Raw genomic sequence first — 135,319 nt, 5'->3', positions numbered from 1 at the left:
CAAGTCGGTATGGGCCTTCAGCCCACAGGAAAACCAGAAGTAATGATAAAGCTCCATGATACTAAGGCAGCGCTCAGGGAGGGAGACATGCCAGAGGGGCAATGAAACTTTGTCTTCTGCTCACCATCAGAGGGTGGGAGACACAGAGCGAAGGAGGACACTTAGCAAACCTCTGTATTTCATGGTGTATTCTGAATGTGGTCACAATCAATATAACATAAGTTTGAATAATTAATTCACTATATTTAAGTAATTATGGAATTATAATTATACTATTTTTATGTCTATTTTCTCATCCTGATCTTGAAAAAATTTCCTCATGTTTAGCATTATCAGGCATATAAGATCAGATAACTACTGCAATTGGGCATACAATTCAACTCAAAATTTCCTGGCAACTAATGTAGGAAAATAAAACTATAAAGGGAAAGAAAGAATTATAATTCTATAGAAAGTCTTTTATCATTCATTGGTGAAAATTTTCAGAACGAGAAATAGAAAAATTACCTATCTAATATGAGATAATCTATAATTTATTATTCTCATGTATGTGAGTATAACTGGCTTATTGAGGTATAAACATGAGTTGGGTTTATTTTTTCTAGGACCCACTCCCCATCAGTGGTAGGTTGAACCTCCCTTTCCTACCAGGTGGTAGCTTTCTTAACGATTTCTTATTTTGATCCTGTAATTTTTCATTCTCTCTTGGTTCTGAGAATTCTCTCATGCCAGTACTTAAAATTCAGTTCTGTCCAAGTCTTTGTTCTCACATCTGATACAAATCTCTTACTCGACTGGGTGAGGTTGCCATCCTCTCTATGTACTTGTTGCTGCTTCCCCAGCTATCAACACCAGACTGACATGGTGCTCTCTGTGTGGTAGGAATTTAAATGCTGGCCACCTGTGGGGTGAATCTGAGAACCTTCAAAAAATTTACCCACAGTACAGTCACGAGATGTGAGAGAACTAGCTCTTGAAATAATCTGCCTTTATTCCATAGTTTTAGTCCCTTCAGGCTGCTATAACACAAACACTACACACTGGGTGACTTAAACAACAAACGCTTATTTCTCACAGTTCTGGAGGCTGAGAAGTCCACGATCAAGGCACCAGCAGATTTCGTGTCTGGTGAAAGCCCACTTTCTGACTCAGATAGCTATCTTCTGGCTGTGTCCTCACATAGTGGAAGGTTGAGGGGTATCTCTGGGATCTCTTTTATTAGGGCACTAACCCCATTCATGAGGGCTCCACTCTCATGACCTAATCACCTCCAAAGGCCCCAGCTCCAAATACCATCACATTGGGGATTAGGTTTCAACATAGGAATTTTAGGGGCACATAAGTGTTCAGTCTCTAGCACCCATGCGAGTGCTTGTGAGGCCACCTTAGATTAGTCCTAGAGGCCCTTGCCTGGCACCCTGTAGAGGTGGTGCCAGCTAGATGGCCCAGACCCAGCTAACTTCCCTTTGGTGATGCTCTTATTGTTGCCATGCCCCACAGTGGGTGGCCAGCTGTTTCATAGCCCTACTCTCTCAGTTCTGACGATGCTCTCTTCTTTCTCCTGGGGCATCAAGCACTCTGAAGAAGGAGATGGTTACCACCACCAGGGATGGGGAGCAGCAAAGGAAAAAAGAACCTCTCTTCCTGACCAGCAAACTCCTCACAGGCTAGCCTTAGTCACCTCTGCGTCCTCTCTCGTAGAGTAGAGACGTGGTGAAGTGGAGAACGGTATATGGTAGGACTAATTTTCCCACTCTCAGTAATTCTTGAAGAGGGTTGGCTGACTCCTAACAGTTGATGCACTCTGACCTCAGAATGTGAGGTGTTTTACACCATTATACCTGCTCAGCTTTAGGTCTTAGCCTCCATTCCTGAACAACAGCAAAACCTCCCTCAACATTTTATGCTATAAGTAAGTGCACTGAAATCACATCATCAATCATCAATTATCAATAACCCACCTTTATCTTGGGCCTTATGTTAAGAGCCAGGGTGAATGCCAAGGACTTAAATAGATTTAAGTTAACGTATGTTTGGCTTAATGATGCAGTAAGCAAAAAGATGCAGATTGATAGGGGGGATTGTACATATATGCTAACAAAACAATGCAAAAAACAAACACCCAGAAGTATTACACCAGATGTACTTTATGTTATATCCATTTTGCAGAAGAAGGAACAAAAGCATACTTATTTCAGTGGGATGAGCCATTTGTCTTCACTCCCAGCTTTATTCATGCTTTAAAATTATTTATTTTGAAATAATTTACAGAAAAGTTGCAAAGATAGTACAGAGAGTTGCCGTATACCCTTCACCCACTTTCCCTTAATGTTAACATCTGAGAAACTAACATTGATATTCTACTATTAACTAAAATATAACTTTTTTGAATTTTACCATGTTTTTTCTGCTAGTGTCCTTTTTCTGTATCAGGATGCAATCCAAAGTACCATGTTATATTTAGTCATCATGTATCCTCTGTGTCCTCTAATCTGACAGTTTCTCAGCCTTTCTTTGTGTTTCATGACTTTAACACTTTTAAGAGTTCTGCTCAGGTATTTGTAGAATGTCATACAATTTGCGTTCTCTAACTTTTTTTTCTCATGATAAGAATGGGGCTGTGGATTTGAAGAATACCACAGAGGTGAAGTACCCGTCTTATTGATCATATAGCAATATGACTCATACCAGTGAGTTATCCTTGATCACATGATCAAGGTGGTATCTGCCAAGTTTCTCCACTCCAAATTTACTCCCCCTCCCCCATTTTATATTCTATTTATTAGAAAACAGCCACTAAATCCAGCCCACATTGACAAGGAAGGGAATTAAGTTCTGGGGGAATATCAAATAATTTGTGGACATGTGTTAAAATGATCACAGTGATGAATAAATATTTTAGAGAAGAGCCTTTGAGGCTCTGCAACTATCTTAGTTTTCCTAAAAGTGTCACTCACTAATTTGAGCATTCATCAGAACTTACCCACAGCATTTATTCTATGGTGTCTTAATGGTGATCTCCCCCATTTCTTCTATGTTTATTATTTGTAATTTATCTTTAAGGAAGTTTTATCCCTTTCTTCCATTTTATTTATTTGACCATTGGTATGGGTGTCAATTATAAATATTTATTTTGTTCTATGAGTTATAAATTTATGTTATTTATTTTTACTGCTCAAATTGTTCTGGCTTTGCTCTGGGAGCTCTTTCAGTTGGCTTCTTTGGACATGTCCTCATCTTGTCTTTTCTTCCCCCACCCACTCCTCTCTATTTTTCTTTTCTTCCTTTTTCTTTTCTCTTTTCCTTGCTTTGCTTTTCCTTTTCTACAAGATGGTCAAGCTCATTCTGTGTTTTCTCTGCCCCAGGCCTGGAAAGAGCCATTTGTCCAAGGAGCTCTGTCTGGTTCCTTTCATTGGAGAATATTTAGAAACCAAGATCTGAGTGCTAGTGTGTTCATCGCTACTGGGGTGACATTGCTTTGGGGCCCTTAGTGGACAGAGCTAAGAAATGTATGAATACTAGCCTATACCTATATTTATTACTGTGTCTACTCATATATATGTGTGCATGTTCCAACTGTACCCCTAACTCTAATCCAGCACCAGAGTTCATCGGAGTCTTTCCTACTTGTTCATTTGTCATTTTTCTCTGTTAGTAAGAAACCTGCTTCCCCTTATTTATAATATATTTATTTACTTATTTGTTCAACCTTAATAAACACTTAAAGTAGTATCAGGGTTGCTAACCCATACTCCTGTGAAATACAAATTTACTAACTAGGGGACAGTGTTTATGTAGGGTTCTTTATGTCTTTATCTTACAATTCAAGTAAAAACATTGTTTTCCAAAGTTAATTAGGCCAGCTCCTCCTCACTCCCTGCTTCAGTGATGTTATGACATATATTTGTAGTACAGTTAGATTCATTTGTCACAACTTGTATTTCATCATTGGTTCCCCTGACAGCCTGGTTAATTTTTTTAAATTTGTACTCAATAAAAGTCACTCTGTATGCTATACAGTTGTTTTGTTTTGCATTTTGACAGATGCATAGAGTCATGTATCCACCACCACAGTCCTATACAGAACAGCTCCATTATTCTAAAAATTCCTTCGTAGTAAACTCTGATCCTTTTCTCAAACTTGCCAATCACTAACCTGTTTTCTTTCCTTATAGTTTCACCTTTTGCAGAATGTCACCTATATGGAATCATACAATATGTAGATTTTTAGGTCTAGTTTCTTTCACTTAGAAAAACGCATTTAAGATTAGTTCATGTTGTTGCATAAATTAATAGTTCATTCTTTTTTACTGTTGAGTATGGATATTCATTATATGAATATACCACAGTTTATATATTAACTTGCTGAAGGAGATCTAGGTTATTTCTAGTTTTTGGCAAATATTAATAAAGCTGTTGTAAACAGTCATGTACGGTTTTTGAAAACTCGTGTACAAACAAGAATTTTCAATTGATTTTGGTAAATACCTAATAGTGCAATCACTGGGTCATGTAAATGTTTATAAAAAATTGCCAGACAGTTTTCCAAAGTAGATGTTATGTTTTGCAATCCCATCAGCAATAAGTGAGAGTTCTTGTTGCTCCACATCCTGTCCAGCATTTGGTTGTCCACCCTCATTTTAAACTAGAAACTGTCCCCCACCCCACTCCCATTTGTCTCTTCCCTTAGCCTCTGCCCTGATTACAAAACAATCCATATTTTTGCTTTGCAGCTTGGTGGTATGAGTGCAGGTAATGATTTTAGACTACTTTAGCGCGGTGCACTAAAGTACTGCGCATTTTTTTTTTTTTTATCTCTTAACAGTCCTAAAAGGTAATGGCAGCAAACATTCTTAGACTGATATGAAAAAGATAATGGCACCCTACTTGAGAAGAATTTCTTTCTTGCTTTCCCAAACCATTGCTTTGCGAGCCTCTTAGCTCCCTACTCCTCTCAGCCTCTTTTTAGCCTAACTGAATGAATCCACTGAAATACTAGGATGGGTCAAGTGTCTTCACTAGAAGACCTGTAGTGGCTTTGGATCTGGCAGGATAGACTACTCCATGTAGCTTTCCAGCTGGGGGGTGGGATCTTAATTTATCAGGAAGGAGCTGTGTGTCTGGTCCCTGCTCATAGTCCCTGCTTTCTAACTTGACAGCTAGCATATTCTCATAGTCATTAGAGTCTCCATTTGTCACCTGACTGTTCTCATTTCGTGCAGATGGCTGATAAGTCACATAATCACCTAAATCCAGGAATTGGACATGGGTTTCTAGACCATCTGTCCTGCCCTCTACATGGTCTATGTTTGAGGATGTCACTTCTTTTGTCTGCTGCTGGCTTCCATTGAGATCTGCTGGAGGGACATCTATATAATGTCTGCAGCACTGACAAGACATCCAGGGATGCTCCCCTTGGATGGCCCTGAGATCCAACCCTGCCATGCTGACGTAGTCATTTGAGGTCTGAGAAGAGCCTTCCTCATCGCTGAGTGAATCATTGCTCTCAGTTGCTGGAGACCAAAAACTAGTGCTGTTATGAACATCCCCACAGCCTTCATTTTTTTCCTCAGTAGACTCCAGCTCCTGAGCACTTGGGAGGACAAGAAGTTTCCTGGGGAGGGTGTTGGTAGAAGCTAGAGTCCCAGTAACCTCTTCTGCTATGGGGACATTGACATAATCTCTTGAATCCTCTGAAGAGATGCTCAGGCAGTCTCCAGGTGCTCTGACATTGATGTAGTGTGCTGAGGGAGTGGAGTTGCCATACATCTGGGCTTCCGTGGCATTGTCATAGATGCCCATAGCACAGCTCACAGCATGGCTATGGGCTCTGTGCACCTGGAGGGCATTGTCTGCTTGGGAGGGCTATGAGAAAGAAAAGAAAGCCAGTGACAGGGTGGAAGCAGAAGCAAGAACAAAGCCTTTCTTCTTCCCCACCCAGTACTGCTATCTGATCGTTTCTTCACCCAGTTCACCATCTTGCAGAAAAGCACTGAATCAGGGATCTCCAAATGCAAGGCTTTAGATGCTAGGTAGATATGAGCAAAAAGGACTGAAATTAGGGAAAGCAACAGTGTAAATGTGATGATAAATTGTAACTGTTTTTTGGGCATAATGTGGGAGTTCAATGGGGTGTGGGGATAATATTATTAACTGAGAGAGCCTGCCAATTCAGAGCGCATTGAGGGGCAACATAGCATAGTGGTTAAAGGTAAAGACAGGCTCAGACTGAGGGTGCCAATCCCAGCCTCACCACTCTGTGCTGAGTTTGGGCAAGTTACCTAATCTCTTTGTGCTGTGTTTCCTCCATGGGGTTAATAATAGTGTCTATGGCATAAGTTTTTCATGAGGAGTAAATGGATTTCCACATGTTAAGTGTTTAGAATATCTCCTGGCACACAGAAAACGCTAAAAAATGCTTCCCATTATTAAGGGGCAGCTGATACATAGAATCAGCTGGTTATGGTCATTTAGGATGCGGTCTGATGTTAATAGAATATCTGAATTTTCAAGAAAAGCTGGATATCTGGACTTAGAGTTTTAAATGTTGGCCACTGGCTCAAAATGTCCTTCAAACATTTAGTCCAAGCTAAACATATATCTGAGTTGAAGTCTAAGCTCTAGATGCAAAATCCCTTCAAGACCCACCCGAGTCCTGAAATGGTTTCCTCTTTCCTGCACTTTATCAGTGGAGCTCAAGGATGGGACTGGCAGGAGAAGAAGGAACAAAGGTGGCAACATGGAAGTGGCCACGTGGTAAAGAGAGGCTGGATAACAACAGAAAACATCAGAAGCAACTGCATTTGCTTGAGATGACCACCAGCCTGAAGGGACTGATTCTTTAACAAGCAGACAAAGATTTATCTATGGAAATGAGCACCCTGATCTTCAAAGCGGTCTCTCTGCTGTCCCCTGTGCCTCTGCCCCACACTGTGTGGGACTCCTGCCTTCAGAGCATGACACATGGAGTTATTGTTATCAGTTGGAACCCTCCCCTTGCAACCCAAAAGAGTGGCCCTCACTTTTTTGGTACCAGGGACCAGTGCTCCTACGAGAATCTAATGCCTGATGATCTGAGGTGGAGCTGAGCCAGTGATGCCAGTGCTGGGGAGCGGCTGCAAATACAGATGAAGTTTCGCTCGCTTGCCCACTACTCAATTTCTGCTGTGAGGCCCAGTTCCTAAGAGGCCATGGTCCAGTATGGGTCCATGGCCCAGGGGCTAGGGACCCATGCCTCAAAGGATAGCTCCCATTCGATCAAACACTTTCTATACTGGCTATAGTGCTAATTGAAATAACTTGACGTAAATCCCAGAAGTAATTCCCAAAGCAGGGTTTTAAATCTGTTTTGAGCACTAACGACAATGCTGGAATATCTGTGACACTCCTGGGATGATTACTTTGAAGAAGATGACACTCATTTGAAAGACATTTATCATGTCTTTGTTAAAACAACCCATTGCAGTTCTAACATCATGTCCTGGAGTACTCATCCCCTCCCGTCCTTCTTAAAGTCTCAGGCCCTTGCTCCATCTTTCTTAATGTTTCTACTTGAGCTCCCTGAGGCTTGTCTTCCTGATTATTAATAACCCACAAGGGCGAGTGCCAAAGGGCATGCTGTTTGTGGTGATAAGATTTGGGACCTAGGACATTTTCACCTCAGTTCTTCTGTCAGAGAGGGGCTGGTCATGTCACGTGACTCTTACCATATGCGCCAAGGGAGGGTTGTCAGAGTTTCTGGAGAGGAGGCTCTCGGTACTGAAAACACAGGTGCTCCTTGACTGATGTCTCCCTGAAAGGCCAGAGAACAAATCCTGACAAAAGCCAGCCAGTCCTAGCTTCAGCCTTAACACTCCCTGCATCGTGAGTGCAGTGGGTTTTTGTGATGTCTGCTATTGGGGGGCTGGTGTTGTGTGTGGTGAGAGGGTCAGAACTACATGGATGATGTGCTCTGAGACCTGGAGCCCTCCTCAGCTTCTGTGGTGCCGGAGAACACTAGCACAAGAGTGGGGAGGTTGAAGAGGAGGCTCCTGGTGAGAATCTTCCCTGCTTGGAATGCTGGTGGTCATGTTCTCCTTCTGAATGTCTTGTCTATCCCTAGACATACTCACTTGTCCTCTGTTACATCAAGGAAAATCAAAACCCTAAACTTAGACAAACCCCTGCTTCCTTTTTAGAGCTTTCTAGGCTCTTTCATTGGAGTCGCATCTTGTAGTCTATCTGTCCCATTCTTCTTCATGCTCCCTGAAGGTCAGAAATTTCTGAAAGTTTAGAGAGAGTTGCTTCTGGGTGGTGAGAGGTGCATTCTGGGGTTAGGAGTTTTGTATGTCAGGACTCCATGGATTGGAAAATAAACTTACCCTGTTCTTCTTGCCTCTGGGGTAAGGAGTCATAAATATTTTTGGCTCGTTGTCTGGGTCTAGGCAGAGTCAGCAAAGGCATGACAGTAACTCGCAGGTAAGGACCTTGCCCTGTACAGCAATGAGAGAAGGAAACTTTTGGGGATGGAATAGTCGCTGAAATTATTCCCCAACTTCATCCTGCATCATAAAAACTACATTATCAGACTTAACAAATTCTACTTGAGCTTTAAGAGTAAGGGACTCAGCGGACAGAGCAGGAAGAGAAAAAAGGGGCCCAGAGGTACTAGGGCAATGACTTTCCAAATAGAACTATATTCGGCACTGAGTCCTTTGGAACCACAGCCTAGGACATTGAGCAAATCAAGGACCAGTGTGTCAGATAAAAACAAAGGACTCCCTGGTGCAATAGTTTATCCCTGGAAAATAAATTGAGCTTTAAATGGCAGGCTAGATTATTGGTCCTAGTGTATCTCAACTTTGGACAAACAAAGAACTCACGCTTCTTCCGTTTATTCCTGTTCCTCAGGACACAGAGAACCACGATGACCAGGAGGATGGCGAGGAGTCCCGCAAGCCCAGAAAAGATGCTGATGCTCTGGTCTTCAGATCTAAGAGGAAAACTGAGTGCTAGGCCCCAGCCATGGGAGGTGGGAAAGTTGGAGAATATGCTTCCTTTAGGAGTTTGAGCCCAAGGATTTGGAATGGGAGCCAGGTGAGGGAAGGCTGGGTGAAGTGGGCTATGTGGTGAAAGAGCGTCATCTCTTCATGGACAGAGGAAAATTGGGCACAGGAGAAGAAGCTATCCCATGTGAATGCATATTGGATACCTGGGGTTTGCATGTGGTACTTATTTAACCTTTGCAACAATCCCATCTCTTTTTGTGGCCATGGAACCTGGAACCTGAGATTTAGACTCAGAAAGGTAAAGTTACATATCAAAGATCACACAGGTATGAAGAAGCAAAGATGGAATGTGAGTCTAGGTGGGTTTGGGCCCAAAGATCATGCTCTTTTCACTGCATCGCATTGGCCTCCATATCTGCAAAGTCATCTGCCCTTGCTTCCCTTCATTCCTACTCCTGGGCTTCCCATCTTTCCCAGAGGAGAGGATTACCCAATTTACAATTAAGGAGTGGCTCTGTGAGAGTCCCAGCTGGTGTGCACTTGGGTAGCCTTCACAGCACCAACTTGTGGGACTGATCTCCAAGCAACACTCTGTTCTGTGCGATTTAACCAATGGAAATGCACTGAGCAAGTTCTGTGCTGTTTGCAATTCCCTTGGAGGTCAGAGTTTACGGCTCTGAGTTGCTTATTGTAACAGCAAGAAGCCAGTTGAGGTTATAGGAGGAATCACTAGCAGATCTGCTACTCCTAAATATTAGGAACCAGGTAATCTAGCAGGGATTTTTTTTTCCTTCTGGGTTCTAGTTTTCTTTATCCAACTCTATACTGGATATTTCCATTAGGCTGCCTAACAGATATCTCAAACCCAATCTATCTGAAACAGCACTCTTGTTTTCCCATATACCCGCTCCTCCTCTGGTGTTTCCCATCATCTGGTAGCTCGGTCTAAGACTGTCCTTTACTTTACTGTCTATTTCTTTCAAGTCCCACTTCTAGTCAACCAGTAGATTCTGTTGCTCAACCCTACGCATTTATCTCAAACCCAATCACCTCTCATTCCTCCACTACCACCACCTGGTCTAAGTCACTGCGTGTTCCACGTGGACCTTTGTAATAACCTTCCTAAAGGGTCTCCTTGCTTTCCCTCTCAGCCCCAATATACTATCTTCATTCATGAGTCTGCATTATCCTCTAAACAGTAAATCAGATCACATCCCTTTTCTGATTGCAACCTCCATGACTTGCCATCATACCTGGGATAACAACCATAGTCCCTACCCAGAGAAGACTTCATGATACCTTACGTTCTGGCCTCTGCCTACCTTCTGACCTCATTCCTACCACTTTCCCTTTGACTTTGACCACTAGGACTCCTTGCTGTTCCTTGCCCATGCAAAGCCCATCCTGTCTCAGACCTGCTGCTCTCTCTCCTAGCTGTCTGCATGGCTCAGTCCCATATTTCATCTGGGTCTTTTCTAAAATGTCACCTCCTCAGACAGGTCTTCCCTGGCCACACCTGAATACTCTCAGTCCCCTTACCCTGCTCTGGTTTTTCTTCATAGCATTCATGACTGACATTATGTTATACATTGTTTACCGATTCTATCCAACTTTCCCACTTGACTGTAAGCACCAGGAGGTTATGGACTTGTGTACCTTGTTTACCTGCTACCTCGAACAGTGTCAGGTATAAGAATTTCTTAAATGAATGAGTGAATGAGTAATAAACAAGTGAAAAAATACAGAAATTCTTCTTTGGGGTGGGTGCTCCAGGGTTCTGATTTTATGAATTCATTCCTCATCAATGCACCTGTCTGTCTGCAAAGTGACATGTGCTTGTCATGGTAATAACAATTATTCCCCAAACTAAGTGATTTAAAATTTATTATCATTGAATTGTACTGTTATCATAGCGCTAACATTTATACCTACCAGTGTTTCTAAAGTTTCAACTGCTAATGGACTTTTTTGTAAGATATTGAAAATAAAGATATAGCAGTGAAATTGATATCTACAATTAGTTCTGTGAAATTTTATGTCCTAAAGACATATCTTTATTATATCTATGACTACATTTTTCGTTCACGACAAATCTTTTAGAACCTAAAAACACATCTTTGGGAAAAGTGGGACTTTCATTTTCATAAGGGTGGATCTAGCATTTTTCTGAAGGGAAATTGGTGAGCCCTGAGATAGGAAAGATTGAGGGCTGCAATTGGGGCCTCTGAGAGGTGACAAATCCAGCCAGCTCTAAGAAAATCCCGTGTTATCATGGCTTTTCTCTCCCTCAATGACTCCTTTTCCTCCTCAATATCTATTCCTTTCCTCCCAGCAGTAGCAAACTTCTCTGAGCCTAGAGTTTCATGGTCTCAGTGAACCTGAGCCTGGTTGTAGGAGATGGTAGCATTGCCGAGTAGAAGCCCCCCAAGGTAGACCAGGGCCCTCTGTGTAATTCAGAGAAGGGTGAAGCTCGCCACCCTGAGCTACTCACCTGTCCAGCCTGCCGAGAGTGACCTGTAGAGTACTGGGCTCCGAAGTAGTCCCTCTGATTTCTGAAAGGGTTGGGGTGAGGGCATCCATTGTCACAGGAACCTCTCTGGCTTCAGCTTCTCCTTCTAAGCCTTTTCTTAATCGTAATCAGCTAGCCAGCATGTCTGCCATGTTTCCTGGCTTTTCCTAAATTGCTGACTCCCAGGGGAAAAGGCAAAATAGGTTTGTATTTTATATATAATCCTGTGCAGTAGAACCGCTTATTTTCAGTATATGAATAACAGAAATCCTCTTGATCTTGTCTTGTTTGGGACATTCCCTAATGCACAATTTTTTTACTCTCAACTTTTTCTTCTTATATCTTTATTCATCAAAGTCCCTCACAATAAAAGTCTATTGATTTCAAACTTTCAATCTTTATTTCTAGCACTTTCTTTCCCCCCAACAAACTCTCTACCTTGTTTCTGCCCCTGAAACATCAGGCTGAGTTGATCTCAAATACAAAAACAGCAGGTTTGGTTATACCTGGATGTGGCTACAATGCCCATGGTAGGAGGGGAGAGTTCGTTGGGGCGCGATGCTGCCCTTGAGGTGGGTCAGGGAGAAGCCACAATCTCTGCCTTCTGGTGCAAGTGTGAGGGGCACAAAGGTGGAAGCTGCCAAGAGGCCTGAGAAAGGCTCTGTGAGAAGCTTGTCTTCCCCAACCCCCAAAGCAGAGAGAAAAGAGCACATGCTTTGCCAGAATGGAAACAGAGAGTCAGGGACAGGAAACGGATACCACCAATGTGCTAATGAAGCATGGGGCACAGGAAATGCTGCTTAGCTCTTAATAAGAGAAGAAAACACGTTCCTGCACCTGCTGTTCCCTGGATTGGCCAGGTGCACTGTGGTCCGTAGGGAGTGTGATTAAAGAGGGGCAAGGTGACGGGGCATTTGTGATTGCTCACCCTGGGTTTCCGAGGCATTTAATGTTTTATAAGCTTCCAGGTTTACAAAGGTTGTTTTCATAAACACTGCCTAGGTGATTTTGGTGGAGCTGATCTGTGTTTTACATTTTGAGAACCTCTGTTCTAGGTATTACCACAGCATGGCGTGATGCTAGCTTAGCAGGGCTCCTGGAGACCATTTCAGCACCCCCACCACACACACACTCCCTGAAACCCTGCCCTCAGAGGCCCCCAGCTGCTGGCTGTCTCGCTCACAGGGCTTTTCTGGAGCAGATGAATCCAGTCCTGCTTGTTTCAGAGCCAGTTATTTATCCCCCATGTCTACCTAAAGTGTCCTAAACTTTGAAGATTTTTCAAAATTTGTTTCTAATTTCCTTCCCCTTTTCTTCTTATCAACCTCATGAAACTCTCTTTGCATCTTGGGAGAGTTCAAAGAGAAGGAGCCACTAAGAGAATTATGAGGGTGTGAAGAAGAGCCTCTGACTTTGCTTTCCACAAGAAATTAGATTCCCAGATGGATAGCAGAGAAGACAGCCTCTCACCATGCCTCTCTCCCACCTCTTCCCTGAGCGGCCAGCCCCTGCCTCGTCGTATGTGTCCAGGCTCAAACAGGAGCCCCCAAGGAAGGAGGTCCCTGGCTGGCTCTCCCTGGAGCTCTGCCATTCCAGGTCCTCACTGCACCCCCTTTGCTCCGCGAGTTGGCTTACCTGGCAGAAAGCAGAGATGGCTCAGAAGCAACCAGTTCTAAAGCTAGAATTCGGGTCTCTGTCCACTTCTTTAGTTCGGGACTGAGTAAGAACTAGGACTCCTCATAGGAAAAATCCATTACTCCAGTTTGTGGCTGAGTTTATTGGAATAGAGAGGCTCCCCAGGTCTGTCCTGAGCCACTGGAGCCAATAGGAGACTGTGTATGAAACAGGAACTTGAAAGATGATATGCGGAAAGGGCAGATGGAACCAAACTTTAGAATCCTGACTATTACTTAAATTTTTTTTTCACTAGAGAACTTCCCCCTGCATGTGATCATCTCTTATCTACCCAGCCTGCCTGAGTCAGACTAATCTTGCCTCTGGTCTTCTGATCCCTCCTTCCCCATGCTTGAGGGAAACATCCTCCTCAAAGGAGGCTCCCAGGAACAGGCAGAGCTCCAGGTTTCCAAGCCCTGGCTGTGCCCTTCCACCCTGCTCTTCTTTTCCTCCCCATGGTACATAAACTAATTTAATCAACAATTAAACCACAAAATAGGTGTCTGAAATTATTCATTATAATAGTGGAAGGAAAGTACTCATTCCTGGGAAACAGGGTACATGTTTTAAACCTGATTGTTCTCGTGTTTCCCTTTAACCATTTTTAATGATTTCAGGGGTTGAATGTGACATATGATTCTAAAGTATTGTTAAATAGGAAACCACAGGCCCCAATGGCATTACTTGCACTGAAGCCTATGTTATCAAACTTAGACTTAATACCTGATTTAATTTCAGTTTCAACTTCTTCCAGAAATATAATCTTAGTCAACCAGTCTGAAATCTCCAAGTCAAGGGCCAATAAGGTAATCTGTCATATGAGCCCTCTCTATCCCCAAAGGAAGACGAGGCAATTGCTTGACAAAACCCTTGCCTTCCCCTTACACCACAAAAGAAAATGTCCTGGTTTAAAAATAATCCTCCTCCCCCCCCCTTTTTTTTTTGCTAATAACTCCCCTGCACCCTGCCTCTTCCTATAAACCCCTGAGAGTGCCCTTCTATTTGCTAGATTGGGTGCTGCTGCATTCATGAATTGCTTAATAAAGTCAATTAGATCTTCAAATTTACTCTGTAGAATTTTGTTCCCTAGCAGTATTAAGATTTGTTTTAAATAGAACTTATGCATTCAAGTGGGCAAAGCCCTTTGAGGAGAAGGGGCTGCACATTAACTCATTGATGTTGCTAAGACCAAAAACCTCTCAGATCCTGTTTGGAAAGATAGCAGCCCTACGTTAAGAGAATCAACATGAGTTCAGACTCAAAATTACTACTTGGGTGATCTTGGGCAGGCCCTCTAACCTTTTTGGGTGTTTCCTTGGATGTAAAATGACAATAATAATAGTACTTAAGGACAGCGGTTGTGAGAGTTAATTGGGCTAACAAGGAAAAATGCTTGGCCTTGGACTTGGGGAATTGCAAGAGCAGTTAATGGGGTTGCTATTATTTTATCATCTCATGATGCATGACGCTCATTTCTTTATAGTTAATGGACTGGCCCCTTTGCCTTCTTCTCTTCCTCTCTAGATGCTTAACATGCCTACCTTTCATGTGCTACTTTATTCTTTAAGTGCATATTTATGGGATGTCCACCGCATGGCGCTAGGCACTGGCTTTGCACATAAAACAGACTCGGTCCCTGTCTGGGGTGTTGGTTGGTCTTGGCTGGCTACCCTTATGTAGGCACTTTGTATTCTAGGCAGACCAAGCTTTTTGTCACTTTTATACTTTGGGCCTTTGCATGACAAGTTTTTTCTTTTTAACAGCAGTTTCTTTTCTTCTTGTAAAAGTCCATTAAATTATGTTTTAAGAGCTTATACAGGTTATTTCTGGGTTTGGGAGCTTGAGGTATTTTGTTACTTGTTTTGGACACTTATTGCTTGACTTATTACAAAGATTGAGTGTCGTTTTTTTTTAAAAGCTTGTTATTTTAATAAAAAGCGCCCTCAGTGTCACCGCCTTTGTGAAGCCTTCCCCTTCTAAGAATTGGATTCTTGCTCTTCTGAGCCCCCCTTGGCGCCACACAGGATAGCGCCTCGCCATCCCTGGGGTTAGTTGTTGAAATGTCTGTTTCTTCAAGTAGGTTTTGAACCTCCTCCATGCAGGGACTGTTTTACCTATTGTATCTCTAACGTCTGGCACAGTGTCGGACCCTGAGGGCTAACGGGGCCCTCTGAGAACTTCTCTTACACGCTTATTGCTGCTGTAAATTTATCATCTAACTGTGTAACAGATGATACTCAGGAAGAAATCAGTCATTCTTCCTGTTGTGCACTCATCAGCCAAAGCAAGAGGGCCTGCCCTCCCTGCCTCCTGTGGGAAGAGAGCCCTGAGCTACTGCATTGGGTCTCCTCCACCCTAGAAGGAGTTAACGGTGGCTTCAGTATTACTGGGTTAAAATGTCCAAATTACCCATGTGAAGACAAATCCAGCCAGGCTCTGTTTTTGAAGGTCAGGAGCTGGGACAACTAGGCAGGATTATCGTGGGAGCCTTAATGGTAGTGGTTCCCACCCGCCTGCCCGGTTCATTTGCTTGTATCCTGGAGGCCTTCTCCAGTTCAGACAAGTCTGAAACAAAAAACAAAGGTAGCAAATACCTTCCTTTTAAGTTAAGGTTATGAGAGAGCAGGGTTAGGACAAAGAGATTTAGAAACTACAAAAATATTTCTCCTACTTCTCTGCTCCCTGTCCTCACTCCACCCAAGGCCCTAGGGAAGAGGGGCGAGAATTTGGAAGCAGAGAGCGTGACCAGGCTAAGAGATAGTTTCTGTTCCCTGCTCAGGCTAAGCCTTGGTGAAGGAGGTGAGTTGGCACTGCTGACAAGGTAAGAGAATACTTTCCTTAAGCCTGAGAGCAGAGCAGACCTTGCCTGCGTGGTCCCTCTGGAGTTCTACATTAGGCAGCTTCCCCTTGAGTCCTTGCAGCTACAGAACTGGAGCAGAAATAGCTGTGAGGCACATAAGATGAGCAAATGTCTGCTGAAAGCTCAAGGCTTCCCTCAGGCCATAGGTGTCCCTCCACCAGCCCACACATGCATAGAGATTCTGACCCCCTGGGCACTGGCAGGAAGGAGATGAACCCTCAGCAGAAGAAGCAGGGTGTGTAGTCACGTTAGGAATGTGATGAAGGCACAGAACAATTCAGAGGAGGCAGCAAGGTCAGAGGACCTGGAGATCAGACAGCCACATGACAACAGGACTGAGAGGCTAGAGCAGGGAAGGCACAGGTGAAGATGGTTTTCTTTGTTCCCTTTTTGTGGGGGTGAATAGAATATCATTTCAATCATTTCATTAATCGGGGCATCCTGAGCAAGCTATGGTGGCATGTAATATATCTTAATTTAATTTTTTGGACAAGCATTTTCTTTTCTCAATTTGTGTGTCATAGGACAATGGCATGACAGTGGGGCTTGGATTTACCTGTATTCTTTAGTATGAGGCTAAGTTCATATGTAGCATGTGTGGTAGCCAAAGCTGCACTGATCTTTCATTTTTCTCTAGCTTGCAGCCAAACAGCCACACTGTGATCCCATTAAACTGTAAGATAGATCATCATTGTAGTTTTCAGTTCACACTCTCCAGTGAATTCCCATTTCAAGAAGTCAAACTTATGATGGCTTTCATGTCCGCCCCACCCCCCACTTCAAACCCTCCATCTCTGAGTGTACCTCACTCAATTCCAACCCCTGGCTTCCTTGCATGTCCTCTAACAGAACAAGACCTCTTTCCTCAGGGCCTTTGCACTTGCTGTGTCCTTTACTGAGTATATTTTTCCTCCATGTAGTTATATAGCTCACTCTCTCACTTCACATTTCTTCACAATGTCTCTTTCAGCGAGGCCTTCCCTGACAACTCAACAACAGAGTGACTCTCATGCCCTGTGCTCCCTATTTCCATTTACACTTGACCTTTCTTCCTGGTCCTTGTTAATACTTGACATGTTATATATTTACTCGTTTATTTTGTCTCTCTATGAGACTAAGTTCAAAGAGGGTAGGACTTTGTTTTGTTCCCTGTTGTACTCCCAGTGCAAACAACAGTGCCTGGACAATAAATACTTGTTGAATAAATGCATGGACTAACATCCAAGGGAGAAGACAAGAACATATAACACAACTAAGAGAGACCTCTTGCAGATCTTGGTGAGTGCTCGCTAGATTGGAGCCACATTTGACCTAATTTAGAAAAGAAACAAAACAGATTTCTCACAATTCCAGGGCTGTGGAGCAATTTGTCTTTGTTGCACGTGTCAGAGGCTGAGCCTAAGTGAAGCCTGCATGTGCACGTCCTGGTATGCACATGCGATAATGCTGCCTTCCAGGGGGTTTAAAGCAATGAAAAAGAAATGCCATTTAGACAATCTCCGATGGTTACTGATAGCAATTTTAGACACTAGAGCAAGTATGGAGAATGTTAGAGTTGGAGAAACCTTTGGCACACAGCAAATTAGCAGCAGGGTCAAGATTATAACACAGGTCTTCTAATTCCCAGGCCAGCTCTTTCCACCATAGTTCAAATAAGCCATCTTGCTTCTCCTCTTTAATTTTATGCCACTCCAGTGGGTTAGATCTCTGGATTCCCAAACTACTGCTCTTTCCACATCAAATTCCAAAGCAGAATCAGCTAGGTAACACTCTCAGCAGGCCGGGCTACAATTGCTAATTGTACACTATATTATTTGTGCACATATTGAGAATTATAATGGGAAACAATCCAGACAGGATCCAAATTAGGCTTCTTTGTATATTTAATCACACACCTTGTTACACTGTCACCCAGGCTGGGATCATTTCAGCACTATTTATTTGTTTTTTAAATTAGAATCACAGCATTTCAGAGATGGCTGGTTCGCAGTGATTTTTTTTTTTTTTTTTAAAGCTACAGCTAACCTTATAGAAAACAAAAAACAAACCACTTTTGTTGAACACCTGTGGGCTCTGAATCATCTCTGAGGAATTATGTTTCAGACCTTCAAAGTGTAATCTGAAAATCTTCGACGTACTTCAATTGTCTTCTCCTTGGAGAGATGGACAATCAAGCCAGCAAAGCGGCAGAGCGGGGCTCAGGTCAGGGGTCTCCTGCCTCCTGGACTGCCACGTGTCACAATCGTACTCCTTCTCACTAATTTTTCTGTTTTAGATCCTCCACCAAAAGGTGAGCAGAAAATCATTTAAACTCCTCTCTCCTACCTGATCAGCAGTAATTTGAAGTTCAAAGATTTGGTAGGGAAGATGCAGGAATTCTTGTCTTGAGAAGGATTTTGAATCACCCTTCACTTGAAGTCAAGAATTCCTGCACTTGGATATTTGTTCTCTCTTACACATGACTGAGACCAAACATTGGTTCCTAGCCTCTCCCTTCCCAGCTTCACTTCCTCTTTCAAGTAAATTTTCATATACATTTCCTTTAGATAATGCCAACACAGGAAGATTTGGTGCTATAAAAACACAAATCAGACTTTTAATGTAGTGTTCCTGTGTTTAGCACAGCAAGAAAACAATCTAATCAATTGCGCTGTTTGGAGGATGGTCTACGTGGTCTCTATTACAGGAGACAGCAGAGAAACCAAGTGGTGCCTGAGCTGGAACTTAGAACTCAGGGACAGGGTCTATCCAAGAGTAGAGATGGATGCACTTGGCTCTGAGTGTGATGGCACTGGCCACTCAGACAGTTCACGTATTTCCCCCTGCTTAGATTTCAAGAGAAGTTAAACATCTGATCGTAATTGGTTTTCCAAATATGTGGATTATTTAAATCGGCGGTCCTCAATATTTTTGGCACCAGGGGCTGGTGATCCTATGAGAATCTGATACCTGATGATCTGAGGTGGAGCTGGGGCAGTGATGCTGGTGCTGGATAGTGGCTGCAAATACAGATGAAACTTTGCTCGCTTGCCCACTGCTCACCTCCTGCTGCCCGGGAGTTGGGGACCCCTGATTCAAATTCTCATTGTAAGTGTGGCATGGCGTTCTGGTTTTGACACAGGCCTCTCAGGAGACACCAGTGGGAACCCATTCTGAAGAGAGTTTCCTTCTACGTGTGTGTCTTCTAAGGATAGGGAGGTGTCTTTGAATCAAATTGCAGAAGTAAAGACTTATGATTAGTTCCACATCAGGAGATGGGAAAGCCCAGAACCCAGAGGCTACTATCTTTTAAGGCTAAAAGTGTTATTACAGTCTATGAATCTAGCAGGTTATTACCTTTCATGACTTACGTTCATGCTGGGGACAAGAGGATGTTAATGACACTACACACGAAGATAGTGATATGTTTGCATGCTTTGTTTACAAGATTTCAAAATTATTTGCTGATAGAGGACATGCCATTTTCATCTTCCTTCTTGCTTGCAGTGACATGAAGACCATATCCTGACAGATCTAGGTCAGGGACTGGTAAGCAGCTCACTGGTACCCAATGAGTCATCTTTGGATTTACCACAAAGTCAGGGAGTTGCCTGGTTGTGCGTGTACTTGAGAAGGAACTAGTCAGTCTTGGTGAAGTTTTCAACAAACCCAGTGACCTCAGGGAAGATGTGATGGCTGAAAAGTGGGGGACTCACGAACCATTATTAAAGATAGAGGACAACAAAATTATTCTTTTCTAGAATTGGGGGTAGGGAAAAAGATAGAAGAAAAGAGCTCCCTTCCATATGGTAACTCAGGTCCAAGGAGCTAAGCTGGTTTTATACTCCATGAAACAAATATCTTAGGATACACTGGTCTTTGCCAGAAGGCTACTTTGAAGTTCATTTTTCTCTGTGTACACTGGGGCTAGGAGGCGTTGATCCTTAAGATGCTTTTTGGTGTAGCAGAGAGGTATGGGTGTAGGGCCCAACAAAGACAAGGTGAGAATAAGAGGGGAAGCGTAAGGCCAAACTCTAGAAAGGACTCTGGAATGTATGTGTGTGTGAGTGTGTGTGCGTGCATGGGCGCACCTGCACACGTGTTTTGTGTCTTTTTTTTTTTTAGCAAGGGTAATTGGGAGGGAACCTACAATGGAAAAAAAAGGCTAGTTCTGTTTTGTGAATGACTTCTGTTATCAAATAATACCTAGTCTCTGTTATTCATTTATTTATCACTTGCTTTTTCTTTGCAGCCTGTTTTAAAGAAATGACGCGGGCAGTGTAGCTGTGCGTGGAGAGCAGCCCGGGACAGAGGCAACAGAAGTAGGGGTGAGACCTCTCACGACAGAGGCCTTTTCCAACCAGGGCTGCTTCCTTCTTCACAAACAGCCCATTCAAATAGCCAGGAGAGTTGGGCTGTTCTTCAGCATCACACTGATCCTAAAGGGCCTTGGGCAGCCGATAAAGTCCTTTCCTTCTATGTTTCAAAAGAGAGCTAAAAACTTGATTGCACCCCTGGATTAGAGTTGCAGGAAGATGTTCTGCGATATGAAAGCTCAGAACCTAAATGACCTGCTGAGAAGCTGCTTTGACTTAAATTGGGGCCTGATACCAGTCATGCTAGAAACTTAATGAACGGGACAACAAAAAACAAAAAACCCAAAGAAAACCCAAAACAAACCAAACAAAAATCTGTGGGGAGGAAGGGGCTGGGGAACCCCAGAGGGAAGGTGGAGAAAAGTGCTAATATAAGGGGAACAAATTTTCCCAAAAGGCATTTCATTAAAGAAAAGGACTGTCAAGCCCACCTCTTTCTTATCCTTCCAAATTCATGCTTTTTCAAACGCTCTAACTTCATAGTTTTCTGATTGTGAATTCTAACCAAAGTGGGCAGAACAGAGCTTCCATCAAAGGGAATGAAATTGGCAATCAGGGCCATGAGTCACTGAAGGAAGCATTGGCAGTGAAGTGTGCCAGGATCCAGCACCGAGCTGAGTTCTGAGCTCATACAGATGGGGTTCTCAACGTGGCTGTGACAGATCATTCCTCCGCTTAGACCACCCAGGGGCATCACCCAAATGTGGAGACACACCGAGGACAGCACGGTTCGGAGTGGGCGTGGGTTTTTATTCTCAGTGCACAGCAGTACTGACTTCTGCTCGTCAGCAACAAGCTTTACCGGTTCCAAAAAAATTAAATCCCGTTTTTCTGTCTTTAAAAACTATTCTTCCTGTCTCAGTGGTACAACATAGTTGAATTTCAGATTTGCCAGTTTATAGCATTTTTTCCCCTAAGAACCATATAAATACATGCAAAAACATTGTACAGAGAGCTTAAATAATATCAAAATGCAAACACAGGTTGGGTGCACTGTTAAGCTAAACTACAAGTTACGGCTACACACACTGGGATATGCACTGCTCTGATGTCACCATTGGCTTATTCATGTCATGCAGACCACAGTGGCTAATCTTTTGTTTTGTTTTCCTTTTTTATACAAAAATACCAGTGCTTGCTATACTAGTTACAAAAAAAAAAAAAAAAAAAAGAAGAAACTCGAAATTCCTATCTGCGTGCTGATATGAAAAGAACATAGATAGATTTGTTGGCACATATATATGGCATATTCACATATGGCATATATACATATGGGGAGAAAACACGAACCAGAGGCCAGCTTAGTCATGGGGAGCTCACCTCCCTCCATCTCTCTGAATCAAGAGGAAAGTGGACCGCAGGTCTGACAGCAGGGCTGGGGAGGCGAAGGACTGACACTGAACTCCATGCAAAGGTGTGTGGCCTTTTCTGAGGAAGGGGCTGGAATGGCTTACGAACAGTGAGCATTTATGAATGCCTCACCCCACCACTGAAGTGGGACAGTCCCTTGTTATGAAAAGTGAGGAAGCGTGTACTTTGCAATGGGATCATGGGCTGCTTCAATCATTAGACAAGGAAGGCAGAAAAAAAAGGAAGCTCTGAATTTGGTGGTTTTGGGGTAAATGTGAACTTGCCACATCCCTCTGGGTTTCCAGCAGTGAGGTAATCAATCACTCAGATTTAACTGGTTCTGCTTTGAAGCTCAAAGAAGCCACAAGTGCCAGAGGGATTTCTAGGTGGTCTTCCTATGGGAAGGACCTAGCTCCAAGACTGTCAGCCAGGGCTAGAACCAGCCTTTGTTTTTTTCCATTTAGAGCTCTATCTCCCATCTTAGCATGGAACCTTTTCAGAGGAGGGGAAGATGTCCCAAGCCCAGATCCTTGCATAAAAACTCACTACTGGAAAATTCCAGGGGTGAGAGGAGGTTTAAAAAAAAAAAAAGTATAAAAAGTACAAATCCCAAATCAGAATATCTTTGCAGCCCAAGAGATGGTTATGTCTTGGGTACCACTCTGCCAGCTATTCATCAAGAAAACAAAATCCAACTAAGGCCTGTGAGCTTAATCACTGCTTACTAGAGGGCCTGGCACCTATCTCCATGGTGGGTGCATACTCATTTTCCGATGACTGTCCCTTCTTGGTGGATGCTTTCATTCCCATCTATAGTTTACTGTCCGTTTTTCTAGATTTATCAAGGGACCAATCTAGGACAATATTTTCCCCTCACCCCATCAGACCCTTTTCAAATTCAAAGCACCATTTTGGGGGAAAGCTTTATTAACTTATGCCATATTTACTCACTGCCAGTTGGATCACTGAAACTGAATAGAAAAAAACTTATATAAAAAACATGTGCACATAAACGCTCAATTCCATATCAACAGAATTTATATTAAAAAAGTCTAGAACCCAACAACTTTTTTCCCCTAAGTATAAAGATGGCTGTTTGGAGAAAGGAATTACGGTGCATTGGTTTTAAAACCAATTTCAAACATACTAAGTCACCTGTCATGTTGAACAGCTGGTTAAGGTGCTTCCTCCACAGGGTTACGTGACAGCACTTTATTTTAAATCTTTTAAACAAAATACATATGGCTGACTCAAAAATACCAGTTTCTGATCTAAAGAAAACCATATATTTTTTTTGCATAATATTTCTATTTTTTCTCTCCTACTATGGAAACTAGAATACACAAAAAACTGTTGACTTTAAACGAATAGACATAAGCTCTCTGGAGTAACCTGTTAGGCACCACGAGAGTCTTTTGGGAAAGGAATGGTAAAATAGCCTCCAAAGTTTGTTATTGGCTTGTTTTTTAAAACTGATCTGAGGTAATAAAAGACTTGACTTAACTAAATCTTCCAATGTACTTAATAAATATACATGTGAACACCTAACACCTTGTATGAGCTGTTTTCCCTCCTCCATGAGCGTTTAAGACAGAGAGAAAAAAATCACTGACACGTTTAACTTTTTTGTAACCTTTACAAAATCCAAATCAAATTTGGTAGAATCTATAGTAAGGGGGATGAGAGGGGGTATTGTTTCTTGACTCTTCCTACTTTGGACAGTTCAGGTGAAAGGATGAGGGAGGAGGCAGTCAGAAGAAAAGGCTGGAGAGGATAGGTCTGGGTCCCCTTGCTTTCACAAATGGACTTTTGGCAGTTCATAAGAGCCTCAAGCCCCATCTCTCCACTCCCATTGCTCTGTAAAGAGAGAGGCAGGCTTCATTTATCCAGTGGGAGAAGAGACTGGCAGACATGAGTGAACCCCTACACAGAAGAGCTTAAGTCAACATCAGCAGGGATAAAAATGGAGCTGCTACAAACATGGCTCCACCTTGTCCCATTAAGGAACACTTAAAAAATTCTCCTTGTCAAGTCCCCAGCTCCAGAGAAGCAGGTGAAAGGGGATGCTTTGGGCAGTGTTCAGGGGGAAAAGGCACAGGGCTTTACTGTGCAGCTGGCGAGCACGTTCTGGAGAGCGGCTGGAGTGGAGCATGTGAGAGAAAGGAAGAGAGGAAGGAGCAGCTTTTCGGGGTATGTCTTTTGCTCCATTTAAGTCAGCAAAATATCAGTGGAGCCTCCCACCTAGGACACATATTTTCAGAATCAGAATATTTGAGAAAGGTTGGGAACTTTTCAGAGACTGAACAAGTTAGGGGACACCGTGAAGAACAGAATTACAAAACTGGAGGGAATATCAAAGTTGATACCCAGCCACCTAAGCTCAAGGTTTTTGGTTTCTCAGATCCTGCTTGAATAGCCCTTTGGCCTCTCCTGGAGCTTCTCAACACTCAATCCTCCAACAACCAGGTTGTACCCTGGAAGAGCCTTGGCAGACGGTTTTGAAAGCAGCAGTGGTCTCCCCAAGGAGGACTTCACAAGAGTTGGCTTTGATTGTCTGTCTTGTCCTAGACCTGCCAGCTTCTGGTCCTCAATATTCCAAGTTCGGTTAGGAGGCAGGGTCATTCTCAATTCATTTTTTGCTGCCACTTTAGGAATATGAGAAAGCTCAGACTTATGGTAAAAACCACTACCACACCTATGCAAGCTTTGTAGTCAAGGCTGATCTCCCTGGCACTTAGAAACCAAACAAGCCCGACAAGATGGCAGTTTAGAGGCAGATAACCTGACAATAGCGGGAACACATTCTTAACTATTCTCAGTGGCTTCAAAAGGACCCTTTTAGTAAAGAAAACGGATCTGCTCCTAGAACTAAATCAAGGGTTCCACCAGGGCCAGAAGGGAGAATGGTCAAAGTCGACCCAATTCATCCAGGTCCTTTCCACTTTCTTAAAGTGAAGGAAAGAAAGACAATGGTCAAAAGATCTGGGGAGGTTTGACCAGAGGGGAGAAAGAGCTAGAGGGTTTTAGGTATAAGTTTTCAAGATGGGAAAATTGCTTTAAAAACAATCACTTCTATCGGCTAATTCTGTATATTCCATTCCTGCCTCCAAATATTTCATCTGAGAACATTTGTCTCTCTGAACCCTCAACTGAGGTTATAAATGGCATAGACTCATAGGATAAATCCAGAAGTCAGGAGATGGCAAAGTATGTATGAATACTGGGGGAGAACTTGGGTTGGGTGGATGCCTAGAGGACTGTATCCTTTCTTTAGACATGACAATCGATATGCCCAAGAAGTAGAATCTACCATTCACTACCTGCCTGGGGTTTGACTCAAGTTTAAGTCAAAATCCTTGTAGGTCTATTCTCTTGCCTCTTCGTGGTCGGGTCACTCACATATACTTCGGAGCAGCTGACGTGACAGTGAAAACCCCCCTCATCACTTTACAGATGGGAGAGATGAACAGGAAATAGGAAAAGGAGGAATAGGAGTCAGAGAATGAAGTTCAAACTGATGTCTCCAGGCTGTGCAGAGGGCTGTCCGGGTGGCAGGCAACAATTTGCACCTGGCTACAACACATCGCATTGTTGTTTTTGTTGGCATACGGAGTGACATCACCATCCAACAGTAGCACCCTAGTTCCAGACGTAGAAACCTTTTCGAGATTTTCCTCCTCTTGCTCATCCAGGAGTGGTGTTCGTGGCACCTCCTCATCTATGGCGAATTCAGGGTGGGTCATGAAGTTGTGGATGGAGTTTTGGTTCTTGGGTTTCTGGATGCTTTCATGGAGGGAACTATGGAATGCTTTGACTACTTTGATCTATATCAGGGGAAGGAAAAGAAAGGTGAGAAAATACAAAGATGAGAATTGGCCAGTAAAAAAAAAAGACTGGTGGTTTGAGGAGAGAAACAAAACCTACACTATAAAACATTACTGATCAATAACAAAAACCACACATATAAGAAGAGATCATGGAATACTAAAAACATTTACATGGCTCAAATTTCAAGCATTGCAGTGGGGTGGGGTGAGTAATGGCAAACAACTAGGCTGTTTCGAAGCTGCATTTAAAAAAGTAGAAAACCCAAAGTGAAGTTAGCATTCCCAAACAATCCACTCTTAAAATGAAACAGAAAACAAAAAGGTTCATTAGTTCTTTTGAATGGAGGGCAAGGACACTGGAACTAGGTGCAAATTAACAGCCAAATTTAAAAGATGATTCAGACATGTGGCTTTCTGTGTTGAGGCCAAACATTTTGCGAATGTGGAATGGAAAAATTACACATCGAAGTTTAGTTCTGTTTAAAACCCTCAAAGAGCCAAACACATACCAATCTGCACACAATAAGTTTGGGTGATAAGTGACCATGAACACAGTGCAGCAAGGCAGACAAACCAATCTTCATTTGTGTCAGCAGCATGCAAGAAATTAAAATTAATAATCTCCAACTGAAAAAGTGCTTTCATTAGGAAATGTGTATGTATTTGTATCACACAACCTCCACACTGTCCCCTTCCTTCTGTCTCTTTTTTGGAAGATATAGATGAAATACAGGTATCAAAGGTATCAAAAGATGCCCTCTTCCTGACTACTGAGAGAAGACTTGGCTCTCACAATTCAAATGCATGTCCTTGACTCTGATACTTGGAAACTGCACTCAGTCATGCCGTTTTCTCCAGCTGTTTCTAAATTGTGAAAAGAAGCATGATCTTATGTGGAGAAGGGAAAGGATGGGACCAGGAGAGAAACCACCCAATCCAGGGGGCAGTGCTACTACAAACAAGTGACTTTTCTGTCGAGGTAGATGAAGCAGATGGCAGATGTAGTTTTATTGGGCAAAAGGAAATGCATAAATGCATTGCCCTGTAAGTGCTAAAGTCTTTATTCTACTGCACAAAAAGGGGAGGATTCAATCAATTTAGAGAAAGGGAAAAAAACTGACCATAGTTGATCCCTGTCACCAGCCTTTGCTTTATCCAGAGGCACCTGCTCTTTGGCAGCCTACTTTTCTGAACTGCAGTCCTCTCTGAGGGTTAGTTTAGAAACTGTGCTAGTAGGATTGAGGCGGGATGGAGGGCGAGGCTAGATCCTGAGAGGGTGGAGATGCCAGGGGAAAAAGAAGCACTATAGGATTTTTGTGGTTGGGAGGTGGCTGATCCTAGTCTTGTTAAAACAAATTCTTCCCTTGGAAAAGAAATGGGAGTAACATAGAAGAAACTATAGAGGTGGGGAGGGAAATAGGGAGAATGATGAACGTTGAGGTAGGGCATCTCTTTCATTCCTCTGCTGTTTAAGCAAGGAATATGTTCTTGGAGAAGAGGCAAGAGTGAGGGGCACACAAAGAGTCAAGCAAATAAATTGGTTAGATAGCCTGTCCCAGTGCTTCCTATCACACTGTATAGAAACTTCAGAAATAATATGCAGAGAAGGGTCACTCAAATTGTGTCTCTGCTGGCTAAGGCTTTCCTTATCTTGTCTCAATTTATAACAGCCTAGCAGACCCATCCAGGACTGAGGGTACTCAGAGCGTAGAAGGTAAAGAACTCTGCCACTCAATAGAATCAGCTCAACACCTCAGCCAAGAAGAATCAAGGAACCTGGGCACTTATTCACCAGGCTGAACAGAAAGTAAGGATCTACTTTTCCATCCTTCTGTGATTCCTATTAACCATTTGATGGGTGAATTTTACCTGTCACGTTTTCTTTGCTCTAGATCTAGGTGAGATCGATGGAACAAAGGGTCCACCTGATCTTTGGGAGGTCCCAAATTTTAATTGAGTTACTTCAAACTTAGAGCAAGGCAACTTGGTTTAAGTAAACCCAAACTCAGCGCCTTCTCCCTTGGCCCTGGTCAAGAGATGGGTTCGAAGCCAGACCCACCCCCTGCATGAATGATAACAGAGCCTATACTTTTCACCTGCTCTTGAGATCTCAAAACTTCTGACAAGTACTGTAGGAAAACATGTACCTTTATACCACCAGTTGATCATCTTTGAAATCAGTGATTTTCAAACTTCCTGCTTCTATTTTTTTTAAGCAATTGAATACTTTATTAAAATAATTATATGTGAAGTCTGATGTAGAAAACAGATTTTTAAAAATTAGGGTTGGAGTGAGGGTCTGGAGCCCTGTTTGCTGGTTTTTCCTCTCACCTGTTGGGGTGATCATAACACTGTTACAAGTAAACAATAAGGGAGATAAGAGTGAATCGGGATAGATGGATAGATGGAAAAAATAGGGAAAATTTCTTCTTTAGGGGAGCAAAGAACAGTCATCCGGCTAGAATGCAGGACTTCTGGAATCTAAAGGGAAACCAGCCACCTGCAAGGGAAGCTCAAATGAAGAAGAGTCAGAGAGCTAGGGAGGACCATCTGGTGGCCTGGTGGGTGGAGAGAAGGGTGAGGGGGTAGAGGGCATGGGGCTGTGCCAGAATGCTCCTCAACTCCAACACTGGCCTCAGAGAATATATAACACATGCTGATGAACAATCACACAGATATACCATCATCAATTCATCCCAAGTGGTGGCATCTTCCCTTCCTGATGCATGCTGCCTGGTATGTGAGCAGTGTATGGGGAACAAGACACAGCCGGTGAAGTGAGTGCTGTGAAAGCTGTAGGCACTTTCCAACTCAGCCAATCAACCCTTCCTTTCTTGGTCATCTCTCAAAACCTCTGGGAAATGTCTCTTCTGTGGCCTTTGTCCTACAGGTGAAATGGCTGTTCAAAAGGCAAGTCTTTCTTACGACACAGGAGCCCCAACCAGGCTAGATCTTCAGTTAGGTGTGAGTGATCGGGGCCACTCTCTGGAGCTCACTGAATGGGTAGGTGAAGACTCCATCTCCTCAGCTGGTATTCTATAGTGTTCTGCTCCCCGTTTCAGAAACCAGGGGAAGAGAAGAGATTAAGGCCTTCCTATAGAGGAAAATCTTAAGAGATTTATCTATATCGAAGGGCAGGTAAATAATTGAATTGATTTGGAGATCTGGAATGGGAAAGGGGGTTTTAAAATGTATGACTATAACTTCTAGGACCTCCAAAGAAGAAGGCACTGCTGGGGAAAGAGCAGGTGTGGCCTGTCCCTCCTGACTGTCTAGTGTTTGATGGTTTGCAGCATATCCTCTAGTGGTGGCCTTTACAAGAGCCTAATAGGCTCTGTCTTCTGCTTAGTCTCCTTCTACCTTCACATCGCTGGGATACCTGACACTAACCCTTCCTAAAAGAGAGGCATGATTTAAAAAGAACAGAAACTAGTTAGCAGGACATGGCAAAATCAGAGTAAAATGGAAATACGAGAGGAATATTGGGGAATTAGAGTGAGAGGCTCTGGGATATTTTCAAGGTAAGGCTTATTTAGTTCTTTGACTGCCTTTGGGTCTAATGAAATATGTATCTATATAAAACTCTACCCCATCCCCATACCTCGCATGAGAACACTATAGTTGGTTAGAAAAACAACAAATGATCTAAGTCTGGTCAACCTACATAGCTTACAATCATGGGAACCACAGGTAGGGCAACCATTCTTTCTTCACCCTCCGATCCCGGGGTTGGAGAGGGGGTTATGAGGAAGGGAGAGACAAACACTTAGATATTTGAAGCCCACAATATACTTACTACAGAGAGACTCCTTTCCTACCAAATACGGTAATAGCACTATCAGCAAACTGATTTCTCTCTCCTCTCTGTGTCCCACTTGGGGATGGTAAAATGACCAGGAATACAAAGGCATAAGCATTAGCAAGAATCCAGCAATCTACCAATGAGAACATCAGATCTTGGGTTGAGTGTGGAGAGCATTCCAATAAACAGGCTGGCTGAGGAGGGAGTTCCTAAAAGTTTATGTGCAAAATAAGATATGAAGGGCTTGCTATAGGTGAGAACAATTTTCAAACTTCCTGCTTCTATTTTTCTATTCTATTCCTAGAGAAAAGGAGGAAAAAAAAAAAAGGTTGCTCTTCAGAAATTCCTTTAAAAAGAAGTTTAACTGCTGAAGAAAAATAGTTATTTTTACCTTTTCATATAATTCTACCCAGAGGTAAATTAATTGATTCTTAAACCAGAATTTGGTTTAAAATCCCTGAAAAGTAAAATAATGGGGCTGCTCAGCCCTGTGCATTTGAACTGAACACCTTCGTTTCTTCACATTCAGCTATAAATTTTATGCCAGTACTGCCAGCTAATAATAGAGTGGTAGCCAAAAAAAAAAAAAAAAAAGCCATTATTAGTGTCTAACTTTAATATTAGCTCAATTATGACAAATCTACTGGTAAAAAAACTAATGGGAACAATAGCTCCCTTCATACCTTTTCTCAGGAGATCTCAAACTTGCCCCTCAGTGAAGAGAGTTCTAGGGTTTTCACTCAGACTAACATTACATTTAACCTTAGAGGATAGAGTTTAGACTCAGAGTAGGAGAGGAGAGGAATAACAACAACATATCCAAACAAAGCAGAAAACAAAAACAAAAACATAAAGTAAAGCAAGACAAAAAACTCAAGGAATAAACAAGCAATGCAGAAGAACAATCAGAAAACATGACTGTTGTCTTTAAAATGGTTACTTACAGTTTTATAGTTTTTAAAAATTAAAAATAACTAAATAAGTAAGTAAGTTAAGTAAGTAAATAAATAAATAGTTCAATAGATAAATAATAGATAAGTAAGTAAAATAAAAGGGCAAACAGCCTGGTTTGGGAATGGGATTTTGGTCCCATTTTTCTTCCCTTAAGTCAAAGATCAAAGGGGAAAACCAAAAGGAAGATAACCACAGTTGGTGAAAGTGGATGCCACGTGCTCTCTTGTGGTCATTTTAGCAAATCATGCATCATAATAGACTATCACTCACTGCCCAGAGTAGGAGATGAAACAGCAGCAGCAACAGAAGTGGTGGGGGGAGATTTGACTGGAGCAACTGTTACATAGGATGAGCTAGGAACATGTTTTACATCAAGGTGTTGACCCATGGTCGGTCGCTTTAGGACTCCCTTAAAAGAGGCTCCCGTCTGGAATGTGTTAATTACGTCGATCTGCAAAGAATCAGAGAGTGAAACAGCTTTGCTCTACAGTCAGAAAGAGGTGAAGAAAGAGGAAGGGAGGGTTCTGGAGGGTTAGGGAAGGGGGATGGAAGGAGCTGGGCAAAGGGGATATAGGAGACAGAAAGCCAGAGAGAGATTCCCTCACACATAAAACAATGGGGAGGAGCAGGGGAAACACATTAATTGCACATCACACTTCATTTAAGGAACAATTTGACCTGGAGTCCAAATATTCAGCCAGGATCCAGTCTCTTCTAAATCAATTAAATTGAATATCTATTTTTATAGATTTTCCAGGAAAATAACTCATGTGTTTATAGAAAAAACAGAGGCATGTTGTAGCCCATACGTAGGTGACCACAGATTGTTGGGCTCATCCTCTTCTGGGTTTCTTCTTTGAGACACCCACTCCTTGGGCTGAAGTGGACAGGGCCCAAGAATGGAGCTCAGATATCCAATGGCTAGGCTCTTTAGGAAGAATGTTACTAGCTGTAATGTCAGGAAATGTCTGGCAGAAATGTTGACAATAGCTCAGCATTTAGACTGAGGGAACAGCAGAAAGAGTGTTGGTATTGGTGGATGGTGAGCAGCTGCAAGTCTAGCCCTATACAGTGGTCTCTGGTCTCCAGGGTCTTATCTCTCTGAGAGAAAGGCAATTCATGCCATTTGTTTTCCAACAATGGTCTAGTTCTGGGGCCAAGGTCAAATCTACCATCCTAAGTAACAAGGAACGAATCAAAAGTAATTCCTTTATTCTTTGGAATCTGGTAGAATCACCTTAAAAATTCCCGCATGCTTAATACCAAGGGCCAGCCTCCCAAGAATGCAGGAAAAGTACTGATTCCATTCATCTGACTTTATTTCCCAGGAGAGAAGTTGGGAAAGCAGACACCTTGTGATTCAGACAGTTATTCTTATTTGCAAAGCTTCCTGAGAAGCCATAAAATGTTCAAGGCTAGTTTCTGGATTCTGAGCTAAAATACCACCCCTTCATCACATTATTCAGTTTTCAGTTCCAGGGGATGGAGAAGCCTCATCCTGTGGGAGGAAGGGTTTCCATGCGGGGAGGGTTCAGCTACATGGAAGAAAGGGCTGTAGAGACATCTTCCTCATTGCTTATTAGGGTTACAAGGTCCCAACCTCCATAATGAAATTGGATTCCAAATTTACCTTCCTAAGATTCTACCCTTTGTTTCCCAAACTTTTGCTTTCTAGTGCGTTTAGGTCTCCCTAAACTAAAGGGACCAGGACAGGACAATAGCTTGGCAACACGTCCCATCCCTAAGTTTTGCAATGAGAATGGTGACAAAGAGCAACAATCAGATGGTGGGGGTTTGATTAGAGCCCTGCTAAGGCTAAAGAGTTGTGCCAGGAGTGAGCTTCAGCTGGCCTCATCTGCTTACAGAGGCAGGTGCATGCTGCAATGGCACAGATTTGTGGCAGGTAGCCTTTGCTGCTGAAGTTCAGGCTTTAATGCCATTCTGGCCCAACTACCTCATACTACAATAGGGAAAAGCAGGATTCCTAAAGCTATGTAGGTAGTTAAACTAAACATAAAGGTATACAGCTGAGGGACTGGAAATCGGCAGTGGAAGAGGGAAGGGAGATCCATGAATCTCAGGTCTCAGGGAACCAGGAGACAGTAGAATGAGGGAATCCTGGCTGGGAAAGAAATCACAAAGTAGAAGAGGAGGCAGAGGATCCTGAAGGAAAGAAAAGCAGACAGGTTATTTTGTAGAGAGCAGACCTAAAGGAAAGCACTGGGGCCTCAGTGACAGGAGCCAAAATCACCAGGTTCTCTGGGCACATGAGGCCATTGCGGGATGGGCTCAGCAGCCTGAAGAGGGGGCGGGGCGGGAGTAGGAACTCTGGGTGTCCTTAGAATATGTACAGGTCCTGTGGGGATTTCCCTCTCTGGGAGGAAGGACTCAAGAGAGGGGAAAGGCGTCCCAGTGTTCCCTCCCTGGCCCCTCTTTCCCACTCCACCTGTTGCCTTGCCTATGGGAAACCAGTTCCCAGCAGGTATTTAGTTTAAATATTCACTGCACCTCTCTTTTCCACACCCTAAGGAGGTGGGCTTGACTACGGAGCTTTCTAAACATCTACAACACTAATTTTAGAGAGTGAAGCTTATTTCCAGGATCTTCAGTAGAGTGGAATAGGTCTGTTCTCAGGAGAGCACCTTTGAGATTTTGGGATTTAGTTTCTTGAGATGGGAAATCTCAGGACTAACACAATAGAGGTATATATTGGGGCAAGAGTGGGGAAAGTGATAGGATTATCAATACCTAGACCAGCCCATTCACCTAGGAGAAGGTAGAGTTGCATGGAAAATAGGGGGAAAAAAGTTTCTGTAGGGCTATAGGCAGGGGACTTAAGAGCATTAGGAGCAGCTTCTCTCCCATTTCAGGAATTGCAAGAAAGGAAAAATTTGAAGAAATTATAGCTTATTCCTTTTTGGGAAGCAAGTCTGAATCCTGCAAAAGATAGTCAGGCATTGAGAGACTATTGCCATTTATACATACTTAGCCATCAGACTCCCCACCATGGCCTTAAATTTCAAGTGGGGAAGATATAAGAGGGTGAGTTTCTTTTATAAAGATCCTCCGGTTAACATCTACATTGCTCACTCTAATAGCAGCTCGAGGATGTACATACATTAAGTGTCTGCTGGGGCTGCTAACATAGAGATATTGTCTAACTCCTTCCTTCTGAAGGGTAGGGGATGACTCTGAACTTTTCCCACCTTAGTTTAGGTCCAGTACTTGCAAGGTCTCATGCAGGAAGTTGATGGAGGTTGGAAAAGTGGGCTTTAGAACCAACCCGAAGCTAAAGGACTATGCTAACAGTTGGTGTCCCATGCTCTAGACCCTATGACCACTTTCCTCTCAGGTATACTCATGCAGCTCCCTCTTCCCCTATCTCCCCTCAAGCTAGTGAGCTAGGGCTGCCCACCAGTAGTGGGCCTTAGAGGAGAAGAGATGTTGGCGACCAAGAACTGCTGCCCTCCCAACACCTCTCAAGATGGGAGATTTTTTCCTTCAGGGTACGGCTAGGCCGCTATCAGAGTACCTGAGTCTGAATACGGTTCAGGCCCCGGAACCACAGGATCTGGCCCCGGCGCAGCTCCATCTCTGCATGGTCAATCTCATCCAGGCCCTCTGCATCCTTGGTGATCTCTTCTTTGGTGGTGCCATGCCCAGCCTCCTTTAGGAACTTCAGGGATTGGGTAGGTATCGTGGAGATTACCTGAGAACAGGTGCAGCAGGAAAAGGGGAGACACCAGAGTCAGGGTGAGAACAGCTGTCACTCAACTTGTATGGGTCAGGCTCTTGTGGAGGTTACTCTTTGCCCTGTGACCCTTCCCACTGGGATAACAGCAGAAGAACCAGTCCATTTGAGCAGCATTCATCAAGTACCTACCAGCTGTCAGGACCTCAGGAAGGTTTTCTGTATTTGTGGACATCCAAAGGATAACTTATATTCTAGAATTTGACCAGCCATCTGCCTAGTTATATACTTCATTCTCTTCCTTCTGCCTCAGCTCTTCCTTTCCATTTTGCCCTGTGTCTTTACAGAGAAGCAGAACTATGATGCATGGTACATAGTAGGAAGGGACCAATACCAGGATGTGTGGGAAATCAAGTCTGGGGGCAGGATGGTCACATTATGCATATGAGTAAGGAGTAGAGAGAGTGTTGGGAAAGAATGAGCTTCTTCTTAGTTACCACATGCAAAGTAATTCCTGTGTTATAAAACTATAGTGAAAGGATACTAAAAGTCTCCTTGGGCTTGGAGTGAGGAAGTAGGTGGGACAGGCCATTGAAGAAGGGACATATGAGTATTAGCAGAAGTCATGGAGCAATAGGTTGGGCTTGCAATTCAAAATAAATCATTTGGTGAGCTCAGTACCTGTTGGATCAGGTCTCCTTTACCAACAAGAGGAAGAGTGGATAGGGCTCAGATGGGAAAGGGGTTGTGTGGACAGTGCAACATGGACCGAGTGTTTTGAAATAGCAAGAATGTCAAAGTTCTGCTTTTGGATGTTGGAAGGATGGCTGTTATCTGGCATCAAGTCCACAAAATCACTTGTGAGACTAGACTCGGATGAGTCTCAAACAGTAGGTGAAACAACTGGGCTTCGCCCAAGCGTAAGCTGCTTTAGGGATTTACTGGTAAACAATGGGGCTTAATTGGGGAGGCATTAGGAGGTACGACAACTATCCAACTATCGTTTCTCTGGGGAAAGGCCAGCAGCCCTGGGGAGGAATTTTTGAAGCCAGTTAGAGCAAAACTTTCATTACTCAGGTGGCTGGGCACCATTTAGTAGAGCCCTAGAGTCTGCAGAACAAAGGGACAGCCCAGGGCAGAAGTGAGGATGAAAGGCTCCTATAAAGTTGTATTGGGGGGAGGGAATAAAACTCTCACTAGACCTGATGATATTATCATAATATTAACAGCTAACATTTACTGAGTGCTTACATGGTTCTGGACATTTCTAAGTCATTTCTGTGTAGTAACTGAGTTTTTGATTAACAACGATTAACAATGACCCTGTTATCCTAAGCTGAGGAATCTGAGGCACAGAATGGTTAAGGAATGTGCTCAAGGTTCGGCTTATAAAAAGGAGAGCTGGAATTCATACCCAGGCGGTGGATCCCATGTCCATGCTCTGAGCTGTCTGCTACACTGCTTCTCTAGAGGCCCGGTGAGTCTGGATATATTTTAGGTGAGAGTCAGGCATTCAACCCATATAGGCCATGGTGAGAAACACAAGAGCTGGAGAGACCTTAAACTAAGTCAACACAGCATCCAGAGCCAGACTGCAGCTTCACTAGAACAAACTCTTCTATTGCTAAGACCCTAACTTTTTTTCTTTTTAGCAAAATTCTATTGAAAATTTCCACTACCATCTCAGAGAAGCTAAGGAATTTGCCTGCCTCCGGGCATGGTTAAAGAAGAGATCCAAAGCCTCTGAAGCGGTGGTACCGATCACTCCTTCCTGAGATTCTACATGATGGGAAGAACTTGAAAACTTGAGGGCGAGGAGGAAAGGAGAAGATGGCGGGCAGAGGGAGGGCGGACCGGTACTCACCTGGCCCCACAGCAGTTCTCCAATGCCAATGAAGAGACACCAAAACCACTGGGACAGGGTGAGACTCGTACAACTAAAGGGTTTACCCCCAAATTCCACAATGAGAATCTAGAACAGAGAAGGGACAGCCCACCGTGAGGGAGGTGAGTAACAGATAGCTAGCCCTCCAGCCAAGGCCTCATGATCCTGAGGTACAAGTCTTAATATGCCTACTGGGAAAGGAGAAAGAAGAAATCCAGAAGGGGAGACAGACACAAACCATCTTTACAGAGCACTCTGATAGGGAGACAGATACATTTACTATGAAAATTATTTACATAAGAGCTGGGGGAGCACAGGTGGAGCTGGAGGTTCACTTTGTCACTAAAGCCTGTAGTGACAAAGAGAAGGCACAGTGATGGAGAAGAGGAACTGAGGATGGGGGCAAATAAGGGAAACACCCTGCTTAGGGGTGGGGAAGGAGCTCCTTCGTAATAGGGTGGGCTTGTAATCTCTCTTGTATCTGCTGATGGTTAAGTGTACCTCTGACTAGGGCAAGAAGGACGGGCCCAATCGTCTTACCACCAAGACAGCCATGCTCTTGACCCCAATTCCCACGGGAGGAGCCGAACCAGGCTTATCTGTCAACTACATGTGCGCCATCCCATCACTTCTCTTTCTCTGTGAACTGCACAGCATTTTCTACCAAGACCCCCTTCAGAACAAAGGAGCAGGGAAGGGAGAGAGCACACATAGCACGTGCATGCGCATTTCATGGGTGCTGGCAGGAGGCATGGAAAGGGGGCAGAAGAGAGCTCCTCTCGGTCACTCTGTGAGCTTTCTGGGTTTTTGAAAGATAATGAAATGATACTACAAGTCTTATTTTATTTGCTACCAACAAATAAACTCCACTTCTGCCTCATTCCCGTCCCCACCCTCGGCTCACCGGCAAAGACAAGGAAAAAGATAACTGTGTTCCAGTACAGGTGCTTTGTACTGGAGCACTTGACACAGTGGGCTCCAATTACAGAGTCACGTGCAAATGGAAGCCAATGGGGAATCCAAAAGTGCTCACCCTATAGCCCGAGTCCCCATTACTCTCTCACTCCTATTTTTGGGTACTTAGAAAATCCTGGCTCCCACCTTCTGGTCTGTGTCACCCCAGACCTGCTATCCCAACTCCAGCTTGAATCTCACCTGGCTGATGAATGTGCCCAAGACCACAGAACAGAAGATGAGATTGCGGAAGATGCCCGCAAAGACGTTCCTCTCCCCATGGATCTTGCGCGAGTTGATTTCATTGAAGAGCTGCATCAGTACGAAGGTGTTGAAAACAATGGTATAGTGCTGGCTGGGTGGGGAATGTAGAGGTGCGTTCCTCCCACTATCAATGTCAAAGAATTTCTCACCTAGTGGGGAGAGGGGAAGCATTGGAGGGTAAGAATGGTCTCAAGGAGGGCTCGGGTTAAGTCAGAACACGTCGGTGTGGCCATGCTGGCTGCCAATGGCTGGTATCCATTCCAACTAGTCGGCATAACTAGGGATAACTAGGCTAGTTATCCCATATTTTAAATGTTAGCCCTGGCCTCAACATAGCTGACCTACTCTCTCAATTTACTCCATTGATATGTCTTCTTGTAGTGCAGTACGGTGATAAAACTATGTGCGCAAGAATCAGGCAGACATAGGTTTAAATCTTAGTGCTACTATAATGGGACTGGAGCTTTAGTTTATAATCTATTTTTTTTTAAAGGTATAACATAGCTAACCTTGTCAAATTCTTAAAGAACTGCATAAACTAGCACAATGCTCCTTGTAGCCAGGACCAGAGGATGCACTTGGTAAGCGAAGCTGCCATTACTCCTAGTCTGGTGCTTAGCTTGCTCTCCTGATGTCTTCTTTCCTCGGGTCATTTTTTGCCTCGTCATCACTAGCACCCTACTTCCGCCTCACTCCTATCCCCACCCTCGGCTCACCGGCAAAGACAAGGAAAAAGATAATTGTGAGCTGATAGACCGCGTGTCCCAAGATGTTCTTCATCATAGTCCGTGAGATCAGAGGCTTATTTCGGCCATAGGGGCGACGTTTCAACAGAGAATCTGTAGGAGGCTCTGTGGCCAGGGCCAACGAGGCGAACGTGTCCATGATTAGATTAACCCACAGCATCTGCACGGCTTTCAGTGGGGAATCCTGAAAGGGAAGGACCAGTCCTTTTAGCTTTCCTCGGAAACCAACCCCACCTCACTCATTAGTCTCATCTTTGTCCTTGTGATGACCTAGCTCTAGCTATCCACCTAGACTTCAGGACTGGCCACTTATTAGTTGAGTGACCTTGAGAAAGTTACTTAACCTCTTTAAGTCTTGGGTTCCTCACCTGTAAAATGCAGATAATACCTACTTGTAAGGTTGTTTTTGAAAAACGGAGATTATACATATAAGTGCTCAGCACAGTGGCTGACATGTAAGCGCTAAATTAAGTAGATAAATTATCATCATCCCACATGAGTAGGAGGAGAGAGTGAACCTAGTAGAGCTAACTCCTGCCCCAACACCACTGGGGAAACTGTCCTTACTCTTCAGTAGACATACTGTACCCCATTTCCCATGTTCCTTAGCCCCTGCCTCCTCCCTATCTCGGCCCCCTCCACGCACAGATACTCCCTTCACCTGAGTGATGCAGGCTCCAGTAAAGGCCACAATCACGGCCACCACATTGACAGTGAGCTGGAACTGCAGGAACTTGGAGATGCTGTCATAGACGTTTCGTCCCCACATCACGGCCTTCACAATGCTGGTAAAATTGTCGTCTGTTAGGATGATGTCTGATGCCTCTTTTGCCACATCTGTGCCTGCAATACCCTGTGAAACGAAGGGGAAGGAAAGCTGAGGAGCTGGATAAAGAAGGGTTTATTTACATTCTTAACTCATTCCATTTCCCGACTTCCAGGAAGCTTCAGAACTAGGACTAACACTAGAGGGCACACTGGCCACACAAATGCTAAAGACAAAACCATGGATTTCGAGTCCCCTTCTCTCCTAAAGAAGATGAAAGAAAAATGTGTCACTATCACTACAGAAAAAAGTGTTGGGGCCTGATGCCACCACCTTACTCCTAAGCCCAGAATGCAAATTATAGCTGTCGTTGACATTCCTTTCTCTCTTCCCTCCTACTCCCGCCCCCACCTTAGAAATGAATTACAAGATAGGGAACAAGTCCTATCTATTTGACCTCTAAATTCTTAAATTTATTTTGCCACTACCAGCATCTCATTTAAGTCCTTGTATGTCCTACAACTTTAAGTCACCCAACATCTCTTTCTAGGAGGAGTAAGTGGTCTGGCAGCACAGTTCAGATGTCCTATCCTGTTCAAAATCCTGCCACTAGGGAAGAACTAACTAAAGGTTTCTGAACAGACATACCAAGGGTTGAAAGCTGTACTTTAGAAAAAGTGAACTTTCTAGTCTGGCTGTCAAAGCCCTCAGTAAGTGAACTTGAAACATTTTCCAAACTGTTCTTATATAATCCTTCTGCTCAAAACCTATGGTTTATTCACAATTTCCTGAATCTCTCATTTACTTTTAGAGTAGACTTCTACTGATACCAGTTCCCCAAGTCTGGAACATCTTTCCCAATCTCTATAAATCTCACCTATCTTTAATGTCCCATTCAATTAAGCCCCGCTCGCCTTGCAAAGCTGTACCTAACATCTCCAGCCCATACTTCTATTCCACATCCTGTGGCTTCTGTAACCCCCTGAGGAGCTTATTCATTAATTTGGCTTGCACTAATAGATTATTTGTCCTCTTTACCTGGTAGTATTATTTTCCTATCCAGATTGCAACAAAAATTGTTAGATAGACCACACAATTCAGTTTCCCCATCAAAAAGTTCTCTAATACATCCACACAATGTTGTACCATGCACTGTAAAAAGAGGAGGAAAAGAAAGGAAGAATTTATACTTACTACCATGGAATAATCTCCAAGTGGTGTTGTTAAATGAAAAAAAAGCAAGGTGGGGAAGAGTACATGGTATGTATGTAGGTACGAACAGATAGTACTATAGATAAGTTCCCCTTATCTTAGAGGGTGGGATATAAAATATTACTAATTTAATTATATTTTAAAGGAACGAACAGAAAGATAAAACAAAAACTAAAGAAAAAAGTTACCAATGGGTTATGGAGACAACAGGGTGGAGGTGATTTCTATGGCTAGACCTTGTTTTCTATATTTGACGTTAGAATTATATAACTACTTTATACAAGTTTAAAACAAACGAGTTTCAAAAGCAATCTCTAATGGAAAGTTTAAGAAATGTAGAATCAGGGAAGTTAAATAAAATTAGGAAGAGTTCTATAATTCTAAGATTGAATTGACAATGCCAATACAAATTCATGATATCTTTTACTTAAAAACACAGTCACACAAAAGAGACATAGAGATACATTTCCTAGCTTTGTCCATCGAAAAGGTCTAGAAACAATGATTTATTCAGTAGTAAGAAACAGTCTGATATTCAGATTGTGTCCTCTAAATAGCACTTCTCACTAAAAGGAAGCAGGATTCCTTTGAGAAACAGATGATTTCAGATCTAGGACAAGAAATACACATGACTGGAACGCCCAGTCATACGAGGAACCACGGAAGTGATTAGACACAGCTGGGTTTTATCAAAAGGACTCAACAGGGCTGAAGAAGCTCATGACTGGCCAGTGTGAACATCAAACAATGAATTGGACAATGGATTGAAACTCATCAAACACACTTAAATCCGTGAATTCATAATGATGTTAAAAAAAAAATTCATTGGTCTCCTTTGGAGGACCATAAAAAGTCAATTCTTTATTTTGAAAACTGATAATAAAGGAAAATATTCAAGCATTTAATCTGCCTTTCATGTAGGAACCGAACCTCAGAGTAACCAAAGAGTCAATGTGGGGACATTTCTTTTTATAGAATATTCAAGTTAATACGTAAAGAAAATCAGAATATCATAATTTTGTAGTCCCTAGTGAAGATGGGATCTAGAATCTGATTGCTTCTAAAACTAATTACTAGTTTATAAGAAATACAAGGAACAAAGAAACAGGACACTATAGAAATACAACCAACAAAATCCATTCTGTGAGATACTCTATGTAGACAAACAACCTGGTTCCTTAAAATAGGTAGGAAAAAGAGATGGAAAGGGATTGTGCAGAAAAAGAATTAACAAGTGGGCCTGAGACTGCTATCCTTAGAAAGGCCTGTTTACAAGGTTGGCCCTTGGCTAACATCTGGAAACTTGGCTCTCAGAATGCTCCCAGTCAACACACATGTTGTTGCATTTTTGTTGCTGGGGGAAGAATATGCTCTATGTGACCCCTCATGGTGGGAAAGAGCATAACGAAGTTTGCACATGGATCACTCCAAACTCTGCCTGTGACTTTCCCCCTTACTATATCTTTACTATACTTAGCCATGAGTATGACTATCTGCTGAGTCCTATAAGTCCTTCTAGTCAACCCACAAATGTCGAGGGTGGTCTTGGGGACTCGATACAGGGATCTTACTTATGGGGTAAGTGGTTCTCAAACTTCAGGGCGTGTCAGAATCACTAAGGGCACATAAAAACACAGATTACTTGGTTCCATCTCCAAGCTTTCTGATTCAGTAGACCTGGGGCGGGGACTGAGAATCCACATTTCCAGGTATAGCTGGAAGGAGGAGCACACTTAAAGAACTACTGTCAAAGATTAAGAGATTAAAAAGATGCATGAAACACTTGCAATGTATAGATCTTATTTGGACAAATAAACTATAAAAAACATTTCTGAAACAACTGGGGAAATGCAAACTCACTAGATAGTCGATGATAGTAATAAATCAATTTTTTATGAGATAATGGTATTATGATTCTTTTAAATATATTTTATTAATACATATCTCTCAGAGACATATACTGACTTTTTTTTTATTTTTATACAATGACACATGTCTTCGATTTGCTTCAGAATAATTCACCTGGAGATGGGGGAAGTAGAGGGGTGGGTGGAAAAGTCCAGGGAAACGAGATTGGCCAAGTGTTGATAACTAATGCTGGGTGACAGGTACGTGGGGACTGATTGAACTATTCTCCCTGGTTCTGTATATTCTTGATATTTCCTAGAATAAAAACTTTGTTGTTAAAGAGAGCATCCTAAAAACAGATTACTTCTCAAATCTCCTTCCACTGCTTAAATATCATCATCAGTTTAATATATAGGGGAGACTTACAGTTATAAGCTACTTGAGTACTAGGATGTACTTTGCAATCTGGGGGCTTCTAAATGTGCCCATTAAGAAAACCCAAATATTTCTAGGACCCACTCCAGATATCACTGAATCAAGATATCCAACTGTGGAACCTTGGAATATATAACTTTAAATGAACTCTCCAAGAAATTCTGATGCTCCCAGCCTCATGAGAGAAAAGCAGAGTGATGAATAGTGCTGGCCGCGGAGTACATATTCTATATGAAACATGAATTTTCCATAGCTTGCCTAGGCAGACAATATCACTATGTTCATGGGCAAGTTTAAGTTGGTCTTGCTTTCCCGGGTAAAGAATACTTCTGATTTCCCTTCCTGTGTCATCTATTCTTCATACCTGATGGTCCCTCATTATACGTATTATTATTGGCTAGGTAGGTAAGGTAGTAGGGATGGAGTTGGAGAAAATAGCACAAAGTAGGACGTGAAGGTACAGGAAGTCTGCCCTTGCTTCCCGATGGAGACGGTAGCTTACAGTCAGACAGAGACACTGTGCTGAGCTGCTTACCATGGCAAAACCAACATCTGCTTTCTTCAGGGCTGGCCCATCATTTGTGCCATCACCAGTGACAGCCACCACCTGTCGCTGCTCCCCAACGGTGCTGTCAATGATGCCTGGGAAAAGCAGACACACCTTAGTCACTCCATACGCATCATCCGAGGCCATCTGGCAAGCCCTGTTTCCCCACAAAAGGTGCTTTTCTGGTCTTCCTCCCTGCTCCCAGCCATCACCTTCCTTCCTACTTTCTTCTTTCCTTTCTTTTTCCCTATGCTAGAAGTTCTACACTATCACCCAAGGACAGTAAATTGTTTCATGGGTAGCACTCTGAACTAAGAAAGTCTGACCTCATCAGACACTCTGTATGGTGCCCTAGAGCAGATATTACGTGGTAAAAAAAGAACCAAATGATTTAAAGCCGGAGACTTGGGATCGAACTCTACCACTTCCACTTACTAGCTGGGCAGTTTGGGTAAGTTGCTTGTCTTCTCAGCCTCGAGCTCCCTTATTTGCAAAATGGGAAGTTTAACCTGCCCTGCCTTGTTCATAGTATTATTGGCAAACAAGATATGATAATGTTTGAAAACAACTTTATACTCACCAGGTGCTCAGTTGTTTGCTAAACTGTATGGTTAGCCTAAGAGCTCTCCTGGGATCTTCCTTTTCAGGACAGAAGAGTTGCTTTGGCTGATAGTTCTTATATGTCCCCACCCTGGCCTGCCTTCCGCTACCCCAGGCATCTACTCAGGAGCTGATCTTACCTTTCACCAGTGTATGCTTGTCCGTGGGGGAAGATCGTGCCAGGACTCGAAGTTTAGGCCAAATCTTGTCCAGTTTTTCTTGCTCCACCTGCCAACACCAGACAATACCTGAGTCAGTGAAGCTCAGAACAGCCATCCAGGAAAATCTTACTTCCCCACACACTCTAGCCACTGGTTCAACAGCACTCCATGGCCCAGGGGGAAGCGTCAGCTCGGCCTCCACTGGAGATGAAGCAACCCACTCAATCTGCGATTCGCGGATGGTAACCATTCAGTCCCTGCTTGTCTCCTTTCTCTTCCCAATTCCCTACCTGGACACCAATCCCCTATTTCTTAGACCCTTGACAGGAGGTGAGCCAGGGTTAGTTGTTGGCTCAGGTGACTGAAGTGGTGCTTCTGAGGTCTTAGGTTTGCTATCTATGAGGACCAGGAAGCTTGGGTCTCACCATACCCAGACCACGTCCTCTTACAAACCTGTGCCACTGCTAGTTACAGGGCAGTGGCAGAGGAGAAATGAAGTAGAGGGAAATCAGTACAAAATCACCCCACAATTGAAAAAAATAAAAAGATGTGAATACATAGTGACACTGTCTCAAAAGCTAGCTTGTGAATGAAAATCATGAGAAGAATTCTCAGTTTTATCATCTGAGCAGCTTTGGTGGAAGGGACGTTTCACTATGAATAGATTTCATTTTAAAAACCACCCACTTTCTCCCATGTGTCCCAGATGCCTTACACGAGAACCGACGCTTCACTCGCCAAAGGAGGCCCCGCTTCCTTCCACCCAGGACCCACCTCGCCCTTCTCGTTGCGAATGAGTCGGTTGAATTCTTTGCCTTCTAAGCACAAGAAGTCATCCCCAGGTGTCACAATGCCACATTTGGTGGCGATAGCCCGGGCTGTGTTGATGTTGTCTCCCGTCACCATTCTGACAGTAATGCCGGCTCGTTTGCATTTGGCAATAGCTTCTGGGACCTGTGGAGAGTGAAGCAAGAGGAAAGAAGGAGATAGGGCTGGTGATGCTGGTAAGCTGCGCCTGGTAAGCTGTCTCTTCACCATGGACAAGAGGCACTTTAGAAACAGTGGAGCACAGGTTAAGTATGGTCATTTTTACATTACTTGGTGTCACCTCACTTCTGCCCTGCCTATAATATTTACATTGAATTTGCCTTATTGCATTGTGAGCTGAAGGGGAAATGAGCTTCAGGAGCCAGGTGTAGAAGCTTACTCTGACACTTACAATCTATACTCCTTAACTAGAGTTTTGAGATTTGTATAACCTGCTGAGATTTGGCCACTGCCTTCATTTCTAGTAGAAGTTTTTACCGCTCTCCACCCTCCCTGGCCCATGCCCCAACCACATTAATTCTCTGTAGTTTCCCAAACGCATGACACCCTTTCATGACACTGAGCCATGACAACTGATAGATAGTCTGAACTTCTTAGAAGTAGAGCATTTTTAAATGCCCTAGCATTGAGAATAATGTTCAGCTATTCTAGGGGGACTCAACAAAAATGTGTTCATTGAAAGAGGGTGGCTAGAGACAAAGCTGGTGTCCAGCGGTTAATTCAACCTCCCGACTATTCTTAGAACTAAATAAGCCCAGTGAAACCTATGCTTTTCACCCAAAAGACAGCATTAACCGAAGGAATGCCACCTCCCATTGGTTCCAGACTGTAGCAGTTCTGTGAAGCCAGAAGCACAGAAACAGTTATTCTCATTGTGTTGGTCACAACTAGACACAGAATCAGTACCCCTGTTCCCGTGACTCCTGGTGGCTTCCCAGTAGGTCACACTGAGCCTGCACATGAGCCAGGGGCTGCTGGAAGACTTCTATTAATGTGTTCTTGCTTTTTCTCCAAGCCAAAGCCTCACCTCTGGACGCACGGGGTCCTCAATGCCCACCACTGCGATACAGGTCAGTTCAGTCAGGATCTCGTTCTCATTGTCCCACGGGGGCTCCACGTCATTGAAATCTCGGTAAGCTAAGCAGATGGTCCGGAGTCCCTCACAGGCCATGGGCTCAATGACAGTGCGTACCATCTCATCTCGGTCCTTATTTTTGAATGGTATTGCTTCCCCTTTCTTGTCCAGGATTCGATTGCACCTGGGGAGGTGCACAGTCAGAGAGCAGCACCCTCTTCCCGCACGGTATGTCCCTATAGTCTTTTATAGATATTCTGGCAACAATACATTACTTCTAAAGACTGCTCTATGACCAGAAATCTCTATCTATCACTAGGCTGAGTCCTTTGTTCTAAGGGGTCGGGGGAGGTAGTGCTTATAGATGGATAAGGTCTAGGTAGGCAGAACATGTGATTCTCTCATGCCATCTGTTCCTACTCATATGCGAAGCAGTCATTTGTGAATCACCTGCTCTTCTGAACTTCTCAAAGGAAGAGGGACTTTTTTAGTCCCCAGTATCTGGAATAGTACCCACTAGATAGGATGTGTTCAACAAGAATTCGTTCATTGAACAGAGGTAGCTAGAGCCAAGCTGAGGTACTGGCTAATTGTGTTACGAACTCTATGCTGACGTAGGTCAGCCGTTAATGACCTGGATAATCTAGCCACTTTGATTAAATTATGCAGCTTTCCTGTAACTAGAATTGAGAATGAGAAGGAAAAGGGAACATAGAACTAACATTTCTAGTACTCACTGTGTGCAAGGTGCTTTATGTACATTGAATCATTTAATTACAGTAACCCTGTAAGGTAGGCAAGTATTACTATATGCTTTCAGATTAGGAAACAGAAGCTTGGCTGGCCTAGGTCCGAATCCTGGCTGTGCCACTATTAGCTGTACCGCCTTGAGCAAGTTCCTTAACTTCCCTGTACCTCTGTTTTCTCATCTGTAAAAAAGATGGTAACAGTATCTACTTCACTGAGTTGTGAGGATTAAATAAAATGAGCCACCTCAGTTACTTAAAAACAGTGGTTGGCCTTAGTAAGTGCTCAGATACTAGTTGCTATGTCACCACCCAAAGAAGGCTCAGGAATCATTCTGAGGTGTCAGCCTGGGGCACACCACCTGGACCTTCCTGAGGGAGGGTCTTGAAGGGAAGGAGAGGGGAAGGAACACTCACTTGCGCAAGATGATCTCGGAGGCGCCCTTGCTGTACATGCGGTAGCCGCCGCTGGGCTTCTGGATGACTGTGCTCATGGACTTGCGCACCGAGTTGAAGGTGTACACCTTGTAGAGCTTCTCCTCAGGCACCTCACTGCGCACCGCATGGTAGTCCTGCTTCAGGTCAGTGACAAAGCCCAGCAGCGCACACTCTGTCTTGTTGCCCACCTGCCGTGGCAGGCCTCCCTCCTTCTCCGGTGGCTGAGAGAAAAACATACAAAGCACTATTAAATAAGACTCCTCAGCCAGGTAGAGGACTCAGGAAAGAAAGAACTCCCCTCAAAACTTTCACATCTATACCCTGAGCTCAAAGTAGAGAAGGGTGGGGACAGCAATTTTTTTTGAGGCAGACAGTGGTCAGTGGTAACTGGTCCCTGAGCTATCCAGGGATTAGGGGTGTTTAGTGTGCCCTGGGGTTGGTGCTGGTGTCTCACCCTGTGTGAGGTCTTATTCTAATGCCCTCTAAGTTTCTGGAAAGTGAGTACTTTACTCCTGATAAGCCTAATTCTGCTATTGGCATGAGGTCTCTTCCTGGAGATTTTGCCTTTATGCAGTAATTGAAGGGCATTTCACAGCTATAAACACCTATCTGCCACCCCCCAATCTACTCACATGGTTTATTCCCTCATCTTACCCCAAAGATGTTCACTGAAGAGTGGGAAATGCGATGTGGGATGGCAATTCAGGCAGGATGAACAAGAGAAAATGAACTGTCTTGGAGAAAATTAATGTTTTCTCCAACTGTCCATTCTAGGTGTCCAGGCAAAGGAAGCACTTACCAGGAGCTTGGAGGTATAGGCACTGTTGATAGAAATGCCATTGACAATAAGGTCCAGGACCTTGGGCACAAGGGCATCAGGACTTGGGAGCTGATGGTAACGGGTGTCTCCGATAAAAGCCTGTACCACTGTCATGCGGTTCATGGTCAATGTGCCTGTCTTGTCAGAGCAAATGGCTGTGGCGTTGCCCATTGTCTCACAAGCATCCAGATGCCGTACCAGGTTATTGTCTTTCATCATTTTCTACACAGGACAAGAGAAAAGATTTGAGAGAGGACCAAATGAGCTGTCCCAAATAAAGGTCAAAGACCGTTGCCTGGCCAACATCTTTCCACATTTCATTCGCTTGTCCCACACAAAAATGCAGAATTCTTATGAATCCTCTGTAGAGTCTACTGGGTCACTTAAACACTGATGCAACTGGTCACGACGGTCTTTCACAGTAGCAGAAACTTTTGCTCTTATGAGGTACCACCAGGAGTTTACAGGGGATAGACAGTCTGTCTTTTCATTAAAGGCTATGTGGTACCCTCCTTCCCATCTCGGTCCTAAAAGAAGACAGTATCATCTAGTCTCACCTTCACAGAGTAGGCGAGTGAGATGGTGACAGCCAGTGGCAGCCCCTCTGGCACAGCTACCACCAGTACGGTGACGCCAATGATGAAGAACTTGACAAAGTACTGGATGTAAATGGGAGTGCACTCTGCTAGCCATGGTCTGCGCTGTATCACGAAGTTGTCAATCACGAAGTACAGAATCAGGATGAGAACGGTGATAGCGGACATGATCAGACCTGAATAGGAAATGAGCCACATGAACCCCAGCTCGAGGGCATTCCTAGGGCCCCAGTTAGAGACAAATAGCATAAGTCGTAGCTTTTGCTACCAATTTTTAAAACTGCTACATCTAGGAAGTCACACTAAAATCCTCTACCCATTTTCTGATGCTCGTACATGATGGGGGAAAAAGACACAGGTTTCACATTCCAGAGACACAGGTTCTAGTTTCAGTACTGCATTAACTTGAATTGTGGCTTTAGACAAGTCTTTGACCCTCTCTGGACCTGTTTCCTCATTCATGAATAAGAGGGCTGGTCTAGTTTTCTGAAACAGCATTCTATGATTCTATCTCAGACCTTCTCTCATCCCACAATGTACTGACAATATTTGCCTGTTTCTTAGTCACTTATCAATGTGGACTTCTCCCATAGTAGCCTGCGAATGATGGGCCATTCACAACTCCTTTACAGCAATGTCCCTCTGGTGTTAGCATATCACCTACAAGACCAACCCTTAGAACAGTGCCTCCCGACCTTTCCCCTGACACTACATAGAAAAAGATGACAAATAATGGTATATATTTATATAGTACTTACCATGGGCCAGGCAAGCACTTCCCATAAACTAACTCATTTAATCCTCACAACGACCCTGTGAGATGTTACTATTATCATCTCTTTTTTCAAGGAAACTAAAGCACAAGAGGTTTTTGGTATGACACACTGGGAGAGTGACCAACCATCCTGGTTTGCCTGGGACATGGGACTTTCAGTGCTAAAACTGAGAAAGTCCCAAGCAAACCGGGACAGTTGGTCATCCTACACACTGAGGTAAATAGAAGAATCAGCTCAAGGTCTAAAACCACTGGCCTAGGGGCTCCAATTCCCCTGGGACCAGTATCTGGGCACAGCAGTACCCATATCTGTGGTGCAATATGGGAACAGCCCTGCCTTAAACCAGGTCTGGTTTGGGTCTTTACTTTTCCCGAGGGCTTGACAACTCACGGGGATCAGAGTAAGACTAGAGGTGATCGATGAATATCAATGAAAGCTTATGCTTCTGCACTTTGTTTCATCAGCCTCAGGGCTAAGGTGAGGCAAACAAAGTGCCTAGGGTACAAACTTAAAGGAGACATCATCACTCTGAGGGTCCCATGAGGCACATCATTTGCCTCACCCTCTCCCTGGCCTAGCTCAATATGTAAAATAAAACAACAGAGTTAGACAAGCAGTCAGCCATTTGGAAGCTTGTACTTCCTACAGAACAAGATGAGGATTAAGAAGACAATAGGAAAGGTTAGGTGGAATCTATGTAATGTTTCAAACCTTTGTGTGAGGCTCAATAACTTGGTTCTATACCTGCAATTCATCTCATCCATGTATAGTTTATATTTGAGAGATTTTACAGTACTCAAAATTAGCTGGGTAATAGAACCAAATGAATGGGTTAGACTAATGCTGTCCAATAGAACTCACTGTGATGCTTTGGTTTGCACTGTCCAATATAGTAGTCACTAGCCACATGTGGTTACTGACCAACCAAAATAAGGCTAAGGTAAACTGAGGAACTGCATGTTTAATTGTATTTAATTTTAATTAATTTAAATCAAAAGAGTGGCTATGGTAGTGGACAACACAGATTCTAGCTACTCAGTGCGCGCTTAGGGGGTCAGCGGCATTGGCTTTACCTGGGGTTGGTTAGAAATGTAGACTCTTAGGCCCCACTCCAACTTCCTGAATCAGATACTGCATTTTAACAAAGTCCCCTGTGAACTGTACATAGAGATGTCCTGGGCTAGACTATAATTGTGGTAAACGGGGAGCGGGGTGGAGGGTGGGGAGCGGCACACGGGCAAGTAATTGACAGCTTTACAGGACCATACCTAGATGGGTATGTCCACTGAAGGAGTAATCTTCCCTTTGTTTCCTCCTCCAACCCCCTCACCTCACCCCATCACTGAAAGAATGTAGCAGCAAGCGAGAAGCCACTTCCTCTTGTGACACACAGGGCACCTTTAGTGACCTCTCCTCAAGAGGGCCTCTGCATAACCGTCTTCCTTTATTCTACAGTCCCTATTTTGAATTTATGACTCTGTGCCTGTCCTGATGCTACTACTCTGCTAGAGAGCCACCTCCGAGGAACAGCGGCCTTCTCTACACTTCACACAGGTGACAGGTAAGCAGGAATGAAAGTCTCCCTTTTTGCTAATGTAAATTGCCTTTGTTGTGATGTAGGGTCTCTACTTCCCATTTGTTTGGATGGAAGAGACTTCAGGGCCTTTAATCCTCACATACGGTGAAGCCTTTCTCTGACAGCCTAGGGAGTAGCCAAAGGGTGGCAGAAGCAGGAGACACAGCTACCTAGACTGCACGAGCCACTCAGAAGTTTTGGCTTCTTCTGCCAGACCTGGGTGGTGTGGAGAGAAAGGAATCAAAGCAGCGAGGATCCAACAGCCTGAATAAACCACAACCACTGGAAGGCTCCGCCTTACTCACCAGCTTTCCCGATCTGAACGGCCAAGCGCGTCAGCTTGCCCTGCAACACTGACTTCTCCTTCTTGGGCAGTTTGGGTGCCTTTTTCTCCTTTTCCTCGCTGTCGAGCCCCTCCTGGCTGTTGAGTGGCTGGATTTCCAGGGCTACACCGTCCTGAGTCTTTGCTGGAGTGTACACATAAATAGGACAGGTAAGCAGGCCAGGTAGTGACACTGAGCTGCTAGCAGGCAGGTGGAAACCCAAAAACCCTTCTGTGTTCTTCCTGGATACACCTGGGACCTCTGACATTAGTCCTGACCACCCTCACTCCATGCCAGACTGGGTGCTTGCCTTTGACCCTCTATTAAGGCCTATAGAATGATATTCTAGCAACTAGAGCTGAAATGGGGGTGCTTTTAGGGTATGGATTTCCTCTTCAGTGCAGCTTCCTGGCATGATCTCAGCGTCCCAAGCCGAGTTTATTCCAGCAAGAGGATTAGTCATGCCACTCAGCACTATTACTAACAACCACTCGTTTCTGGAATTCAGTGCTTACAATAGTGAATCTTTATTGCAGAACGGGGCTGAAAGGGAAGGCTGGCAGATGTGTCCAGAGCATAAGGGTCCTACTTTGCTCTGCTCAAAGGTTCACCTCTCTATATCTATAGACTGCCAGGAAAGAAGCACAGAGACCAGACACAGAGTGTTCTTCAGTTCTTTCTTGTTTCAGCTGACCAAAGGGAAAGGAAACTCCCCCTCCACTGACTGACAGAGGTAGAGAGATACAGAGTAGGGACTGGGGTTAACCTTCTAGGGGAGAGGGAAGAAGCTGGTGTGAGGGACTCCCTGGAATAAGAGAAAGCAGAGATAAAGACAGACATATAAACCAATTTTGCATTAAAAAGAAGAGTTAAAGAGACCTAAAATTAAGGAATTATTTCTGTGTACCCCAGGTTCTCCGATGTGATGACTTTCTCTTTAAAGACTGTATAGTGTGGTTGACAGAGGACAAACTCTAAAAACAATCTCAAGAGAACAATTCTCACTGGCTCCCACCACCCTCCAATTTCACCCTCAGAGCTTGGCTCCTTTTCTTAGGATGCCCTTCCTGAGACCCTGTCTCTGCTGTCAGACTCACAAACAAGACAGAGACGGATGTCAGCACAGCCACCAAAAAAGAAACACACATCAGATCAGGAGGAAGAAAACAGACTGTGGAGAGAACAAAGAAAGAGGTTGGGAGAGAATCATGGAGAAAAGGCTCTCTTCAAGCACCTCCGAGAACAGCAGAGGATTCCAGACCAGAAGAGGACACCGATGAGGAAGCTAGCAAGAGGAGGGTGCAGGGACTGCCCCCCCCCCAACTCCCTCCACCATAAGGACCCTGAAGTCTCCAACCCAGAAACTGATGAACATTGGTGTTTAAATCCGGCCTAGGGCAATGCGGCAAAGGCTCTAGGACCCTGGGAAGAGCAGACCAAATCCTACACATTCCTGAAGAGAAACCCTGACAGGAGGTTCCCTGAGCCAACAGCAGAGGGTGCTGTTGTCCCACCTCAGACTGGGACTGGGCCCTTGAGACCACCCCCAAATCTCTGCACCTTCCTCAGGATGAGAAATCTGGGCCACAGTAGCAGATAACAGATTTATGGCAAGGTAAAGGAGAGGGCAGATGGCCTGGAAAGGTCTGGTTTGAGTGTAGTTAGGTAGAGATGGTAAATGAGTGGGTGGACAGGTTACCTTTGTTGCGATTTTCAGGGACTCCTTGTTTTTTACCTGTTTGAACAAGAAAGAAAAAAGTGGGGTGGAGACCCAAAGTGACTATTAAGAGATCAGATATCCAATTTGTTTGTCCTGCTCAGAGCCCAAAAGGGCAACAGCAAATGGGCTGAGTTGCAGGGAAGGGAATGTGAAGGAAGCTCATGTCTCTGCTTACCTCCCTTCTCACTAGGGGCTCTCATGAAACCGTGGGATATGGACCAGACCACTCGTGCGGGTGAGCGCACACCCATGCCCGAGCTGCTCTCTCCTGGAGCGTGGCTGCCACTGGGAGGGTGCTTCTGGCCTGAGTCACATCACTTGGAGAAATGGGGTGGGGGTTAGGAAGTGAGACGTTTGAACTGTTTCCGCCTGACTGCAAAGGCCCTGCAAGGTGTCTCCATGTCAATTCAACGGCACCAGGCAAGCTTCCTCCTTATTCATCTGTGGGTAGCTGCAGAAACGAATGATCTAGTTCCCGAGGGAGTGTGTTTTGTTTCCTTTTCATAAACTCCCCTCTACTAAACAGCCCAAGATGGTCCTCTATTGAAGCGGTAGATTCTTTCTCTCCTTCAAGGGAAGGAGAGCTTAGGAAAAGGTGTAGATCTGGTTTTACTTTTTCTTGTTCATCTTCTGTTTTCCTTCCTTCAGGAACAAGTGAACAGCAAAGACAGGCTAAACTTCAGAGTACACATCACTTCTCCGCTCACTCTCCTGGCTCCACCTCCTCCATCTCTCTTCCACTGGCAGCCAGGAATCCAGATTCATCTCCCAGCCAGTTTACCCTTAGCCTTCCTGGTTCATTTAATCCCCCAAATTTGAGGAAGAAAGGGAGGGGGGTCAGAAAATTACACAGAGGGCATTTTAGGTCACGGCACCTAGCCAGCTCACTTGTGGCAGGCTTGATAACTCACCTCTTTGCAACCCACCAATAGGCACAGGAACCAAAGCTCAATGCAGCCTGATTTGGGAGCCTAGAGCCAGGATCTGGTTTTCATCCGAGCACCCTGGAGAGCCAGGGTTGACATTTTTATCTCGACAAAGGGTTTGGATACCTGCACTTTTCATCCAGCAGATTCTTCCATCCAGATCTGCTCCCTTGCTTCCTAGTTTGTCCATGGGGAATGGGATGAAGAATTTCATTCTGAATGCCTCTTACCTTTCTTCTTCTTCTCTTCTTCTCCCTCACTGGCCCCTAAGAGGGTAAAGATGATTCCAGTCTGGGAGTTGACACCCACAGCAGTCACGACCATCCTGCCAGAACCTTCCATGACATGGGTCCCTGTATGAGGAAGGAGAAGATTCTTACACTTAGCCATGCTCTGGTATGAAATACATACTTAGAAAAAAACAGCCCCTTCTCCCTGCAGGGGTAGGAATGGGTCAAGAGCTGGGACCATTTAAAATACACCAAGAAAATGAGATAAGGAGATAAGTGTGTCTAACTGCCTTAGAGTACAGTTCCTGCTCTGCACTCCCAGCCAGCAGAGCTCTTTGAAGGCCCCTGCACAGAGAACTTCTTTTAGGTTATCTGATATCCTTGCATTCAACCCACTAATATGCCGCTGTCACAGGTGAACACAGGGGAAGGAGATAGGGCAGAGCCAGAAGAGAGAGTAGGGTCTGGGTCAAGTCCCTGTGGCCTGGCTGTTTGTGGGGAGGCAAAAAGGGGACTGGGGTAGCCACAGGCTATACCTGAGAGCAACATGGGGTCTCTTTCCACAGATTTCTTGACATGGTCCGATTCCCCCGTCAGAGAGCTCTCGTCGATCTTGAGATCATTACCTTGGATCAAGATCCCATCTGCAGGCAGCAGGTCACCTAGTACACAGTTGGGGAGGGGAAAGAAGGGAGGTAAGAGACTGGTAGAGGGTGAGGACCACCATCCAACCCATCTAAGGGCTGCTCTCAGGACCCTACCTAGAGGCAATGGCCCAGGGAGTAGTTGGAGAGCCTTTGAAAGATAACTTCAGCTCTGACAACCTGGGATGAGACTCCTTTCCAGGTAAATTCAAATGATTATTGATCCAGGTATGATAAATTCAAACGCCTTCCTATGACCTGAATATTATATACTTTAAATCCAAAGACACGAAGATTGTCAAACACAAAAGTTTGACAATCTTTTGGAAGAGTTTCAGTTACTTTCTTTGAATTTCCTTCCTACAACCTCCTTAAATGTTAACCTAGAAGCTAATTTAGTTTTGGGTCCTATCTTTTTGGGTCCTTATGCCAAAAGACCTGAATCTCAAATAGAAAGGGTGACATGGGTAAGAGAAACATGAAGCTCTCACCATATTTGATCTGGGCGATATCACCCACCACAATCTCAGCCACGGGGAGCTGGATGATGTGACCGTTCCGGATGATGGAGAATTTCTGTTCCTTTTCAATGCGGTTCTGCAGCCCCCGGAACTGCTTCTCTTTGCTCCAATCATTGAAGGCTGTCACTAGCACCACGATGACCACTGAGAATAGAATGGCTGCCCCCTCAATCCAGCCGGCTTCTGCCTCCCCTTCATCTTCTGGGCTACTTACAGGTAGACCACACTCTAACCCAGGGAAAGGACAGAAAGAAAGAATCACCAAAGGCCTTCTGTTGACATTATAAATGGTTAGTGCTTCCTCAATACCACAGAATGGAAAATCAGGGAAGGAAAATAATAAAAATAAAACTCTTGAGCAGAAGAGCTATCCTCTGAAGATACTGAAGGGCAGAAGGATTGGGCATCATTTTATCACTATGTAACTATTTATGTTAACTCAAAAGAAGCAAATGACTAAACAGCATAGAACACGTCAATGCAAATTATAGACAATTTATGTGTAAAGAACTTATGAATCCCAATATGGTCAGGCTCCCACTGCTATGTCCCCAAATGCCAATGACATGGTGGGGGCACTTTGAGAAGCAGGGCTTTGTTGGTTGGGTGAGGGTAGAGGATTCTGGGCATTCTGAATAAGGATTTGATGGGAGAAGGGGGAAAAGACCATGGAATGAGAATGGTTTGGAAGAATAGTTTACCAGCTACTTGTTGGCTTCCTTTGGAGAACCCACCCTGGATAATAAGGGAAAACTTTAAAGCTATAATCTGTCAACCACCAACACTAAGTGCTTTTTGGTGATCATGGAAAGAAACTGATCAGAGTCATGCTGGGCTGTTTAAGACACTCACGTTCATTTTCTTCACCAGGGGGGCGGTAGAAGGACAGGACCAGGGAGATTATGGCCGCAATCTCCAGGATGATGAGTGTGACATCTTGAAGGGCTTCCCACACTAATTCTAAGAAGGTCTTGGGCCTTTTGGGAGGGATTAAGTTCTGTCCAAACACTTGCTTACGTTTCTCCAGATCTGCCGGGTTCCCAGATAGGCCTGAAAAGGAGATAGGAGTGGGATGAATGAGTGGGGAAAAAAGTGGAAGAGACGAATGACAGAAGAGGCATTGAAAAGACCCCCTTTTTAAAAAAGACCCCTTGCTTCCTGATCTGCCTAAGTATGAGATCCAGTTAGGGTTTCCAACCATCCCAGTTTGCCCAGGACTCAGGGGTGTGAAGCTTTCAGTCTAAAAATGGGCAAACTGAGACAAGTTGGTCGTGGGCTTCACTCACTCCTCTTACTCTCTAGGCTAAGCTAACCTGGATCTAAAACCTCATGTCCTCCTCATTGAGTATGCTCCAGGCTCCAGTTCTGAGAACATAGACATTAAAACATTTCCTAAGACTCACACAGAACTTCTCTTTCATGTTAACATGTAAATGCCGGTAATGATTTAAAAACAAAGGCCAGAAAGAATAAGTTATCTGCTCGAGTTCATGCTAGGAATCTAGGAGACACAGCCGCACCAGTTGTCCTGACTCCGAGCTCCAGTGGCGTTAGGAGATCAACAGAACAGGGGCTCTGAGACTCCAACTTTGAGCATGCATATCCTCCATTTTCTGTCACATACACACCACTAAGAGGTACTACTATTCTACTAAGTATTGTGTATTTAGAAAAGCATTACTTAGACTAAGTATTAGGTACTAAGAGAAGTACTACTATTCTGGTTGAAAAAAGAGAACAAAAAAGGTAGAGCCATGAAGTTGATAGTATACCATCTTGGCTACCCGTATGCTCCCACTAATGCACACCTATGCTCATGTACCTGCGTGGGAGTGCACACATATTCTGGGCATGTTCCCAGAGAGCAAAGAGAATTAAATATTCCCAGTGCCTATCCCCCTTGCTGGGTCCCAGGGTTTTACACTTGAAGGGAAAGGGGTAAATCCTAAAATTTCTATTACTGTCGGTTGGCATTTATCAAGTTGTTTACACACAGCAGCATATTAGCCCTGGTCTTGGCACCTGCAGTTGTTGGCTGCACTGTTGGATGAGTTCCCTGCTGGCAGGGTGGGGCAGCCTTTGTCCTGAAAAAAATGTCAGCAGCTGAAGAGGGTCAGAATCAGGGGACAGGCCACTAACGGAATCAGAAGATGAAGCTTCACACAGAGAGCAAGGAAAAGCCAACGATAGCACCACATGGAGAAAAGGGAGATACTGATGCTAGAGGCCTTCTTCAGACTTCAGTCAGCATGCAAGGTGTTCTACTGGCAGGGGTGGGGACACAGCATGAGGGTGAACATATGCTTTCCATCTCCACTGAATAGGACCCCAGGGTGTTAAATGGCAAGAGGAGAGATCTGGGTTAGATCTAAGGAAGATATTTGGACAGAAAAGGTTTTGAAAATGGGAAAACAGGTGCCCAAGAGAGTGTTGTTTGCAAGGTCGGAGACTGCCTCCACTTCACCCTGAAAACAAAACCACCACAAGAGGTACTCATCTGTCTGGGAAGGCAGATGAGGGACCCTGCCTGGAGCTAAAATGGGGGATGAACTGGCATCCACACTTGTGAAGTCGGGGCTGGAGACCGCTCTGTTTGCTAGTGCTTAGGAGAGGAAAACAGAGCTGTCGGGGAAAAGTGATGCCTGGTGTTCTTAAGCCCCCAACCCCACCTACTGCCTCTCAGTGCCCAGCAGTACCACGCTGGCCTACAGCTGAGCTCTGCAGGGGAGCAGGGTTTGGCCAAAATATGGGAAGTAAGTTGGGCTGCTTCCCAGAGGCTCCTGTCTCCACACTCTGGGAAGTCAAGTTCCCAGCAGGAAAGAAAAGCAAGGGCCTGGGAAAAAGTGTTCCTGGGCAGGGCATCTTGATTCCCAGGCAGGCACAGGCAGAGATGCCAGGGGGTAGGGCCTTGCTGGTTTTTCTCCCCAGGGACTCTAGACCCCAAGGCTGTGCCAACTTGGGACTGCTGTGCCGGAGGGCCAGGTTTGCTTGAAGGAAATAGGAGTTCTGATAATTTGTTAACCTACCTGGGATGTTTCTCAAGGAAGCACAATTTACAACGGAAAGGGAAGACAGGCCTTTTGTTCCCTCCTTAACAAGGGTGAATACATGACTACAAAGGCAAACCAAGATATCAGAAATTAGAGGTCATAATAAGGATCGTCCCAGTAAGGAAGGCCCGACAACAACAAAAGTCTAGCTAGAAGCACCTGTGTGAAGGAGCCCTGCCCCTCCCTGTTCTCATAGTAATATTTTACAATCATCCTTGTCTCTCCTCTCTCTCTCTCTCTCATATTTAGTAATCCATTTAGTCAAGAATTGGCCAGCATTAACTTCAAAATATATTCCAGGTCCACTCATTTCTCTTGTTCCACTGCTACCATCCTTGTCCAAGCCATCATCATCTCTTGCTTGGATTATTACAACTTCTTCCTGGTCTCCTTGCTTATCCCCTCATTTTTTTGTCCTCAACAGAGTGGCCAGAATGATATTTTTAAAATCCAACCCATGATATTTACCTACTCACAATCCCCTGGTAGCTTTTGTTTGGAGTGAAACTGGGCACCGAAGACCTTATGATGGCCTATATGGCCCCGTAGGAGCTCCCGGCCCCCACCCCTCAACTCCTACAATTTTCCCCTTGGTCACTGAGATCCAGCCAAGCTAGCTTCCCTCTGGTCTTGGAATGCACTATTTTAGGGCCCACGTCTCCTTTGCTCGGAATCCTCTTCACTAAGTAGGACTCGTTCTCTCACTTCCTTCAGGTCTTTGTACAAATGTCATCTTCTTAGTGTGGCCCACTGGGACCACTGCATTTAACATTATGGCTTCTCTACCCAGCGCTTTACATTCCCCTTATCCTGTTCAATCATTCCCTCTACGGGTCTTCTCCCCTAATATATGATGTGATGTATTCATCTGTTCCTTTTTTAAACCATTATAATTTTTTTTCAATTACAGTCGGCATACAATACCACATTAGTCTCAGGTGCACATAGTCATTATTCTGTTTGTCGATCCCGCTTCACAAAGGCCGGATTTTTATCTTTGTTCTTTAGGTCCACAGCACTGTCTGGCACATGGTACGCATACAAATTTACTGAATAAACTGGATGAATGAGTAATAAATAAGTTTGCTAACAGTTAAGTGGTTTTTCTGTGCCAGATGCTTCACTAGGCACATTTGTGTCTTCTCATTCAAACATCCTAAACCCTATGTGGTAGCTACTATTAACTCCATTTAATATATAAGCAAAGTAAGACTGGGAGAGGTTACGTAACTACTCGAGCCTAGTATGCGGCAGAGGCTATCTCACTCCCCAGGAAGCAGCTGGGTGCCAACCTGCACGCAGAAGGGCTGGTGTGGAGGCAGCTGCACTCAGCCGAGGCTTCATTCCAGTGTGACTCGCTTGTCTTGGTTTGCCAGGGACTTTCTGGGTTGTAGCAGTGACGCTCTCGCCTGCTCAGAACGCCCCCTCAGTCCCAGGCAAACAGCACAGGTTGGTCACCCTATTTCATTCACTGCAGGCAGCCCACTGCTGCTCTCCTCTGCAGCCTCTCAGCAAATTAGCCCAGTTCCCACTATTTACGATTGGAGTGAATTAGTCCACGCTCTTTCCTGTCCTCAGGGATGGTAACACCAGGTCTGTTAGAGTCTAACCTATAAACTTTGTACTCAATAAAGGCTTCTTAAGGCCTTTTTTGGATCAAACACATGAAACAAGACACATTATGGAAAACGAAGGAGGTCAGGCCTTTCTCTTACCCAGATGCCCTCAAAGCCACACACTTACTTCTTTTTTGCCATTTTCTCTTATTTATCTGCTCCACCTTAAGTCATTCTAAGCTCTTCAATAGCTACCTTAAGAAGTCATGTAGCTGTCCCAGTTCCCAGAATGCCCTGTGGCAGGGAAGGGCAGATTGGGCTGTTAGCATAGTAGCCTTGGGAATTGTCTCTCAGACAATTGTGGCATGGCACAGAAAGCCAAGTAGGAATGGGAGCTCAGCCAATCCCCAATTTTGGGCTTTCCATTCCAATTCTTCCTGTCCCCGAGAGGCTCTCAGGACCTGCTCTCAGGAGCTATAATTGCACATTCATGCTTGTCCATCCCAGGAAAGGGTTTTAGTCCCTAATCTCCACAGTTGCTTCTCGAATATACAGCTTCCCAGAAAGGGAAGGAAGACTTGGCAGGGAGAGAATGCTAGAAACAAAGGAAAAGGGCTTCCCCGAGAAATACATCAAGGAAATGAGAGGAAACCTTGTTCCCAAGAACACTAGAGAAAGCGCCACCCCATCATGAGGCTCCTGGGCCTAAGGACCAGACTGAACACAGGCACTGGGAGAGGCCACGAGAATGTCAGGCCGTGAAGTTGCCCGTCCCCGCCCCATGCTGGGAGTGACACGGTTCCTGCCCAGGCAAGAGGCGATATGAGCAGCAGTGGAAAATCTGCGTGTGCTCTGAGCCTGTGCCGGGACCTCGGGCTAGGGAGGAGAGGCAACAGCCCAGTCCTCAGTGGCCTGGAACCAGCAGGGGAGGGCCATGGCCAGCCTCCCTAGGAGGACCAAGTCCGTTGGCCAAGGGACCCTTATCAGAACCAGCTCAGCCCCAGGAAGGGTGGGGCTAGGTTGGGCATTATGAGGGACTTCCCAGCTGTCTGAGTTTGATACCTTGCCAAAGACGCAGCTGAATCTTTTCCCACATAGATAGTACAAGGGAGAGGTTTCTCTGGGTTGATCTGAAGGCAGTCCTCTCTGGTATATGAGAACAGAAACAAAAAATACCTTTCAAGTCCTACCTTAAAAACCCTGGATTAGGAAGCCATGAGGTGGAGTAGTTTCACATCAATATAGAAACCTAAGGCTTTAGCTGGCTCCTGCTGCTAGCCAAATGCCATTCCTTTAAAGACAAAGAGCAGTTTCTGCACTTCAGCGTCTCCAGCTTAGTCTCCAGCTTAGCACATCCGCAGCTTGGGTATGTGCTCTCTCTCTGCTGGACTTCCAGCCCCTAGAGATGAAGTAGTCTCCTCCAGGTCATAGCACAAAATGATGGACTTATTCTCATTCTTGCTGAAGTGGGCACATCCTCTGGTCAATGTCCCCCTTATCTGACTCTCTGCTCTATGCCTGTATTGAACATTCCAACTCTGGCATAGAAGAGCAAGCCCCCTGAGTCCCCTCTTAAGCCACCTTCTCCCTTACTGCATGCATGTGCTTCCATCCAGCTCACACTCCCTAGTGCTTATACCTCAGAGCTAAATAAAAAGATTAAAAGCCTCACTTCCAGGTATACCCCATGTGGGTGGGCCTCAGTCAAGGAGGGGCAGCAGTCAAGGAGGGAATGCCATCCTTCCACCCCTAGTTGATGGTTCAACGCAAGGCAGGAACAAGAAGTTTCACATGAAAACAAAACTTGCTAAGCCGCCAAGGGAATGCAGTTCAAAGGGTTCCAGGCCTAAGAGAATGGGATAAAGCAAGGAGGGTTCTCAGATTCAGGAAGACTTAACCACTCTCCCCATTGGGATTTCTCTGCCCCCTGGCCTGGCAGCATCATGCCAGCTAATCCAGAAGTACAATTCTGGGCAAGGAAGAGCTGTATGGAAAAGAATTTGCAGAGCCTAGGGTTGGGCTGGGAAGAGAAGGCCCACAGCTGTCATGCATTGTTGGCCTAATTCAGCCCTAGGCAGTAACTCAAACCAGACAGGGAACTCCCAGGGTGCAACTTGGAATTCCCTGCAGGGGGAGGAGGGATGAAGGGAGTGTACTTTCACTCTCCTGTTTTTCTCAATCATCTACCATATGGCTGTGCATGCTGCTTCCCCCAAGTTTTGTGAAAACCTTTCCCGCCCCTCTTACCAAGCACTAAATATTTGTTTTATGAAGCTACTAGACTTGCCTGAACCCCTCATGTCACAGCGTAGCTTGCTTTCTGGCTGTGTGAGGTCATCGGCTCACCTCCACCATTTCTCTTCCCTCCAAAATATTCTTTTGGCTTGTGTTTCTCTAATGTGTGCCCCCCACCCCCTTTTTTCCCCTATCTTTCCTTCCCTTTGTCACTCACGCTCAGCTTTGTTTCTGGTTGTTGCTGAATGTTGGGAAGCTGAGCACTTCCAAGTGTTCTTGAGTCTAACCAACTCCAGACCAGGGGGCAACTCCTATCATTCCAACTAGGCAGGTATCCTCAAGGAGTGCAAGCTGATATTAAATTAACATTGGCAAGGTCTCAATTAGACATTTTATCAGGCATTAAAGTATGTGGATGAAAAGAGGCCTCTGTAATAAATCTAACCTAAAGAAACCTTACATGGTGATCTAACTGGACAAGTCATGGTGGGTAATCACACCACAGGTATATAACTTCCCCTAGTAAAAGGTTACCTTTGCCTCAAGACAGCTGTGTCCACTGTTCTTGTGCATCTAGGTTAACTACACATTTGAAATGCCTCTTTTCCAAGCCCCTCCGAAGAGTAAGCACCCTCAACAGAGAACATGATCTTGTTAACTATCCTGTAATCCAGTCCCTGCCTCACTTTCTCCCACCTTCATGTCATCTTCCCTATGTTCCTTCCTTAATTCCGAATGTATAAAAGAAATGATAAAACCATCATTTTCCAGAGAATTGGAGATCTTGCCTTTTAGCACATAATCAGTTTGGCCCAAATAAACTCATACAATTTCTCTGTAAGTTTGGATATTCTTATGTCGACAAATATAAAACAAACTTTAAAATTATTTGTGTTTCTGAGATTCTCTGTTGCTACTCTAGCATGAAGCAGGAGAGCATTAAAGGACTGTGAGTCAGAAAATATGAACTATTCCATTGTGTTCTACCCTGTGGTAAAAACTTAGGCAAGTAATTTAAACTTTTTGGCCTGTTGAAACAGAGAGAGAGAAAGAGAAAGAGAGTGGGGTGGGAGGGGAAGGGGGGAGGAGAGAGAATATACAAATTAAAATTAAGTCCCATGTCCCTCTAGAATTGTGTAAATCTACAATAAAACCATGTTAGTGTCAGAAATGTTATAAATTCCCAAGTTTCATAATGCCACTTAGTAGCTATGGTTTCAAAAAAAAAAAATCTTTCAATCTATACTAAAGATGCTATTAACGCAACAGAATATAAAGGAGGACAGTCATACTCTAGACACCAGTCATCCCAATCTTACTTCACTTCGGTTTCCAACCAACAGAGTCCAAGCACTAGATAAATTCCTATATTCTTATTATTAGTCTACAGGTGCCTTCCATAGGTGACACAATCATGCTAGGCTGTAAGGCACCTCAGTGTGGTCTTCTGTGCATAGGCTGTCTTTTTATACCATCAGCTCATTGGGGTACGTGGATATCAAGGCTCTTTTCTCAGCCTTCCCGACTAAACAGCTGAGCATCACCCTTGTGACTCCTGTATTGCTCTTCAGTGTCTCCTTTTCCTATACCTTTATTCCTTTCTCACACACGAGGAAGTCACTGTTGGCACTGGAGAGCTAAAAATCACTCATGGAAAAGTCTTCTGACACCCCGACCCCCCAGCTCAAGGACCAGCCCCATTGTAGTGTCTCACATTGAAACAAATCAGGGTATATATTTTTGACCTAAGGAAGCAGGAGAATGGCAGTGGACAACTGTGCCAATGGTAGAGATACTGGGACACAGGCATAGCCAGAGTCTGTGACAACAGAGGCACGTGCCATCAGAAAGGGTGGCTTTCAACTATAGGTTTGAATCCAGGACTGGGAAATAATCTAAGAGCATTAACATTTGATATCTGATGTTGAGATTAAAGTAGGATATATGTTAGCCTTTGAGAATGGAAGCTCTCTGGGAATCAGAAAGTAAACAGTAGCAGTTATGAGAAAGGATTTGGAGAATTGAGAGGAAAATCTGAATCCTGCTATTAGAGGTTCTTAGGTTTCACCTTATTTGGACTCCTGAGTTTGACTTTGTGAGAGAAACAACTGACCAAAAGAATCAAAAACAGGATAGATAGGGAAAAAGAAAGATCCATCTAGATTCTGATTGGTGCATTATCTCAATGAAAACATAATAAGAATAGCCTTTCTTTAAGGTCAATCTACCACAAAAATGGTAGAATAAAGAAATCTGGCTGACAAGAAGTAGATAGTGTCAAAGGACAGTCATTAGATACCAGCCAAAAGGCAAAGACTGAGCCACACGAAAGCAACTAAGCCCTGCTGTCTCAACCAGATCTCTTTTAGACATCAAGAGGTGACTGGACAAAATGGACAATTGTCACAGTTATACATACAGTAACTCGAGATATAATGACACATTGTACACCATAGACACTCATATTCTGGCAAATATCTTCAAACACATAAGTTCTGTTTTAATCTGAGACAACTAATTTATTGAATTCCCATTTTAAATAAGCACTATACATACATTATAGTATTTAATCCTAATAACTCTATGGGCTAGGTATAAACACCATTTCAAAGAAGGACAGACTCAGGGAAGCTGAGTGAACTGTTCAATGTTATTCAGCTAGTACATAATAGAGCTAGTATTTCAACTCAAAGCCTGTAAGATAGAAAATTGAATTCTAGAAGTAAAGAGAACATGTAGGGTAGCTCTCTCAGATACACACGCACACACACACACACACACACACACACAAAACAACAACAACAAAAATACAAGACATGGGCAATATACAGATAGCTAAATAAAATTCTCCTCTAAAAAAAAATCCTAAAGTCTAGACTTCCGGTCACTAGCTTGTTGCATTGGCTAGGTGTCAAACTTCTTAGAACTGACAAGAAAAATGATGTAGCTTCCAAAGGAAGGCTCAGAAATAGTGTACCTTAAGGCAGCTAAAGGACAAGATCTTTGCTCCATATCATACTACTCAACCATGGTGCCTGCCTGACAGATGGGACCAAATAAAAACCTGTAGCGGAAATGCTGAACCACGCAAAAGTGACAAAGCAAGGTTCGTTTTGTTCCTTCTCCATTTTGATGAGGCAAAATTTCATTTTACCATGGCTCATTAGGCAATTAGGCTAAGCCAGGCAAGCATAAAGCCGAATTTTTCATACTCTCTTAAGTATAGGTTAACAAGAATTATGCTGAAAGTGCATCAGGCAGGATTGAAAAAATCATCAATAATTCACTGACAGGAAACACAGTAATTTAATGATTTGGTGGGTACAACTCTATACTTTTTGACTTATCACCCTATTTTTAAATGTATACATTAGTGAAGTGCTACATCGAGTAGATGGACTTATTTACTTTTTCTGTCCTAGCCTCTCCAATTACACTGTAAGGTCAGTGTGGAGAAGAATTATATCAAAACCCTTTTGCAATCAGACCGATATAGAATAAGGGACTTGATGTGATTATTTAATGATAAAAGCATCTCTAACAAATGTTTCCAAAGTAGAAATACATATCTTTCTTTTTGTGCACTGATACAGAAAAAGGAGGAAAGAATGATCTTTAGCGAATGATAACACAGCCCCTAAACATCATGTCTGGGGAGAAAAAAATGGCTATGTCCTCACCTCGTTTTAGTGCTTCAGATACCATACCTTCCCCACCAGACACAGATATACCAGTGAGGGCTCCAGAAATATGCCTTCTCTAGAAACTGGGAAAATATTTTTTAACGCTAGCCACGATCCTCCAATTCCCCACTCCTGACATGGCCTTTACCTTCCACAGGGTTGGTTTTCAGTCTACTGCAGAGATTTATTACACCTCCATAGTGGATATTGATCTGGTTCATTGCATCAGTTGAGCGCAACTCCATGAGTTTCCTCAGGTCCATTACTGTGCAGCCAAAGTCTCCTTCACGGCTTTCAATCATTGAATTGGCCGGCAAGCCACGTTCTGTAGGGTTCGTCATTTTGACTGCAGTTACCAAACCCCTCGATAAGAGAAAAAATGTGGAGTTTCCCTTCAATTGATCAGTGTCTTTTGCCTCTCTGCCTCACTTCTTCCTTCTTCCTTCTTGCTTCCCTGAGAGCAGTTAGTAAATTGACGGACTATATCTTGTGCAATAAGTTTCAGAGTCTCTAGCCCAGATCCTTTTTCCTGTATGAGGCTTGGCAGCGAGAAGAGGAAGAGGATGGGGGAACTGAGTGGCAGCCGGACCACGTGTCACGAAGATTGGTGTCCCCACGTGGTACTGGAAGTGGTTGTCCAGGGTAGGTAGGTTCCTAGCTTAGACCAACTTGCCCAGATGGAGGTATAAACAAGATGTGCATGTTACCATGGAGGCAGCCTTAGCAACAACCAGCAATTGCGGTGGAAGAGAGGCAGCAGGAGAAGGAAGAGGGCTCCCAGGATACCGATGACAACTGGATATCTGGAATAAGGATTCAAAATAGACAAAAAGAAACAATTAGAGCAGCCATAGTGATTCAGCACCTGCACAAGCAAGAGATACTCACAAGGGTTTAGGTGACAGTTAATGCCTTAGCCAAGCTGATAGCTGAGGCTTCAGTTGAGTGAACTAACAGGAGAACCCTCTTTCTCCCTGGGAGGCCCCAACAAGCTGTAAAGTCGAATGTAGGGAAATAATTTCAGATACACCCCAGTCTTCATATCTCACCTCTACCAGACCAAGTAACACAAATCCTACAACTTCAGAAACTTGAAATTAAAAGGTTATAACCTCTAATGGCCCTAACTTCTCTTTTCTATTTGTGGGACCCATTACAGAATCCTTTCATCTGACCTCACTTCTATGAGGTGAGAAGGGTTCAGAAAAGGAGTCCAGACCCAAGTGATCTGGAGGGTGTCGTGCCAGTCTGCCACCCTCTCCCATACCCTGTGCCCTTCCCTAGTCCCAACACACACGTGTATAAACCAGGAGGACAACCTGATGGAAAATGCCCAGTTCCTCTAAGGCCCCTTAGAACACTCAGCCTCTAGCTGTATGGAAATTCTTCAGTTTGCTGCAAGCCAGGCATAAAAGTTCATGTCTTTGGAGTTAAATCCCGCCCCTCTCCAAAAAGCTTTTGGAGGGAAGGGGAGAGTAAAATGCTCTGGCAGTTGTCAAAACAGGGTGGAACCTTTTTACATAAGGAGGCAGAAGGACCTCCAAGGAGGAAAGATAGTCTAGGCTTCAAACTATCTTTCCTCCTTAGAGGTCCTTCTGCCCCCTTATGTTTAAACTATGTTTAAAGTTTCTCTGGAGTGGCAGGGATAAGACAGCTTTCAATCAGATAGAGCCTACGGCCACAGCAAGGTCAGCAGAAGAACAATTTAGCCTCTGCATGAGTGGGTCTCAAATCAGCATTCCTCCCCTCAGAAAGGCATGTTTTACCTCTCACCCATGCTGACTAGGGTGGAACTATGTGTAGGTGAGGATATGGAGGGCTGAAGGTGAGAAGAAGGCTTATCCTGAGCCTTGTTCTCAGCTTCAGAGAGGGGCCGCTGTGTGTCATGCTGGAGCCATTGCCACATATCAGCCATGTAAAAGTGGAGAGGCTTTTCCTGAGTATAGAGCCAGAACACAGGAGACCCTGCCCTGGTTAAGCAGTCCCTGCTGACTTGAGTTTGCTTACTAGGGGGTGGAAAGGAGCTCTGGTCAACATCTCTGTAATAAGTGGATGACATCCTCATTTCTAGAAGGTGAGCAGCACAAGAACCATTAGATAAGGAATCGACTCTTAACCAACTACTTTTCCTAAAATCACATGTGGACGAAGTTCCTGCTGATTCCGATCAGTCCTATTCTTAGGAAGTACCCCTCGGATGGAGGTGGTTACACACCCCCTTCTCTCAATGTGCCCTCTGCCTCCTCCTTCTACCATAGATTTTTAGAGCTACTCTGACTTACAAAGGTAGTAAGCAGGGTTTGGTTTTATTGTTGTAATTGTTTCTTAATATTATACTCCCTTCTTTCTTTTTAGATGTCATCAGAGAATCCTGGGGAACAAGGAAGTCTGGAAAGAACCAGAAGCAGTGTGTCAAGCTCCATTCAGACTGGCACAGGAGTGTGCAGCACCACAGAATGTTCTCTCCCATTCAGCTTCTCCTCTAAGCAGAGGGAAGGGCTGTAGGAGCAAGAAGCCCATCTTGACCCTTACGTAGAAGTCCTTAAGGTTTCAAGAAGATGTTGTGGGGGAAAAAATGAGGCTTGTCTACTGCAGGTTGCTCTAGAGACACATATTCAGGAGGTCAAGCACTAAGCTGTTAGCACAAACTCAAAGGGTTCAGTGCTCAGCTGGGGGCTCAGTTTATTTCTCTATGAAAGTTCTTCCGGAATTCAGAGATACAGCAGGTGCCCATATTTCTCTCCGAGTTCTGAGCTCTTAGAATATGAGCTCACTGCAACTGCTGAGCTCGCCTAGCCCCTAACCTTATTAGGCAACTGGCAAAGAATAATCTGTAAGAGTTCATACCAGCTCAACCTCAGACAAAACGCTCAGGCCTCAGGTGGCAGGGAGGTACCACCTATTGTCAGGTCAGGATTAATCATCTGGCTCCAGGCATTCTGGGTAAGGTATATTCTCACTCCTTGTTTCTAGCACTTTGCCAGCCTAAGGGGTGATAAGATAGAAGAGCAAACTCTCTCATCACTTCCTGCAGGGGCAAGAAATCATATTACTTTACATGACCATTAAATTATTTTAATATTTTTCTTCCTAAAGTCCTTAACATCTGTTCTACAATTTGTAATGACACTTGAAAATACTGCCATCTGAATTCTAGGTAGGACACCTGTGATCCCCACCTTACAGATAAAAAAGTGACTTGGTCTTTGGCAAGTCAGCAACCTTGACAGGCTGGTGCTCTTTCTGTTACATTCTATTCCTTCCCTGAGTTTGAACCTCCTCATTTTCTGACAAATATCTAAGAGGTCTTTTAAAATGTAGGCATCTCTGGGGTTGTGCTGGTAGTTTCTTTATAAATGTCTTTGGCAGAAACATTTTTGCCACACAACTTATTGGCCATAAGGCAATTTTGCCATAAAAGAGAAAATGACCGGTTGACAGTCTGGTTCACATTGGGAAGACTTCATGTATTTAAGCTAGTTGTCAATTTGGTTTCATAGATGAAGTTCTTCAATACTTTCATTTTTATATTATATAAATCTCAGCCTTCATAATGGTCTGTACAGTGAAGAGTGGATGTGGTGGTCTTAAAATAGTAGATAATAAAAACTACAGATAAAACAGATTGCAAGCTCCATGTAACACCAGATTGTACACTACTAGAAAATGATCACATAGCAGTTTGCGAATCTTTCAGTGAGCACAGGCAGGCCTCCGCCTATCAAAACCAAGTTTACCAAGCTATACAAATAGAAAAGTGGTGGCTGCTAATTCACAAGTCTTCAAGAATATTAATTATAGATATTTTAGTTGGAAACTGATATTTCTCTTAATGAAGGAAGAAGAAATTTTGGCCAAAAAAAGTGCCATGCCTAACAAGAAGACCAATCAACAAGCCCCCCCCAAAAAAATTTTTAATGGAAGACATGTGTTTGCATTTTGCTCTTTTAATTTTGTTCTTAATTTTTCATGTTTTATTATGTCCTTTTTAATGTTCCTTTTTTATTTCTCATTATTTTATTTTTTATGGCAAAACTGCCTTATGTTCCAATTAGTTATGCAGCAAAAACGTCTGTGGGGAATATACTTACTGGAAAAAAAACCTAAAACCTTCGAGTACAGAGAATACCCATTTCCATGTATAGGAAATGCTGACTTACCCTTGCTCTTTTTCCTTCAGAAACATCTCTATCATATCTAGGCAAGGAGGGTGAAATGGTCCCTACCTCAGGTCTCATACATCCTTGAGAAGCAAACCACCTTACGCTCTGTAGCTAGGCTCGCTAGCAAGTTCCAGAAATAAGGACCTGCCTGGGACAAGAACTTCATGGCCTAAGCCACCAAACCATAAGCAACAGTCAGATACTATTTCTTCCAATTTGTCCATAGAATTCCTTACTCTTGGAAACTTTCCCAGAAGGCTAAAGAAGAGATACATCTCCAGGCTATGAGGAAAAAGGGTAACTCCCCTGTAAGGGATGGAGTAGGGTATTTTGAGGATTAGAATGGCACCCACCCCATGAATTTCCCCTGCCAAAGGCGCCTGTTGGATCTGGCCAGATGAGTGGGAAATGAAGTATGAATGGAAATGGGGGAAAGGAAACAGGAGGAGCCAGGGGCTAGGGCTTCACTGCAGCCAGACCTGCCCAGAATAATAAGCAGCTATACTCAACTCCGGCCTCCAGGCTGCAGGCCAAACTGCTCAGCAGAGTAGTCTCTTGCTCCCTGCCCTACCTCGTCCTCCTCACTAAGCTGAGAGCCTGTGCTCAGGAGTGAGGTGGTGGCCCTCAAAGATGCTCTGGCTGTAGTGCCAGGGTCACTGCCATGCAGGCTGTGAGGTATAAAGAAGAGAAGACCTGTGTGCCTGTGTTGGGGGTGGGGCGGGGGGGGGTGGGGTTGGACAGAGCAGGCTGGTTGCATCTCATTTCATTGTAGGGAAATACACATTAAGAGAACCAGGATTTGTGCTTTCGTCTGAATTCAAAGCCACTTTGCCTCAAGTGCAAGGACACTTCTCCAAGAAAACAGAAACAAAGCTATATGGTCACTTCCTAAAACTTGATGAGGAAGCCCATATAAATGTATCTGTCCCTTGTCCATGACCCCTAAAGGCTCTGAAACAACTCAGGAAAACACCACCTTACCTCTTTGAGCTTTCAGGGCTTATTAGGGGCAGAGAGGCTCCACCCACCCCCAGCCATAATGCACTTGGCTCTGGATTAGTATGAATCCAAAAATATCCAATTCCCACCTGGTGATCCCAGGAGTGGGGATGAGCGCTTCCTCCACTCTATAATCTTACACCCTTGGCCTTGCAACCCATGGCTTGGGAGAGGCAAAGAGAGACCCTGGTCTAGATTCTCTCTTATCTTTCTCCAGCAGGGGTATTTTCTGTGCCATCATCTACACTGTCTTAAGCTTTACTCCATCTCTCAGACAGTCCTGTGCTTCTCACAGGGCCATGCCCTGTCAAGAAAGTTGGCAAGCATCTCAATAGGCAGGCAAACATCCCTGGCTAGCCCTTCTCTCTGAAGGTCTAAACTCCATGCAGAGGCTGCTCTGCTCCCTCCTCCTTCTATGACTGAGATTCTAGCTCACCCTCACCAGTTCCCACTACTCAGGTCTGGTAGCTATCCTTATCATGGTCCCAGGTTTTCCTTCCCTCCCCATGCCTGCCTGCCTTAATTGCTCCTCCAATGCCTGCTGGCTTGCAGAAGCAAGACCTGAGTACACTCCCCGCCCCTTTAGTCTACTGAGGCTCTTTGGAGGTATGTGGAAAGGTCAGAGGCAGAGCACGTTGGGTAAAGTTCAGATGATGAGTGGCACTGCTTGTCATCATCAGTAACCATCAGGTCCAAGCCAGGAAGCCAAGTGAGGGCTGGGGCACCAAAACCAGGCCTCTGCACTGACCACAGGATGGTACACTGTTGCCTGTGGTCCTGGGCACAGGCCAGGAATCTGATGCTAATTCTCAGCCCTCCTGGAGAATATCAGTTCCTGGTTAGAAGGTGGTACAAACACACACACACACACACACACACACACACACACACACACACACACCTCCCTTGCTTACCCTTTCCCTCCCCAAGTCTACTACCCTGAGAGCTTCTTCAGCTCAGTAGCAGAAATACAGCTCTAAGATCAAAACATGTGTCTGGAGAAAATGTGTCACCTTCAACCTTGGGTCACAGGGACCCAGAATTCATCCCTTCTCCTCAGAGCCATCTGGTAGTTTTTGGTCAAAGTCTACGCATACCCAGGACTCTGTCACCTATGCTTGTGTGCTTCTCCCAAAGAAATTCTCACACAGGTCCAGAAGGGGACATGTGCAAGGATGTTCACCGGAACACTGTCTGTGGTGATAGAGAAATGAAGGCCATCTGGAATTCCTTCTCCTGGTGATGAACAGTTAAAATATGTGAGCTACATGACAGGGGATATTATACGACAGTTAGAAACAGAGATCTGATGTACATAGACCACGCTGGTGATCTTAAAAACAGCGCTTAGTGGGGGAAAAGGTACTGTAACAGCTTTTACACAATTAAAAACACATACATCTAAAGCAATTCTATACATTTTACGGCAGTGGACCTCAACCTTTTTGGCACTGGAGACTGGTGCTCCTATGAGAATCTAATGCTTGATGATCCCAGGTGGAGCTGAGGCGGTGATGCTAGTCCTGGGGAGCGACTATAAATACAGATGAAGCTTTGTTCACACACCCACCGCTCACCTCCTGCTGTGCAGCCAGGTTCTTAACAAGCCACGGACTGCTACTGGTCCGTGGCCAGGGGTTTGGGGATCCTTGTTTTAAAGGATGTATTTAAACAAAAAGATACATATTATCACATTAGAATGCTGCTCACAGACAAGGAAAGGAAGAGATGTGATATGGGGACACACTGAGCATGGGAAGGGCCTTGCATGGGCTAATGATAATAATAAGCCATAAGTCCATAGTATGATCAACTCAATACTCTGCAAGAAAATAAAAATAAAACATACTATGATGCTGAAACGTTCCAGACCCGGAAGAGCTGTACTGTCTATGTTATAACAATGATGACAAAACTTATCAGTTCTGGCCAGATACCTTCAGGGGGCAGGGAGAAGGCAGAGCCCATAGATAGCGCATTCTCACAAGAGTGATACCAAGAAATGACCCAAGTTTGCCATCTGTTCCTGATCATCTGGCTTGTTGAATTAGACCATGTCCGAGACCCCAGGAACCACCAGGATGAAGACAGGAAACTACATGGCATAGATCAGGCAACCGAAGCAGAAACGTGCCTAAGAGGACAATGTCAACACCCCCACAACCTCCACTGGGGCTCCATGCAAAAATAGCATCAGTACATTAAGATGAAAAAAGGCAGCCCCTTTGCCCAGAGCTATGGGGAATGTACCCTCTTCCAAATAATCTGAGTCATACTGGCCCAGGTCACTTCTGTTGTCCTATGACTCAGGGGTGAAGAGGAGTACTAACGGCAAGTTAGAGCTCAAAAAATACAGAAGATGAAACAGGAATGTTGACCATTTCCTTCAGTTGGTTAAAGAGGACAAGAGCTGATTTCAAGTGGGAATGACAGTGCCATCTAGAACAGGGCTCCTCACTCCCCGGGTCAGGGCCCCATGGCCTGTTAAGAACTAGGCCGCACAGCAGGTGAGTGGTGTGTGTGCAAATGAAGCTCCACCTTTATTTGCAGTGGCTCCCCAGTGCTAACGTCACCACTTCAGCTCCATTTCAGGTCATCAGGCATTAAATTCTCATAGAAGCACCCCCTGGTACCAAAAAGGTTGGGGACTGCTGATCTAGAAGGTCTGTTGTCTAATGAAAGGGGTGCTGGCAACCTCTCCTGATCCCTCCCATCTGATCATGGGAACTGCTCAGGATATGAGTTAGCAAAGGTATCTGCCTCTCACACTAAGTAAGGTGCAGCTCCTCGGAACTGGGACAGGAAGCTAGTAGGCCAGCAGACAGGAGCCAGATCTCAGGCAGTAACATTCAAATATCCAGTATATATACTCTCTTGGGCAACACAGATTGCCTTTCTTGGGACTGTTGTGGTTTTTCCATTTTGGTTCCAAGGGAACAAAAGGGCTTTTTAGCAACTGGATTGGATCCTGCATTATTTTTAGAAACAAATTTCAGCAGAATCATGCCATGTTCACGAAGGAGGGGCAGGCCACTCTCCCTTGGCTACAGGGTCAAGATCTTGTTGCTCCCAGGCCATAGGTTCTGTTGGAGCCCTTGAGGGTGAGGGGAAAGCTGCCTGGCCTCAGACTAAGGAAGCCACATCTTATCCACCAAAAGGGGGTGGGGTAGGTAGCTGTTCTGTCCCCAGGGGCCCAGCAAGAGAGGAAGCAAAATAACATTCCTGTGTGACCCAGACTAGTCAGAGTACCACACAGTGGACATCACACCTGGCCAACACTCCATCACCTCTCTCCATGCCGGTACAGAGTACAGAGAACCATCTCCTGGCTTTGCCTGTTCCAGGCTTCTCTCACTCCATGATTTCCTGGAAGTCCCAGGCAAATGCACAAGGGCCTCATGCCGAGAAGATGGCATTTATCAGGAAAGAGCTGAGAGCATTTCCTAATAACCTGTCACCTCACTGCCCTGGTTCCACTCTTTCTTATCACTCAGCCCACAGACAGGAGCCATGAAGTTACCCTAGGGCTTGAGAAAGTGGACTGATCACACTCCCCTGTACTGTGTTGTACTTCAGAGCAGAGGTTCTTAAACCTGAGTGAGCATCGGGATCCCAGGAGGATTGGTTAAAACTTATTTTGGGGTTTGCTCCCAGCGTTTCTGATTCAGGAGGTCTGGAGTGAGGCCTGAGGATGTGTACCTCTAACAAGTTCTCTAACAAGAGGATGCTGATGTGGCTGGTCTGGGAACCACACTTCCTAATGCTGCAGAGGTTATGAAGAGTCTCTGCAAACAATGTCATGACAACCTCCAACAACAGCAGGAGTTTGAGAGCCTTGAATGGGGGCCAGTCCCAACATTGCCCAGATCTAGGCTGTCAGGGGAGGCACAAGAGAGTCTTGTCACATATCTCCTCTAGCCTCTCAAGGACGCTCTGCTTCCATTTTCATTTCAGGCAGCCCCCTTTCCCAGAGAGAACCACTCTCCCCTGGGGCCTTGAGATAACAGACTGAAGAGGACTTCCCCGGACAGGCTGCAGCAGAAGCCAAGAGTTATTCAAAAAGTTAAAACAAGCTACTCTGTCAGGGCCAGAGGACACCCAGACCCCTTTCCAGTTCAGGTGGAGCTGAGCACCCTCTGCATTCCTGGTTCCTCCGTCCTCAGGAGGTGAGAGATGACGGACAAAGTGAGAGAACAAGAGACACCTATCACTAGCTTCGGGATCCCCAAGTATTACTGCTCCCTGGCACATCTGGGCCCCAGGCTGCCTTTTCCCTGCCACCCTGCAAAGCCCTGCAAGAGGGCTGGCCCATGACCCCCCACCCCCACCCACCTCCGGGTGAGGAGGCACCTGCCCGCTGTTCTAATGGGGCACGAGGCAGTGGTAAGGGTGTGGCTGGCAGGGCAGCAGCAGCTGCTGTTTTCCATCGGGTGACAGGCTGCTGTAAACACTCATTTTAGGTTGCCATGGCAAAGTGAGTGCACAGCCTGGCCACGGTACAGTTATTTACGTGCCTGTAATGGCAGAATGGTCTGTTTTTTATTATTTTACTTTTAAAGTTTTCCTTTCCCAGCCCCCTAAAACAGCTTAAAAAATAAAAATAAAGAAGAGCTACCACAACATTCTTAGGAACGAAAAGAAGAGCCAGAAAATACAGCTTAGGACTTGGGGGGCCAGTAAAGGGGAGATGGAAATGAGGGGTCCAGGTAAGTTCCTTTAAGAAAGGAAAGGTGGAGCTTCATCTCCACACAGGTCTCTGTCTCAGCCCATCAAGGAGAAAGGCAGCACTCAGGGTCTTCTCACCTCTGTATCACTTACATTACCAACAGGAGGCAAACCCACTTAGTCTTCTTCCTTCCTATCAAAGCCAGGTTCTAGCCAGCAAGTTCCTCAGCCACCCCTACTCCCTACCAGCCCCCACTGGATGCCAATTTCATCAGGATGAAGATACAGAGGATTCTACCAGGGGTCATGGGAAGAGGGCCTCAAAGCAGCATCTCTCATACCCCCCATGGGTGCAGCGTCACCCTGCATGGAGCCTGGCCACTCCTGGCTGAAGGTCTGATGGGAATGACCTCGAGAGGTGCCTCTAAAGGGATACATGTTTTTCTCCCACTTGTACAGAGAACTGCCATCCTGTTCTCACTCCTCAGGGAGCTCTGGGGTGAAGGGATACTTCTGCTCAACAAGATTTAAGGTTTAAGTCAGGGTAGTGAGGACCCTTAGCTAGGACCAAGGAGTCAGCAAAGTTCAGATGCTGAAGAATGATCAAAAATGAGGTAGATTCTTCCTGGGACACATATGTCTCCAGGGAGCCAGGCATCTGGGAAAGGTTTTTGGTAGAGGAGGTAAGGAGTAATCAGAGATCAGCCACCGGAGAGTCACACACAAACTAAGCTGAATACACACACACACACACACACACACACACACACACACACACACACACATAAACTTTGATAAACATGCTATAGGTTGCTGATCACTAAATGACATCTACGTAAGAGAGAGTCACCTTCCAGAAACAGTTGGCTGAAATACTTATTTCAGCTCCACTTATTCCAGCTCTTTTGGATTGGTATGTCCTTAAAAGAAGGACCTCCCCAACTCCCTACCCCCTCCCCCACCCCCAATGCCAATAGGTACATTAATCACATAAAAGGAAAGTTAGGGCAGTGTAAGAGCAAATCCTATAGACTGTTCTGATCTCTTCCATTGCAGTTTATAGCTGAATGCCTCCCAGATATCACCATGGCTCAGAAAGGATATCGATAAGAACAAACCCCACGGGGAGGAAAGAGGGCAGAAGGGGGAAGCTGCTGCTGACTCCATCAGGGAAGCACCCTCTGCTGCCTCAGGAGTGGTCGAAGTCTTAACTGACAGCCTTGGTTTAGCTGACAAAGCCTTGTTGGGAAAATCAGAACTTGGGACAGAAATCAGTCTTGGCAGCACCTTGAGGTCAAAAGAGCAGAATAGGCATGGTTTCTAAGCCCATCAAACCAACTGTCATCAGCATCCCACTGTTTCTGCAGGGTAGGAAGGGAGATGGGAGGAGGTGAGGAAAGGGTCTGATATGGGGCACCATCCTGGACAGCTGGGAGCAGGCTGATAGCAAAGCACCACAGGTGAGCTTGTGCCCCAGACACCAGTGCTTCTGCTCCTGAGTCTCAGGGTATTAATTCAAGCAGGGTGGCCATTATTTGGGAATACATAAAAAGACAAAGAGAAGCAGACCTGTTTCAGAGCCCCCAAAGTAGACTAAACTTCCGGAAATCATGGGCTAGAAAGAACGTCTATTCACAAAAAGGCTCAGATCCATGGTGAGGAACACAGAGCCCATTGTTGAAAGAGACAAAGGGCAGGAGACAAAGGTGACTCAGCCCTAGCTGGTCATTGCTGATGGAAGTCTCAGCAGAGAGAAAGTGGAAGGTGCTGTGTATTGTTCTTCCAAGTGAGCAGAAAGGTTGTATCACCCTTCTATCCCAATCTCTGTCCCAGTGCCTGACCTAACATGAGGAGTTAATAAATAAGCCACCCTCCTCTGCCAATCTCCAGAGAGAATCAGTTATCTGTTTGTCCCAGAACCACTCCTTCAGCACATGCCCCCTCTCCCCCTCCTTCTTGGGCCCCTGGAGTTGGGAGACAGAATGGATTGGAGGTATATCTCCCTTGATCTCCGGGACACAGCCAAGGGCTTTTCCGGTGCAGGCAGAAGGGAGATCAGCCTTCGCTGCAGAAATCATTCACTCTCCAGGGAGAGGCAAAGGGAAACATAAAGAATTTAAATTCTCCCAACACTCATTCGATTCTAAACTCCCACACATAGCATTTTAAACACCACTGCAGAGTTTCCAAGGAAAGACAGGGGAGGAGAACTATGGTGACGGTGGTGGTGGAGAAGTCTGTAGGAAGTGGCAAAAAAGGATGTTTTTTGGATTATTTCTGAAGCACTGAGCTGCCAGAAATCATGGGGAAAATATCTCGTACCAAACTCTTCCCACCTCCTCATTTTTCTCTATATACCTCATTCCCAAGCTTCTCACTTTGTTTTTTTTTTTTTGTATCTATGTATATTTCTTTCCTCATCTCTCTCTGTCTCCTTGCCTTCTTCCCTCCTTATGTCCCATCTATCTATCTATCTATCTATCTATCTATCTATCTATCATCATCTCTATCTCTCCTCCGCCTACCTATGTACCTATCTACTTCAATCTCAAAATTTCTCTTATTCTCTCTTTTCCACATCTCCAGAGACAGCCTGCTTGGATGGGATTCCATTCTCCTTACCTGGGTAATTTCTAAAACCAATAAGCCCTCACCCAGAGAATATGGGCATGCTGAGAAGCAAGACAGGCACTTGGAGGGCTGCCATGGCTAGCACCAACACGGGACCAGTCAGTGTCACTGGGATCAGGAATGAAGGGCCAAAAGCACACAAGACGAACTCGATGAGCCAATCCACATGCTCCCAAATCCACCTGGAGCTTGTCTAGCTAAGTCAAATATTAAAAGATCTAACTATGCTTGAGGCAGAGGCAAATAGCAAAAACTGAGGACAAGGAAGTGAGGAGCCCTAACAGAAATGGGACAGAGGAAGGATATAAGACTATTCCCATGAAATAAAAATTAAAATCAGGGTTTAAGATGCCCAGCCAAATTTCCAATCCAGCATAAATAGGGAAGTTGCCCGATGGACGAAGGGGTTAGGAGACTAGATAAATGTACGAGGCGCTAAGGGCTATAAGATCTGATTCTAGCTCCTTCCAAGGGTCCCATGGAAGTTGAAAATTCAGGAACCAAGCATGATAAACTAGTCCTACCCAAATGCAAACTGCAAGATGGCTCCACTATCGCACCTCAATTCTACTCGGAGCCTGTAAAGCATGGGTAGGGATTAGGCAGAGGGAGGCTAAAATCCAACTCCCTGGTGACATGGCTGCCTTCTTACAGTCCTCCCCATCATTATTCAAGAATTCAAGGATTCACAGAGAGGACCAGAGGAGGAGTTGCAAAAGGGATCTTAACCCAGCAGAGTCAGACCTTCACAGGCATCTCACACTATCTGCCTAACATTTGCTTTTGCAAAAGATTGCAGGAGCACTCTATTCCCAGCTCGTCCGGTCTCACACACCCTGGCCAGCTGTCCCAAATTAGAAAGATCTCCATCACCAGAGAATAAGCTTTTTTCAGGGTTGGGGGAGGGGTCATCGCCCTCCCTTCAGGGTTTCAGCCACTGAACCCTCCCCTCTGCAAGCAGTCAAGTCCAGAGAGAAGCCAAGGACACGCCAGCATGCTTTCCCTTCCCTCCTCTAACAGCCGCCAGCTCAAGAAAGAGCTGGTGGGGGAAGTCCTTGGTGGGGGAAGTCCCACGGCAGTGAGGCTATGGAAACTTTGCCGTCTAAGGCTGTGGAATTCTTCTGTCGGGCTCCTGCAGTTAATCATCCCAACTGCCTGGATTTCCAACTTGGGGCTTTAAAAGGTAGCACCAGAGCAAGAAGGACAAACATGTCAAGGAGAAGAAAAAGAAAAAAGTTGGTGTTAGCTGAAAGATAATCACCTCCAGCACAAGTCTTCTTAGTATTTGAGAAGGGGAAAGAAGAAAAGAGCACAAGAAAAATAAGTGTACACTACATTCCAGAACACTCTTCCAGACTCCCAGCTAATGTTACTATATTCATATTCATACTCCAGATCCTACAGAGAACATTGCTCCCATTCCTAACCCACTTGTAAAAGGATCATCTAGAGGTTGGTTGGTTTGAAACATTCTCCTTTTAACAGATCTGAAAACTCAGAGGCTTTTGTCCCTCTTGGAAAAAAGTGCTAGAGAATTCACAGCTGGGAGTCCAAGGCTTCAGAACATTAATTTCCAAGATGGTAGAAGTGGCCTCTTAGGCCAGGTTGCCATGGTTTCCAAGACAACAAACAGAGGTTTGGTCCTAAAGAAGGGAGGGAGGGTTAACTGCCTTCTTCCTCCTATGGGAATAGTTTCAAGAGCCAAATAGGAGGGGGATATGGTAAAAAAGAGAAAAGATTACAGAAGATTACAGGCTGGAAAAATAGCCTTAACAGTTCCCATTCTTCCTGAGGAGGCCAGAGTGGAAGCCCCCATTTAGAAAATGAAAAGGCCCTACTCAGGGAGTGAGATAAACCTAGAGAGTAAATAGGAAGATGAACAACCTCCCTAGAGCAGATGCTCAGGCAACATAATGCAGGAGAGGCAGAGAGAACAGAGGCTAAATTGAGCTACTCTGGGAACGGCAATGACTGCCAAAGGCTCTGAGTTTTGCCTACAAAATACATAAGGAAGAAAACCAGAAATGAATCCAATTTGACCAGGGGATGCACCAGAAGGGCAGAAGATGCCAAAGCAGCCAGGCCTGTGGGCCCAGGCCCCCATGGAGCTCTGCCTGGGGGCCAGCCTGAGCAGTGTTGGCCAGGCTCTTGTCCGTCACGGCTCACAGGTAGGTGAGATAACTATCCCCAGAAGTGATGTGTAGAAGTGCTGTTCCCAAGAACCGAGGCCTGCCCCACTGGCCGCCACCAACACTGGCATCAGTGCACTCCCCTGATCGGGACTCCTCAACTCTCGTTCTAAAGGACCAGAAGGGTAGAACAGTGCTAAGTGCCAGAACGCTTCCATGCCTTCCCAGCAGAAGCTGTCAGCTGAATGGGCTCGCTTGGCTAAAGAGTTCCCTTTCATAATCCTGGGCAGCTCTCTGCATTCCATGGAACCCCCTGGATGCCTCTTGCAGCGCCACCTCCAACTTGGCTCTCACTGGAAAGATAGAAAGGAGGCAGAGCTGCTCAGGACTCTGCTATACCCAGAAGCAGTGACTATGGCACCACTGTAGGTTAAGTGCCATGTATACTCTGCTACCTTCTCAAAGACGAGAGGGGCCTGGGACCAACTGACCACAAGCTAGGAGGCTGGCCAGCCCTAATCACCATTTCATCACTAGTGACTGCACAAACCATAAGTTCCTGGCCTTGTCAGGAAACAGATCCCCTGCTTCTCCTACCAACTGCATCAAACATCTCATGGCATCCCAGAATCACAGCCAGGCAGAGAACTTTGGGGAACGTCTAATACAATTTTACATTGTATTACATTTTATAGTGAAGCATCCATGAGTCAAACACTGTGCTGGGCACTGGAACAAAAAAGTAGGATATAGATTGGAAAGCAAGATATATGGAGAAACAGATGGTGCAAAGAAATCTTTATTAGGTATCAAATGAAGAGCGAGATCACCAGTGTGCATGTGAGATGACACCTCCAAGTTCTGTCATAGGCCAGCTGCAGCCATCGGGTTGCTGCAGGTGAGCTCACTCACAGCATAGGCCTCCCCAGAATGGGGTCAGGCCCACATCCTGAGCCAAGGGGAGCTTTCTTAGGGCTTTCTAGAGCTGCTACACACAGGTGTGCAGAGTATTCCCTCAACGTGGGCACCAGGTAAGGAGGCTGTTGGGAGATGAAATACCCTAAGTGTTGCTGGACAGGCCATGCGCTCATAGGCTGTATTCATTTGAAGAGCACATCTTTCTAATCGTCTTTATAAGCTACCTTGAAGGCTAGCAGCTGCAATTAACCATCAACCTGATACATTGCTGTGGGTCACAGACCCTCAGAAATACATAAGGAAGGAAACCAGAAAAGAATACAGTTTGACCAGGGAATGCGCCAGAATGGCAAAAGAGACCAAAGCAGCCAGGCTCCCATGGGACTCTGCCTGGGAGCCAGCCTCCGGTGTTCTCCCATCACATCTCTTCCCAAGTAGCACTAGGTATGCCTTAATCTCAGTGCTTCCTCCTCCAAATCATTCTTCCAGGGCCTTTCCTCATCTGAAAAATAGAGACAATGAGAATAAACTACCACACACAGAAATTGAGAAGATTATTATTTTTTTTGTGTATAAAGGCTCAGTGCCCTTGGATAAAGATCAAGTGCATTATGAAGCTATTGAGCAATGGAAGTAAAATAAACTGAGGCCGTTCCTTGTTAGAGGCTCCCTGTGCCTCTGGCCCCACAGAAACTATACTTCCCAGGCTTGGGTCTGCACCCTGGGCTTTATGTAGCTGGAAGTAGTTGGTACTGCCATGTGCGGTCTTCTCCGGAATCTCTAACTTTTGTAGCTGTATCTGAGGAATCTGTCTGCCTGAGGTCCCTTGTTAAGTGGCATTGGAAAGAAGGACAGAAAAGTTCATGAAAGTCAAAGAAGGTTGTGGTAAGAACTCACATCCGGGTAATGCCTCACAGTTTCAAAGCACTCTGACGTGCGATCTTTGGGACGGCTTTTTAAGACAGACAGGACTGATATTATTCTTTCTGTAGATTTTATAACACATGGTCTTAAAGGAGACATGACTCAGGTAAGGCCACAGAAAGAGCCAAGAATAAGCGAAGACATCCTACATGCTCCAGGGTCCAACAAATAAAGAGAGAAACAAATAAAAGAGCAAGAGAGCAGCCTGAATAAAACAGTCAGGGAATTGTAGGCCTGACCCAGGACTGTGGAGCTGGGGGAACCCTGCCCTGATGAGCTCAGAGGATTGATCTGGGTTCTCCTACTTCCTCCCAGAGGCAACTGTGACACACACTGAGGGTATGTGTGATGTCCGTGTGTGTCATCCTATTAGGCCAAGGATACCTTGAGGGTACAGATTGTGACAGAGATAGAGGTTGTGCAGTTCCTAGTGATTTGAGGGGGCGTTAAAGAAAAAGAGAAAGGAGAACTAAAAAGGATGGAGGAAGATTCAGAGAAAGGAAGAAAGAGTCTTCCTTTCTGGGAACTCCCAGACACAGAGTCTAAATAAAGAAGACAGGACACAGCCGTATTAGGAATTCCTATGATTACAGTGGAGTATATACAGAGATACTGAAATGCATTGATGCCAAGCAGACATGACAGTTGACAAGGAGAAAAATATATAAAACAAACAAAAACTCAAAACTGTAAACAAAGAAAAGATGCTCTAATCTCTAGACCCTTTGCCTCTAGTTCAGAAAACAATGCCCCTGGGCAATTGTCAGCTCTATCCCCAAGAAAGCAGGCAAAGGCAAGCTTGGAGCCCCAGACAATCCCTTCTCTCCTTTCCAACTAGCACTTCCAAGTCCTGATGGTGTTACCTGTTGAGAAGAGAGACCTCTGGAAGGGTGACACTGAAGAAGAGGCTTCAAAGCAGAGTTTATAAACAACACATTGGGTGGCAACTCCACACCACCTGGGATGGTCACTCTCCTTGGTTTGCTGCTTCAAGGAAAGAATAGGCTATCCTCTTTATATCACTGCAGATTTTGATATGCCCAAAGAAGTTCGATTAAAGAAAAGAGACCATCCAACAACAGATGAATGGGTAAAACAAAATGTGGTATATCCATACAATGAAATATTATTATTTAGCCTTAAAAAGGAATGACATTCTGATACTTGAAAACGTTATGCTAAATGAAGGAAGCCAGAAACAAAAGAATGAATACTGTATGCCTCCAGTTATATGAAGTGCTTACCCTAAGCACCAATTCACAGAGACAGGAAATAGAATGTGGGGACTCAACGGAGAAGGGTGGAGTTACTGTTTAATGGGTACAGTTTCTATTTGGGACAATGACAAAGATCCGTAATGGATACTAGTGACAGCAGCACAGTAATATGAATGTAATTAATGTCACTGAATTATACATTTACCACCACAAAAAATATTTTTAAAAAGAAGAAAACTGGAAAGAAAATGGAATAGTTCTGGTACAGATAGGTGAGAAGGGTGGAGAAGGGAAGAGTAGAACCAAATTCAGGACTATAAGCCCAGCTGCCACTGTCACTAAGAGCTCAGGCCCCTCTTGGTATTAGAGGTAGAGGCCCAGTGGCACAGAGGTCACTTATCCTAGACAGTGGCCTCTGACATGTTCAGGGCTGGGAGCACACAGAAGGCCTGACACAACTAAATAACTCAAGAGGTAACCTGGCAAGGCTGAGTGGCAAGGCCAAGGGGAGGAGAAACACATTGGGCTTCTGAAGACCATACTCTGTGTGCATGAGGGTGGGGGAGTAGAGGGGCATTAGGGCGATCAACAAGTGATCTTTTCAAGGACCAGGGAAGAAGTCAGCTTTCGTCTACTCACTCTCCCAAAGTCATCCCATAATCAGCTCAGAGCGGACATAGGTATCTGCTTAGAGCAGGTACAGCTAAGGCCTTCCTGGTTCATGATGGAAATACAGAATCTCCACTCTTTTGGAGTAACTCATATATTATCTCATTTGGTCCTCCTGACAAACATGAGAAGAAAGATCTGTAATGGATAGTAGTGACGGCAACACAGCAATGGGAATGTAATTAATGTCACTGAATTAGGCAAACTTGTCCTCTTTTCTCTATTTTGTAGAGAAGAAAACTAGTTAAATACCTTGTATAGGGCCACACAATAAGAAGCAGAGCCAGAATCCAAACCCAAGTTTGGCAAAGGCCACATTTGTTCCATGTGATTGCCAAGGAGATACTTTCCAGAAGTGAGAACTCTTTTTCTCAGGGATGAGTCACCTCTTCAAGTATAGTACAGTGATCAAGAGCACCAAATTCACCATCACTGTTTGACCTTGGGAAAGCTAGTCAATATCTCTGTTCTTCAGTTTTGACATTGATAAAATAGGGATAATAATAGTATCCCATTTAAAATATTTCAGTCTATGGCCATGGCACCCTGAACACACCCGATCTCGTCTGATCTCGGAAGCTAAGCAGAGTTGGGCTTGGTTAGTACGTGGATGGGAGATCACCTAGGAATTCTAGGTGCTGTAGGCATTTAAAATAAATAAAATAAAATAAAATATTTCAGAAGACTTTGAGATAATTAATCCATGCAAAGGCATATAGTGCTGCCATATGGTAAGCAATCAAATATAGTTATTGTGGTTAATATTTAATGCTATCAATCAGCCCATTTCACCTGTGGGGTCTGGAGCTACTGGGGACCTCCTTATCAGTCAGAATGTCAGTGGGGAAATACTGCTGTACATCCCTTGCTTCTGCATGAGGAAAAAATGAACATCTCAAGGTTGGAAGGGAATGAAGGTCATCTAGACTAATCTCTTTTCCAATGCTAGAAACTATTTCTTCCTACTGTTCTCTAAGAACGTACTTATTAGCTCTTACTCTTTCTTATACAGGCATACCTCATCTAATGTACTCCAGTTTATTATGCCTTGTAGATGCTGAGTTCTTTACAAACTGAAGGCAAGACCTTCTACCAGCAAAAAGATTATGAGTTGCTTTATTGCGACCTGTGTTTAATTGCAGTGGTCTGGAATCAACTCGAAATATCCAGAAGGTATGTCTGTATGAAACTGAGACCTAATTAGTGATCGCCACTACCAAAGTGATTGGCAGGCAGTCTCTCAATCTTACAACCACCTGTGGTGACAGCCATTTTCATCCTCTTTCCCCAGATGAAGAAAATGAGGCCCAAGTCCTAGAGTTAACTAGTGATCAAGCTGGGCCATGAAACCAGGTCTACCTAACTCTAAAGCTTATGTTCTCAGCTATTGCATGTTTCTTCTGCCTTAGAGAAGAGAGGACAAGTCTGCCTGATGGTAGAGTAGAAAGCGGCTGTGGTTGAATTCCAAATACCTGGATTGGAATCCAAAGTCTGTGACTCTGAAAAAGTTCCCTACCAATAACATCTACCATTTAGTGAGAGTCTAGCATTTAATGAGCATTATTATGTAGTGAGCATTCTTTGACTTATTTTTACAGATAAGAAAACTAACAGGCATATTATGCTCAACACCACAAAGATTCTAAGTAGAAGAGGTGAGTTTCATACCCATGCTGTTTCTCAGTTTGCTCATCCTTAGACAGGAATCGATACTTTCATTTAATTCACTCTTCAATAATGAGTGCCTACTAAGTTCCAGACCTTGTTTTAAGCACAGTTTCATTACAGTAGTAATGAAACTATAATTTTAATGCCTATTTTGTGTCTGGCACTCCTACCTATGTTACATGAAATGAACATTAATGATTCAAAATGATTGACACGGTAGGAACTTAATAAATGGTACATTTTCTTCTATATCACAGCCTCAAATTCTTTTTAACTGCCAAATTTCCTAATGTCTTCATTCATGTTTCCTTTCCTTTCTTTCTTTGCATTTTATCCCTCTCCACTAGTTTGGAAGTTTCATTATCCCTAGTTTTTTAGTGTTAGCTTAGGAATCTTAATATGTATATTTAACTTAAAAATTGCTGGTAATTAAAATCTTTATCCTCCTCCCAAACAAAACTATGACCTTAGAATACTTAAATTCCAATTACTCACCTTCCAACTTACATGCTATTGTTATTAGGAATTTTAATTATAGCTCCATTTTATCCCTGAAAGTTAGACATTGTTCTCTTTATTTTCTTTGCTATTAATATTTAGATTTAGCACCATGTTTATAATTTCCTTTGCTCATCATTCCTTCTTGAATCTTAGACCTTCCTTTTAGGTAAGGTCTTCTTGAACTATTTCCTTTAGAAGTTGTTTTGGTGAAAGGTCTATTGGTAGAAACCTGTTTTTGTTCCTCTGCAAAGGGCCTTAATTCTGACTTCATTCTTGGAAGATTTTCACTGATAGAATTCTGTATTAGCAATTATTATCTCAGCTCTTTGAAAATATTATTCCACTATCTTATGGCTTTTATTGTTGATGTTGAGAATCAGTTGTCAGTTGAATTGTCATGCATTTGAAGGCAATTTACCTTTAGGATTTATTTAAAATTACCCTTGAAGTTCTATAGTTAGTTTCGTTACGATGTGTCTAGGGGTAAAGTTTATTTATCCCTCTTGGGATTCATTAGGCTACGTAAATATAACATTTTACTCTTGACAATTTTATCCACTCTTGACAAATGCTAACAATATTGTCACACTCCTGTTCTCTCTATTTTCTCCTTCTGGAATATTAGTTAAATATATATTGGGATCTTTTTACTCTATTCTGGGATGGGAAAATTATAACACATGGCCCAAATCTGGCCTGCTGCTTGTTTTGTAAATAGTTTTATTAGCACCTAGCCATATCTATTTATTTACATATTGCCTATGGTTGTTTTCACATTACAACAGCAGAGTTGAGTAGTTATAAAAGAGGCCACATGGGCCATAAAGCCTAAAATATTTATTATCTGACCCTTTATAGAAAAAATTTGGCAAACCTGGCTCTGTTTTCTATGCCTCTCTAGCTCTTTCACATTTTCCATCTTCTAGAAAATTTCTCCAGAAATATCTTCCAATTTACTAATTTTATCTTCAGCTGTAATATACTATTTTAACCTTTTCTTTGAAATCTTTATTTCTTTTACTGTATTTTTTCACTTCCAGAAGTTCTCTTTGGATATCTGAGACATCTGAGAGATATCCAAAGGGAATTCAATCTGGTCAACTAAGTTTCACTTCCCATCATCATTCTCGTAATATCCTCTTATTTCTTTTAGCATATTAAATATATTTTTAAAATTTTCTATATATATAATCACTCCAACACCTGCAATTTTTGAGGATCTGATGCGTAGAATGTTATTTCTGCTGCTTAACTTCATTAGTAATCAGGGAAATGCAAGACAAGACCTAAGGGATACTATTTACACATTCAGTTGACAAAAATTAAAAAGTCTGTTGATGCTGAGTATTTGAGAGGGTGTGGATCAATAGCATCTCTTACACTTCCCTGTTAGCTGCGAAACTATTACAAATGTATTGGGAAACAATCTGTCGTTGTGGCAATTCCCTTCTGAGATCTATATCCAGGAGAGACTTGCACATGCGCACTAGGAGACATGGATAGGAATGTTTGTGGCGGTACTCTTCAAAATGGTAAGAAGGAAGGAAGGAAGGAAGGAAGGAAGGAAGGAAGGAAGGAAGGAAGGAAGGAAGGAAAAAGAAAGAAAGAAAGAAAGAAAGAGAAAGAAAGAAAGAAAGAAAGAAAGAAAGAAAGAAAGAAGAGGCTCTGTCTTCACCAATGGAATGATATATAGCAGTGAAAATGAATGGACTATAGCTACACTCAAGTGGGATAAATCTTAGTATTATAATATTGAATGAAAATAAGCAAGTCCCCAGAAGACTTTACATAGTATATATTTTTAACACAAAATATAAAACAAACTAAATAATGTATTTATTTAGGCTTACATATGTTTATCAAGAGAATGTTAACCACAAAATTCAGTATAGTGGTTGGGATGGACGACGAGGTGGGGGGGATGGGATAGAAAGGGCACATAGGTGGATGCAAGTCATGGTAGTGATCTCGTTTCTGGCTTGGGTAATGGGTTCAAGTGTCATTAGGTCAGTAAAATCTATAAATAACCTATATAAATAGGTAGCGAAAGACAGGCATGCATAAACTAGTGAAGAAAATATATCATGAACCATGAATTTTGATTCATCCAACTTTGTGCACCCGAGAAATAAAGAAAAAGAGAGAGGAGAAAAGAAAATGGGTTTCCACTATTTCTGCGAGCAACATTTTTTAATCCGCATCATCAAAGATAGATATGGATCTGTCAAAAGTTACCAAGACTCTCTTAGATGAGAACTTCTGTCATTTTCATGGTACAAAATTGTCATTTAATAACATAGTCGATATACTGCATCGAACATATTAGCCTAATAAGAAAATATCAATCCCCTTAGAAACCTTTATTTGGGGGAGTGAGGTGGAAGGGGAGTGCGAGTAAAGGGAAGCAGGGCAGGGGGTGCCCATATGCATCATTCCTGTAGGGACCCGAGAGCCAGAAGTAGGGAGCGCCACAGAAAGGTGAGAGAAGTCGGCAGCAGCCAGGTCTCCAGCTTTGGGTGGGGAGAGGCAGAAGAGAGACTCAGGGCGTTAGCAACAGGGAGCAGGGCCGAGCGTCCCTCTCTTCTAAAATCTAGAGTAAAACAGCTTGGAAGAAACCAAACCCCTTCCGGCCGAGACTTCCTGGTTCGTAAAGTAGACACCACCTCAACTAGTACTGCGAGCTCTAGGCTCTGGGCTCGGAAGGCGCGGGATAGCAGCACCAGCCTCACATCTTCCAGGGCCGGCCCCGCCCCCAGCGCACCCAGGCCCGCGGGTGGGGCGGGGCTCGCACTGGCGGCCGCAGGGTAAGGGACAGACCTGCGGCGGTCGCTCTTCCCCGCCTCGCCTTCTTCCGGCCCCGCTGCCGAGCTCTGTGCCAGCCCTCGCCAGGCCGCGGGTCCCGACCTGCGGCGCAGCCCTGGGGCAGCCAGGGCAACAAATCTTCACCCTTTCGAAGGCTGGCTCTGCACCGAAGCCAAAAAAGGCGACGGCTCCACCCCTGCCAGCCAGCGATGGCTCACAGAGGGGCAGTGACTCAATCGGCCCCGCCAGCCAAGCAGCCCTTCCCTCCCTTAGGACCTTCGTTTTCCCCCGCGCCACACCCAGGGGAGGAATCTCCACCCTTCAGCCTCAAGAGGCCGCCGAGGACCCACCCAGTTCTCAGCCCGCCCTTCACCTGGCCTCCCTAAACACTTCAAGAGCCAAACCCTGGGGTTTCCGTGGCTCAGCGACTCCTCGGCAGTTTTCTCCAGGGCGCCTCATCCCTGACCATGGTCCGGCACGCATGCTTCAAAAATGTGGTCGATCAGTGCATGCATGATGTCAGACATCAGTAACAAAAACGAGTGGTTCTGGGATGTTGGCAAAAAAGGCACATTTACATCCGGTGGAATCTAAGATGCTTTAACACAGGATGTAACAGTATATACAGAGTAAATGATATCAATAGTCCTCACTCAGCAGTACTAGAATGAGGGGGAGTAAACTGAAGGGCACGCTCCCTTCCCCCAGCCCCCTCCCCGACCCCGCTGCGCACGTGGAGAACCTGAACCCTAGAGTAGAGAATGTGTCCTGGTCAGGGTACAAGTGGGGATTGCCTGGCTTCCTTGGCCTTAAAATTTTCTGGTCTGTAAAACTGAGAGTATTGAGTTATGGCCCCTTCCAGTTCTGATACAATAGGATTTTAGGACTTCTAGTCTTCAAACATTGGCTCCTGTCAACATCCTCAGGACATGGCTGAGTTCTAACAATGTCCATTCACAAACATATAGTGTTTTTAACATCTCAAAGACAAGTCCATTTAGATTCCATATTCTCCCCTTGGATTATCATAATGATCTTTTGTGGTTAGAAACTAATGATAAATGAAGAAACTGGGGCTCAGAGGTTAAGGGACTTGCATAAGGCCACATTGCTAGCAAATGGCAAGGTCAAGAATGGAACTTGTCAGTTAAAAAGCTCTTTTTAATGTCTTGAGACTTCCAAATCTTTCACCCATCTTCAGCAAGTTATCCTTACTTGCTGGGGCTCATCCTCCCATCTACAGAAGGGAAAGAACCTATTCTACCCAAGAAAGAGGGTTAAAATTTTATATGAGCTGGAAAAATGGCCTTCCAAACCTCAGAGGAGGCAGATGAGTGAGCAGGGGCTTTCCCATTCAAGAATCTTCATATATCATAATTTATATGTTTGTAGGTACTCTATGGTGTACGAAGAACTTTCACATCCATTATCCTATGTGACTTTTATAAAAACTGTGAAAAGTATTCAAGATTATATTATATGGTATTTTAAGGAGTGAAAAGGCTTAAATTTAACAGTTGAGTGGTATATGCAATGATAACACTCTATTCTCTTCCTGTGTTGTCTCAGGAGCTTCTGGGATAACCAATGTAATAATGAAGAGTCCTCTATGTTCATAATGGAAACCCAAAGCATCTCCCTCCATTTTTCTCACATACCTCCCTAAGATGGCCCAGGAAGGAGGAAGCTGCAGGGGTGAAACCTCCCTGTGGGCCAGGGGAGACTATGATGGGCACAGTGTGGTGAAAATATTCCCCAGAGTCATACAGCGAGGTGGTACCACTTTGTGGATGAACCCGAGACTTCATGTACAGCCCTGGAGCCTGTACTGAACATGTGCCAACATTCTTTGGACAAGCCTGTATCTGCCATGGAGGCTTCCAGGACTCACTCTCGAATTTATAAGAGCTGGTTGGTGCAAACTCCAAGAGGCTAGCCCCTCAAGATGTCATCCCAGAGCATCCTAACTGCCAACAGGGTCTCCTACCACAAGCACAGGGACCCTCTGTCCCCATTATATACACCAGACCTTGTCTTTGTTCCCAGCCCTACATTTGCTAATTATCTTAGGGGTGGTGACAGCCTCCTGTTCTTCCTAATTCCTCTCTGCCCCTCCCTGCTCTATTCTTAGATGATTTTTTAAAAAGAATCTTTTCTTAAAAATATAGCCACAGATGCAATATACTCAACCTCTTTCATACATACACATTTCAGAGACTGAAGGTAGGAAAGTCTCCCAGTTCTCTCCAGCTAGAGGCCAGTGTGAGAATACAAACCCAGCAGAAGGAGCCAGCCTCTCTGACCTTAATGAGGAATTCTGCTCACAGGTGTATAGGGGGCTTGATTTAGTGTTCCATGTCTTCCAGAAAGGTAGGCCCTTATCTGAGCCTGCATAAAAGCCACTTACATTTTTAACTCTCACTTCAAACACAAGTTGGCCTGCACCTTCATGTGGGATCCATGCACACAGAGGGAGGGAAGGAACTTCTCAAAGGGAATTCAAGAGCTCCCAGCTCTCTCCTCTCTCTGATCTCTTCATCCCACATTCAGACCTCACTTCCCCACCCAGGCTGGCTCCACATTGTCCACTTTCAAGACAAAGGCTGTGGGCATCATTATCATTATTGCCCTTCTAAAATCACAGTGACCTTTCACCTCTGGTTGCCTGCTATTATTGGAATCCATGACCATGTTTGGGACTGACTTGCAGTCCATCCCTTATGATATAGAAAATGCTCATATTATTATATTGAGTCAGAAAAAATTTGAATCAAAAACTCAATATTTGATGTGTTCCCAATTTTGTTTTAAAAATGTATATACTCACCACACATATAAAAGAATAAAAGAAAATAAATCAAAATGTCAAAAGTCATCTCTGGACTTATGAAAATATTTTTTTCTTTATGCTTTTCTGAAGTTTCCAAACTTTCTAGAATGATCTCATATGGACGCAGTACAGAGCTCAGATTCTGGAATTTGAGAGACATGGTTTGAATTCCACAGTCCCTACTTAGTGGGACCTTGGATAAAATCTTCTCTCTCTCTGAGCCTCAGTTTCTTCTCTGGAAAAGAATACCTGGGAATGGCACCTTCCTTATAGAGTTGTCTTGAGGAGGAAGGGAGGTCATGCGATTTTAGCATTTGGCATGGCGCCTGATATATAGTATGTGCGCAGTAAATGTTAGAAAATGTTATGTATTACTTCATACTTGGGGCGGGGGGCGAGGAGAGTAAATATCCTTAAGAAACTAAAGACCTACTTTGCTCAAAATCCACCACTGAGATTAAAGGACACTGGGGAAATACCAAAAGCCCTCCTGAACATGTCGTGTCTCTGAAAGTGACTGGGACAAGAATCATCATAATTTAAACTAGAGTTTACATGTCAATGTCTACATGAAAAGGGAAATATTACAAGGGAGGGAAGAGTATCGAGTGAGGAGTAATGATTGCTGAGTAATGCAAGGCTGATGAAAGAAAATATAGGTGCTTTTAGAAGAAAAAAACCAGAGGGCTAGATCAGATCACAGAACAATTGGTCAAACTGGAAGAATAACAAGAAATGTGAACAAACCAGAAATTTCGAAGAAAAGATTCGTGACGGGAAAGCAGAGGATGTTTTACCTGGTTAGGGTAAACAGAGAGGCAGAGTTGCCTAAGGGCTCAGACAGGATGACTAAGGAGCTGAGTCAGAAACAGCCCTGACTTAAACCAGGCACCAGTTAGCTCTCAGTGAGGCAAGGGGCTTTGGGGCAGGCCAGCCCCTGGGAGCTCTGAAGTGCAGCTGTCCACAGCAATAGTTGTCAGGAGAGGAACTGAAGAAGTTAAGGGGAGAATGTGCGCTTCACCCATCTGAATATAGCTGGGATCCTGGACCAGCTCACACTGTACTGAAGCAGCTTGGCCTTCCAACAGCCAGACTAGTTTTGGGCCAAAAACACCAGTGGAGGTTGGACAAGAGAAAAAAGTGAAAGGGGAATCACCACCACCACCAAGGTTCTATAACGGAGACCCAGACCTCCTCCCCACCTCCAAGTAGTGGCCACATAAAGTTACAGAGGAGGCCCCAGGGAGCTTCCCAAGCTCTCAGCATGGTCTGAGGAGGGCGAGATAGGCAAAGGGAGAACAGCTTCCTCAACCAAGGGCTCAACAGTTCTGGAGGCCAAGTACCTAAGCAAAGTCTCCTGGGGGCATTGGCTACTGTGTCTTTCCACAACCCAATCAGCAACTTCTCAGGAAGATCCCAGCAAGTCTCTGCCACCTAAGCCCAGCTGAGGATCAGAGTTGCTTCCCCGGACTGTTACCTGCTATGGGACAGGCCCTTACTTCCGCCCTTAGAAGTTTTATTTTTCCCATTTTTGGTTTGCAAATTTAAATGCCTACCAAGACCAGGCAGGCACAAAAATGAGCAAAGCAGGCTGAGTGTTATGTGACATGGACAGGAGGAGACTGTGGCAAACTAGAAACTACACACTTGTCTGAATGAAGCAGCAGTTACTCGGCTCCTGCTAACTGTTGCCATAGGGAAAAGGTAGGCCAATATTGTCAGAATTTCTGGCTTTTTAGAAGAAATAAGAAATTTGGATTTCTATGTGAAATCTTATTTTTAAATTTTGGTAACCAATTATAATCGATCTGCAGGGTTGTTTGGGTAGGAGGAGGCAGAGAATTAGGGAGTTGAAATGTCTTTGAAGTACATCTAGGCCAGAGTATTCACTTTATACATGGACAAAATGAAACCCAGAAAGGTTCAGTGATTTCCCCAAAGTGACAAATGGTTCAAATTCCAGGTCCCCTAACTTCTAATCTAGAACTCATTCCTGTAGGCCACCCTGCCTGTCATTAGGAAGCCTCTGCAATTATCCAGGCATAGGTGATGAAGTATTGAACAGAGATGGTGACCCTGGGAAGGAAGAAGATAAATATTGCTGTGCTCGTAACTCTAGTTTAAAAAATATTTCTATTTGTTTATTCAGCTATCCATCCATCCATCCATCCATCCATCCATCCATCCATCCATCCATCCATCCAATCGATGTTTACAGATGATTAGTCCATGAACCAAGGGCTGGGCTAAACACTGGGTATGCAGAGATGACCAAGGCACCACTTTTCCTTTTAAGTAACTCACAGGCTGTGAGTGGGTGTGGCTGATGCTACAGCCAGAACCCACCAGTAGAAACATCGCTGTCAACCACACTGCCTTAGGCCTGCTCACGTGAGCTCTCAGCTAACAGTCACACCCTCACTTCCTCTCCCATCACTGGATGTCATCCCTGAGAAACCGAGGTGGGGGCTAGAGAATTCTCCAAGAAAGCTCGGAGCACTTAAGTGACCTACTGGAAGCAGGAGCAAGAACAGGCGCCAAACCGTCATTCAATGCTAAGCTCCTTCCAGGTCAGGGAAGGCACGTTCTGGCTCATGCTGCCACTTCATACCAGCTAAAGTTTCTACGTGGGTGTGCGGCAGATTGAGAGGAGATCCCAGACTGAGCCTCTCCTGCCTGTTTATCAAGTGGCCTGCTCAATTTCAGTGGCAGCTGGTGGCTTATCTGTGTGACCAAATGGTGATGGCATCCTTGGGCCACAGCTTCTACAAGCAAGTAGAGCATAATCACCCAGTGTGTCTCTCTCCATCAAGCAGTGGCTCTTACGGCATCTGCTCCCAGGGGAGGAAAGTAGGGCAGGAGGAACAATCGAGGTGAGGTGGTTGCCACTCCGCACCTGCCACTCTGCCTTATTTTGCCAGGACTCTTGTTGCAGATATCAAGCAAATCCTAGAACTGGCCCTGAGTGGCAACCTATCATGCAGAAAAGATGGAGCTCGCCCCCACCCCCGACCCCACCCTGGCCTCTGCAAGCCCTTTGGTGGAGAGTTGCATCGGGCTGGCGCCTCTGGACTTTTCTGTTACTGGGGGATAATGGACTATAATGATTTTATAAATGTATTGAGCCAAAGGTTAGCAGAGAAAAGGTGGGCAGGCTCGTAACAGGATCTGTGGAGAAGGATGAGAAAAATGGAGGGATGGAAGAGAAAAAATTAAAATTTGGTGAACACCAACTATGGGCCAAGCCCTTGGGACATGTATCATCCTTATTTATGCATTAACCCCATTTTCCAGGGAAAATTGAGTCTTAGAGGTTAAACAATTAGTCCATGGTCACACTGCTGACCAGACAGACTTGAATCCAATTCCACTGACTTTCCCAAATCTGTATTCTTATAGACTACCATGCTGCTGGGATTGGGAGGCTAGATGGGTGACTGAGGACACAGGACAGTGCTACAGAGAAAGGCATCGGAAAAGATTCAGGATCTGGTAAACTCTGACCCCTGGGGCTGAAACTCCAATGGAAATTTGCATTCTCTTTTCCCAGTGACAGAAGACCTTGGCATCCTAATTCCTTGTCCCAGTAAGTGGATATTCTAGTGTTAGAAAATTCTCCTTTCACCTGCTCCCCTCACAGGCTGAGTGTCAGAGGTACAGACAGGAAACACACGGGGGTCTAGGGCCATACTTTTTAGACTTCTCCACACTGAGGGACTGTTCTTAATGTCCCCCATCATAGTCAACTGTGAGTTGAGTAGAGATCAAAGGCACACCCAGAGGGTTACCCCAACATATTTCAGTGGTCCTTTCTCCAAGGCCTAGACTACTGCCCTTTCTCCTCTGACCATGGGAAGCCCAGGAGTGCAGAAGAGACCAAAGCAAAATACACTCAGAAATGTCATGTTGAACACTTACTATGTGTTAGGCATGGTTACAGGTGCCTGGGATATGTTAGTGAACGAAAAGATTAAGCTCTTTGCCCTCACGGAGCATACATTCCAGCAGAATCAGAATGAAATACTATCTGTGTGTGTATGTGTGTGTGCATGCGCGCACACACACACACACACACACACACACTGGTTAGTAGAAAGGGCATGGGTTTTGGTGTCAGATAGGCTTGGGTCAAATAATCAACTCTAATCAGCCAGATGACTTCTGTCTGGGCAACCTACTTAACTTGGTGAATGTTGGCTTTCTTATTTATAAAATGCTTGATTCAGAGAAGTGTTCAAAATGGTAACCTTATTTTTCCAGGTCTGCCCGAACCCACAGATTCTGGGATAACTTGCGTGGCCTTCTGTTTCAGGGAATTATCTCCATGATATCCCAGAGATAGTCTGGTGGGGTGAAGAGCATACTTGGATTTGAATCCACCTAAGGTCAAGAAATTTTCTCTCTAGAAACATCTGCTCCCACCCATAGGCCCTGCTGAAGAGATAAGTCTACGTGGTCAGTTTGACTAGTCCCCACTCCCCTCTAGCAGGCCACTGACAATTAGGAGGAGTGGATGTCAAGCCTAAACTGGGATCTACATCTCCTGGCATATGAACTGAGAGACTAAGTTAGTTGATGCTGGAGAGGTAGGTGGGAAGGTCATATAGACTCGGAGACTGAACCTGCTGCTCGGTTAGCCACAGCGGACGCTGTGCATGGGGACGAGAGAGCAGAGGAGAGGGTGCTCGCAGCGCCAGGGAGGAGGCACAGCCACACAGGAGCTATGCTTCCCAATGCTAGGTTCTGTGATATTTCACTGTAACCTTCTAGTAAAGCCCCCTTTTGCTTCTTGAGTGGGTTTCTGTTCTAACAATAAGATGATCTCTAAGACAAATCCTGTACCTGTCTCAGGAGGTGGTTGTTGTGACATAATTTGAAATCAGCTGGCATTTAGTCGACATTCAGTAAATGCTGTCGAATCTCTCCCTGTACTTGTCAACCAGTCAGTCACTAAGCAATGGAAAGAGGAAATCCATATATGGGCTGGACCCAGGTAGGACCTCAGCCTTATGTTTCATGAACGTCTTTATTCATCTGTAAAATGAAGACAATACTGGTATCGACTTTATTGTTTGCTGGGAATATTAAATGAGAAATCCAAGTTTAATACCTAGCACATAATTAATGAATGTTAGCTCAGACTATCACTTCTATTGTTGTTATTAATTATTTAATATGCAACAAGTATTGTTTTAGATTTTGATCTAGTAGAGGAGGGAAGACACAGTAAGAGCAGGATCTAGAGTGGTCCGTGAAAGAACGGAGAAGGCTATGCTGCAGAGTGAGGCCATGGGGCTGGGCAGTGGAAAGAAGAGACTGAAATGAGAAGGGAGCATTTAGAATTCACACAGTTCTCTCGCCTACTATATCTCATTCGTCCATCACGACATTCTATAGGGAGGATAAAGAAAGATGATATTACATATGCTTTATAGATGGGAAAATTGAGGCTCAAAAAAGGTATGTATGACATGTACCGAACAGTTCTAAATATACTCTTATATTCTGTAATACTGTACTGCTTCTGGAAAGCAGGGTGAAGGGGCTGAAATGAGGAGTAAGGATTGGAGGAGAAATTGGAGGGCTTCTCTGCAAGTTTATCTTTTCATTCCAAGGTTCTATTCAAATCCCTTCTGGGTATCCCAGCAGACTCAGAGGCTCCAGATCATAAGCGGGGGGTTGCAAAGTCAGAGGACACTGGGGTGCCAGCCCAAGGAAGAGATGTATCAGGCTGGATAAACATGCAGCCTTAGCAGCAGGCCCTGGCCCAGGAGAAGCCATCTTCTGGCAAAGGACAAGGGCAAGTCCTTCATCATCAGGCCACTGTCTCTTTGGGAACAGAGGGGCTGCCCTGCAATGGTCTTTAAGGCCCCTCCCAGCCCAACTATGTATGGAGTTTAGGCCTTATCTTCCTGAAGTCAGGGGTTAAAGGTATTTTTCAGGGACACAAATGCAAGTTCTCTGGAACATGGCTAATAATCAGGGCTTGCTGTGTACCGCCAGACTCAGGACACTTGATCTTGAGCTAAAAGTAGGCAATTCTTAGCCACATCCTGCTTCCTGGACACTGCTTCTCCCAGATCCTAACGTAGTGCCTGGCATACTGTTTGTGTCCACTTCAATGTTAGCTGAATGAACAAATGAACAAATAAATGACAGACTGGCTCTGGCAATAAAATAGGCCTGTGCTGTCATATTACAGTGGCCACGCCCCACTGGCTCTTAGCCCCTAAATCAGAGCTCCTTGGTCAGTTGCCAAGGAAGAAGAGTTGGTCAGAGCACTTCCCCTCCACACTTCCTCTGACCTTTCAGAATGGCCACATCCTGAGAAAAGGGCAGAGACAGGGATCCCCAGTCAGGAGGAAGGCTCTGCCTACCCCTTTCCTAGACTTCTGCTCCATCTCAATTACCCTGTTTCTCCCAGCTCAGGGCCCGTCTGGGAGGGGCTGTGGAAGGACTAAGAGAAGAGACACAGCTCTATTAGGAGCTGCACAGGGATGAAGGTGGTGCCAGGGCTGCTTCTCCTTTGCATTTTCTCTAGCGCTAATGACCTTAATTGTTAATAATAGCAGCAACAATAATAATCATGGCACAGCACTTTTATGGTTTCTGGCATCTTTCTTCCAAAGTGCTTCTAGCATATGACCTCGTCATGCCACACATAGAGAAACTGGAGACTGAGGAGGTATGCCGTTGATCTGGGTTACACAGTGATGCATTGATAGGGTCCGGGGCCCACTCACATCCCTGTAGAGCGGGACCGGTGCTCCAGCTCTGGCTTGGCCTCAAACTAGTCTGTTGTCCTTGGGCAAGTCTCTAGGTTTCAGTTTTCTCATGTGTGAAAGAGGGAAACTGGACCATTTCTCCAACTCTGTCCATCTCAAATGCTCTGGCTCAATAGAATGAGTGACCACCCAGCCCAAAGCCTGGCGGCTGACCTCCCCTGTACCAAGGTCAGAAAGCCCCTGGAAGTTTGGATGCCAGCTGTGCTTGTCCTACTATCCTAACAGATGCCGTAGGAATGTTCCCCATAAAGAAGGCTGTGGTACAGACGGCAGGGAGGAAACATCAAGAAATCATCCTAATGGTCCGTGAGCACCAGGAGAGCAGACAGGCAGCAAGCTGCTGCTGAGGCCAGATGCCATCCTGCCCATGACACTGGTGCTGGCTCAGACAAAGGCTGGAGGCAGTCCGGCAGGGAGTTGGTGGTGGTGGTGGTGAGACAGCCTCCCTCACCTGCCAGAGCATTTGACTCTCCATGATGCTCAGTGTCCTCAGCCAGGTGTAGCAGCTCCTCCCAACCCACCCACTCCCCCATCCTCTCCATCAAATCTGTGCTTTCTCCTCACTCATCTCCTATTTGGCAATCACCTCCTCCAAGGATAATTTCCAGGTGAGCCCTGCCAAATTCTGGTCTCCACATGCCCACTAACACCCCATTCAGCTTCTAGCATCACTAGGTCATGTGTCTCTGTGCCAGATGAGGCTTCAAGTGTGTATCCTTGCTCTTGTCTGCCACTAGATAGGGGAAAAAATAGGGTGGATATTTCCTACTTCCACCTTTCTTTGTTTCCTCCATCCTCAGCTCCTAAGATATGAAGCAGGGCATTTGGAGCACAGGAATAGTGGACTATAGATGGACAGCACTCTCCTCTCTACCCATAGGCAGCTGCTCTGGCTAGTTACCAGAAAAGCTAATGCTGAGATCTCAACCAGAATCTGGACAAAGACTTGGCCAACATATCTACCTCCAGGGCCAAAAGTCTGGATTGAGAGGGAGGGCAGACTGGCCTAGCAGCTGGTGGTTTTCCCCAAATTTCTCCAAACCAAACCCATTGATGAGATGAACACTTCATATCTCTATCCTGCAGCATTGACTGTGGTCCCTTATTTCTAATGTCTAATCATATAAATATTATTGTCTTGTTGCTCAAAAGTGGTTGCATATTGGCAATTTCATATGGTTGGACTTAGTAACTCTTTGGGGGATTATGTTCCCTTGGAGAAAGTAAACTCCCTGAAGGCTTAGCTCTCTTTATCTCTAGCCAATCTTTCCCAGTTTTTAGCTTAGGACATTGCAGAGTCATGGCCTTGGAAGCTCAGAGCAGAGTAGGTACTTCTTAATTGAACTTCCAGGCCAGTGACATGGGGAATCTTAGAACATGTTCTACACTAAAACCTCAAGGGTAGCTATCTACAAGGCAGATCCTTTCAGGTCTCCTTATTTCTGGTCATCCTGGATAGAAGGATGGTACTTAGCTAAAGGCTGTTACATTGTACTAAACTCTATGATAAAAAGAGTTTGGTTTGGGCCTTGAGAGTTTTGCTTCATTGTGGAAAAAGGAGTCTTAAATCAGAAATGCCTGTTTGTCCAAGCTTTTCTTCATTTTACAGTGGAGGAGACGAAGGCCCAGAGACACCACCTGCCTAGGTCAAGGTCTCACAGCAGCCGAGATCTCCAGTTTTCTGACTCTCAGACCTGTGCTCTTTGGTAGTCCTGGCAGCAAAGGAGAACAAATTCTTCTCTGTCTACTTCCTTCCAACTTCTGGGTTCCCACTTTTTCAGGCTCCCTAGCAAGACAGAGGGGAATTAACTAAAGGATCAATGGCTGTCTCCTACATGAAAAGAGCCTGAGTTACACTAGGGCAGGCCCCAGGGTTTCCAGGGAGGAGAGAGAAAGAAACCTGCTCTCTCTCTAGAGCTAGGACCAGGCTGGGAATGCGGGGGTGGACAGCACAGTGATTTGGGTCACTGACAGTGCAGCTGGCACGCTGTTCCTGCCAAGGCAGTGCTGGGGGGACACTAAAAGGCCTTTCTTAGCCCAGGCTTGAAAGCTCATGGCAGGCACAGCTAGGCACTCTGAACCACCTAATGATAGAATTCAGAAGGGGTGTCTCCGGGCTGTTGATAAGATTCCTCACCAGACCCCACCTCAAAAGGTAAGTGGGTGATCCTGGAAGCCCTGTGTCCCTAAGCATCCTCAGCTGACCCATGGCATTGAGGAGAAAGGTCTGCTCCCACCTGTTGTGCAGCCAGCTGGCCCACCCATGGTATCCAGCCGCTTCCCACCTGGAAGGAAGAGCCTGATGTTAACAGCAGTGAGGGCGAGAAGGAGGACTCCCCGAGGGAAATCGCAGGTCAGGAGCACCCTTGTGTGCACCAAGCGGGGACCAGGGAGCTTAGCTGCTCAGGAGTTTAGGAGATAAGTGTGAGGAGTCCAGGAATCTAGGGGTCCTTCCTGGCATTGACTTCTTTCCCCATTTTAGCACTAGAAAAAATCTCAAACCTGAAAAGTACAATAAATGATTCTGACTCTTCACTTAGATTCACCAATTGTTATCATTTTATACATCCTCTCTTGACGTGTTTATGTATTTATATACATACACACATTTTTTTTGCGGGACAATTTGAAAATCACTTGCAGACACTTTGACCCTAAATACTTTTGCATAATCTCTGAGAATAAGGATATTCTCTTAGAAAACTACCATCATTAGCATTATCACACCTTAAAAAATTAACAATAATTACATATCACTTAATATCTACATTGAAAATTTCCGAATTGTCCCAGGGTGTCTTTTTTTTTTTTAAACCCAAGATCCAATTAAGGTTTATGCATTGCATTTGGCTACAGTATCTTTCTTTAAATCTAGACTGGTTTCCGCGTTCCCACCCTTCTTTCTCTCCAACACACAATTTTTATGTGTTTTTATGACATCCAATCTTCTAAAGTCTCAACTGTCGTGTAGAATGGCTCACATTCTAGATTTGTCTTTTGTCTCATGACTAGATTCAGGACCAACATTTTTGACAGGAGCAGAGGTGATGTGGTTGGAATTCTTAGAGCACATCAGCAGGAACTGACGCTGCGCGGCCCGCGGACACTGCCTCCCCACTGTGGGGACAGGTTTTTCCCTTTTATAGTAACAATCCATGAGGTGATAAAATGAGACCAACCTTTCTCCCACTGGTTTTAGCACCCATTAGTAAGCTTAACCTGAATCAACTATTATATTGGGGGCCGCAAGCTGGTAAATTTAAAGTTCTGTCATCACTTCCACATTTCATTAGCTGGTATTTATGTGTTAAGAGTCCCCTCCTCCCTGCCCCGGCTCCGATTTAATAGAATGGATTCCTAGAACCTTTTCTTCGTGTCTTACACTCTATTACTATTATTCTTTTTGATGCACAGTGGGCCCCAAATTTGCCCAGTGGGGGGGCCTCTCTAAGCTAACTCTTGTGTCCCTTCATTATGAGCATGCTCTAGCTTTCTGGCGGAACATGACTGACTCACTTGTAGTTTCCCAGTCTTGGAAGCAGAATCAACCATTTCTCCAAGGAGGACTTTTATTTTAGTGGTAAATGGTACTTAGAAATGAAAATCCGGGCATGAGATGTGTTCAATGCTACTGTTTAGCACTGCTTCTAGACCCTTCCAGTGGACAGACCTAAGAAACATATAGAGAATCACAGCGTTCTTCCTCACCTTTCCCCATTCTATATTTCTGTCTCTCTTCCATAGTGAAACCTTGATTTCCAGAAATATCAACATAGTTACTCATTTGATCCCTACAAAAAAGTTTCCAATTTATGACACCAATACCATGAACAAAATAACACACCTACAAAGTAAAGTTCAAGATATTTTTGTAATTCTTTTTAGCCTTAGAATATACATTCAACTAAGAATAGAGAGTCAAGGGATTAAACCAAAAAATTACTTGAATTAATTCTTTTCTTTGTAGAGTGATCAAACTAATATAGTTAGGCTCATTGTTTCTGTCATGGTTGGCTTTAAGCTTTGCTTTTTTCTTTCTTTTGGATCTAATTTAATTCGTGAATGTATAAAATGTTTACCTGGTTAAAAAATCAAAACTGTCTGAAAAGGTATAATCCATAAAGTTTCACTCTCATTCTTATTTCCTCTACCCTGTTCCCACTCACCCCCTATAGGTAACCATCTTAATTAATTTCTGGTTTATCCTTCTTCTATGTATATGTGTGTATATATCTCCACAAAAAATATTCTTATTTCTCCTGCTTTCTCAATGCAAAGGTGACCTATATATACTACATGCATTCTTTTGCATCTTGCTTCTTTCATTTAATAACATATCCTAGAAATGACATCATATCAGTTCATACGGCTCCCACTCATTGTTTTTGGTTGCATAGTCCTCCCTTACATGGATGTACTCTTGTTCATTCAACCAGTCTATTAAGGATGGCCATTGGGTAGTTTCTAGTGATTTCCTTTCCTGTTACGAATATGCCTCTGAGAATCACCTTGTGCACATGTCTTTTTGTGTTTGTGAATATGCATTTCCTGGATAAATTCAAGAAATAGGACTGCTGGGTAAATGCATATGTTGTTTTTGTTAAATATTTCTAATTCCTCTCTGTCAGGGTTGTACTAGTTTGTGCTCCTAGCATTGATTTTGCAATTTAAGTGGATCTTGCTACGAGGTGAGAGTTTCCCAGACCTTTCCGAGAGTCCTTAACCTCCCTACCCAAAGCTCCCTCTGCCCTAGTGATCTGGCAGGAAGGCAAGAGCAAAGGGGTCTCACTTATTCCATCCCAGTTCACCTTCCCAAATTGTCCCAGAGATTTCTGTACTTCACTCGGGAAACTAGAGCAGTGAGAAGTGATGAGGCTTAAGACTTTAGCCAGAGAGTAACTAGAATGAGCAGAGGAAAAAGAGAACAGGGGACCCTCACCTGTGAGACTTATGTTCTCACCTCCCTTTTCTCTCCTTTGTCCTCTCCACTAACCCTGCCAACACAAATTGCCTTACATAGCTCCTCCCCTGAGTGGGAGCTCTTGGCTCTGGTTCTTACTATATTGTAACTGGTTTTCCTCTTCAACCCATGTTCACGTAGGCTAAATACAGAGGACTGTCTTAGATTGGAGGCAGAAGTCAAAAAATTTTAATATGTGCAAAGGAAATAAGTCAGTGGAACAAGAATAGCTCATACAAAGGAAAGAGGAAAGAGGAGACAAAGAGAGATGCTGGGAGAGGAAGCTGAGTACAAAATATTCCACACAAGCCTCTTGGACTCCAGCCCCAGGGCCTGCCTTATTGCTATGACCTGTTCTACAAAAAGAGAAAATGGGTAGGAAAAGGAAGCCATCCCAGTTTGAGGGGGCCCAGGTGTTCTACTTCTTTGTGGCCCAAAGGTTTTGCCTTTCTCATCCTCCTCTCCTTCTCACACCTACCCAACCAAGTACCAAGTGGGGATGAAAGGAACCTATGCATGTCTGAGGAGCAGGAAGTGAACTGAGAAGGGAGTCCTGTTTAAGGGGTAGGTTTAGGGGAAGAGGTCAGAGAGCGAGAAGAATTCCTCCAGGGAAGACTGTGATGCCCAAGCTAAAGCATTCCTCTTCAAGGTCAAATCAAAGGCTTGGGTTGACTTAAGCGAAACACGTTTCTTAAGGTCCTGGAAACCAAGAACAAAGACCTTCCTCTCCCCACACCAAAGCTTGGTGAATCTGAAATGCCCTAGATGTACAGGGCTTATCCATGTTTTGGGTGCTGGGTGCAAGGCCAGGAGCATAGAAAAAAATATTAAAGGGCTCATGAGAAAAAAAAATAGAAAAGAGATTACTGAGAGAGGCCAAATTCTTGAATAAGAGGCAGTTTCCAGTGCAATGCTTGAATTACTGACAGGTAGAGGCTGCGTCAGTGCTGGGCCTGGCAGTCAGGGGGTCTTCTTCTTGTCAAGACCCTCCAGAGTCTGCGAGAGTGGGGAAGAGTAGGGCTCCTCAAAACCCATGAGCAAGGGACTTCAACCTTCCCCCACACCACCTAATTTCTTCCAGTAGGACACCTTGGGCAAACTCTTAACTGCTCTACTTCTGCCCCTCACTGGGCCCTCCTATTTTGACTTTCTTTTGACACTCAAAGACCATAGAAATCTGACAAATCTCACTCAGCCACTCCCTCTATACTGTGGGAGCATCAGCCTAGATGAGGTTGATTTCTAGGCTTCCCCGCGCAAAATACCACTTCCTTCTTCCGACAGACATTGACCAAGGGCCTTTTAACGTCTCGGACACTGTGCTAGGTGTGGGCAGTCCCAGGGGTTAAGAGAGCTGTGCGCCTTCGACTTGACCTTGAATTCAGCCCGGCACTCGGAAGTGGACACTGGAAGGGGAAAGGACTGAGGGTCTCTCCTCAGCTCAGAGCACCTTCTGCACCCAGCGGGGGGGTGGAGCCAAGGCTCGAGGTGGAAAGGTGGCGCGGCGCGCGGCGCAGAGCCGCTGAGGGTGGGGCCGCGGGTTCGCTGTGGTCCAGATCCAGTCCCGCTGCCACCGACCCCACAGCTCAAGGCCACCGGAGCAAGAGCCTCGGTGCGCGCTAACCAGAATCTATTTCCAGTCAGAACACTGAAAATAGGAAGGTGGGCTGCAGGAATCGGTGGGATTATGCGCCCCCAAAGGGAAGGGCGCGGGGGCAGGGGTGGGGGTGGGCGGGGAGCAGCGTGATTTATGGGGTGTACCTCGGCAAGATGGTGGGGGGGGGGATAGCGCCCTTGTGCAGATGTGGGTTCTCCCTCTCCCCTTCCTACAGAACAGGGCAGGATCCTATCTTGGGTCCCCTAGCCCACTGGGGAGCCCTCATTCCCTTCTGGATAATAATACAGGGAGGGAGGGAAGAACTGTCTAGCCTTGGGGTGCAATCAGGTCAACCATCCGACATCCCAAAATGAAAACTGGTTCCTGTTGCTTCCCCGGCCCCCATTTGCTCCTCCAAGTCATTTCCTTCCCTCTTTCCAGTTTGTAAGCCCTGGCTTTTACTGCTCATTCAATCAAACTAGCTAGGGCAGAGGGCAGGTGCTTCCTCTCCCCGCCCCCCCACCCCCCGGCCTAACCCCCATACAGATATGTAGGCTTCAGGTCCAGGGCCACCACCCTGAGCCATCGAGAGAACGCCAGAGCCACCACCTCTTTCTGCCCTCCTCCTCTTAAACTTTACTCTGCCCTGCCCCTCCTGACCCCTAGGCCCCTCTCCATGGCCTGTCCCAGCCTAGGAGAACACTGGTCTCTTCCCTTCTTCCATGTAAAGAGGGCCCAGAGATGAGGGGGCTGGAGAGGGACCTCCACATGTGAAGGCCAGAAGGAACAGCTCTTGGGAGGGGATCACGGAGGGAGGGGAGGATCTTAAGAGGGGGAGAATCGCCACTCAGAGAAGGATGTGGAGCTGTAGAATGGGATTTACTCCCCACCCCCACCCCCGTGGCGTCAGTTGAGGGTCTGCCTATTTCTTCATCTGACCTTGCCCCTACCAGGCCAGCTGGCGCCAACTTTGCTTCCACAAGTTATTGTAAGTCCAACAAGAATGCCCAGGAGGGAGGTGCCTCTGGGTGGCAGAGTGCCCACTCTCTCCCGGGATGTGGCGAGCCCCTCCTGCATCCTCCACACCCAGCTGAAGAAGAGCACTGGATCCTTCAGTGAGATGGACTTGCCCGGGGGAAGATGCCAGCCAGCCTCCTCCACCCCAAGAGCAAGCCATGTTTGTGAGTGAGCATGTGTATGAACGGAGGGCAGGAGAGGCAATCCAGCCTTAATTTCTACCTCTTCGGCCCCAGGCCACTGAGAGACTCTCCCAAGGATGCTCGTAACCAGCCTCCACCTACAAACCCAGAGTCAACAGCTTTGAAACTGCAAACTTTCCAACTTCACTCCTTCTTCCCTTTGGGACCAGAGCTACATGGGGCGGTGCCCTCAGGGACACTCATACAGTTGGTTCTCGAAGCTCCGCACACACTCAGACAACAGTGGTACAGGGAACTCCCAGCTTTTTCCATAGCTAATTATAGACGTGAAAGTCTGAGGATGTTTTGCGAGTGGCAGAGAGAAATTGCTGAGGTTTTTCTACAAAGCCAAAGAAATTGAATTTGTGCACTCCCTTTCCTCACCCCCCCCCCCAAACTTCTCCTAGCTCCTACTTCCACGCACCCCACAGTGAGCCCATCTCCCAGTTCTCATTGTAGCCACTCCTCTTTGAAGATTTCTTACTCCGCTTCTCTCCCAACCCCCATCTCTCTCTTTGGGGCTTTCGAGAAAGGGAACAGACACGGAAAATATTTTTGCAACAGTTTTCCACTTGGAGTCTCATTCCCAAGCCAAGGGGGAGGGGGAGGGCAGGAACGGATGGGAGGGCAGGGGGGGGGGGAAGAAATGCTTTTTCGAAAAGCTCAATTTGTGTGTGAAAAAGCCAGCCCAAAGCCCCTATCCCCATGGCCCAGGAATGACAAAAACTAGGGAAAGGAAAAGAAGTCACTTGTCTTATTATATGGTTTCTCAGATCTGAGTCTAGGCAAGAAATACAGTATTTGACAAATCTGTGCACACGCACACACACACACCCAAACCCAGTCGCAAGAAATATGCCAGGAAGAGGAAATTCAGGGAGTTTTAGAAGAAAGAAAGTTTGCAAATCCCGAGTCAATTCATTCTCTCCAAGCCTACCTCTCTTTCTAGCAAAGATCCAGTCTTCTCCAAGCAGGACTCTCCGTCCAGGTTTCCATGGACAGGGTAGGGTGGAGGTGACCACCCACTGGTCTCCCCAGTGCGGCAGCCACTCTAGAGATGCTGGCTTTGCTCTCTCGCCTTTCCAGCCACCACCAGGGAGTGGGCCGGGTCTCCTCCCCCGGCCCTCCCAAAGGGAAGGACCTTTCAGGTTCTTGGAAGAAAATAATGCAGGGCTGCTGGGCGGGTGTCTCTGGTCTTGCTTTCTCCGTGAGGGTGATTATCCAGGAAGTTCGTGCCTCCCCCCTCAACCACCAGCTCGGAATGGTCTCAATAGCAGAGCTTTCTTAAGAAAATGCTTGTCATGGCAACAGCTCCAGCCAAGTCCGCCAGACTCTAGCTCAACAGCTCTCCCCAGCAGTGCGGGAGGAGAAAGGGGAGGAGCGAAAGCTGGAAGGGAGGTGGGACTTGGCGAGAGGCCAGACTAGCACTCCTCTGTTAAGGTGGCCCGATTGCGATCTGCTGCGGCTTCCTGGTTCTTGTTAAGGGGGAATGGGGAAAGGGAGGGAGAAGTATCCTCTCTTCTCTCAGGTTTCCTCCTCACCCTTGCTCTCACTTGTTGAAAGGAAAGTAGGGTGGGAGTGGAGGTGGGGAGTGGATGTGGGTGGCGGTATTCAACCGTTGCTGGGTGGAGGGAAAAAAGGAAGCTTCTGCAGGCAGTTGGCTTCCTGCAGCCCTTACGGGCCTCTCAACCTCTTGCTCGCTTACACCCAGGACCCAGAAACCCAAGTTGTCTGTGGAAACTTGTACTATCCACTCTCAACCTCCGGCCTGTCTGTCTGAATAGGGGCTCACTGGAGAAAGAGAAGGAATCACTTGGGGTACACACACATACACAGCTTTGCTTATACACACACCTTAGTACACAGACCTCATCAAGACTTCATGCACATAGTCCAGGGTCACCTTTTGCTCCTCTTGCCTCTGTACCCCACAGAGTCCCATCCACAGTGCATAAGAGTTGCTTACTTTTGAGTCCTACTATGTGTGGGCTATGCCACTAAAGCTTTGTATATAGTTTCCTTTCTAATGTTCATGGCAGTCTTGAAAGACACTTCTTATTATCCTCATTTCAGAGTTGAGGAAATTTAGGTTACAAATCTGGCTAATAACAGAGCTAGGATGCAAGGCCAAATCAGCTGGATGCTGGGCTCCTGTACTTTCCTGCACTTGTATCGTACTCTGGCACACATTTCCACTTTAATTTGCTCACACTCAGACACCATGCACACTTATACACAGCCTATAAATTGTTAATCACACCCCTGCAGCCACATACCTAGCACATTGTGCAACAGTGCCACCCATAGATTTTGTCTAGAACCTTGTGGCTTTCAAGTATAAACATGTACCATAACTGGTTCACACACCGTGTCTTCATTGACTGAGCTATTCCCACACCCACCCACCTCAGCACACAGAGGCATATACATGTGCTTGCAGGAGGCGGGTTAGAGTTGTAAACTATGCTATAAAGGTGATCCACCACAACCTCACAGGTTTGGGAAGAGGCCTCTTTGATCCTCCCATCCTAACCGGACACTTCACACAAGGATTCTCCTTTGTCCCAAGATGAAGAACCACATGCCCCTGAGAAACAGAATTGTGAATTAGGCCCTGGGCTCGGGTTGCCCCCTGCGCATTAGTGCCCTTCCCAACTTCGGAACAGCTGGGGCCTTTCTTTCCTCTCTTTATTTTCCTATCCTGCTATTTCTCAACAATTCATCCACATTCTATTTCTGAGCTAGGGAAAAGTAAACAGACAAAAGTGAAGTAACTTTTTTAGAGTGGTTGGGCTGGACTCAGATTTTTGTTTGTTTGTTTCATTCACTCTCTGCCCCTCTCCAAACCTCTCTGGTTTCTCCTACCCCACTTTCCATTTCAGTGGAAGAACTGATGGCGGGGGTAGAGCTGGTACCTTGTTAGAATTTGGAAGATCCTACCAAAATGTCAGCTTCAGGAGCCCAGATCATTGTTGAGGAAAATAGAAATGAGTGGAAAGGAATCAACTGGACAGGGCTTCAGATTTAATGGCTTGTCGGGCTCCCTGCCGGATTGTAACAATTTGACATTTTAGTGCCCAATAAGTGTCAGTTGCATCTTTATCATGAAAAAGCTAGTCTTTGACATGGTGCTTTAAATGTATTAAAGTATATTTTCAGCTTGTCTGTAGTGGCTGTGTGGGGAAGCATTGCCTGTTTGGTAAACTTGTCTTTAGGGAGTAACAATTTAGGCCAGATGTGTGGTCCCATTAAAGGAGAAGTCTGCTTTGGCTGCCTGGCATGTGGAGCTGGAAATGATGCCTGGTTAGTATTTAAAGGCAAGATCCACTCTACAAACTCCTTGGGTTCCGGGGAGGCAGGTTCTGCAGGGGAGGTACTGCCAAAAGAGGCTCTGATGTCTGCCCCACCTCTGGCTGGCTGGGATTTAGGGCAGGCCAGGAGTATGACTTCTGTGGGAACCTGAAAGTAGGTCCTCTCTTCTCTCAGAGCACAGTGCTCCTCCATCCCTGGTTGGGGGTTGTGGGATGAGAAGAGATGCATCCCCTACCCCATTTCAACGCCCAGCCTTCATGAAGACGGGAGAGAAGGATGAGATAGGTACATCAAGGTGACTCCAGGGGCCGCCACAACCAGATCTCTATAGCCGAGTTCACCACCAAAGCCTGTGTTTTCAGGAAACCCAGAAGCCTCAGTGCCTTGTTTCTTCTAGCAGCAGGCTTGAGGTCTAAATAGATAAAAATAAATCTCGCCATAAAAATAACTTCTCAATGTGGGAAAGTAGAGTTGTGCCCTTTCCTCCTACCATGGCAAGAGGGAGGGCACTTCTTCCACCACCAAAATTCCTGGTTGGGCTGTTGCCTGTGGCTGGCTGCCCCAGGGGCTTCATAGCCCCTTTTCCCTTCTTAACCCATCTGCCTTCTTGACTTCACAGCTTCCCTGCTTCTTTAGCTCTAGACTGGCTCCTCCTACCTGGGTGTTATGGCCTCCTCAGAGCAGGTCGGTCTTGGCATGGCTTTCATCACTGTGTACCCTGTCTCTACCCCATTTCTTGCCTGAAGGAAATATAGTCAGCCTTGTCTCCCCCGTCAGTGTTGGGCAGAATATGTTCCTTTGGCCTCTTGAGCTCTCCACCTTGAGTTTCCCAAAGCACCCTTGCTGTTTCTCCCCACCTCCTTTGAATGCAAACTGCTTCTCTGCCCAGTCTGTCTAGAACAGCAACCACCTACTCACACCTGGAACCAGTGCTTTAAGATGGCCTTTTTCCTCACTGTTAAGATGGGAACTGTCATTTTATTAGCAGTCTCACCCCTACCTGATCCAAACTGAGCCAGTTACATCCTTTCCAGGGATTTTTAAACTTAAGACCAAAGAGTGTCCCTCCAGCAGTGGACACTGAGGAATAGGGCTCAGGAAATATCAGGGGCCACATTCCCTGCCTCATGGAAGAAACCTGCCAGTAGGAAAGAGTACAGCTTACATTCAGAGAGAGGCAGAGAAGAAAGCTGAAGAGAATCCTGGGCGCATTTAAGTTAACTGTACGTCATACCCTAAGGTACTCTTCCTCTTCCTACAATGTGTTCGTTACATGACTCATTATGCATGCATAAGCTAGATTTTTTTTTTGTCATGTGTCCTAAGGAATATAGAAATGTAGAAAGGAATATAGAAACTCTTTGAGCTGGTACCTACCATTTAGGTTCACTCATTTCACTGAACTTTAGTCATTGCTGAATACCTACTATTCAATTCAGTACAGATTTCTTGAATGTTTACTGTTTCAACATCCACTGGGCCCAGATAAGGTAGACAAAGATAATAAAACTTACAGTTTAGTGAAAGAACAAGATATCCTCATAGCATACATAACCACAATAGAAGGTGTTATAGTTATTCCTTTAAACATACTTATTGAGTGCTTACTATGTACTTGGTAGTACATGTTAAAAGATGAAACATGAAAATACATCCATGGAAATTCCAGGAATGAGTTCTTCTGACAGGAATGTTGAAAGGCTCTAAAAAGGGGATGATATTTGTAGATACCTGGAAAATCTTGAAGAGTAAGCTTTAAACTATTTTGGATGAGGGTGGAACAGTGAGAATAATGACATGACTAAAGGTACAGAAGGAGAAAAATAGAGTGAAGCCTGGACAGATAGGTTGGGACTGAACTCTTGAGGGTCCTGAGTGGCTTCATCAGGTCTGCGGTTAGTGAGCTGGCTGTGGCAGCTGGGTATAGGGTGGTAGATAGGGAACCTAGGTGGCAGGTGGGGAAAATCTGGGCCCAGTGCAATGTGGGGAAATTTTATAGTTATATATGTGTGGGAGAAAAATGGGCTCTGTAATGAACTTAACTGAAAGTAACCTTACAGGGTGATCTGAACATAAATTCCAAACTGGGAAGGTCATGATGGGTAATCAGGCCTCAGGCCTATAACTTCCCTAGTCAAAGATTATCTTTGCCTTATGCAAGCCCTGTTCATTGTTTTTGTGCATCTAGGTTAATAAACCCTTGAAATACGTTCTTTTTAGACCCCTTGGAGGAGTAACCACCATCAGGAGAGAACATAGTCTTGTTAACTACCCTATAATCCAATCATAGAGATTTCCTTGTCTTCCTTTCTGCCACCTTCATATAATCTTCCTGATGTTCCCGCCTTAATTTCTTTTGTTTTAAAGAAACTGCAAACTGTCCTTCTGGGAAGCGTTTTGTTGTTGTTGTTGTTGTTTGTCTGTTGATATCTTGCTTCTAGGCATGTCCTCTGTTTGGCTCAAATAAACTCTGGTACATAAAATTTTTCTACAAGTTTGGACATTCTTACCTTAACATATGACACAGTCCCTATCTTTTAGAAGCCTCTATATAGTTGTGGAGACACATAGAAAAGAAACAGACAACAAAACAAAGTGTGTGACTAAGTCTAAAACTGGATGAAAAATCCAATGACAGTGTAGTGAAAGGGAAGCTGAAGATGGGCTGGAGCTTTTGAAGAAGGCTTTTTATAGTTGATGGAACTCCAGCTGCACTTTGAAATTTTTCCAAGTGTCTCACTTGTCATTCCTCTACAGAGCAGGCCTGATGATGGCTGAAGGCAGTGTGGACAAGGGACATTTATCCAAGCAACATCTACCCTCATGACCTTTGTCTGTTCTTAAACATAACCTAGGGCAAGGATACTGATGAAGTGGAAGCTGGATCTAGGAAGATTGAGCTTGGGAAACTAATTTAGCTGCGAGCTGGTCCACAAGAGTGCCAGTTAAGGGGCTGGGGGTAAAAGTATTAGGCAGAGATATCAAGACAGAAATCCATGGAATTGGTCTTGGCGAAATGATAGGAGATATGAGAAGGCTACAACTAGTTAGCCATGGTTCACACTCCCGGACAAGCTCATAAATAGTCAAACAACTAACTCTGAAGTCTTTGTTTAGAAACCAGATAGGGGGAACTGGGCTCCTAGAAGACAATAGTGACTTCAGCAAGGAGGGTCCAAGGAAGATAAGGATGGCGGCTGAATCAGTATGAGAGATAAGCAAAGCAAAGCAGCTGTCTTGGCAGCAATAACAACAGCAAAACCAGCAATTTTTCCACTGTAGGAACCTTGCTGGGCCCTCCACAGGAGGCTTATTTTCTGGCTCACACCCTTGCTGAGTGTGGGTGGTCATTTACACTCAATAAGCAACAATTTCATTTTTCTCACTTCCTGTGATTTCTGTGAATGGACAGCCTTTACTAAGGTCATTAGAAAGCATGTCAGAATCTGCAAGGGTCTGATGCATAATTAAATCAAAGGATGCTTTCTCTGCTATCTTGGAGGAGTGGTCTCAGAGGATCACTGGTCTGTTACCACAGACATCTTTTTGGCTCAACTTTGGTTTGTTGGATTTTTGGTGTTTTATTGTGTTGTTGGTTTTATACTCTGATTCTGACAATAATGAGGTTTAGTAGGAGTGCCGAGTTCCATTCTACTCTTCCATCTCAGGCAGGCCTCCTGTTAGAGGGGGTTAAGGAGAGAAGGCATCTGGAGCTGGGCGGTAGGAGTTTGATTCCATAGGAAAACCCCGTGTGCTGGGCTGTATACTCCCTGCAGGAAGGGGTTGTCTCATCCTCATTTTTACATTCTTGGTGACTTTGCATGTCAGTGTTATCTGGGGCGCACTGGTAGGTGGAGTACAGAATCCGATGTGGGAAAGCAGACCCAGAGGAGGTGAGGCTGGAAGCATTTTTGGCCCCAGGTCCTTTGATGATATGCAGAACCAGTTTGATTTACTAGGGAGCATATCCTGCTGTTCAAATTCCATTCTGGTTCGATTATTCTGGAAGCTGCAGTAGTTTGGTTTTAATTTCACTTTGAACTCATTAACTAGCTTTTTTCCCCTTAAACTCAAGTTTTGTTCATGATTTGTTTTTCTAACAAAATATTTGCTTCTCATTTATTTCAATGTACAGCAAATTAGTACCATTTAAAAATAGTTTTTGAAAACAAGACCCTTACATGTGCTGCCTACAAAAGACTCACTTCGGATCAAAAGACACACACAGATTGAAACTAAAGGGATGGAAAAAGATATTTCATGAAAATAGAAACAATGAAAAAAATCTGGGGTAGCAATGCTTATACCAGACAAAATAGACTTTAGAGCAAAGGCTATAACAAGACAAAGAAGGGCCCAGTAATCCTACTTCTGGGTGGTTATCTGAAGAAATCCAAAATACTACTTTGAAGGGACATGTGCAACCATATGTTCATTGCAGCATTATTTACAATAGCGAAGATATGGAGGCAACCTGGGTGTCCATTAGTGGATGAATGGATAAAGAAAAGGTACATATATGTACAGTGAAATATTACTTAGCCATACAAATTTTTTAAAAGAATGAAATCTTGCCATCTGCAACGACATGAATAGACCTAGAGGGTATTGTGCTGAGTGGACAAAGTCAGACAGAAAAAGACAAATGCCATATGGTTTCACTTGCATGTGAAATCAAAAGAACAAAGTAAACAGATCAAGAAAAAAATGGCATAGATGATAGAGGCTTTGTTCATCCCTTTGGCGACCAAATCAAAGTTGTAACAGAAACATGGAGTAAACAGCAAGAAAAGTCGCCTGGGATCTAGATGAACAAGACCTACAACTAGGAAGAGAAATAAGAAATCACCCTGCAACAGGAGGAGGTAGGACGAGGGTCAGGGTGCAAGGCTGCCTGGTCCCCAACACAATGGCTGAGTAGGGGCTACAGAAGCAGCGGCCAGAAGCTGCAGATGCTTCTTAAAGGGACCGTGTCCAGGAGCAGAATTTCACAGTGACACACCTACTTATTCTGAGCACCAGTGCTGGGTTGGCTGTGCGGAGTCACCAGGGACTTACAGGGGACAGTGAGTTGTCAGAGTGAGGAAAAGGAGGTGAGGATCTCTCCCAGGCAAGTGCTGGCGGTATCCATTGTTTCTCTGTTGAACCCTCCTACCTCCCAGCATTTGGACACAGCGCCGCCATAGCTGAGACGTCATCAAATTGGGTAACAGAGGTCACTCCACCTAGAGGATTCCCTGAAACTCTGCCTCCCCCAACTCATGGCCCCACCCCAGCCACATCCAGGCGTGTCTTCCGTGAGTCCTGTGCTCCTTGCTGAGCAGCACCAAGACTCACGCTGGTGGCTGCTGACCTTGGTTTGTGGTGTGGTTTCTTGGGGCAACTATAAGCACAGCATCTGTGGATTGCTTGCTGAATCTTAACAGGTGGCCCCAGAGGGGCACAGTCTGGAGCTAAACTTGACCCACAACTGAACCCCTCTCGGGACTGTGCCACTGGTCACTTACTACACAAAGCAGCACTAATAAGATTGAGAGACTTAAGAGTTTTGTTTAGTACATAGAAACAGACATAGAAAGGCAGCCAACATGGGAAGACAAAGAAGCAGAAACCATATAAGAGAACAGAACAGAGATCCAGGAATCATGGAGTCAAGCAATCTAACAGATGCAGAGTTCAAAAAACTGGTTTTAAAGATGCGCAAAGAACTTATGAAAAGTATAGATGAATTCAGTGAGAACTTTAGCAAAGAGATAAAAAAAAAACATAAAAATAGAAATGGAAATTATAAATGGGATCCAGTCAGAAATGAAGAATACATTATCTGAGAAGATACTAATGAAGAGTATATTAGAGGAAATCAACAGAGTGGATAAAGAAGAGGATCAAACAGCCAATATAGAGGATGGGGAAGCCAAAGACACTCAATCAGACCAGCAAGAAAAAAGAAGCCAAGACTATAATAATAATTTAGGGAGCCTATGGGACACCATTAAATGTAAAAACATCCATGTCATAGGGGTACCTGAAGGAAAACGAAAAGTTGAAGAGCTATTTGAAGAAATAATGTTAGAAAACTTCACTAACCTGGTGAAGAAAATAGACATACAAGTTCCAAGAAAGAGGAACCCAAAGAGGCCCACACCAAGACACATTATAAATAAAATGCCAAAGGTTAAATACAAAAGGAGAATCTTATAGTAGCAAGAGAAAAGCAATTAGTTACCTATAAAGGAGCTCGCATAAGACTGGCAGCTGATTTCTCAAAAGAAACTATGCAGGACAGAATGGTTTGGCACAAAATATTAAATGTGATGAAAACCCAGGATTTACAACCAAGAATACTTTATCTAGCAAAACTATCATTTAGAGTCGAAGAACAGATAAAGAGCTTCCCAGACAAAAATAAGCTAAAAGAATGTATCACCACCAAGCCAGTATTACAGGAAATGTTGGAGGAATTTCTTTCAGAAGAAAAAACAATATATCAAAAACAAGAATAAAGAATGGTAACAACTAGTTTCCTATCAACAAGTACCTCAAAATGGAAAAGAATTAAGTGCTCCAACCAAAAGATAGAAAACAAGACCTCTACATGTGCTGCCTACAGGAGGCTCACTTCAGATTAAAAGACACACATAGACTAAAAGGAAGGGGATGGAAAAAGATATTGCCTTGATTGATATAGAGGATATTGCGCTGAATGAAATGGGTCAGATAGAGAAAAACAAATATACAATTTCACGAACAAAATAAACAACAACAACCAAAGCAGTAATAAACTCATAGATACAGAAAATATTATGAGGGCTACAAGATGGGAGAGGAGTTGGGGGAGAAGGAAAAAAAAGACAAAGAGATTAAGATGTACAAATAGATAGTTGCATAGACATGGAGATGTAGAGTGTAGCATGGGAAGATGGTTAATAATGTTGTAATAAATATGTAAAAGGAAAAAGGGGTACTAGATTTAGTAGTGTGGTTGCTTTCAAGTTATGTGGATCTTTGATCACTAGGCTATACAACTGAAACTGATATATTATTGTATGCCAAATGTAATTGAAAAAAAAATTCATCGAATTGTACAATGTAAATATGAGCAACTAATTGTCTATTATATTGCAATTAAGCTGGAGAAAATGTAAAAAAAAGTTTAAAAAAAGAACAAAGTAAACAAACAGAAATAAACTCATAGATACAGAGAACATTTTGAGGGTTGCCAGATGGAAGGGGTGGGAGGGTCATCCCTTCTGAAAGGGATTAAGAAATGTAAATTGGTAGTTACAAAATAGACATGGGGATGTAAAGTACACCATAAGGAATATAGTCAATAATATGTAACAACTATGTACAGTGTCAGATGGATACTAGATTGATCAGGGTGATCACTTTGTAAGTTATATAAATGTCTAATCTTTATGTTGTACACTTGAAACTAATATTATATTACATTATATTATGTCATATGCCTACTATAAGAAAAAATTTAATCATTTAAAAAAATAGTTTTTGTTTAATGGTTGTGCTCAGTAAAGCTGAAGAAGTGATGTGGAAAGAAGTGATGACTTTCAAATTTAATTTTCAATGCTAATTAGAGTGTCAGCAATGCCTTAAGTGCTCATTAAGTTTCAAAGAATATCAAAGAAAAGCCAGTTGGAAGGATCCTTCATGGCCCCCATGTTGAACAGGAATAGTTTACAATCTGTCCCATCTAACAGGTCCCCTGTTCCAGAGTCTTTAATAATTCTGTGTTTGCAGCTTACAAAGTGTTTTTTGGAGTAGATTATTAATTTGATCCTTATAATAGTCCTATATGGAAGGAAGATCAGGATGTGAGTTATTATTCACATTTTACAATTGGGAAGACTGAGGCTCAGACAGTTGACTAAATTGCTTGAGATCACATAGCAGGAATATAACAGAGGTCCTTCAAAGCTGGCCCATGGCTCTCGTGCCCTCCCTTGAAGAGATAGGTCTTCTCACCCTCCACACATCAGGCCAGTTCTTCAGGCCTCAGGATCCTTGGATGTGGGGAGTACTGGGAGACATGGGAGACTTGGGGAGTATTGGGGAGGGCAGCCCTGGCTGGGAGGGGCAACGGGAAGGGAGGGCAGCAGTGAACCTGCTTCTATTCTAGAAATGAATTCTAGCCCTTCTGGTTCTCTGACACTGGGTACTGGATTCCAACCTCCCCCCCCCCCATCTCCCACCCCACCCCCCCACCCTCACCTTCAGACCTTGGGAGGACCAGAGGAAGTGGGCCCTCACAGAAACCTGGAGTGGAATTTACCTGACGGAGGAGGCTCAGGCTGTTTCCTCTGGGATCTAGCCACCTTCAGTCTCTCCCATTGTTTAAGCAGCTCCTTAGTCCCATCTTCATGACCCTTTCCAAATACATAGTGAGCAGAAGGCTTCCCACTGGGGCCTGAGCCTGTGCTCAGGCTGGACACTTACCTTTCAGTCATCTAACCAATTAATATGTATGGAGCCCAGTGTATGCCAAATAATGCACAAGCCACTTAACATGCATGATCTCTCTTCACTCTGGCAGTCCTCAGAAGTAGGTGTTAGTGCACTAATTTTGTGGGGAATGAAGCTCAGAGATGGCGCCAGCTCCACTCGGCCTGACTCTGGCCCTGTGCCCTGGCCCCTTGGTGCTCCTCGAACAGACATATGAGACTGGGCTCTGTCCAGACCCAACCCAGAGTGGCCAAGCAGGGAGGAAAGAGAGATGTTTTAAATGTCTGTCTGTGTGTCCATTTCAGCTTAACTTCCAGAAGACAGGAATTGAGAATGGTGAATTTCTGTGCCCGCTGCAAAGGCTCTTAGTGAAGGGAGAAGGAGAAAGGAAGAGGATAACCATTTAACCTGAAAAGTGGGGAGAGCAAGACCCAAAAGTGAAGGGAAGGGTTGTGAGAGCTGGAATGGTGAATGTTTGACAAAAACTGCTTACTGCCCCACTCTTTGCCCCGCTAGGCCCAACCTCTGGAGATGGAGGCACCTTGTGCTCTGGGAGAAGTCCCTCAGTCCACTCCCCTGCCGCGAGGCAGACCTGCACAGGGCTCTACAGGCAGAGAGCCCTCTTCTTCAAAATCCCCCTGAGGAGACTCTGCTGCCCTGAGTTATGCATTCCTGCTTTTGTCTATTAGAAATGAACACATTCTGCAGAAGGTCTAACCTGGGCCCTTCTCATTACAGATGCTATTGAACACTCATCAGAAACAGAAAGAAGACAATAGCTGAGATATGGGGCATTTTGCTGAGTCTTCCCCAGCACCCCGCTTCACACTGAGATGTGTAGCCTGGAGATCTACCTTAAAGGCACCTTCGTCTCTTGGAACTGAGAGTGAGCGTGATGGTGAGAGGGCATCCTCCAGAGCCAAGAAGTGAAGAAAGATCGCTTCAACTAGTTGCTCCAGTCTGGCTTCACTTATTTCCTCAGTTTCTTCTGGGGTTCGGTGTTTGGGGGTAGGGAGAAAGTGTGCAGGGAGGAAAGCTGTTTCTCTTTGCATTGCCTAGAGGGGTGTGGCGTATCTGACCAAGCAACTGGCCACAGCATTTCCAGGTGGCCTTTTGCAACGTGCTCAGTTTCCGTGGGCTCCCACATTGGTAGCTCGGGAGCAGGGGAGAGGATGCATGGGGTGCCTTTCTTGTGGTGGCGTGAAGCCTGGTTAATTACTCTGAGGGAAAGGCCAAAGGAAGCACCTTGAGCCAAGATCTTTAGGATAAGTTAGAAATATAGAACTAGATTCTGAAACTGGGTTCCTCTGACAAAAGGGGACCTCCTGAGGTCATCCAGTCCTTCCCTTCATATCCTAGGCAGGAGGGTTCTTGTCACCATTCAAATAGTAGCTGATTCTGGATCAAGAGAAAAAGATGATTCCACACTCTTGCCAGGTGGGCCACCACCTGTGAGGCCCAGGTCTCCATTCCTGCACTTTGCATCGAATGCAGAAGCTGCAACAGCCCCTATGGTGCGTTGGACTGGACCGCCTGCTTCCAGGACTGCAGGGTATCCATTTGCCACAGGAAGTCTCAGTGCCCAAATTGTCATTACCCTGAATTACAGGCAATGGACCATAACTTCTCTTTGGTAATTACTCCAGTGCAGTCCACATGATGTCATCTTGATGTGATAATCAGCTGGACACTAACAAACCTGTTAGGCTTCTTTCATGATAAAGTTTGAGGAACGGTAGTCAAAAATAACTGTTGCTCAAGTTGGCTTCCTCAGCAGTCCCTTAAGGCTTAGTTCAAATTTTGCCTTCTCTGAGAAGCCTTCCCTGAGTCCCCTCTCCCAAACTTAGGGCTGGTGACCCTCAGGCTCCCAAAGTATTCAGAGCTGACCTCAGCAAAGGCACTTACTGTGTACTATGGTGATTGTCTATCAATGTGTCTCCTCGCTGGACTCCAGGCTCCTTGAGGGCAAAGATATCTTATTCATTTTTGTATTTCCAGCAGCTGGCATGGTTCTGGCACAAAAGGTACCCAATAATTATTATAGCAAGAATAAATCAACAATTGAGTGACCACGAATGAATGTAAACTGCAGTTATTGCTGTAGGGTTTGGAGTTAGTCAGTCAGAAGAAAGGATGTCCTAAATCACTAATAGAATTCCAGAGGCAAATTGGCCAAAAAGATTTGTTACCCGGAGATTTTTAAGAAGGAACAGTATGCCATCTGCCTGGTCTGGCCTCATCTTGGGTTTTGCCAGTCCTGGTGACATGGCCATTGGTCTCTGACCCCAGTGGAAGCCACAGATACTAAGCAGGAAAGTTAAGAGTAGGATCAATGACTCTCCCTCTCGGAATTCAACCTCTCCTCCCTTACCTTTTTCTGAGGCTGACTGTGGCAGAACAACTGTCGAAGTGTCCAAAAACCTTTGAAATAGGAAATCTTAGGTGGAGTCAATCCCCACTGTGGATCATATACTTCTGAAATTCCAGGTACTGTGATCAATGTTTTAGTTATGCTATTGTATTTGAGCCTGTGACTGTTTGAAAGGTTAGTATCATTATCCTCATTTTATAAAAGAGGAAACTGAAGGTCAGAGAGGTTTGGTAACTCAGCCAAGGTTACACAGCTGGCATGTAGTCCTATTGCGTTTCAAACCTAGTTTTCTCACTTTAAAGCCCATGTATTTTCTTCCAAAGCCTGGGGTCCATGGCTCCCGGACCTCGGACTTTCCTTTATCACTATCCTCTGCCTCCGCTTGTCTTCTCATAACATTTAGTCAGATGTTTAGAGTTCACAAAATAGTTTATTATGGGTCTGGCATCTTGATGGATAAACTCAACCCCAACTAGCTAACTGACAGGTCTGCAGTCTCCTACAACCAGGATGGTTTGGCATGGCCTCGCTTACACACCAGCTTCCACAGCCAAATTTCCAGTTTTCTCTCCCAGATTCTCATTCCATGGCCAGGGATCTCTCTCTCTCTCTCACCTTCTCCTATCACACAGGAGGCAAAAGTTCCTCTGTCTGGGCAGCAAAGTTACCTTCGCTTTCATTACAGCTCTCTCAATCTGAAATCATCAGATCCACTAAATTATGAAAACTAGAGTTATCTAAGTGGTATCTTCCCTGGAGAGAGAAAATTTTTGCTAGCCAGTCTTCATTTTTCTTGAACTCACAGTTTTCCTAAATGCTTTGGAGGTAGTTTAAGTCAAATGCACTTACCTGTATCAGGCTCTGTTTTAAGACTGAGGAGACCAAGGTACAGATGACTGACTGGCTCTTGGGGGTCAGGAGTTTGTCTGCGGTTCCTCAAGTCGTCCAGTTCTTTAAATGTTTTGCTTAAACCTGATGCAAACTTCAGTGGTTAACTGGATGTCTTCATAGTAAGAAAACTGACCCTCTGATTCAAGATAGGGTCCGTAGTGGTCATGCTTTGTCTGCTTCTGGTAACAGCACTTAGATTTTTTTTTTTTTTTTTAGTCTCTGCTCCCTCATGCTAGTAAGATCTTGCAGTTTGGGAGCAATTGACCCAGGAGTGGGCACGTAACCCAAGCCAAGCAGTCAACTAAATTCTTGGCCTTTCCACTGGAATTGAAGCTGGTCGGGTTAACCCCTGGGTTTGCTGGGGCCATCTTGCCAATGCTGCCTGAGAGTGCAATCAACATAGAAAGTTCACCTACACATGGGATAGAAACCAGTCTTGACCACATCCTGAGAACTCAGTATGTAGCCAGGCCTCAAATGCTCTCAGATTCAGCTCAAGCCAGGTATATTTGGGTTTTTAAAAACTGCAATAAGAAAAATCCTGACAAATTTTGGATCTAAGGCCCATGTTCATCAAAAAATAAAAATAAAAAATGTTGCTTCTTCCTACTAGCCCGAGGGAACAGGAGTGAATCTCTCTTCCTCCTACATCTCTTATTATATATTGACCTTTTAAAACTTCACTTTCCCTTCAAAGTTGTCCCTGGAGCTTGGTTCAACCTGATTTTATTAGGATCAGTGTATTAGCGTGTGTCCATCATGGAGTCAGGGCAAGCCTCCAGACAATATTGTCTTGATAGGGCAAGTGAGGCCATGGAGGTATTCAAAAGCAAAGAGACGTGCCTTGGGACCCCTCAGCTTGGGGCGGGTGGCGGTGGTGGTGGTAGTGTGCATTGAATCCCAGGAACAGAGTAGGATGCCAGACTGGTTGAGAGAGCAGCAGTTTGTTGATTGTACAAGCTCCTGGGAACTCGTTCACCCTGTACCTTCTGATTCCCCACACTGAGGTAACGGCCTTCTTTGCCTCAAGAGCTTAGAATACATGGACTCCTTGCTCCTTGCTCCCATCCTTTTCTCTCCAAGGCCCCACAATGCAGAATATCAGCTGGGAGTGATTTTAGCTACAAGAGCAAAGGGACCTGGATTTAGCAGATATTCATATAAAATTTAAAGGCCGTACCGTTAGGGGATTTTTCTTCCTACAAAATATTGTTATAATACATTAGACTAACAGGACTCCGTCCTTTGGTGTACCAAGATAGATTTCTCAGTCACTCCTGTTTGCTTCCTCCCTCTGTCTTCCCTGGTGCCTTCACCCATCTTGGCTTCTGGCCAGCCCAGTGTTTGCAAGAAGCAGGACTTGTATTAATCACCTTCACAATATTTTCTCCCTCTAGCCTCCTCTTCATCTGGAGATTCTGTGCTTAGATGAGAGGCAGAACATTCTAACTAGCAAATGCCTAAGGGAGGGAAGCTGAAGAATGTTTCAACCTAGGACTAATGAGGCAGCCATGCCTGCCAGGCTCCTGTGTCCCCTCTGAGAGCCTTTTCCAATCAGATAGGGGACAAGTACCTTTATAGCTTGGTCAAGGCCCAGTCCACAGGTGCCTCCCCAGGCTGGATGCTGCCTTGGCTGGGGTCCTTCTGCATTTGAACTGTTCCCTAAGGGCCACCATCCCTCACGGGCTCCAGACAACTGGCTCTGCCCTGGATAACCTGCTGCTGTGCTCTCTCAGTCTGATTAGATGCCCAGCACCAACTACTTTCACATGAGCACAGAGATACAGTTCACCTGGACTCTGTTCCTAGCCTGCCTGAGGTTTTCCCCAGCCTCGCCTCTGCAGGAGCATCTGTGTTGCTGTCTCAGGCTGGCTTCATCTGTTATTTCCTTTCCTACAGGCCCAAGTCACCTTGAATTAGATTAGTATCTCGAAAAGCAGTAAGAAGAGAGAGAAAAAGGCTCTAGGCCCCCCCTGCAGGGCATTTGGCTGAGGTGATGGGAGGCTCATTCATGCTTGCTCATCCCAACCCTGACTGACCAGCAGCACTGAGCAGCACGGGTTGCCTGGACTCTGAGAGCCACCTCTACCCTGGACGCAAAACCTGATATCGTTAGCCTAGTGCTTTAGCTGATTTTGGCTCATACTTATTCAAAATAGCTTTAGCATCAAGTATATGCCTAGCTTTGTCATAGCTGCAGGAAAAAATATAGAAAATCTACGGTGTTGTTGGGTATGAAAATTTACACCCATTAAGAATTAACCAACTACATAATAAGACAAGATGTTCCAGAGTGGTCCAAGGTCTGTTGAATGGATCAGCAGGAAAGTGTTGGGGGGATTCAGAGGATGCCCAGATGGCTGAGAGCTGGGATTGTTGGGAAAGTTCATCAGGAGCTGATGCAGCTCTGGATACTTTCAAGGATTTAGACCAGGTGGAATGGCTGGAATCGAGGCATGGAGATCTTCTCCGCAAAGAACATCAGAGTTGAGGTCAGTCTAATTGAAGCAAAGTGTTCTAGTCAGGGCCAGTGGAAGATGAGGACAGAATGTGACCCTTCTTTCTCCAACTTTGGAGAAAATCAAGAACTCAGCTATCAAAATAAGTAAAATTTATTGTTATAGCCCTTTACATAGGTTAACCTATTTAATTCCTAAAATGATGCTATGAAATTAGCGTTATTATTATTCCCCATTTTTAAAGATAAAAAAGCTAGTGCTCAGAGAGTTTGAGGCCCCAGAGCTATATCAGGGCTTGAACCCATGGGTCCTCAAAATACTTGCTTTTCTCACCATGTCATGCTGCCTACCCCACCCTACCCATCTCTGACCCCTTTTTCCTGTGGGTCCTGATGACTCACACTCTTTCTTGGCAGACATTGTGGTTTTTGATAATGTGGTAAATAAAGTCATCTCGATGCTGTTGCTGCTGCTGCTTTTATCATGCCACTGTCCTCATGTCCCTTCTCCTAATGCCTCCCAGCTGCTGAAGCAAGAACTCTGCAGCAAATATTGCCTGTTGTTTGGTTTTATAGTCTTTTCTTTCAAAGAACATGGACCAGGTTCCCCAGGGGCTGAGCCAAGGTCATTTAAGCAATATGTTCAGTTATCTAAAAAAAAGTCTTATATATCAAGAACCTGTGCACTTTTCTCAGCATGAGTCTTCTACTTTCCTGGGGTTCCCCATGCTCATAGACCTTGGGGCAGACTTCACTCCATTTTTGTTTGAGGCCTTAAGCCTGAATATCAATCCCAAAATCTTGTTCTCGGCGCCCTCCTGGCCCTTACGAATGTGATGTATTAGTTGTCATTGTCCGTTTCCCAGAATTCCCAAGTGGCTGTGCAATTAGGCACACACCGTGATCCTTGCTAGAGGACTCATGGAGGGCATAACACTAAGAAAAGTGGAAAGAGGCTGATGTATACTGAATAACTTCTATAGCTAGGCACAGTGACTTACATATATATTTTAAAGTTTAATTACAGTTGTAGGATATCATTTGAAGAAACTGACATTCAGAGAGGTTGAAGTAACCCACCCATGAAGGGCAGAACCAGGATTCCCTTGATTCCGAAGTGTCCTACTGTATCCAGCTTGAACTTTACGCTTTAGGCAACAGGGAATAACTGAAGATACCGAGGAACTAAGAGGCTAAAACAGTCTTTTAGGAAGATTAATCTGACAGCAGTGAGTGGGATGGATAGGAGAGAAGCAAGGCCAAAACTGTGGGGACCAGAAGGTTACTGCAATAATGTCACCTTGAGACACCCCTAAGAGGATGGCAAGAGCTCAAAGGAGGGCCAGTTGTAAGAGACTTTGAGAAGCAGAGATCAGCAGCTCTTGGTGGCCTAGCAGACCCCGAAGAAGTCTTTCCTTCTTTCTGATCACTTAGGGTCCCACTGGGTGTTGGTAGCCTGTGCCAGGGGTGAGACCCAGCTGTTATTTCTGCTCAAGAGCAGAGCACGTGTGTGGTGAGATGGTGCCTTGCTCAGCTCCTTGGTGGGACTGGATGAGGTTGGCTGCTCTTCCTAGGCAAGGCCCACGCCTTTGAAAGGTCTGTTTATCCAGCCCACGAGAATGCCTCATGTGTGCTCAATAAATGGTAATTGGCAGTGGTGAGCTCAGAGCATCTCTAAAAGTGAGCGAGCAATCACTGTTTACGAGCAACTCCTCTCTTGGGCTTCATGAAGCAGGCACATGGCTAATGAGTCCTCCTCCACCAATGGGAAACCAAGGCTCAGAGATTATGTGGCTTTCCCAAGGTCATCTGGAGAGTCAGAAGGCAGAGTTAGAATTCACAGTCCCCAGCTTTGACCTGGAGTCCTGCTGCTTTCCCTAGCTCTTCTCTCTTTGGTGTCTGACAAATAAGGGGAATTAATGATAAGCCTTCACAGGAGTACAGCAGTCTACAATTTACAAAACTGCTTCCCATCCATCATCTCATTTGATCCTCACAACAACAGGGCATTATTGTACTCACTTTACAGATGAGGAAACTGAGTCAAAGAATTTAAGACTGTGGTCATTCCATTGTGAGTAATAGAGCTGGAATTCAAATAAGGCTAACTCCTAGGTCCACAGCTCTTTCCAAGAGGCCATGTGAATAAGAAGGCAAAGAAAAATCAAACAGCAAAGAGGAGAAACAGGGTTCAGGGAAGGGTGGCGAACATAGCTTAGATGGTATCAGAGATCTTCAGGTTAAACATAATAAAAGCTTCTGTGTAGCAAAGATTGTTCACTATAGGCACAAGCTACCTCTCCAGACCCTGCTATCCTCCCCCTTGAAAGGTGCCTGTCCCATGTCCTGTACCTTTAGAGATCTGTGCTCTATGTTAACATACTAGTGATATTAGTTACTCTTTTCGAACACCTATTATGTATCAAGCATTTAGAATGTTGACATGAGAACATCCAAACCTATCAAAAATTTTATAAGAGTTTTTTGACCCAAATTGAGGACACGCCCTGAAAAAAGTTCTCAAAGTGCTCTGGAGAATGGAGCTTGGCATCTCTTTTTATTCACTTGGAATCAAAGGAGAGAATGTAAGGAAAATTAATGAAATCTATTGGTGGTAGATTAAGGAGGCAGACAAAGTAAGGAAGGGAAATCCCTATGGTTGAATAAAAATTAAAATGAAGAGATGTATTTCCTTCACATTGGCGGGTTACAAGATAGACAATATTTAACATTTATAGAAATAGGGATGCAATGCAGGTAATAGGATCCTGTGCTCCTTTGAGGGTGGTTATACCTCCAGGGGCCTGAAAAAGAGGATTAGTCTGGTATTTCAAATGCATGTTAACCTAGGCCTATAAGAACAATGGCCAGAGCTGGCTTAAGGCAAAGATAACCTTTTACTAAAGAAGTTATGGTGGGAGTGTGACTACCTACTGTGACCTGCCCAGTTAGGAATTTATCATCAAATCACCCTGTGAGGTTACTTTCAGGCACTGAATTTGTCAGATTTATTACAAAGCTCCTTTTTTTGTGCATAAAAACATGATCTTTAATTCTCACAATAGCCTCCGTGAGACTCAGAGAAATGAAGCAACTTGCTGAAGGTGCTGCAGCACTGGGAAATAGAACCAGGATTCCAGCCAGGTCTCTGATCCCACAGCTGGGACTCCTGACCCCGCCAGCTGCGGATCCTGGTGGCTGATGGCCTACTGGGGCGGGCTGGCTCAGGGGGCATTCGCTGCAGTGAAAGGAGCACGAAAGTTAGAGACGAAAGACTGAGTTCAAGTTCAAGCTGTACCACTCACTAAACTGGGTTCCTCAAGCAAGTTATGTCAACATTCTAGTTACCTACCTATCCTGATGTCATCATTGTGAAGATCAAAAGTAGTAGTAGTAGTGTGTTCGAACCCTGCAGTTAACTATAAAGTGTCCCTCAGATGTTGGATATGATTTTATAGGAGGTCTTCTAGAGGTATTGGACTGGGTTATTATAAAGACATGGCTACAGTGGTAGGGATTACAGACACCACAGCAGATTGGTGAGATGCATTGGGGAAAGGGCTCTTTCAAAGTTACTCATGTCACATTACGAATAACTGCTGGCTTCACCTATGGCTAAGAAGGGCTCTGTCTCCCTGCTCCAGGAGGTCCTAACCCATGGCAGTGTCCTGACTTGCCACGGTCTCCTGCAGTTCAGTTCTCTCTTGAAGAGCTTACCCATCTCTGGGAGGGTAGTCCAGCATACTTGGAGGTCCCCTCCTAGCCTGCACTCAGCCCAGGGCCTGGTGCCTAAGGAAAGGAAATAACTCAGTTATAAACTCATTCCAGCAGAGCCTATAATGGAAACACTGATAGACCCTTCAAGACTAGACACCAGCTCTAGCAGCTTCTTGCTTTTTTCTAAACCTCCAGGTCTGAGCTAAATATAATTGCAGGAGGGAAGGTGATGTGGATTTGGAGGGGGAGGGATGAAGGGCAGTGAGGGAGGAAGCAGGGAGGACAATGGGAGAAAGAAAGGAAATCAGAAAATACAAAGAGGCACAGAAAAGAGTTTCAAGGAAAGAGACTAAAAAGAGCGAGCAGGAGAGATGAAGAGAGCAACCACGTGTTGGCAGTAACTGTCACGGTCCTGTTGTGGTGAAGCGTGCTAGCTCGGTGGGAAGTATGCGGCGGCCCCAAGCGAGGCCCTGGGTCTGGCCGCCTGCCGAAAACCCTTGGTTATTGTTTTTCTGCTGCAGCGATAATTAGAACAGAGACAACATGCTTCTCCAGACCCCTGCCCGCCTCCCTACATCTCCATGAGGAGCCAGGCCTGGCATTAGCATAACCCACACGGCAGTATTTAAGGCAGCCTAGGGTCCCAGCCAGTCTGCCTTTGGCGTTGGTTAGGGGGTGGGTGGTTCTTCCCCATAATGGTGATGGCGGCAGTGGTGGTATGTCCTTCAGGTAAGTAGCTGGGGCTTGAAGAAGGCCTGGCTGAATGAGGGTGGGAATGTGATATCATGTAGTGACAGGGTGCAGCCTCAGAGTCTCAGGAGAAATCTGCTCCCATAGCTTCAGGCACCACTGGCCCAGGCCATGGAGATAAAGCTGTTTGAAGCACTGGTGCAGAACCAAGTCAGGAGAGTCAGACTCAGCTGAGCTGAGCCAGACTCGGCCAGCACTCGTGACCTGGCTTGACTGGTGGGGCGTGAGGTACCCAGAGGTGAGGACTTTTGGGAGGAGAGAGGGAAGCCGCTGAAGCCTCAGCACAAGGGAGGAGAAGCAGGAATTGGGGAACTGTCAGATTTGAGAGATTCACTGCATTTTGGTCTCGAACCCTAAACCATGCAAACAGCACAAGCAGCTACTTCTGGGTCCACAGCTCTGGCCCTTTAGACGTGGGATGAGGCTCTCTGATCAAGGCCCCTGCTCTGTGGAGTGGCCTTCGGGGATCCAGAGGAAGGATGGGTGTGCTTTGCTGCTCTAGGCCCACAGCACTCAGTAGCTGCTCACTAAATATTTGTGGGTGGTGGCATAAGGCCTCAGAGGAAGCAGGAGACTGGAGCCCTCTCCTCTTCCTCACTCCATTTCCTTTTTCTCCCAGATTCTTGAAGGGAGAAATGGGCCAAGAAAGAAGGGAAAAGAGGCATGTTCTCTCACAGGCAAGAACAGAAGAGAGAGATAAATGAGCTTTGTCTCCCTTCTCCCAGGCTCCACTAGAGTAGAACAGTTCCTGCCCGCAAGGGAAGAGCAGCCATTATTTATGAGCAGCTCTGGAGGGGGCTCAGTGGGGATCTCCACCTTTGCTTCTTCCACCCCCCTCGCCCAGCTAGGGGAGGAGGAGGGAGCTGGTGGTGCCTTAAACTTTGTGCTTTCTTAAAGTCACAGGTGCTGAAGAGCCTGCGTCCAGCCTACACCGCAGCTCTTGGCAACTTCCAGTGCAAAGGAGAGAGGTGAAGCTCAGACTTTCTGTAGACAGAACCTGCTGGTGACCAAGGATGAGACCCCCCACCACCACCTGAGGGAAGGAAGGAGCTTGCATTCTCTGGAACAGTTTTTCTGGGCTCTGCTAGTGCCAGCCCCAAACAGAGCCAGGAAAATGGGTGGAAGTTCGCCTTACCAGTTGGCACAAGCCATGGATAAAGGCTTGGAATGTGAAGAATGGGTAGACACCTGGGTATAAGAGGAGGGTAGAAATAAACATTTCTGTATTACAAATTTGGGGGTCAGGAAACACTGCATGAATAGCCCAGGCTCTCAACTGGCTGGAGAAAAATAACCGAGGGTTCAAGACCCCAAACAGAAAAGGGAGAGAATGAGGGGCCAAGAAAGAGTTAGAATGTGGCGGTTAGAGGAGCTGGAATGGGAAAAGAAGGGAGAAGAGAGAGTAAAAAATAGCTAAATGGTGAAAATTTAGGATAAAGATGTGGGCACCAAAGGATATCCCAGCAAGGTAAAGAAAAGCAAGATGAGGTTAGAGAGCCAGAGGCTAGCTGACACGGAGAGGCAGAGACTGAGGGTGACAGATACTGCAAGGCAGGAGGAGACACACCCTGAGGAGCAAGGGGAAAGGCAGGGGCTCGCAGAACAACGAGGGAGACGAGACGGAAGAGAAGGAAGGCAGGAGAGAAGAGGGGAAGGGGGAGTGGGGAGAGGAGGAAGTCTCCCACTCCCCCAGCTCCCAAAAGTGGAAGGCTCAGGTCCAGAGTCTGTCATGTAGGTGAGAAGGCCAGGGAAGGTAGGACAGCCGCCAGCAAAGGAGAGATTGCTGCTTTTCTCTCTCTTTCATTTCAGTAGGTATCAATAATACATTCCTGAGGAGCTGCCTTTGACAGCAATTAAAAAAGCATTTATGCTTCCAGAGAAATTGAAATGATTTCCTCCCACCTCCCTACACTCACTGGGCAACGGTCCCTAGCAATGATCTCCCTGGCGGGCGAGCTGTCCAAAGTGGGGACACAGGAGGGAGGGGATGGCCAGGGGCCAGGGAGGATTTCCACCCCCTCCCTAGCGGTAGAATATCTGAACGCTTTATACCAGACTCCAGTGTGTGGGTGGCTGTGGGAGATGTGGGTGCAGAAGCTGGGGATTTTAAATGTGGCAAAATCAAAAACCTTTCCTGATTACCAGCCTCACCAAAAAGGAGAGGGAGGCTGACCGCCTCTTTAGTCTTCTGGCTGGAGGTGACCCTTGTCTCTCTTTGCTAAAGTACCGAGAATCTGGGAGGTTGAGCTGTGAGGGCTGCTTTCCAGAACTGACTTCAATTCAGCAGATCTTTACCAAGCATCTGCTGCATGCCAGGACCGGTGACAGCAATGAGAGTGTTTCAGAAATGAGTAAGGTCTCTCTCTTCCAGGAACTTATTACCTGGTGGGCTAGGGACACATGGAATTACACAAAGAACTTATAGAGCAGGCACATGGTGTAAAGAGGCATTGGGGTTTTAATACATCAATGGAGGAAGGGGATGGAGAGGGTGAGAAGGACAGGTCAGTGACAGAGTTATTTTCCTAGGAAAGGGAGCTGACAGGGGAAGCCATCATGTCTCCATCTCATCGATACCTCCATGAGCCAGGTTTGTGCTGGGCATTTTATGTACATTACCTCTTTTACTTGAATCCTCACAGCTACCCTACAAGGAGGCAAATACTTTAACAGACTAGGAAACCAAGGATTAGTGAGATTACACATCTTGTTGGAGGTCAACAAGCTGGTAAGTGACAAAGCCAGGGTGAAAGATACAAAGCTACTCTTCACCATTCTAATCTTCTTGCCCTTGAGAATGTTTCATTCCATAGTTTACTAATCAATTCCACATCTAGGAATTTATACTACAGATACCCTTGCACATGGGTACAATGATATTATGTACAAAATTTCTCACTGTAACATTCTTTTCCATAATGAAAGATTGGAAATGACATAAATGTCCATCATAGGGGACTGGTTAAATAGATTCGTAGACCACGGGATACTCTGGAGTCACCGGGAGAAGTGGAGAGCATTGCCTGCGCGGGTATGGAATAATTCCCAGAACATACTGTTTAGTAAAAAATGCGAGCACAGAGCAATGTGTATAATATTCTGTCATGTGTTTTAAAAGGGTGGGAGAAAGAATATTTATACATAATGACTTGTTTTGCATAATGTATATAAGGATGGAGATGCAAATAACGTGTGTTGCTTCTGGGAAGAGTAACTACGTGTTCGGGGATCGAGCATGGAGGAAAACTTTCCGTGGTATACTCTTGAGTAACGTACAAGTGTTGTACTTTTTAAATATATGATCTATTAAAAATAAAGACAGAGAACTAAAATAAGCTGAATGGTGGTGGTGACAGTTTACTGGAAGCAGCGCAGTGGAGAGATTGTTGGTATTGGGTTGATTTGAATCTGCACATGACACAGCTACAAGTCTTTGGACAAGTTATTTAACCTTGTTAAGTCTCAAGTGACTCATATGTAAATAGGTTTTCCTTCCTTATGGATTCTTTCAGTGGGGAAGATGTGTGATGACGCAGATGTGTCCTTAGCAGGGCGCCTGTCTGTGCTAAGTCTGTACTAAGTTCTCTGAATGTGGCAGCTGTAACCACGTGTCCCTTAGAGAACCCAGGATAAAGAGAGCTTGGGTGCTGCTTACATCTGGGTGCTGACAGGTGGGAGGATGCGTGTCTCTCGTCAGACGGCAAGGGCCGGGTCAGCAGCAGACTGGGCACAATGGAGATGTGCCTGTGAAGATTAAATATATGGCAGAAGCATTGCGTTAGTATGGAAGCAGGAACACTGCGTGTGGCATGCTTCTGTTGTCTTAGGGTGGTTTTTATACAAACTCTGTGAAGACCGGTACATGGTTAGATAAACCCTCAAATCAAGCCCATCGAACCACAGTGGGATTAGCCAGGGGTTCAGAGGCACATGATGAAGCTCTACCAGCTGCCGCTCTTGCTGCTCAGGGAGGCCTGTGGGTGGGCAGGTGAGCAGTGGGTGTGGGAAGAGGCTGAGGGGGCTAGCTGCAGAGACATTCCTGGGGATTTTCTCCACTCACTCAACCATCAGGAATGGATATTTCTTTATTGACTACTGGGAGATTCCAAGAAAAAATAAGTCACAGGTAGCCCCAACTTTGAGAAACCCTTAGGCAGGTGTGGAGGCAGAGATCATTCAGTCACTCAACACTAGTGGAACCACTAGTGAAAATGGTTGTAAAAGCTACCCGCGCTGGAACAGCCATGGTCCCTGCTCTCTGGGAGCTTACAGTGTGGCGGGGAATCGTTCATAGCACACGAGACTGTGTTTTCACAGGAGGAAATTACCATTGTGTCACTTAATTGTGTGAGAACTGAAGGAACGTGGGAAATGAGTGCTCAGGGCCAGGGAGGCTTAAACGAGAAAGCTTCCTGAGGAGGATGGAGCCTGACCAGCAGGACCAGGACCAAGAGGCCACACTGAGAGGAGGTGAGGTAACCCATGTGGAATGCTGGAGAGCAGGTGTGTCCCTTCGGGAGAGCGACATGCAGTGAGCTGAGGAGGAGAGGGCTGCTGGTGGCTTGACTGTGGCTCTGGGGTGCGGGGGGGTCTCTCCCTCAAACTCCCTCCAGCCAGGCAGCTCTGTTGCTGCTGTGCACGACGGCAGGAAATACACTGCTTATTATTCTCCCCTTGGCCTCACCCAGGGGTTTCACCCTGCTAACCACCTGAGTAAACAGGAGCCGCAAACCTCTGGCAGATGCTGCGGGAGACAAGGAACGCACATCGCACCTGACCACCAGAATCACAGGGTCTAGTTGGCTCCTGGCTCATGTTGACCTCAGCCCAGCCTGAGGCTCCAGATCCCTAGATCACCTGTTTTGTGTCTGAGTTAAAACCTGCTCACATTGGGAAAGGCGACTCTGCCTCTGTCTGCTGGGTCTCCCTGTCCATCAGGCCTGGGGGCGTCATGTAAATATTGATTGCCTGCTTAGCTATCTGGGAAGGGAGAGAGAGAAGCAGGGCGGGAGCAGAAACCTAGCAGACAGCCCCGGGTGGATGGAGTCCTGATGAGAAAGGCACCCCGAAGGACTTCTTTGTTCTGGTCCCCATAGAAAGGGCAAGAATCTGGGATGGAGAATAGCCTGGAGCGGTCACCTGGGGAAGGAACCGGTGCATATCACCAAGGAAAGAAGCGGGGTCTTCGGCAGCGTGTTCGTGGTTTGTTTTAAGTGAAGAAAGGCTATCCATGTGTTCATGATCTCATTCTGTGTATCTTTCTGTATGTCTGAGTAGTTCACAATACATTTTTGTTTAGTGACCTTGAGAACTCACTGAATCCTTCCCTCAACCTCTAGGCAAGACTTCAGTAATCCGTGGGAAACCGATGATGTTCTAGATGTTCTAGTCTGTTTAAATCTCTAAAGAGGGAATTCCCAAGACCTCGACACAACCCAGAGCCATTCTGCTCCCCGCCCTTTCGCCAGCTTGGTTAGGGGGAGGCAGCTCTTCTCTAAGAAGTTCTGAGTCTGTGTGAGGAGGGAGAACCTCTGCTCCTGGCCTCGGGGAGGGGCCTCTGGAGCATTCATTCAGTCTCCACTAGGATTCCTCTCTTCTGCTCAAATCAGTCTTGTCCCTCTCACCTCTGCCCTTCCCCCCAACTGGCTTCACTGTGTGAGCTGTAAGCCTAAGAGATGAATGCGGCTTTTCGGGGAAAGTGGGCCTTTGGGTGAAAAGCACAGACTCCGGACAACCTCTTGACCGTCCTCTTTTCCTTGTTTAGTCTCATCTTCCAAAAAGAAATGCTTTATAAAGGACCAGAGACTTGGAGCAGACTAAGAATTTCCATAAGAAAATTTCCTGATCTGAGAGTCAATGGATCTAGAACAGGTGACTGAGAAAGAGGTTTAAATTTCTTCCCATCCTTGTTAGTCACTTGAGCATGACCTGGGAGCAAAGGGACAGTTATTTACATTTTAGGAGGATTCTATTCACTGGGAGATTCAAGGCAAAGCCGTCAAGTATTAGAGGAGCCCTGGTCACCCTGGTCAGTCTGTAAACCCTGTGGGGTAGAGACCATGTCTACGAGACGGTGCCGGGCGCACAGCCAGCCCCGAACTCAGGCTTGCTGAAATGCCGGGGAAATGAGACTGCTCGCGGAGCTGGACAACAGTGGAGGAGGCTGATGCGGGGAGCACAAGCTTTGGAGTCACATCAGGATTTCGACCTCAGTCCTGCCAGGCATCAGCTAGATGACCTTCACCTCTCTACTCTGCGGTTTCCTGATCCATCAAAGGGCATTAACAGTGGTGCCTGCTTCTTAGGGGTGTTCCAGGGTTAGGTGATTTAATGTACAGAATAGTCCATAATAGGTACTAAAATCCTAAAATTCCCACCCCTACCTCAGATACTTCAGTTGCCGAGAACATTTCCTAAAGCTTTCAATAGAGAAGTTCTTATAGTTTTGTGCTTGTCTTAGTCTGTGTTTCTGGGTCATCTACTTTCTGATTCTGTCACAGCTCTTTTTTATTTTAGTCAGTCTTTATCTTTCTCTCCCTTTTCTGTTGTTCTTTTCTTATTACCTTTCTTTCTGTTATTGTTTACTCCGCCTCTCCCCTTCCTGCCCTCTTTCCTCTTCCTTTCCCCTTTCTGGCTCCTACCCTCCAGGGCACCTGTCTGACTGTCCTCACCTTGCTGGCTCGGTTGCATGTTCCTCTATTCTGTGGTGCAGGATGCCTCTCCTCGGGGAGTTCAAGGAAATGAGCAAGAAGCATCTCCTACCTCAGAAACCAGATGGGGAGCTGCTCTCCACGGAGGCCATGCCTGTAATTAGACAGTCATTTCTGGGAAAAGCTCTTAACTCTTGGAACCCAAATGGCTCCAGACCCATGTCATCACTATTTCCCAAGGGCTCCAGTCTCCTTCAGGGTCCTCTGCAAACCAATGGCAGAGGTCTAGAAAATCGTGTCATCCAGGCAGCGGACTCCCTCTCATGAGTCCACTGCCGGGACAGGATTACAGGACCCTGGAGGGAGGTGACATTTGGAGGATCAGAAAGTTCTCATCTAATAGGAGAGTCAGACCTGAAGCAAGTGCAGAAAACAAGTAATAAATAGAAAGCAATCTTCTTCCTGAGTGCTGAGGAGCTGTGTTATTTAGAACAAAAAGAGTTCATCAGAGATGACTTTTTGGAAGAGGTGACTATGGAGCAAGGACTGAAAGTAGGTGGTGTGAGGACACCCAGAAAAAGAATAATGGCCTGGGTCCTCTAAGTTCGGGGGTGGAGGGGCAAGTCTACCTGGTTGTATTGTGCTCAGAGACCAAGGATCCAGTTTGATAGGCTGGAGCCAATAACCATCAGGATGCCGCGAGGTTGGCTGGGAAGGGACGGGGGAGAGCACGTTTCCCAGAGCAGCCAGACCAAATCGAGGATGGGTTGTCAGGCTGTCAGTCTTTGGGATGTGAGGGGAGTGGGCTGCCAGTGTTACTCCCTTCCTGGGAAAAATGCAAATAGCGCCAGGTTCTCCTCTAGCCCTGGAGCCCAGCTAGACT

General features: G+C 45.0%; 2 protein-coding genes and 1 pseudogene across 6 annotated transcripts; 1 reads left to right on the top strand and 2 right to left on the bottom strand.

Annotated features, from left to right (window-relative positions):
• Positions 1-1,249: 1,249 nt before the first annotated feature.
• On the bottom strand, positions 1,250-21,001 carry LAX1 (lymphocyte transmembrane adaptor 1). The gene is made up of 5 exons (XM_016139783.2): positions 11,479-21,001; positions 8,862-8,971; positions 8,361-8,471; positions 7,707-7,792; positions 1,250-5,865 (listed from the first exon to the last, which is right to left on the bottom strand). The coding sequence occupies exons 1-5, from the start codon at positions 11,565-11,567 to the stop codon at positions 4,996-4,998; spliced, it is 1,266 nt and encodes a 421-aa protein (XP_015995269.1). The 5' UTR covers positions 11,568-21,001; the 3' UTR covers positions 1,250-4,995.
• Positions 21,002-22,324: 1,323 nt separating this feature from the next.
• On the bottom strand, positions 22,325-107,318 carry ATP2B4 (ATPase plasma membrane Ca2+ transporting 4). 5 transcript variants are annotated; one of them, XM_036235317.1, is made up of 22 exons: positions 106,765-107,317; positions 65,319-65,973; positions 55,499-55,696; positions 54,617-54,874; positions 54,018-54,143; positions 53,482-53,604; positions 52,305-52,340; positions 50,588-50,749; positions 47,892-48,106; positions 47,314-47,556; positions 46,494-46,735; positions 45,283-45,514; positions 44,202-44,381; positions 43,407-43,494; positions 42,655-42,761; positions 38,520-38,711; positions 37,829-38,042; positions 37,050-37,261; positions 35,874-35,981; positions 33,851-34,027; positions 30,662-30,769; positions 22,325-25,559 (listed from the first exon to the last, which is right to left on the bottom strand). In XM_036235317.1, exons 2-22 carry the CDS (start codon positions 65,509-65,511, stop codon positions 25,245-25,247), a joined length of 3,729 nt encoding a protein of 1,242 aa, XP_036091210.1. In that variant the 5' UTR covers positions 65,512-65,973; positions 106,765-107,317; the 3' UTR covers positions 22,325-25,244. The 5 variants fall into 5 exon arrangements, with proteins under 5 accessions (XP_036091210.1, XP_036091208.1, XP_036091209.1 ...); XM_036235315.1 differs by having other exon boundaries at positions 30,589-30,769; positions 106,765-107,315; XM_036235316.1 differs by lacking the exon at positions 52,305-52,340 and having other exon boundaries at positions 30,589-30,769; positions 106,765-107,318.
• Positions 84,014-84,132, top strand: LOC118612989 (annotated as a pseudogene).
• Positions 107,319-135,319: the final 28,001 nt, after the last annotated feature.

Source organism: Rousettus aegyptiacus, unplaced genomic scaffold (assembly GCF_014176215.1).
Source record: "Rousettus aegyptiacus isolate mRouAeg1 unplaced genomic scaffold, mRouAeg1.p scaffold_m13_p_17, whole genome shotgun sequence".
NCBI lineage: Eukaryota > Metazoa > Chordata > Mammalia > Chiroptera > Pteropodidae > Rousettus > Rousettus aegyptiacus.
The sequence above is the reverse complement of the archived record's forward strand: the minus strand, read 5'-3'. Positions and strand labels throughout refer to the sequence as shown.

Bases quoted from the DNA above. Each gene is read 5' to 3' on its own strand.
- ATP2B4 (XM_036235317.1), bottom strand. From the start codon at position 65,511: ATGACGAACCCTACAGAACGTGGCTTGCCGGCCAATTCAATGATTGAA. The intron at 50,750-52,304 runs GTAACCTGTCCA...TGTACACTCCAG, and splicing joins CCCTGAAAATCGCAACAAAG to CAAAGACTCAGGACGGTGTA. The intron at 44,382-45,282 runs GTGAGGCTTTGG...CACTCTCCACAG, and splicing joins AGGACCCCGTGCGTCCAGAG to GTCCCAGAAGCTATTGCCAA.
- LAX1 (XM_016139783.2), bottom strand. From the start codon at position 11,567: ATGGATGCCCTCACCCCAACCCTTTCAGAAATCAGAGGGACTACTTCG. The intron at 7,793-8,360 runs GTAAGTTTATTT...CTGGCCTTTCAG, and splicing joins CCAGAGGCAAGAAGAACAGG to GGAGACATCAGTCAAGGAGC. The intron at 5,866-7,706 runs GTAAGAGTCACG...TCTTTCTCATAG, and splicing joins ACCCTCCCTTGGCGCATATG to CCCTCCCAAGCAGACAATGC.